The sequence below is a fragment of the Notamacropus eugenii genome, chromosome 7 (genome assembly GCF_028372415.1).
Source record: "Notamacropus eugenii isolate mMacEug1 chromosome 7, mMacEug1.pri_v2, whole genome shotgun sequence".
Classification (NCBI taxonomy): domain Eukaryota; kingdom Metazoa; phylum Chordata; class Mammalia; order Diprotodontia; family Macropodidae; genus Notamacropus; species Notamacropus eugenii.
Window position 1 is genome coordinate 55151975 of NC_092878.1, and position 122353 is coordinate 55274327.

General features: G+C 40.3%; 1 protein-coding gene, 1 long non-coding RNA gene and 2 pseudogenes across 2 annotated transcripts; 3 read left to right on the forward strand and 1 right to left on the reverse strand.

Moving 5' to 3' along the window:
• Window positions 1-27839: 27839 nt before the first annotated feature.
• Window positions 27840-94182, reverse strand: LOC140514462 (uncharacterized; annotated as a pseudogene).
• On the forward strand, window positions 62296-73726 carry LOC140514486 (uncharacterized). Its single transcript, XR_011970701.1, has 2 exons — window positions 62296-64447; window positions 65516-73726. It is a non-coding gene; the product is annotated as an uncharacterized lncRNA (long non-coding RNA).
• LOC140514464 (sentrin-specific protease 5-like) lies at window positions 89861-91529 on the forward strand (annotated as a pseudogene).
• A 68-nt stretch (window positions 94183-94250) lies between the features above and the next one.
• LOC140514478 (gamma-tubulin complex component 4-like) lies at window positions 94251-121671 on the forward strand. Its single transcript, XM_072624912.1, has 17 exons — window positions 94251-94697; window positions 100097-100226; window positions 102046-102168; window positions 102604-102657; window positions 103111-103167; window positions 105208-105287; window positions 106738-106938; window positions 107786-107952; window positions 108274-108398; window positions 109011-109061; window positions 110274-110379; window positions 110726-110833; window positions 111376-111514; window positions 112850-113027; window positions 113824-113958; window positions 115171-115287; window positions 121528-121671. The coding sequence occupies exons 1-17, from the start codon at window positions 94621-94623 to the stop codon at window positions 121669-121671; spliced, it is 1992 nt and encodes a 663-aa protein (XP_072481013.1). The 5' UTR covers window positions 94251-94620.
• The last annotated feature ends 682 nt before the right edge of the window (window positions 121672-122353 follow it).

Below are 122353 nucleotides of genomic sequence, written 5' to 3' on the forward strand. Positions count from 1 at the left end.
AGCACTTCTCACTTGCCACAGCTAGCTGGTGTTGTGAAGAGAGCACTAAGCCTAGTCAGGAAGACCTGAGCTCAAATATGACCTGAGACAGCTATTAGCTGTATGATCCTGGGTAAGTCACTTAACCCTTCTTTGAGTTGGTTTCCTCATCTGTAAAAGGAGATAATAACACCTAACTCCCAAGCTGTTGTGAGGATCAAACTAGATAATATTTGTAAAGCTCTTGGCACGATACCTGGCACATATTAGGTGATGCTATATAACTGCTCGCTATTATTATTCTCATTAATTATGTGCATATAGACTAGATCTTTTGCCTACTCCCTGAAGACTCCTCTACCAAAACTGCCCACCAGATTTTTCCAGGGTCTTGTCGTTAGTGTCTAAAATACTGATATTGCTCTGTTGAAAGGCATTGGAACCCAGAGCTACCACAAATCCAGTGCTTGAAACATGAGTAAAACATATAATCTTCCATCACCCCTAATATTTACTCTTCCCATTCTCCCACAAATCCAGGCACAGCACCCCTACCGTATTACCTCAGAGATTGCCAGGTTCCAACACCAATCACTACTGTCAAGAGAACATCTGTTAAACTCGGAGACAGGAGTGTCAATGAATGGTTGCAGACAGCTGCACTGTCTTCTTTGCACAGCTGTCTGCATTGCCCATCATTTTCAACCCTAACCACTCACCAGATAGGTGTTTGTGGGTTAATTAGTATTAAAGAGTATTTTAGCAAATATAACCATCACAGAATTAGGCTCTAAGTTCCCCCTGATACAGACTAAATTCTGGGAGGTGGGGGAAGACTTTGGAGTGACAAGACATTTTAATCAAAGCTTAATTTTTGAATAATATTCAAGTAGTTTTAAATAGAGACATTCTGCTATTTTCACCAAACCACTATGTAAAGAAAGAGATATATACATCTTATTCATATGTATAAGTTATGGACAGGTACTTTGATGTGCAACACCTCTTAAACTTCTTAAATTTAAATATGGGGTCATGAAAAAATTGACAACATTAAAAGTTTTCTGAATGCACAAAGACCAAAAATTAATTAAAAATCAGACATGAATCTGAGGTGCTTCTGTCGGTGCTTGCCTGTCTTGCATTGGGTAACTTTACCGTAGCCTCAGACCACTCAATGCCAAGGAGTACTGCCTAAATGCGAAAAGGGGTCCAGTAGAGAAAGCTTAAGAAGCCCTGTTATAGAGAACAAATATTACAATTTGCATGGATGAAGGTAATTTCCACACAGGAAATCATGAACTCATGATACATTGTTTTATATATATATGTGTGTGTGTGTGTGTGTGTGTGTGTGTGTGTGTGTGTGTGTGTGTGTGTGTGTAATGTTTCTAATACATTTTTACTAAAATGTTATGTGTTCTTTTCCTAAGTTTTTCTTCTTTATAGCTCTCAGATGTGACTAGAAGGTACAATAGCTTAAGAACCAGATTTTGGGATCAGGAAGACCTGAGTGCAAATCCTGCCTCAGTCACAGTTTACTAAACCTTAAGTCAATTGACCCTTCTTAGACTCAGTTCCCTCACATGTAAAACAGACATAATAAGACACTTTTTTGAAGTTTAAAGCATCGTATAAATATTAACTGTTATTTCCATCTTTGAGTATTTTATAGGTCCTTGTCTTGAATTTTGTTAGATTCACATTTTAACTACAGAAAGCTTTTTATTGTGTCAGTTGTGTTAAAAAACCAAAGAAAATTTTATCTACTCATGGAATCCTAAAATTTTAGGGTATCATCTAGATGTATTTTCACAAGATTTTTCAAGGAAAAGTACTGAGAAGCAGACTGGAAAGAAACACAAAGACTTTAATCCCAGATTTGCCTCAAGCATTTACTGAGTATATGCTAATAAATATGGAATTAAGGTCATGTCAACACTATTTCAACACAACCAATCAAAATCATGAAGATCTTACCAGTTACTCATAGGGGTTGTTTAAAGGCATCAGGAAGTAGACTGGAGATGGCATGTTTGGAGACTGGCTTGTGAGTGACAGAGGAAGAAACACAGATGGAGAACTAACATTGGTGTGAAGGACTTTATTGACCAAGAAAGGGGTTCATTAACCTATATGAAAAGGAAAAGATGAACTATAATATGGGTTTATATGGAATCAAAGACTGATTCTAGGAGAGTCAGTCTGTTTGCAGGAGCTTGGGGAAAGTGAACGATGAGGGAGATTCAGAGTATTTCTACCAGAAAAACAAATAAAGGGAAGAAGTTAAGAAAAGTCGATAAGACAAGTGGAAGTTGTACAGTCCTGAAGTGAGTACATGAGGAGCCTGGGTCCTCACGTAGGTGCGTATGTATGCATGTGTATATATGTATATATATATATATATATATATGCATATATATGTACACACATACTTTGGGATGTGCTGTAAATAATAATATGATAACACTATTTATAATTCTATAATATTTATTAATAGCCAACATTTACATACCATCTAGCATATACCAAACCCTTTACTATTATTATCTCATCTGATCTTCCCTAAAACCCTGGGAGGTAGGTGTTATTAGCATCCTTATTTTACAAATTGGGAAACTGAGGCAAACCGAGATGAAATAACTTACCCAGAGTCACATAGCTAATAGGTGTCTGAGGGCAAATTTGAACTCAAGTCTCCCTGACTTTAGATCTGGTACTCTATCCCCTGTTCCACTAGCTGCCCCTATGTTAGCATAGAGATCAATGATAAGAGAGTGTTAATCAGATTTATCTCAGATCTCTTATTTAAATAGACTACTTCCTGAACTTTCCTAGTCGGTTTTAGAAAGATGTTGTCCACATGGTATTGGAGGACCTTGAGCATAAGATATCTATATCTATAAGTAGCAAGTTTATGACATGTCACCAAAGGTCAACTCATCATCTCCCCTCTAAAAGTCCCCCTTTCCCTGACTTCCCCATTTCCACTGATGGCTTCCTCATCCCCCTGACTTGAAAGCTTAGAATCATCTTTGACTCTTCCTCCTCCCCTTACTCAATCAATCATTTATTAAGTGTTCATTATATGCCAAACACCGTGCTAAAAGCTGGAGCTACAGGTACAAAGAATAAAACAATCCCTTCTCACAACAGGCTTATATTTTAATGGAGGAGATAATAAGCATGCCCTAAAATATAAACATTAAGTTCAACACAAATAGATACAAATATAAATGAATACAAATATATACAAAATTGTTAAATATAAAGTCGCTTGGAAGAGAAAACACTGGTTGCGGGGAGGGGGGGCGAGTAGAGAAACGATTTATTCAGAAGATAATACCTGGTCTGTATTTTAAAGGAAGGCACTCTGTGAGATGGAGGCCAGAAGGGAGTGCATCTCAAGCATGGGAGACCACCAGAACAATGACAGCAAAGGGGAGATGAAATATCATGTGTGAAGAACAGAAAGAAGACCAGTTGGGCATGAATAAAGAGTGGAGGGAGGTGGGGAGTAATGGCCAATAAGGTTAGAAAAATAGGCTACCAAACAGCTGTCAACTCTAGGACTCACCTATGCAATTTAGATGTTTTTCTCCACTCATACAATTACCACCCCTCACCCACCTCCTTTCTTAGACTATTGTAATATATAATCTTTTAACTGGTTTCCCTGCCTCCAATCTCTCCCCTCCAACCCAGCCAAACAAAGCTGCCAAAATAATTTTCCTTATGTATAATATCTGAACATAGCACTCTCCTGCTCAAGAAATTGAAGTGGCTCCCTATTACCTGTTAATAACATTTTCTCCATCCATCAATTATTTGCTGTGAGAACTACAGCAAGAGCTAAAACCTGAGATTGAGCCTAAGAGAAATGAAAATGGAGCACTCTGAAGAAGAAAAAAGAACGGAGAGAGGGAGTAAAAATAAATTAATTTTGTTTTCAATTAAGTTTTATGAATACTTTTAAAAATATCTTATGATCATAGATTTAGAACTTGGAAGGAACTTCAGAAGCCATCTACTGCAATCCCCTCAATTTAGAGATGAGGAAAATGAAGCCCGGAGAGCCTAAAGAACTTGCCCAAGGCCACATTGTCATTTCTGTGTATGCCCCCTACACACACGCATGCACGCACATGCACACGCAAACGCACACACGCACACACACACACACACACACACACACACACTAGAATTGAACCTTCCTTTGTAATAAAAACAAGAGAAACAGTTAAGCAAAGACAACTGAGTGACCACATTTTACAATATAGACGACATTCTTCCCTTGTAGTTCCCTAGAACTATGCCTAGAACTGTCATTATCTGTTCCCTGGAATCATGATCATCCTCTCCATCCAATCCTTTTTCCAAGGGACAAATCTGTTTTGAATATTATTCTGTCAATAACAGAAAGCTGCCTGCTTTATCCAACGTGACTTTTTGGGACTCGCTATGGTTCTGGGCAGAGCTAAGGTGCGAATAAGGAGAATTCTTCTCTCCACCCTTCTTCCCATTCCAAACAGCTAGAAGGAATGTCGCTTGTAATTATGATATGGCCAAGATGGCTAAGCAGGTCAACTGCTAACATACCTGTAGGATAAAATAACAAGCTCTTCAATTTAGCATATAAGGAACTTTACAGTCTGGCTCCAACCTGCCTTTCCAATCTTATTTCATATCATTTCCCTTCATACTTAAGTTCCCTGATTTTATTCAGCTGTTTCCTACCCCATGCATTCACACTGGCCATCCCCTAGGCCTACAAAACATTCCTTCCTCTTCCTAAAGAAATGTTTCTCTTCCTTCCAAGGACCAGCTCACTTTCTGCCTTCTCCATGAAGTCTACTTTCATACCTTGAGCTGAAATGAGCCCTTTGTCTGTGCCTCTATCACACTCTACCACTCTAATGCTTATTTGTCTTCATGTTTATTATGTATATCCTTAGTAGACTATAAGATTTTTGGGAATATGGATTGTTTAGTTTATCATTGATGTATTCCCAGTGCCTAATAAAGTGCTTTCGAGCATAGAAGTTGTTTAGTATTTGAAATACATCAAAGCAAGGGCAGGATTATAAAGAAAGGACACTAATTTGGACAGTGAAAGATATATGTAAAGTCTTTGCCAAATGATTGCCATTTTAAATTTCTGTTCTTTCTATTTTATCAAGCCACCCGTAGCCTCAACTGGATAATATACCAATGTGAGAAATGAATATTCCTCTCATATTTAGTAACTATTTCATTAGATACAAGGTGTTCCTCTTTCCTACTTCCTTATCTAGAAATCAACCGATGTGGGAAGTCTCTCATAGAGATTTATCCAAGCTGAGATCTAATCAAACAGTAAAAGAAATTCTAAGTTTGGGCTAATGGGTGTATTCCTGTTTATTGTGTTGGCTCAGACAGGCCTGGGAAAAATGCTGATTCTCCCCATCATAAAGAGATGTAATATGGAAATTGATGTCTCTCTGACCACCATTTGAGTGACCTAAGTCATGTACTGCAAGATAGCCCACCTCCCATTGTGTTAACAAATCACAGCTGATTGCCATCCCTTGGAAACATCTACTTTTCAAAGGGCATATAAATTGTGACTCCACTGCTAGTAGGGGTCTTTGGTCTAAGAGAGGTGACTAAATGAACATCCTTTTATTAATAATCTACTGGCTTCATTAATAAAATGATTAAATTCAGAAACTATGTCTCAAACCTTTTTAATCATCACACTAGGATGTAAATAAAAGTTATGGTTGTTAATGGGGGCTCCAATCATTGTCACTAATTTTCTTTTTTTTTTTAAATTTTTTAATTGATGAAATAAAGCATTTCCATCACATAGTATGGTTTTTAAAAGATGATTGTACATGAAATTGCAAATCAATTATGTACAACTTGCTATTCTTTTAAAATATATAATAAAGTTATAATGTTTCTTTTTTTTCTTTCCCCCACCCTAGAGATGACTACCACTAAACACAAATATGTGTGTGTGTGTGCACATGCATAAAATAATTCTATACATACTTCTATTAATCATTTCTTTCTCTGGATGCAGATAGCATCTTCCTTCATACATCCTTTGCTGTTAATTTGGGTATTTATAATAGTCAAAATGACTTAGCCACTCAAAGTGGTTGTTAAAACACTATTGCTGTTACGGTATATGTTTTCTTGCTTTTACTTATTTGATTCTTCATTATTTCATGCAAGTCTATCCATGTATTTCTAAGATCATTGATCTCATCATTCCTTATAGCACAGTAGTATTTTATCAAAATCATATACCACAACTTGTTTGACTGTCACTATTTTTCAAAATATCTCATTGCAAGCTTTATTTCCCTACATCTGTCACAACCTGGTTTCTGCTCCTTAAAAGGAAGCTACTTGTTTGTGACCAAGATATAAGTTGGGACACAAAGCTTTGGCCATGTTATGAAATTAGGCTTCTAAAGGGGCTCTGTTAGAGGCAGCTAGGTCATGTTCTGCCAACCCTGGAATGAGGAAGACTCATCTTCATGAGTTCAAATCCAGCCTCAGATACTTACTAGCAATGTGACCCTGGGCAAGTCACTTCACCCTGTTTTCCTCAGTTTCCTCATCTGTCAAATGAGCTGGAAAAGGAAATGGCAAACCACTCTACTATCTTTCCCAAGAAAATCCCAAATGGGATCACAAAGAATCTGAAATGAATGAAAATGACTGAAAAATGAAAAGGGGCTTTATCATTGGGTAATTGAAAAATACTAGACTGAAAGAATACAAATCCTGACTCTGCTGTTTGGATAACTCTAGGACCTTGAGTAAATCATTCCTCTTAGCCTAGATGATCTCAAAGATTCCTACCAGGTCCAGCTCAAGAAATGATGATTTTAAAGTGTCATTTCAAACATTCCATTTCGCTTCTGAAGTAGCATTGTAATAAAACACTGAACTCAAAAACCTGGATTCAAAATTGCCTCAGATACTTACTAGCTACACAACCCTGAGCGAGTCATTCAAACTCCCTATGTCTCATTGGACTTGATGGTCTCTAATATCCCTTTCAGCACTGAACCTATGATCCTATGGCCCTATCAAAGAATTTCATAAGAAAATATTTCCTGCGAAATCATACAACTATATTCAAATGTTTAAGGTGGTGGTCAAATGATCATAGAAGTTTACAACTGGGAGGAAATGTAAGATCATCTGATCCAAATCCCTTATTTTAAAGAGGAGGAAACTAAAACTTAGATGGTTGAAGTGTGTTGTCCAAAAATGTACAATTGCTGGGTGACAGCATTAAAGACAGATCCCAGGTCTCCTTATTCCTATTTTATGGGTACAGTTTGTTTGTCCTTTCCTTCTACCATGAAATAATGATCTTCTGTGGAAATAGTTTTTTTGGGAACTCCTGACTATATAATTAAGTTCTTTCCATGAAATTAAACATGGACCAATATTCCTAAAGTCTAAAAGAAATTATATGTGTATGGATGCACACTTGCACTGACTGGGAAGGAGTGTGATAACCAGCTCTCAAAGAGAGGGTATCTCTTGGATGTCTTGGCCACAGACACCTTCATTAGGTGGAGGTGATGATCTCCAAAAGACACATCAAAGTTTTCTAATGTAAATATGGTAATAGGTTCAATGAGGAAGTTATAAGATACATCTAGTTCTATATTCCCTCTTTGTCTGACTTTTCGAGAAACCTCCATGTAATTGTTGAAGGGCGTTGCTTGAATTCTCTTAGCCTAATACTAAAAATAATTCCTTATATTTGTTCAACACATTAAGTTTCTGAAGGAATTTCACATACCTGAACGTTACCTTCATAAAGAAAGGTTGAGATGGCCAAGAGAAGAAGGGATAACAAGGGAATGTGTAGGGTTTGAAGCCCTAATGCCTTTTGAAAACACTTTTTGGAGAAGACAAAGTCACTCTCTAGGAACAGGAGAAGGGTACTATGACTTTTGCATGCATATATGCACATGTACACACACAAACAGACATTTGTTTAAGAATGAAAATTAGTGGATCAACTTAATCCATCATGAAGGAACACTGTGTCAAAGCAGCGTTATTTTGGTTGTTGTGGCTTCTGTGTGAGTGGTTCCCAACCACAGGAGTATCTGGTAGCCATCTGAGAGAAGTTGGATTGGTTAAGAAGATGGGACTGGTTGTGGCAAATGCAGGTAGAGCTAGTACATATTGTTCAGACCTGGAAAAAAATTTTCCAACATAATAATTTTCAAAAAGTATTTATTGGCAGAACATGGTTAGCCTACTGTTAAAAATATGCATAGAGATGCTGAACCTGAGTTTTTATCCCACCCTTTTCCTCTCTCCCACCCTTTTTGCCTGTCCTTACTTCTCATGTTACACCTCTACATTCCACCCCTACTAACTTTGCCCTGTACATCGATGTTTATATACAGACCTTCCCAAACACATATACATGTGTAAATACACACAGACACAAACATATATTTCCATCATAAACTGAAATTGATGGGACATTGTTACTGTAGTGTTTTGAGACTTTTAAGATGAGAGGTTTGTTTTCCACTGAAAATGGTGCTTTCATATGATTTTGGAAACATTATTAATGTTGATAGCACCACCATCCTTCCAGTCACCCAGAAGCATGGTCATGGCTGAGAGAAATCACCATGCCATATGCTCTGATTCCTTTCAGAGTCCATCACTATGGTAAGCTCTGGGAATTTAATATATATTTCTTCCTAATATATTTCCTTCAAAAATTATATAATTTCCATTTATGGGAAATCAGAAAGACATGATCAGATAGACAATTCTTTTATCTTTAAATTGTCAAATGTCTTTTTTTGTTTCATCCTGTCAAAATCACATATTTTGACTAGTTTTAAACTGAGCATATAGCAGACCAGCTTCTCCTTGATCTTTTCCTTTCAGATAAAATCTTGAATTGTCATTAGACTCTTTCTGCAATGTTTTTTCTCCCCAAGCACAACATGCCAGGATTTAGTTTCTCCTTTCCCTAGTCTGTATCAACATCATAAAAGATTTGAAGTTTCACCTTTCAGGTGAATCTTTTCATCTCTTTCTCTTCTTCCGAGCATCACAAAGGAGATAAAGCAATTGTCCTTGAGCTGAAAATCTGTTATTAAAAATAATGATGGAAAAAATGTAAGTTCATTTAGTGGGAAGACTTTGTACCTTTATTCCTCTCTGGGCTCTACTCCTGACTTTTTGAACTTGTTTCTGTACCCTTCCCTAGCATTCTTCTCACCCTGGAAGATTCCTTCACCGCTGTGGCCACTTTCTTTGATGGATCATTTCCTCCTGGAACCTCCATCTTCAAGATATTTCCCAAGCCAACCATATTTACTCTTTCATTCCTCAGTCAGCTCTCCGCTTTTGACTCTCCAAACTTCTTACTCTACTATGCACCACCCCCACACATTTCATGGATATCTTTCCCTTCCTATCATCTTTCAGCCTTCTTTTATGTATTATCTTTTCCCCCATTAGAATATAAGCTCCTTGAGGGCAAGAACTATCTTTCTATTTGCTTCTATGTGTATTCTCAACACTTAGCACCAAGTTTGGCAGATGATCAGCATTTAATAAATGCTTACTGGCTTGACTTTGTAAGTTGCTTTAGTTTAACTGGGGACAGTGTGCTATAGGCATCTACCTTGAATGAGGATGAAAGTAATCAGGCTTCCTAAGGGGAAAATATCAATTATACCTTAAAACTGTCACAAAATGCATCTACTTCACCCCCTACCAAAAAATACTTGCCTTATCATTCAAGTGAAAAAGATCAAACTGTAAAGGAAAGCACCAATCATATTTCAGGTCGGAGAGTAACAAATCTATGATTCTGTGCCAAGTGGAGCCCAGCACAGTAACCAATAAGGTATTAGTTTCTAACAGTGTTGTCAATTGAACATTATCTGTTTGTAAAAATAGAAAAAACTTGGCACCAGAATTTCCATACCTCCTTCCTGTTGTCTGCAATTCTCACCTTCCCACTCTCCACCTCCCTACCACCACACCATAAAAAAGTTGCAATACGGTTTGAGTTGGGAATCTTCTGGAAGCATCTTTGGTGCATATAATGCTCAAAACAATGAAAGAATAAATTGGGAGAAGATTGTGTCAGGTAATGTTTATGATTTGCAAAATGTCAGAAGCATTTCTCTAGTTTATTTGTGGCTCTCTCACAGGTCTCCAGTAAATTTAGATACATCACTCACTCAGTTCCTTGGCTATTTTATTGAGAATGACTCCCTCTGCTATGTAAAAACCTCTTCAAAGATCTGCTGAGATTATGTGATTGACTATTTGTGAAGTCATTTTAGTTTCCTGGGTGGTCTGTGTTATCTAAGTATGATTATATGGCTATTGATGTCAGAGAATCCAAACTGGTCTCATCTAAGTAAAAAACTCCCCAGTGTTATCTCAACACATTTAAAGAGGATTCTAAAATATTAATGTCCCATCGAAAAGCCAGAGACATTCTTAAAGACTTGGAAACAAAACCCAAAGTGCAAAAAGTTACTCTCCTAAACTTGAGGAAAAAGCCCAGTAATGATGGCTTGTCTTTGTATTTTCTTTTCTCTGAGCCATAACTAAATGGGGCAGCTGGGGTTTGTCTCAGGGTCCTAAAATCTAGAGCAGAAGTTCTTAACACTTTTGTGTCATGGATCCCTTTGGCAGTCTGGTGAAATCTATGGACAGAAAAAATATTTGTTGCCTACTTTTATAATTAAAGGAAACGAGAAATTTCAGTTAGAGGTTAGTGAAAAACAAAGATGTAATTTTTTTTCCCACCCAAGTTAATAAACTTCCTGAAATCCATGGACTTCATGTTCTTAACATGAATCCCCTGATCTAGGGGATTCTATCAGCACTGTCAAAGGCTGTGCTTTTTCTTCTCATTTTCCATGGCTATACACCCCAGGTGAGCTCTCTCTATCACCTGATCTGCCCACTTTGCTCAATGTGCAGAATTCCTAGTTATGGCTCTGCTCCTTCCTCAGAGGAGTGCAAAGTACTTCATAGATATCTAGTGACAAATGGTAGCATTCACCTCATTTTACAACTGGGGCAGAAATCAGTTAGGGAGATACCTATAGCTATTTAGTAAATAAATGTAGAAAGTGACTGAATGATGAGTTCCCTTGATTTGACCAAACGTTTTGTTCCCTGAGTCAAACAAATGTGCAGTGAAATCATCCCACTTGCCAAGTCAATATCTGTCTTTTTTTTTGATGCTCCTCAGTTTCTAGATTTGTTTTAGCTCCTCTGCCAGAGCTGCAAACCTTATTTATTTATTTTTTCTGTGTAAATGTTTGTGGTTTTTGCTAAATGGATCAGTTATATCAACACGTCCTACCACATTATTAGTTTTATCAAATAACAGAATGTACAGCCTGCCAGCCAGAATGTGTTTGGTGTATGTCTATCCAGTACATCTTGTAACAACCCTTTTCTAATATAGTTTAGATTTTTTCCTTGTAAGTTAACACATTTATCAGCCCATATTTCAAGGCAAATTTTCTAGTGCATAATTTCTGCAGGAGAATTTTCCCTGTTAATGGGATCCATAGACACTAAAATGCTTCATTCCCTATTTCTGTGTGCATGGAAATTGCTGACTGTTGAAAAACAAAATGTTGACTGGATGGAAGAAAGGAAGGAAAACAAGGGAGGGAGGGATGAAGAGTAGAAGGGATAGAGAAAGGAAGCGGGGTGGGGGGAGAAGGAAGGAAATAAGTTTTGTTTTTCTGGGTTTTTTATTAAGCACTTATTACGTGCCAGGCACTAGGCTAAACATTTTATAAATATTATCCCATTTGAGCCTTGTAACAACCCAAGTAGGTGCTACAATAATCTCTATTTTACAAATGAGAAAACTAGAGGCAGACAGAGGTTAAGTGATTTGCCCAGGGTCATACTTGTAATACACGTCTGAGAACAGATTTGAATTCAGGTCTTCCTGACACCAGGCCCAGTAGTGCTTCCTCCTAGTTATTGTATGCCTTGTGCCTCTACATTTATCAGCCTAGTTTTTCTCCATTAATTCCTTGTGATCCTTTTTGGTGGCCATCACTCTGTCTGGGGGCTGTGGAGTTCTCAAACATTTGGGTTTGGCTGGAAGAGCAAATCTGCTGCATCCAACACATTTTCTTTTAATTGCTAAGCCCATGTGTATTTTAGGAGGAAATTTGATCCATATGTTTCTGATTCATCTACATTGAAGTCACCAAAATGTTTTGTAAGAGAGACTGAGATGAGTCTTTTCTTTCCCTTAGAGACAGGAAGTCGAGGTTGTGAGGAGGAAGTTACCCCCAAACCCATCCTGACCTAGGGTTCATTGGTTAAAAAAAAGAAAAAGCCAAACTTTATGAGGTTTGCATGGGACTTCGCTGGTTCCAAAGCATTTTCCTAGCCCATTCCCATTATAACCCAAGTTACCAAGGTCCAAGCTATCTTTTGTGTCTATGGAGCAGCACATGAGAGCAAATCTCTTCTTTTCAGATTGAAGATTCTCTGTAGGAAATGACTTGATTTTGCCTCATGGTTTGTGTAGGGGTAGAGAAAGGTATGTATTGACCACTTTGCCATGGAACAACTCTGGTATCCTGGTATTTCCCTTATAATTGGTGACTCTCCGATGTCATTAGTCCATAGAGAATACAACACGAGAGAACGGTCTTCTAGGGATTGAGACTCTTGCCAGAGAGTGTTTTGTGGGCTTTCTTGACAAGCTTCCTCCACCCACTGTCATTTGCCAATTAGGCCTAGGATTTGAAGAAACTTTAAAGTCAACCAGTGTGTTTATCCATGTGGATCTCAAGGTCCAACAGTTTCATTAGCAGAGAAAAACAATTGGTGAGAGAGAGAATGTCTGTGAGCCTAGAGAAATAATGATGTTTGGGTGCTTTGATTTCTTCAGAGACTTCCCCACCACATTGAATCACTCCCCTTTATCTTTCCAAACCATCTCACCACCCTTCCCTTGTGACCCACCTCTGCATGCTAATGTCCTAAACTAAAAGCAAACTCATCATTCGCTGGCCAGACAAGGTTTTCCAAGATCTCTCTGCTCTAATTACTGAGCTGCTGCTGCCATAGCCTTGAAAACAGTTGAAGATGTGTAATGCTTCCTTCCCGTGTGCAAAACACATGGCTACCAGATATTCCGGTGGTCAGGAGTACAGAGTCACTCAAAAGCCACTGATATAACCATGATGATGGTGCTGCCTTATGCAGTCGTGGTCCTCGTGGTGAGAAATTGGGATGCTGCCCTAGCATGCCGATTCATCCCTTGAACAAACAGGGGGACATGTGTAGAGTTGGCTTCAGGGTGATTATCCCAAGACTCAGAATTCAGAGAATGCTCTCCTGCTAGCTATTGGGTAGTTCCCTGTGAGGGGAAAGGAATGTGGTTCTGTTAGCTTGTTCTAAAAGAGACCTGACATTTTCTGGAACATTGAACACATATGAATACACCCAAAGAGTGAGTTAACCCTGTCTAGCAAAAAGGTTTTAGTACTCAAAGCTCATAGAAATTCTGCACAGCCTATGGAATTCAGAATCAGTTTTCCTTAAACTATTTCTCTCATTTCTTTAGGCATGCAAAGGTTCTTGGAGGTTGTTTGAGTTTTCACCCCATGTGGAATCCTTTGTACAAAACTTCTGACAAGTAGCTGAATATCCAGTCTATGCTGAACACTTCTGGTGGCAGCAAACTTACTGCCTCATGTACTTTTCGTTGATTTCTATTTATCCTCTTTCTATTTATTCTGTAGATGACTACATAGGGACCTCTTGCCTCCCCTTTCCATGAGGGAGATCCATGAGGATAGGGATTGATTTACTATTTGCATTTGTATCATCACTGCTGATTTAGTACGTTATCTCTTCAAAGACTTTTCAGGAGGTTAGCATTTAAAAGAACAGAAAAAGTTCTTTTACATAAAGAACAAAATGAGTTCAATCAATTGTTAAATGATATAAGATATTGCTGCATTTTGATAGCTAAAAGGAAAAGAACTCTGGTTTAATAAAAACTGCTAAAATATATGCATGATGAAGCACAGCTTTCAAATGGGATTTGAGCATCCTGGGACATAAAATGAAAGTAGGATAAACATAAAGACGCAAAAAGCCTTTGTAAAAAGATGTATGATGATGAGTCATCCCACAATTGCCTTGTATTTATTTTTATATACTTTAATGTATACACCCCAAAAGAAAGTAACTTCCCAGAGGACATGGGCTGATTCATTGTGTTCCCCAAGCCTAGCACAGTGCCTGGCACAAAATAGTGTTTAATAAATGCTTGTTGACTGAGTATTTTTGATTTCTTGCTTATCTAGTCTGTTCCATTGATCTACTTTTCCATTTTGTTGTTCAGCCATTTCAGAGTCTTTGCAACCCTATCTGGGGTTTTCTTGGGAAAGATACTGGAGTGGTTTGTCATTTCCTTCTCCAGCTCATTTTACAGATGAGGAAACTGAGGCAAAGAGGATTAAGGGATTTGCCCAGGGTTACACAGCCAGTAAGTGTCAGGTCAGATTTGAACTCATGAAGATGAGCTTTCCTGACTCCGGTCCTAGAATTCTATCCACTGAGTCACCTAGATGCTCTCTGTACCACCTACCTGCCCCTAATAAAAAAATTACATTTTTTAACCAGCTCCAAGTGGTTTTGGTAATTATAGTTTTATACAATGGTTTGAGGTCATGAAGTGCTATTCCCCCACCTTCCCCCCCTTTATTTCCCTTTAGGTCCCAGACATTTTGTTCTTCCAAATTTTAACCTGATTTTGTCTCATTCTATAGAGTGACCCCTTGGTAATTTGATTGATATAGCATTATGTCTGTAAATTCCTGTAGATAATATCTCTTTAAATTATATTGTCATGGTCCAATTATAAGCAATACATAGCCTTTTAGTTACTTAAGATTTTATTTCTAAGAAGAGTATTTTGCAACTTATTCATATAAGTCTTGAGTGAGGTAGACTGACCACCAGATACTACATACATTTTGTAGTTATTTTGTATATGGTTTCTTTTTCTATCTTTTATCTATCATTTTTTAAATTTTTTATAGGGATGCTGATAAATTTTGTGTATCTATTTTGCATCTCATGGTTTAATTTTTAAAAAACTACTGTTTGCTGATTCTATAAAGTTTTCAAAGGAAACCTTCATGCCATCTGCAAAAATGATAATTTTGTTTCTTCTTTACCAATTATTGAGGTTTTAGTATTATTCTCTTGTGATATTTCTATTGCTGCCATTTTTAGAACTACAGCAAATAACAATGGAAAAGAGTGGCATTGAAATATTTCTTTTAAATACACAAAAGGGAACAGAGGGAGTCATAGATTAGTGCGACATCTTTGAAAATGACATGTTGAATTTATTATATACTTAAAAAGAAAAGCAAATTGTACATAAAAGAGATTTTCAGTGTTGTATACAAAACCTAGCACAGTGCCTGGCATAGAATGGGTGTATAATAAATGCTTGTTGACTGATTGTTTATGATTCTTCTGTTTTCTGTTCTAATAAGGATATAGAAATATTTATTTTATTTAGTGTTTCCTAAATAGAGAATAAAATAAAATTCAAAGGAAGGAGAAGAAATATCAAGTCTCTCCAATCCATCCCACACAAGGCTGTCTGACCATATCATGGTCAATTGGCTCTCTCTACTAGTTCCCTATCAACTTTAAGGTCAAATACAAACTCCTCTTTTTGATATTTCAAGTCTTTCATGATCCAACCTAATTTTCTTATATTATTACGTTACTTTCCTGCACATACTCTTCAGTCTAGTCCAATTGGCCTTGTTATTGTACCTATGTGATTTTAAATACTCCAACCTCATGTCTTTGAACAAACTCTCCCCATGCCTGCAAAGTCCTCTTCCTCACTTCTACCTCTTAGAATTCCTAGTTTACTTCAGCACTCAACTCAAATGTCACTTTTGTAAGGTATCATGTTGCATTTTTATTTCAATGATGTAAAATAATTTTTATTAAGCTTGCCCTTGATTTTTCAGGATTTCTATTTTTGTACTTAATTGGGGATTTTAAATTTGTTCTTTTTCTAGTTTTTCTTTTTACTGCATGTCCAATTCGCTGATCTGTTCTCTCTCTCTCTCTCTCTCTCTCTCTCTCTCTCTCTCTCTCTCTCTCTCTCTCTCTCTCTCTCTTTCTGTTTTTATTGATTTAAGCATTTAGAGATATAAATTTTCTCCTAAGTATTGCTTTAGTGGCATCTCACACATTTTGGTATGTTGACTCATTGTTGTCATTATATGTAATAAAATTATTGATTGTTTCTATGATTTGCTTTTTTGCCCACTCATTCTTTAGTTTGTTTTAGATTGCTTAGTTCCCAACTAATTTTTAATATTTGCTTCCAAGACCCTTTATTGGATGTAATTTTGATTGCATTATGGTCTGCAAATGGATGCATTTAATATTCTTTTCTGCCTTTGGTTCTGAGGTTTTTATGCCCAAATACATGGTTCATTTTTTGTGAAGATGCCATGTACAGCTGACAAAAAATATTCTCCTTTGTATTCTTATTTATTTTTCTCCAGAGGTGTATCATATCTAACTTTTCTATTCATCTTTTAACTTCTTTCTTATTTATTTTATGGTTGGATTTACCTAGTTCTGAGAGGGTACAATTGAGGTCCCCCCAATATAGTTTTGCTATCTATTTTCTCCTGTAACTCATTTAACTTTTCCTTTAAGAATTTGGATGTTCTCCCATTTGGTGCATATAAATTTAGTATTTCCATCTGTTGTCTATGGTACCTTTTAGTAAAATGTAGTTTCCCTGGTTATCTCTTTTAATTGGGTCATTTTTTAATTTTGCTTTTTCTGAGATGATAATTGCTACCTCTGCCTTTTTTTTTTTTAACTTCGGCTAAAGAATGACAAAATCTGGTCCAGCCCCTTATTTCAACCCTATGAGTGTCTTTCTGTTTCAAGTATGTAACTTGTAAACAGCATATTGTTGGATCCTGGTTTCTAATCCATTCTACTATACTCTTCTTTTTTATGGGTGAGTTTATCCTACTCACCTTCAGAATTCTGATTAATAGCTGCACATTTCCATCTGTCCTATTTTTTTCTGTTTATTCTTCTCTCTCTCTCTCTCTCTCTCTCTCTCTCTCTCTCTCTCTCTCTCATTACCTCTTTTCATCCTTTATACCCTTCTCAAAAGTAAATTTTGCTTCTGACCACTACCTCCTTTTATCTATTCTTCCTTTTATCCTCTTCCCTTTTCTCTTAGCCCCTTTCCCTCCTATTTTCCTGACAGATAGGATACATTTCTATATTCAGTTAAGAATGTTTCTATATTCTTCCCTCTTTGAACTAATTCTGAGAATAAGGTTCAAGTCTTGCCCACTCTCCTCACTTTCCCTTCCACTGTAAGAACTTTCAAGTGTGCCTCTTTTATGTGAGCTAATTTTCCCCATTCTACCTCTCCCTTTCCCCTTCTCCCAAATGCATCCCTCTTTTTCATCCCTTCATTTTTCTGAGATCATCTCAGTATAATTGACTCATGTCCATGTCATCTGTTTTTGCAGTCTCCTAATTGCCATAATAATAAAGTTCTTAGAAGTTACATGTATCATCTTCCCATACTGGAATGTAAACAGTTTAACCTTATTAAGTCTCTTTCATGTTTACTTTTTTATGCTTCCTTAAGTCTTGTGTTAGATATCAAATTTTCTGTTCAGCTTTAGTTTTTCCATTGGAAATGCTTGAAAGTCATCTATTTCATTAAATGACCATTTTCTCCCTAAATCATTATACTTAGTTTCGCTGGGAAGGGGATTCTTGGTTGCAATCCTAGATCAGGGGTAGGGAACCTGCAGCCTCAAGGCCACATGTGGCCCTCTAAGTCCTCAAATGTGGCCCTTTGACTGAATCTAAACTTCACAGAACAAGGACTCTTAATAAAAGGATTTGTTCTGTAAAACTTGGACTCAATCAAAAAAGGCCACACCCGAGGACCTAGAAGGTCACATGTGGCCTCAAGGCTACAGATTCCCCATCCCTGTTCTAGATCCTTTGACTTCCAGAATATCATATTCCAAGCTCTCCAGTTCTTTAACTTGAAAGCAGATAAATCTTGTGTGATCCTGACTGTGGCTCTTCAATGACCACTTGTAATATTGTCTCCTTGATCTGGGAGCTCTAGAATCTGTCTGCCATATTTCTGGGAATTTTCATTGTGGGATCTCTTCCAAAAGGTAATTGGTGGATCTTTTTATTTTATTTTACCCCTGATTCTAAAATATTGAGGCAGTTTTCTTTTATAATTTCTTGAAATTTGATGTCTAGCTCTTTTTTTCTAATCATGGCTTTCATGTAGTCCAATAACTCTTAAACTATCTCTCCTCACTCTATTTTCTAGGTCAGTTGATTTCCCAATGAGATAATTTCCCCCATTCTCCCTCTCCCTTCTTTCTCTCCTTTGGGTTATCATGTATCAAGAATGTGCTGGTAATAGAAATGTTATTTGTGCTTTATTTTCAAAGACCGATGAATTCATTGGGCAATGTCTTGACTAATACATGAACTGGATTTAAGTGAGGCACAGTTGCACAAAGTAATCAGGCTCATTTTTTCAGAGTCATTGAAATCACAACTACTGGTAATGGCTCTGGATGCAGTGAATGACCTTAGTTTCTTCATTGTCTGACCAACCTCTCAGCAAGTCATAGTGCCTGCTTCAACCACTTTCATAGCCATTGGAATGAATTGTTCTCATCTACCCGTTCCACTAGGGAAATCCTTCACATGCTTGGGGCGGACACTTCCCTAACTCAACGATGGATTTGAGGTCCATGGGTTACCCTCAACCTGGTTTAACCCATCTGCAGAGGCATTATCCTGGGGTGTAGCCACTGCACGTTGTATAGCTTCTTGCAGTCACAGATAAGAGTTAAGTACCAGGTAGACACCAAAGATGGATGAACAGCCCTGAAAAGTGCTTGGCAAGCCCTCACACCACAGTGCTAGTCCTCCTTGAATATCTCATATGCTCCAGGAGAGCATAATTCCAATAAGAGAAGATAAACATAAAAGGAAGCTGAAGGGAAGATTGGAAGAGATAAAGATATCAAATATCTGGAGATCAGATCTGGAATTCATTCTGGAGATTAATGAACTATTGCTGGACCTTTTTAAAGGCCTTTTAAAGTGGAACTTTTGGGAGAAGCAATCTGAACAGAGGGAGAGATCACAGGGACAGAGAGGCTCTTTGTGTTAATTTCAGATTGAGTCTCCAAGATGAAAATCTAGAGTATGGGAGAGGAGGTTTAGAATGTAACTTTTCCTCTTATCTTCTGTTGCTCCCTATTTACTGGCTTGTTCTCTGACACTTTCAAATATTTATATATCTCTTCTGTCCCCAAAAACTCCTTGGGTTATGATTCTATATTTTTCTTGATTTTCACAGCCAGACTCTAAGGAAAAAGCCATCTATACTTAATGCCTCCATTGACTTTTAAAGCCTTTACAATATGGCATCCAACCCCACCATACTATTGAAATACCACCAAATCCAACAAGCCCTTTTCACTCCTCCTTAATTTCTCTTTATCTTTTGACCCTGTCCATGACTACCTCCTTGTGAGTACTCTCTTCTCCCTTCGTTTCCATGATACTTTTCCTGGTTTTTCTCCTCTTCTTTTCACTTCTGCTCTTGGTCTTTTTTTGCTGTATTGTTAAACAACTCTTGCCCTTATCTGTGAATGTTGCCCAAAAATACATCCCTGGTCCTCCTCTACCTCAATAATCCCATCAGCTTCCTTGAGTTTAATTATCATGTCTATATGACTCCTCAATGTTTTTATTCAACTTTAATCTCCCTCCTATAGTCCAGTTCCACATTTACCAACTGCCTATTAGGCATTTCCATTAGACTATCACATTGGAATCTCAACCTTAACATATCCAAAACAAAATTCATTCTCCTTCCTCCTAAACCCACCCTGCTTCCAAACTTCTTGATTTTTGTTGAGAGAATCACTATTGTCCGGTAAATCCAAATTTGTAACCTCCCAGCCAACATTAATTTTTCCCATTCCTTCCTCCCAAATAACCAATCCATTGTGAAATCTTGTTCATTTCACATGATATAGTATCTCGATTTCATTCCCTCTTTTTTATTCGTATGACTACTGCCTTATTTCAGGCCCACATCAACTCTCATAGTGCTTAAAACACAATACAAATTTAAAAAATGTTTGCTTACTTGATCCACTCCCACCTGAGCTATTGTAATAGTGTGCCTTTTCAGTTTGTCCCCACGTAAACCATTTTTCTCCCAGCTGATAAAATAATCTTGCTAGAGTATAGATCAGACTATGTTTCTTGAACTGAAATTAATTGAAATGTGGACCCATTGGTGACATTAAGATAGTCATGAGAAGAGACCAGTAGTGATGGTTGGCAACACTGCTAAGCAGTTCCAAGGCATTTATTTATCAACCTGACATTAACAATGGGGAGGTCTGCTGACTTCCCGGAGAATGTATCTCAACTATGACAGAGAGCCTCCCAAGATTTGTTAAATCTGACATTTCCAAACACTTCTGGTAATTCATGTGTGGGATCGAACTGTGTTGCTGGAATAAACGTAGACGGCATTGCTGGGGATTACAAAGTCCAGGAGAGGTCTCTGGGAGGGGGGGAATGTTTGCATCACTACTGCCATTTGGAGGCGAGGCTAATATGAAAAAGGCCAGTTTGGAAAATGATTAATAAGATGACACCTGTGAACAGAATTTAGATTTCTGGACCACAAATTAAAACATGAATGACGGACATATGGCCAGGGATGAAGTGCAGATGTTGATGACTGACAAAATTATATTTTCCTAGAGTCTTACAAGTCTGATAAAAATGATTTAAATTTCAAAAGAGAATAAAAGGAAGAAAAATGTCTAAGTCTATCAAGTTAGAGACTATGCAAAGTAATAATTACAACACAGGAAAAAATAATCATTAATTTAAGGAGTCAAATTTTTTAAAAAGAGTCAACAGTATAATCCCTACTTTCAGCTTTCTGTGTGCTGATATACAGAGTATTAGTACTAAATAAAATCAAGTAGAAATTTAAATTTGCAAGGAAGTAAATTTAATCTTATATGTCTCTGTAGTTTGGTGAGATACAACTGATGACTAGATTATGACTCTGGAAAAGTGTTTTTTTTCCAAGAAGAATAAGGAAATATAACTTATAGTAGCTTTGTATATTAAGACATACTCATGATGTAGGTATAAAGATTGATAATATAAACAAATTAGGGGAGCAAGAAATAGTGTATTTCTCAGATTTGTGGAGAATGGAGAAATTTTTGATCAAACAAGAGATAAAGAACATTATGAAGTGCAAAATGCATAATTTTGATTACATTAAATCGAAAAATTTTTGCACAAACAGACCCATTGCAACCAAGATTAGGAGGGAAGCAGAAAACTGGGAAAGAATTTTTGCAACGATGGCTGTTAGCAGTGTTGCGGCTCAGCTCTTGTGCAGTGGCTGTGGCAGTGACAGCTTCGGAGCTCGATACAGTATTACAAGGCATGACTTGTTGAGTCATCAACGGAGAGAGTGATTTACATTTGGAGATGAAGTCTCATACCATTTTGTTGGTACAACCTACCAAGAGGCCAAAAGGCCAAACTTATACTGATTATGAATCAGTGAATGAATGCATGGAAGGAGTTTGTAAGATGTATGAAGAATATCTAAAGAGAATGAATCCCAACAGTCCCTCTGTCGCATATGACATAAGTCAGTTGTTTGATTTCATTGATGATCTGGCAGATCTTAGTTGCCTTGTGTACTGAGCAGATGCTCAGATGTACCAGCCCTACAACAAAGATTGGATCAAAGAGAAGATCTATGTGCTTCTCCATCAGCAGACCCAACAAGCTGGCAAGCCTTGGGGGGATGTGGGGAGGGCTTGGAAAACAGGTGTGTACAGAATGCTGTAGTGGGAGAGTTGTTATTATAGAAGTCTTGTTTCCATTTTGTTACGATCTAGCCAAGGTCAAACGCATTAGGAGTATTAGAAGATTTTTGTCTTGTTCAATCTGAAGCCCCTGTCCCTCACCATTTTCTTTTTCTTTTTTAAGAAGTAGCTGAAAATTACTCTTTGGTCAGTTGGCACTTAATTACAGTTCTTCCAGCTGTTATATCTGCTTATAACGTTCACTGTACTTATCCTTCTGTGTAAGGGTTTTCCAGAATTTAGTTATGTCCTCAAAACTCTAAGGCTTAGTAGAGAATACAATAAATGCTCTTTAGTTAATAAAAATAAGAATTTTTGCACCTAGTGTCTGTGATAAAGGCCACATTTCTAAAATATATAGAGAATTAAGTCAAATGTACAAGAATACAAGTCATTCCCCAATTGACAAGTGGTCAAAGGATATGAACAGGCAGTTTTCAAGGAAGAAATTAAAGCTATCTATAGCCCCATGAAAAAATGCTCTAAATCACTATTGATTAGAGAAACGCAAATCAAAACAACTCTGAAGTACCACATCATACCTATCAGATTGGCTAACATGACAAAACGGGAAGATGACAAATGTTGGAGAAGATGTGGGAGAGTTGGAACACGAATTCATTGCTGGTGGAGCTGTGAGCTGATCCAAAAATTCTGGAGAGCAATTTGGAACTATGCCCAAAGGGATACAAAAATGTGCATACCCTTTGACTCAGCAATAATGCTTCTAGGACTATATCCCCAAGAGACCATAAAAATAGGAAAGGGTCCCACATCTACAAAAATATTTATAGCAGCACTCTTTGTGGTGGCCAAAAACTGGAAATCAAGGGGGTGCCCATCAATTAGGGAATGGCTGAACAAGTTGTGGTATATGAATGTAATGGAATACTATTGTGCTATAAGAAATGACGAACAGGAAGACTTCAGAGAGGCCTGGAAGGACTTCTATGAACTGATGCTGAGTGAAAGGAGCAGAACCAGGAGAACTTTGTACATAGCAGCAACCACAGTATGCGAGGAATTTTTCTGGCAGACTTAGTCCTTCACAGCAATGAAAGGACCTAAAAAATTCCCAATGGACTCTTGAGACAAAACGCCTTCAACATCTAGAGAAAGAAGTATGGAACTGGATCACAGAATGAAGCAAACCATTTTCCTTGTATTATGTTATGTTTTGTTTTGGTTTGGTTTGTTTTGGTTTTTCTTGTGATTTCTCCCATTCATTTTAATTCTTCTATGCAACATAACTAAGGTGAAAATGCGTTGAATAAGAATGTATGTCTAGAATCTATATCAGATTGCACACTTTCTCAGAGAGAAAGAGGGAGGAAAGGAGAGGGGAAGGAGGGGTAAGGAGGGAAAAAAATCTATGATATGTAGAAGTGATTGTAGAACCCTGAAAAGAAATAAACTAATTTTTTTTAAAAAAAAAGACGTACATGAGGAAATTCAGGAAAAGAAAGGAAAAGCAGAGTGGAGAACTTTTTGAGTAAAGATAAATGGAGACAAAAGTAAAAATTATATTGTCATGTTAGTAGAACTTACCTGGACAGAGAAGGAAATTAATTAGAAATTTGGGGAAATGATCTGCAGCCAGGCATGAAGACATGTTTTAGTACTAATAAAAAATTTTGGTCAAAATCAAATGAGATAAGATGTGTAAAACATTTTGTAAACCTTAAAGCACTTTATAAATGGTAACCATTATGCTTATTATATCTGGTCATCTGCTGGAATTCTGCCAAAATAGAGTAGGAATAATTTGTATGATAACAATTATATTACAGAGAAAAAAAAACACTTTAAAATACTTTAGAATCTGATCATTGCAATGTTATGAGAGGATCAAAGATAAAACATGCCACCCACATCCTACCAGCAAGATGATGGGCAGGCATAAAATGTAGAATGAGACATACATATTTGATTAATGAAAAGTATTAAAAAAAGGTTGTTGGAGCTTTTCTTAAAGTTATTGAAGGAAAAGCGGAGGATCAGTAGCAAACACAAGTAGGACAGCTTTGAAAATAATGTGTTGAGTTTTTTGCATAATTGGAGAGAGAAACAAGCTATTTCATGGTGCATATTCATGGTTCCATGGGTAAACATCATTTTCTGTTCCACTTTATATATGGAAATGCCCATTTTATTTATTGTTTGCTAAGTTCAAAAGAAGAAAATAAATTCATGTACAAGAAGCAAAAAAGGGAACTGTATCCCAGACTTGATTCTGAACAGGGAGAAACTGGTTTTTGACTATAAAAATGATGATAATCTTGAGTAAGACTTTTGTCTTTTGTTTAATATACCCTGACTAGTATGTAGCAGGAGTTTAATAAATGCTCATTGACTGCCCTTATGGAATGCTTTGCATTTTTCCTATCCTTGATTCTCCTCTCTGTACCCATTCTAGTTTTCCAGGGGCTTTTCTGAAATGGAATGAAAGAAGTCACAACTGAAGTCAGCACCACATATATTGTCTGATCAGGGCTGAGTCGAGCAAAGTTGTTTCCTTGATCATTTGAAGGTGAGACGAGGTGCCATAGATATTAACATTTTCTCAATAATGTCAATATAATTTATCTTGTCATTAAAACTTCATTGAAGCACTAATGAAGTCTTAGTGCACTCTAAACCCTTTATGTTGACTCTAGTTCTTCAAAATCATAAACTAAAATGAAAATATAATAAAGGAAAGGGTAACTTGGTGGCTAAAATGCTCAACTAATGTAGAAAAGACCTGCCATTATGTAGAAAAGTTACATACAGCATAATTTTAATATTATAAAATCTCATTGGCAGTAATGTCAGAGGTTACCTGCTTCAGTTCTGAACTAGAATTACACACACACACACACACACACACACACACACACACACACACACACACACACACACACACACCATTCTCACAAAGTGGTTATCCAGACTCTGTTTAAATGTACAGTGATAAACTCATGATGAAGCATGCTATCCACTTCAGAGAAAGAACTCAGACTGTCTGACAACAGACTGAAGCATGCTATTTTTCACTTTCTTTCATTCTTTTTAAAAATTTTAATCTGCTTATACAAAATGACTAATATGGAAATGTTTTACTTGATTGCACATGTATAAAGCATATGGCATTGCTCCCTGTCTCATGGAGGGGGAAGGCAAGGGAGGAAGAGAAGGACAGAATTTGGAACTCAAAACTTTAAAAAATGTTAAAAACTTTTAACATGTAATTATGGGAAATAAAAAAGATGGCATTGGACATGGAAAGAACCACAAAAACAAACAAACAAACATAGCGATAGAGAACCCAGTACCTTTGGAGGCAACTGGGCCACTTTTGGATAATTTTCACTCTTAAGGAGTTCTTTCTTATGTTAAGAAGATGTGTCTTATGTCAAAAGTTTCAAGAGAGGATAGTCAACGATGTTGAATGTTGCATGGAGGTCAATGAGAATGAAGTCTAAGAAAAAGCTGTTGGCTTTAGTTATTAGGTCACTGGTGACCTTTTCAGAAGATGTGGGATAGAGAGCAGTGTACTATTATCTAGATGTATTCAGTTGACTTCGTAATGAAATGGATTCAGAATTGAGAATCTCAGAATCTGAGAAATTAATGGATCAATGTCAACTGGAAGGGAAGAATCTAATGCAAGTCCCCAGGGATCTGTCCTTGGTCCTGAGTTGTTCAACTGTTTCTTCAGTGACTTGTATGAAGACAGAGTTGGAATGTTTATGAAATTTTCAGGTGATATGAATCTGGAAAGGATAAGTAATATGTTGGAGGACAATAAAAATTTAAAATTATCTCAATGGTTTAGAATAGTGGGCTAAATCCAGTTAAATTAAAAATTGTGAGGTCTTCATTTAGGTTTTTAAAAAATCAACTGTATATATACAGAATGAGGAAATGTAGCTGCACAACAGTACAGATTTTTTTTAAAAAAAGGATCTGGAAGGCTGGTCTGGGCTCTGTGGGCTGCGCTTTGCTCAGTGCCCGGTGTGATAGCCCTTTCCTGTCAGCCTTCTAGGCTGCTTTGAACTGGAAAACTCTTTCATTTTGTAGTTTTGTGGCTTCCGCTGCTCTAGAATTTGTTTAGAGTCATTTTTACAGATATTTTATGAACTTTGAGGGGAGAGTTTTTACAGGTCCATCCCTCTATTCCACCATCTTGGTTCCGCCCCTCAACAAGTATTTGTTAAGCACTTATAAATGCCATTCCTACCTCATGGCACCGGAAACTGAACAAAATACTCAAGAGACAATTTGATGGGGTCTTTGCAGAGAAGGCCTACTGCCTCCTTCATTTTCATAATGTTTCTATCAATATATCCTAGGAGTATATTAGCCTTTGGGGCTGCTTTTTCAGCCTGTTAACTCACACTAAACTCCTAGTGCACTTAAAAACAAATTACTAGATCTATTTTACATGAATTATCCAACCATGGCTTTCCTGTCCTCTACCAGTGAAGAGTGTAGTATCATATGATCATAGAATTTAATGCTGAAGGGAACCTTAAAAGTAATTGTCTAATCCCTCATTTGATGAAACAGATGCAGACAGTTTATTTGCCCCAGTTTATAAAAATATTAGTTGACAAAAATGGAATTGGAACTCAGGTGTTCTCACACCAATATTTTTAGTCCAAGTATAGGATTTTTTATTGATCCCTCTTCGACTTAAATATTAATACTTGTACTTTTCATTGAGACCTTTTGGGACTCTATTTGGATCCAATTGATACTTTTGTATTCCATCATCCCAGATATTAGCTGAATCCAATAAGTATGCCGCATTTGCCTTCATCCAAGTCTCATAAAAATGGTGACCTGCACAGGATCAAGTGTAGGTCACTAGACCTACAGCATTCTACTAGAAACTTCCCTCCAAGTTAACATTGACCCATTAATTCCCATTTTTTCCAGTCTTATCATTTACCCACTTTCAAATCTACCTGAGTATAAAGCCCATATCACTATCTATTCCCCCCAAAAAATCATGATAAATTACATCAAAAGCCTTAATTCCAAATATTTTTTGCCTCTGACATTGGTTTACTAGCATATTAATCACGTTAAAAAATGGAATATGGTGAATCTGACATCACTTGCTCTTGATAAACCAACATTGGTTCTTGGTGATCACTTCTCTTTCTTTTCTATGTTCTCATAAATATTCCTTTACTAGTGTGTGCAATAATTTTCCTGGAAATCAAACCCAAGAATTTCATTATTGAAAAAATTATCTCTCTCTTGCATATACTTCCACTGGAGAATTTTAAATCATTTAAATCATTCACTCTGTGTATCCTTTTTTCTGAACTCTTTGTATTCAGCTCTCATAAAATAGAGTATAACTCATACTGCATTGCATTTTCTCTTATCTTTTCTACCATGAACTTTTAAGCTGAAGGATTTTACTTTATCATCAGCCTTCCTATTTGGTCAAAACTGATGAGAAGGCCAACTCCCATTTTATAGATGATGAATCAGGGAACAGGTCTACCTTGAATGAAATACATACAGAAGTGTTGCCATAAGCTCACCAAGTTACTTTCATCTCTAATGTGTTTGTGCAAATCAGTTTGTAAACTTCTGATGTTTAAACTGAAGGCAAGTTGCACATCTCTTCAGCCATCTGGGCAAGGGGAAACCTTTGCAGCTTGGTATATGAAGTCAATGAACAGCCAAGATACAGATCAAGTGAGTCTACTTACCAAGTGTATTTTTAAAGATCCTTATAAACATGGTCATCTCTAGACCTACTTATAAAGACAGAGCCAAGTGGAAAGCATCAGCTACTCATCATGAGTAAAATAATATTTATTGGGGTATAACAATGCCCAAGGGCTTGGTGAACTAAGCAATCAAAATCACAGTAATAGGTATCAAACTAGAGCCCCAAATACCATTTAAACTACAACGAAAGAGTAAATTTTATGGTCTTGCTTTTTATGACTGAAGACGTATACACTAGCTATCAAAATCACTTTAATTTTCAAGCTCACTCCAGGCCTGAAACAAAATAACCCAAAAGCTCCTATTACCGTAATTTAACAGAAAGCAGAGCCATCTTTTCTTTATCTATGACAACACGATGTCATAAATACAGCTGCTTTTCATCCATAATTACATAAACAATAAACATGCTGCCATTCACTAGGGTTTTAATAGTCAATACACGTAAGCAATATTGTGATCTAATGGGCTGCATCTGTTTTCTTTAACCTTCTTCATTTTACTCATCATCCTTGTCCTCGTCAGAAAAATGAGGCACAGACTTCTTTGCCACCACGTTGTCCAGTCCCTGCCTTGCAGATAGGGGTTCACATTCTGAAAAATACATAGTTTAGTGATGTAAAAAAGGATCAGTTATGCATAACACAGGAAAACACATGGAAGCAATGTATTATGATATGCCCTATAAACTGGACCACTTTGTGATGGGCATTACTGAAGGATTCTATTGAGTGAAATATTATTTCAGGGTGCTAACTAGAATCTATGCTTCTAACTTAAACCTGTAGGATAGCTAACAACCAACCTCCCTCCCTCCCTCACCATAATCTGGCATGCTTTATCTGTGCAAATATGAGTGCTTGAGTGAATAAGCCTTCCAATAACCTAGCTATTGATCCTTATATACAGGAAAATTCTCATGCTATGTTCCTGTGGGTGGTTTTAATTTTTTTTGGTTTATCAAATACTTTACTAGAAAAAAAATAGCTCTGTGGGACTATTAAATGAATGTTCTTCTGAGTCTAACTCCAGGTATGGATAGCAAGAAAAGTGGTCTGAGCCTCCAATCCATGATGCCAGTGAGCCTGTGAGATGCTGGTATGAACTGAAAAAGGTGATCTCATGGGAATGGTGGGAGAGCGGCTGTTCAGCCTGGGCTGAGGTAGAATTCTCCTGACTCAATTTCCCCACTGACACCTGGCCGACTTTAAGCCTGACTGAATGCAAGTTGGCAATCCACTCCTACCTGGAACTGACATGAAGTTGGGGAGATATTGGTTCCCTGAAATGTTCCTACTCTTAGTGGCAATTTCCTAGAGTCAAAAGGTTTGTGAGTTTAATACCAGATCTATTCAATTATAGATTGTTGGTAGGAAAACATCCGAGGTTAAGTCTAAAATTAAGCTATTAGGCTTAGGACTTTAGACCAACAACAATAAGTTAGGGTCCTTTCATTCTTAGTAATACTGTGGAGACAATTAGGTCAAGAGCTTGTGAAGTTAGCAACTTAAATATTATTTGTGTCTCAGTTGGTTAATGTTTTAAAAAAATTCTTTTGTGATCTATATTGTAAATGCTTTAAAAAGAAGCATCACCTCACCAAAAGTTGGAATTGTTTTATGTGATATGAACTGTTAAAAATGAAAAATAAAATAAAATTTAAAAAATAGCTCTGAAGATTTATAAGCACACCAGAAGTGAAACTGAAATTCAAAAGCTATTGAAAAGACTTTTTTCATTGCATAAGTGATTTTTTTTCTATTCAAGTACTAAACAGTAGTGAAGTAGAGAGGCATTGTGGGAGTCTCTAGTACTCACACATATCCAGCTGGTCAAATTAAAAAGCTATACACTTTGGGAAAAGCCTGTATATCCAGTGCTGGCCTCTACAGTGTGTAACACTCTTCCCTCTGGTGGCATGTGGAATGAGTCAAAAGTTTGTCCATTGCTGCTCCAACTCACATCTATTTTGTAGCATTTGGAGTTGGAGCAAGCAATTGGAGCCTTGCAGGATAGTCTTTAGCAGGAAGTAAAATTGTTGCAAAAGCTTTTGAAGATATTTGTTTATTGAAGAGTCTTTCCAATGACCCAACAAAAATAAGAAAGGGACTTTGGGATTTTATGATTCCAGAATGATTAGTAATTCAGTTACATGTGAAACAGACTCACTGAGGCAACATTTTGCAGGGGCTTTGTGTCCAGATGGGGCTCCTTGTGGGTCAAAAAACCACATTTCCATTCTCAAAGCTTCATCTGGAGGTGCTATGCTCCCTTAGAGCACTTAACTAAGCATGCTCCCCTGAATACTAGATTGGGGGATCAGTTTTTGCATCTGACAGCTAAATGACTCAATCGTGGGAAGGTTTTCAAGCTCTCCTGCTAACACTGTATCCTTTCTTATTGGGGCTCTACTTCAAAGCAAGTTAAGAAACAGGCTCAGAAGTGAAACCATCCAACCTGGTTGAAATTTGTGGAAATTCCTGTGTGAAGGGTGATATGGGTTTTTTTTTTTAAGTCATTTTCTGGGAAATCTTCTTGCTAGGTGAATTTAAATACTTTTTAGACTAAATAAAGGGGAGTTCTCCAATATTAATTGAATATGTGTAAAGACTGAACAGTGAGTAAGACATTTAAGGGTTGACTGAAAAGTGTTTTACAAGTGAAAATCTGAATGTTTGGTTGGCTTTGGATGATCACATAAAGTCTCATCTAAACCATATGCAGCACTTTGGACTAAGATGGAAGTTTAGGGAGATTACCACTGGCAATGGGTTTTTATGTGACATTTGAATGTTTCACCATCTACCCAGACCCAGGAAGTGCCATATTGAGGGGCAAGGGAGGGAAAGGTGGTGAAGGCTGGAAACAGGAAAAATAACAGGAAGGGAAAGAAAAAGAAAAGAGAATTTATTTGAATGTTTTTTAAACCACCCAAATAGTTCCACTGCAATTCAGTACCTCCATTTGTGAGAATTTTTCAGTTCCCTATTAAAACTAGCTTTTATGACCCAGCAAATAGACTAGCAGACATAGGCTGGGAAAGCAGTATCACACTGTAAGAGACAGCATACCACAACGGGTAGTAGCACACAGAGGATTCGAAATGGGGAAGAGCAGGATTCACCAGCTATGTGACCACAAGCAAGTGACTTAATCTCTCACTTTCCTCATCTATATAATGGGGATAATAATAACATCTCCTTCACAGGTCTGCTATGAGGCTCACGTAAGATAATGTAGGGAAAGCACTTGGTAAAACCTAGGAGTGCTCTATAAATGTCAACTTTTTTATTATTTTTATGATGTGTGAGCACTGCCACTCTCTCAGATATGCCTCTGTAATAGCTGCTCAGTCTCCCTGGGATTCAACTTTTTTACCTGTAAAATGAGAATAATAGCTTGTTTCCCTCCAAGACTCACAGGGTTAGCATGAAAGAAGAGATGTGAAAAAAAAAATACTAAAAGTAACTAGCATTTATGTAGCACTTTGAGGTTGCAAAGTGCTGTATATCTTATCTCATTTCAATCTCACAAGAACCCTGTGAGGTAGGAACTATTTGCTATCCCTATTTTACAAGCAAGGAAACTGAGGTGAGGCAACATGCATTTATCAAGCACCTATTATGTGCCGAGAACTTTGGCTGACACTGATTAAGTGACTTTCCCAGGGTCCCATAGCTACTAAGTACCTGAGGCAGGGTTTAAATTTGCCTCACTCTTACTCTCTGGAAACCATAATTGGTCACTATAATTCTTTGAAAACACAAAAGCACTGAAATTCAAAAATATAAATTTTAAATTTGGGGATAGACAGGCAATTGATGGATAATCCTTAATAGTCTGTTCTAACTTAGAAGAACAATCAGTCCATAATTCTGTTTATTATCTAGCACCTTTCTTCTAAAGAAATAAAGGCACTTTCATATCATATTGTCACTGAGCCAAGAAGTAAGGTGGGACAAGAATTTAACCCAATTCACAATTAAAAGGATTGAGACACAGGGAAGTTTGATTCAGCCTAGATCATGCGGTTTATATAGTTAATGGAGCCAGATCTAGCACTCAGGTCTTCATTTTCTTTTCTTTGTCTTTCTTTTGTCTGGAACAAAAATAAGAATTGGATCTCTGCTCTTGATTTTTTTTTTGTCTGGAAAGCTACAACCTATGCTAAGCTTCTTTGGGAGAAGTGTTGCTTTTAAACTAGTCCAGAATTTCTTCTTTCTGAATCATGAACTTAATGAGATGGTTAAGGTCTCTCAATCAAACTGTGAAGTCCATCTGAATACTGATTATAGGGAAGGCAACTTCTGTTACTCAAGAGGATTGAGACCCAATACTTCTGGCTTGAGGACATGATCTTTGTATGCTCCAGGAGAACAGACAGTACTTGATACCACTGGGTCACATTGACATTCCTGGACATAAATTCTAGGCCTTTTCCATGTGAAGGAAGTTGAGGCTAAAATATAAAGCCTGGCCAAAGTTCCAAAATTTTGGTATCTAGGTTCCCTAAGGATAAGACCTAAGTAGTTACCCACTGACATTCCCTAAGAAAGGACAGAGGGATGGTGGAATAGGGAGTGGACAAAAACTAAGGCTCTTTGCTGAATTTACTGCAGATGTTATTTATGCACCTTGAAGAATAGAGGAAATGGAAATCATGGGCTACTTCTTGGTCAATCTCCATATAATGGCCATTTATTAGCATACTTATAAGGATGTAGGGACCTGGAACTCTGCATGTTCCTCCACGGTCACTACTCCCTCAGGCCCTTTTCCTCCTCCAACTATAAGATTGCAAATGGCAATTCTCAAGTGGCAAAGACTCCTAAACCGGGTAATTTAACTCTGCCAAATAAGGTATTTTTCTATCCTTTCGATACCTTATGAGTCTCTCTTATAAATCCTGCTTTGGGTATATCTGTTCTTTCTCAGACTGGGGCAGAAGCTTGGAGCTTTGTGACATGGAGCTATAGGGATAAATGATGTTTCTGGACAGCCTATATAACTCTAAGGCCAGAAAAAGGAAAACTCATCAGCAGTAAGGAAATAGATTGGAGAATATTATTCAGAACAATTTGCAACTATTATCGTCTAATTCCCTAATCTCTGATAGGGCCAAACTATTTGTTTTTGTTTTTTCTGTGTTAACAGTCTTCATGTGAAAAGCTTGTGCTGTTGTCCTTGGTTTGTTTTTTTTTAAAATTCAACACAAAATAGGTGTTGACTTGGTAACAGCCATATTTTCATCAGATTGGAAGGAGTAAGAGATAAAACTGTAAACTCTAAGGGTGGAGTGTTGGTGGGATAGCAAGGCTTCATATGTTCAACTTGTGAGCGTCAGTGCTTAAAAACAATTCATTAAAAGCTCAAGTCCATTCAGTTCCCTTCAAGAAAATGTCGTAATAGTCAAAGAACACCATAAACAGTTGAGTCCGTGTTGGATGACTAGGGTGAGGAAATAGTGTTGAAATCTCCAAACAGATACATGTGACATGTGGCAAACGAACATAGCTAAGTTAGAAAATTTGGCATAATCTGGCCAGGAAAAGGACAAGAATATGTCTAGGCAAACTGTATGAGGAAATGGCTGAATTTAGCTTCTCTAACAAAATGCTTCTATAAATTATTGTTTGAACCATGGAATTTAGCCCTTGACTTTATTGTATCACTTAGTAAGTGTTTCATATATGTAAGCTGTCTCCTCAACCAGGCTGCATGCAAGCTTAGTACATGGAGACATACAGAAAAACAAATAGTTGGGCCCTATCAAAGGTTTGTGGGCAGAGCTCATTTTAGTGGCTTCTCTGGGATCTCCCACAGTACCTAGCACAAAATTAGGAACAGAGTAAGCACTTAATGAGTTTTCAAAGAATTGAAACTATAGTAGCTATGAGTTTTTAATACTGTAGTCCAAAGTCTCAGCAGCCTATCAGAGAGCTGGGGATGTAGTTTCAAAGCAAGGTCCCTCTTTATGCTGGACCACTCTCCTAATTTTTCATAAATGCTTATGATGAGACTCTAAAGTTGCTTCAGAACAACCTGAGGTCTCAGCATTTGTCAACAACCCTCTTCAGATAACATAACATAGAAAAATAGTCAAGACTGTAAGTTACCCTCCTTCTCTGTCTCTGTCCACCTTTCATCTTTTCGAAAAGAAGCTTCTTGTTCTAGAGAGGGGGAAGGGAGGAGAGAAGAAACAAATGTAGCAGTATGGATCAAATTTGGTGAATGTCTATTTTAAAAGCAATACTCTGTGTTTCCTGTGGACATTTGCATACACATATTTTGGAAACAGAACTAGATGAAAAGAATGTCGTGTCAGAAAGATAAACCACAAGAGAAAAGTTAGTGGTTTTTCAGCTTTTAATAAAGTCCTTTGGAGTGCCCAGGGGCCCACTAGTGTCATCAACAATCACATAAAGAGGAAAATACATTTTAAAATACAAGCACTAGAAACCAACCTAGCACAGATCTAGTACCGCCCCATGAAATGGCTATGGTAGAAACCAGCCATCGAGGGGGCAAGGAGGGGGAGAGGAGGAGAATGGTATCTCACTCCCTTTTAACAAACTGCATAAACTAAATGCTCCAGGGGTGTAGTGTTTGATTATTTGTAACAATTCTCCAAGTAAATAAATTCAACATCATGGCTTCTGCAACCAATCCATCTGTAGTTTTAAGTTAGTGCCCCCAGTAAAGATGCTAAGAAAACCATTTGGTCCATAACATTTTTAATAGAGTGAACCTTTTAAAAACTGCCAAAAAAAAACTTCTTGGCAGAAAGGAAAGCTATGTTGAGAGGAAAAAAGCTCTGTTACCACAGTTTGTATAAGTGTTTCCACATACTGCTATATTTCAAACACACAGTGGAGTCAACTAAGCTCAAGAATATAGGACACATGCTCAACAGATTTTTCTCTCGATTATGATTATAGAAGACAGAAAACTTAACCTGTGAGTGGGACGGGAGAAGGAGAATGGGGGTGTTTGTGCTGGTTGTTGTTTGGGTTAGTTTGGTTTTTTAATGAAGGGAAAATCAAGTATAAATGAGGTGATTGATCTTACTCTAAATAAGCTTCCTTAACTGTGATAAAGGAAGAGCAGCATAAAGTTTTGATGAAGTACCAACTTATTCCTTTTGAGTTGTTTGAGTACAACAATTTTTTTTTAGAAAATCATAGATGTGGAGACAAAAATGACAAGTGCCAAGAATGAGCTTTGTATTTTTCATGTTCATTAAAATCTCCCTGATTCACAATCCATATCTCTTGCCCAACCTCAACTATGCATGAAGGCTGTGCCAGGGAAGGAAAGTCAAAGAGCCCCTCCATCTGCCAAAGAGGGACGTTTCTGGCTGCAATCACACTTGTCGGCTTTCTTGGGGAACAGCTCAATTTAATACTTGAAGAGAGAAAAGGCAGACATGTAGGTTGTTCCATCTAGGAAAAAGTCTATCACACTCTGGGTCTTTACTTTTGCTGCCTGAAGGTTATCTTTTCCATGGATGTATGTTATTCCCAATTCCCAGAGTGGCACTAGTGTTAACACCACCAGGCAGAATGCCACCTCAACATGAGCATTTTTATTCCTCACTACTCAAAGCAGAGTGGGACTTGTTTGGTCTGTGGCACAATATTAAATTCATTGATCATGAGTGGGTGTGGAACCAACTTGATAGCTGACACAGCAAGATGGGGTACCAATCAAATTTGCTGAATAAATGGAATGGGATGGAAGGAATGGAATGAAATGAAATGGAGCAGGAAAAGATTTATTAGAACAGAAAGGGATTGGATGGAGTGGAATAGGGCTTAACTAAACTCTAATATCATAGAATATGATAAAGTAAAACATATTTTGGTTTTTCTCTTCAGCAGCATTTCCTGAAACTACCTTGTTCCATGAAATTTTTATTACCAAAAACGACAGTCCCTGCTTTGACACTTGTGACCTTGGGCAAGTCATTTAACCTTGGTTTTCTTATCTGTAAGGTAAGGGGGTAGGATCAGATAACCTCTGATGTCCCTCCAAACTCAACAGCTATGGTCCTACCATTCTGATCTTCTATAATTCACTTTGCCTGTTAGTTCTTTCCCAAATATCACTCTCTCATTCATCCCAGGTCATCAGGATATGTTCAGGCTCTGCTTCCATTCTAAGCTTCAAGAGAAACTAAGGTGGACCTAGGCAACCCTTACTTTGACTGTTTTGTAGGCAATGGAACGGTCAGAGATAGATTGAACAGACAGACAAGAGAAAATGAAAGCTAATAAACAATCCACCTCTCCAGGAGCCAAAGTCCCTCAGGTTAAGCCAGGCTGCTTTCAATGGAGGTGGCAGGTTCCAGACTCTAACAGAGGCTTCCTATCCATCACTGAAGAGCTTAGACATCTAGTGTGCTTCAGCAGAGGTGAATGTGCACAGATGACAAAGAACCCACTTTAGGGGATACTTAACTAGAGCAGGGGTTCTAAACCAAGTTCTTAATTTGTTTATGTCATGGATTCCTTTGTCATTCTGGTGAAACTTTCTCAGAAGAATGTCTTAAATGCAAGAGACACATAGGGTTAAAAAAGGAAAGTGATTATACTGAAACACAGTTATCCAAACTATTTTTAAAATTCAGGGATTCTCAGATTTCAAACCCCTCTACAAGAGGGAATCTCCATCAGCCATGTAATTATGGGATGCTGGAACAGGCAAAAGGCAGTAAGTTTATTTCCACTGAGAGCAAATACCACAGGACATCATGGTGTCTTGCAGTCACTCTCTTAGCTGCCTTATAATGTATTTTTCAGTAAGTGAGCCTTCTAGTTCTGGAAGATTTTCCTTAGGAACACCTTCCTCTAACAGTTCAGAGCACTGCTGTCAAAAGGCATTTAGTTAAATTCTAAACTGAAATGTTAAACCTTCAACATCATCACAAATGATCATTCGGTCTTGACTTGATCAAACATGATCAACTGAGGGATGAGTGATTCAATCTCAAGCTTGGTACCACCTTGCAAAGAGCTACTTTCCCAGGATTAATGATCTGCTAGATTTATCAAATGGAATTGTACACAGTGTGGAGAAACCAAGTGCAGACAGGGTCATGGCAAGGGTATGTCCATTACCAAGAGTTAGGTACAATGGCACGAAAGTCTTAGGTTGGGAGCAACTAAATCCTGGTAGTTTTAAATACTGACTGTATAAATTGAGAGACTAGGGGTTGAGAGACTAGGTTTGGGGGGAAGTCACCCAGCCATTCCATGAACTCAGAAATAACTAAACATAGCTGTAGGTAAGGGAGTAATGGCCATTTGGAGAAGTTAAACCAAAGACAGTGCAGTGACTTTATTGGTAACTTATGTTTGCAGCACCACACAAAGGAGACTGTCCCTATCCAACTCATCTATTGTGTTCACCCAGTTGAGTTTGCTTTGTTTACTGAAAATGTTCTAGAGTCATCCAAGGTGCTGATCAAGAATACTGATGCATGCTTAGAAAGGGGAAACACTTGTCTTCCTAGGTCAGAAACTGTTTTCCTGAGAGAGTAACATTGAAGTTCAAGGATACAGAGGGGAAGAAGAGTGAAATTTGCAGGGACCAGTCATTGAGTTCAGGTGTAAGTTACTTAGCATCAGAGTGTATTGGGTGTTCATTTCTTGCAAAACAACTCTTCCCTCTTGTAGGCATGACCACCTCCCAGGAGATATTAGTGAAGCACAAGTAATGAAAAGACATAGGAATGCATTCAGGTTTTAAAGTTCTTTGGTCAATATTTATTGGATGCCTACTATATATTGAACACTGTGGAAAACTACAAAGGAGAATGAATAGTCTGTGCCTTTAATCTAATGGAAGGGACAAGACAGACATTCATGTTTAACTTAGAGATTCAGTGGAGAGTAGTGGACTTAAAAGCAAGCAAGGACCTAAGTTCCAGTCCTGATTTTACACTTACTGATTGGGCATTGACTATTGGCAAAGCACTTAATTTCTCTGAAATTTGGTCTCCTAATCTGTTTTAATGCCTGCCATACTTTCAGAGGGTTGTCATGTGACTCAAATGACATAATATATGCAGTGTTTTGCACATTCTAAACAACTATATAAATAATAATCTTTAATAAAGAACTAAAAATAGTAAGTTATTATAGAAATAATCACAATGTACATATTGGACTTATGATTTCAATTGGTATGAAGAAGTATCAGTGTGGAAACTCCTTCCACTGATTTAACTCATCTCTAACACAGCTGTCTGAGAGAGTTGCCGAGGTCACTGATTGATTGATATGTTAATGGTGTGTGTGTGTGTGTGTGTGTGTGTGTGTGTGTGTGTGTGTGTGTGTGTGGAAAGAGAGAGAGAGAAAGAGACAGAGAGAGAGAGATAATGAGAATATGTAGATATGTAGGTTTCAATCATACCTCTGAGACATAAGCAAGTCAATTAATGTATGTGTAGTGTGTGTTGTGTATATATACGCGTGTGTGTGTGTGTGTATGTGTGTATGTATATGTAATATACATTTATATCATTGTCCTTAGTAGGACTGCACAAGAAACAAGAAATTATGCTTTCTTGAGAACTCTAAATCTGTGAAAACACTGACTGGAGATGGTGGGACCCTACTAAAAAAAACATCACACATACTTGTGAATTTCAAGCAAATTAACTCTTAGTACCTACCAGTTACTAATAAGGCAATAAACTAAGGAAAGCTAAGTTTAAACAAATGATCACAGTTGATAAGAAACTTCTAAACATGACCTAAAGTAGTGGATTTACTAATAGTTCTTCCCTCTTATAGGGAATCCAAGTTCTAGTCTTTGGCTCTGATACATACATAGAAAACAAGTGACAGAAACAGATATACTACACATATGTGCTAATTATTCAAGGATGTGAACTACAGGCTGGGTGGTTATTAGAATGACTGAAGATAATCTAGAAAGGCTTTCTGAAAAAGATGAGCCAAATCTAGAAAGAAGGAAAGATGATGTCTTCCATCTCTCCTACTTCCCTACACCCACTAAACTTATTCTCTGCCTTGACTTAGTACTTCCTGCTCCCACCCAGATCATTGGTTCCCTTCTAACTGTTCTAGATTCGCTCTCAACTTCCCAAGGTCAACTACTTCAGTATTGCCCTCTAAAGCACTTGGACTCCTTCCTCCAAACTCAATGGGCCATTGCCTAATCTTTTCCATCCCCAGCCTCTGTTCTTTTCTACTCCTATTCCTGGACCACACAGAAAATGTAAAACTAAGTGAAACCAAACCTTTAAAGAGTAAAGAAACGACTTCCACTTTGATCCAGCCCTTGGTTCTGCTAAGTAATCTTTTTTTATCCCTCTCATATCTCCCTTATATACTCCCCAGTGCCAAGTGAAGACCTATTTTTTTCTTAAGCTACCAATTCTTCTTCCCCACCCTCCATCTCCTTTATTCAATTTTCTTTTCCATTTTCTGTCTTGTTAATTCCTTTGTCAATGTCTTTCCTTTCCTCCCCTTATTTCTATTTCCATTGCCATCACCTTAGACCCTGCTCATTGTATACCTATGATGGCATAGGGCTTTTCTGAAGCTATCCTGGAAGAAAGGGAAGGATTAAAGATGGCGTAGGACCACCACTACCATAGCAGATTGGGGAGATGATCATTTAACCTTTGAGCTTCAATATTCAGATGTGTAAAACAGGTTCTGCCTCACACTGACGGTGGAGCTTCCCATTAGATTGTGAGTTCTTTGAGCATATGCGCAGATAGGAGAAATTATAGTAAAATATCGCAAAAAAATTTTTTAATTACAAAAAAAATTCTTGTATCAATTGACATACCAAGAAAGACATAATCACTGTCTTCAAGAACTTGGACTATCATAAAAAAAGGAAATAAACTTTTTCTGCTTGAACTTAGGTAGCAACGTTTAGAATTATCGAGACAGATTTTGACTGCATATAAAAGAGCTGTCCACAAATAGAATAAATGTCCTTGGAAGATTGTATGTTCTTGGTCAAGAGACATCTTCAAGTGAAGCTTTGAAATTCGCATATTGGGAGTGCTATAGAGTAGGTTCTTGGACACAAGACTAAATGTGTCATAGTCAATGATTTATGAGGTCTCTTCCAACTGAGATTCTGTGGTTTGTCTATGATTTTAAAATTGCCTCCTAGCTGACATTAGCTGCCAGACTGATCTTAATAAAGAGCACTTGTATTATATCAGTCTCTTCTTCAAGAGCCTACAATGTTTCTTTGTTTTTCTTTCACATCAAGTCTAAATTCCTAGAATACTGGATTTGGAGTCAGAACCCCTGGTTTCAAATTCCACCTCTGTCATTTGTTAAGTGGGTAACCTTAGGCAAGTCACTTCACATCTCTGGGCTGCAGTTTCCTCATCTGAAAAATTAGGGGATCCAGACTAGATGACTTTAAGATGTATTACAGTTCCAAATAGATATTTCTATGATGCTTTTTAAAGATCTTCCATAATTTAATCCCGACCTACCAATCCAAATTTATTTCCCACCTCTCCCAAATATAAATGCTCCATTTTAATTAAGCTAATTACCCTGATTATACTCTTTCCTTTCTGAATTCTCTCCTACCACTTTTTTCCAAATCCTACCTATACTCAAGACACAGCTCACATCCAAGCTAAAGAAGCATTGTAGTATAGTAGAAAGAGCTCTGGACTTGGGAATCACAAGGCATTGGACCATAAAATCCATGGATTTAGAGCTAGAAGAGAATTTAAGAGGCCATTTAGTCCAACTCCCTCCTTTTACAGATGAGGAAATTGAAGTTCAAAGTTAAATGACTCACCCAAAGTCACACAGGTAGTAAGTAGCAGAGTTCAGTTTTGAACACAAGTCCTCATGGAATGCTGACTGAGGGGAACAGTAGGACAATTAAGGAAGGAGAGAATGAAAAATGCATTTATTAAACATCTAATATGTGCCAGGCACTGTGCTAGGTACTTTATAAACAGCTCATTTGAGCTTACAAGAATCCTGGGAGGTAGGTGCTATTGTTAAATCCATTTTACAGCTGAGGAAACTGAGGCTGGCAGAAGTTAAGTGGCTTGTTCAGAGTCACATAGCTAATAAATGTGCAAGATCACATTTGAATTCAGGTCTTCCATACTCCAGCTCTAGCACTTTATCCACTGCACCATCTAGCTGCCTAAGTTGTAACAAAAGTAGGTGATATGAAATAATTCAGGAAAGGTAGGTTGACTCAAGATTTTAAAGGGCTTTAAATGCTAGGATGAGGAGTTTATAATTCATCTTATAGTCAATGCAGTGTCACCAAGGATTTTGGAGCAGAATTGGCGTTGAGGGAAAGGTGTACCTGTGTCTGCAGAAAATTGTTTTTCCCGCTGTGTGAAGAATGAATTGAAGAGAGGTGAGGATGAAATCAATGTTAGGACCAGTTAGGATGCTAATATAATAGTCCAGCTAAGAGATGCTAAGGGTCTGAACTAAGGTAGTGGCTATTTGAGTAAAGAGAAGGAGAAGGATATGAGAGATGATGTAGAGGGAATATTGACAAGTTTGGTGACTGATAAGATTGGTGAAAGACAAGAATAAGTCTAAGATGACACCTGGGTGACTTGGGGAATGACAATGTCCTCAACAGAAACAGAGAAGTTTGGAAACAGGTCAAGAACAAGGATCAAAATGATCAATTCTGTTTTGGAAATCCCGAGTTTGAGATGCCATTAGGAAAGCTAGGTGACATCAAGCAGGCAGCTATCAGGGTCAGAGTGGAATTTAGGCATTAGGGTTAGATACATAAATTTCATTAAGAAACCATCAGCATAAGGCTGATAATTGAAGCAACCAAGAGGAGTAGATGCAATCACTCTCCAGAGTCCTACAATGATGGCAGATAGGGTCCACCTAGTCTCTAATAGAGAGAATGGCAAATGTAATAACATTAAATATAATATAGGTAAATATAAAGCCTTGCAATTGGGTTCATAAAATCAACTTCTAAAATGTAAGATAGAGGAGAGTGTCATCTGCAAATGATCTAGGGTAGTTTAATGGACCAAAAGTTCAATGAGTCAAAAATGAGATATAGCAGGCAAGAAAGCTAAGGCAATCCTAGCCTGCATTAAGAGAAGAATAATGACAAGGATGAGGGAAGTAATATTACTATATTCCACTCTGTCTGGCCACATCTGGAGTATTGTGTTCCCTTCTGGGAGTCATATTTTAGGAAGCACTTTGATATGTGGGAAAATATCCACAGGAAGATAACCAGGATGGTGAAGAGTCTTGAGCTCATGTCACATGAAGATTGGTTGGAAGAACTAGGGATGTTTAACCTGGGGAAGAGAAAATGGAAGATAAATATGATCATTGACTTCAAGTATCCAAAGAGTTGTCATGTGGAAGAAGGATTAGACCACACTGGACTTGGAATTGGGAAGGATGAATTCCAATCCTTCATTCCTCAGATGTTCATTACCCTTAACGTGCTATAGAAGTGTTAGCTATTTATTATAATTGCTTGTTTTGCTAAACCTCTCCCCGCCCTGAAGGGGGATAGAACTATAAGCAATGAGTACAAATTGCAAGGAGACAAATTTGGCCTTCATGTATCGGGGGAAGAAGCTTGTTAGTTAGCACCATCAAAAAGTGGAATGGACTGCCTAAGGAAGTAATGAGTTTTCCATTATTAGTGGTTTTCAGGCAAAAGCTGTGAGACCACTTCTTGGGTATGTTGTACCAGGAATTTACCTTCAGCTGTGGCTTGTACTAGATGATTTCCGAGATCCCTTCCAACTCTGAGATTCTATGATAATACCATGGAGGAGGAGGTAAAGGTAGAAGGGAGATAGATAGATAGATAGATAGATAGATAGATAGATAGATAGATAGATAGATAGATAGATAGATTTATATATCTCGCATAATGCCTGTTGATCCTCCTGAGTACTGAGATAGGGAGGAGCAGATGCTGAACCAACAATTCTGGTATCAGGAGCAGTCTTCCCACCTCCTAGTAATGGAGGGCTAAGACACTGTCAGTTTTTTTCCCAATGGTTCAAGTGTCATAGGGCAGAGTAAGCTGTGTCTCCACACATGACAACAAGCTTCTGGATGGGAATACATCCAGACTAGAGTCTGAGAGCTGGATCCCTGCCCTCCAGACCCAGTGATGTGGGAACAAACTCCAGGAAAAAATCCTCTAACACCTGCAGTGACAAGAAACTCACTCCCTCAAAAGGAAGCCATCCATATTAGATGAAAGTTATATAACAAAATGTCTGTTTCAAAAACACATTATGCCCACATGTACAAAAATATTTATAGCAGCTCTTTTTGTGGTGGCCAAGAACTGGAAATCGAGGGAATGCCCATCAATTGGGGAATGGCTGAACAAATTGTGGTATATGAATGCAATGGAATACTACTGTGCTATAAGAAATGATGAACAGGGGGACCTCAGAAAAACTTGGAAAGATTTACATGAACTGATGCTGAGTGAAGTGAGCAGAACCAGGAGAACATTATACACAGTAACAGCCACAGTGTGCAAGGACTGTTTCTGATAGACTTAGCCCTTCTCAGCAACACAACGACCTAAAACGTCTCCAAAGGACTCTTGATGGAAAATTCCATCCACATCCAGAGAAGGAACGATGGAGCTGGACTTCAGGGTGAAGCAAACCCTTTTCTCTTTTGCTTTGTTTTTTTCTCATAGTTTCTTCTATTAACTATAATTCTTCTGTGCGAAGAAAAAAGTTTAAAAAAACACAGTATGGACTTAATACTTATTGAATTAACTTAATTTTAAGAATATATCCATACTTAAAAAACCTTATTTCCTATTTTCTATGTATTACACCATGGTAAATGACACAAATAACCCAGAACCAGATTCCAGAGAGTAACATGTTTATCCATGCTTAGTCAACAAAATATTCATCTACATTACTTTAAACCCTTACCTACTAATTCTATACAATTGTCAAGAAGCTGCCAGGAAGGATGACATCATCGAGGAATTGTTCAAGGCCCTTCCCTGTCCTAGGCTTTTAATAAATCTGTTCCTAAACAGTCTTCCCCTCCCAAATTTCCTCTCTAATTTAGCTCTACTTTAGCACCTTCAATAAATGAGTCTGGAAAATATAGACACAGGATAGGACAGTAAAGAGAGTGCTGGACTTGGAGTCCGGAAGACCTGCTTTCAAATCTTACCTCTGATATCTACTAGCAGTACAACCGTAGGCAATCATTTCACCTCTCTGAACCTTAGTTTCCTCAACTGTCAAATGGGAATAATATTAACTGTAGTACCTACTCCACAGGTTTGCTCTGAGGCTCAGCTGAGATGATGTACAGAAAGTACTCTGCAAATTTTAAAACATTATATAAGTAGTAACTATGATTGGTAGTAATTAAAGTTGAACTCACCCATTTGCCCAAGCCAGGATAGTCGTGTTCAGGATCAAAAAGGTGTTGATGCAGCTGGAACTCTCGGATGAACTCTGCAGTGTCAGGGGAATTTTCCAGACATCCATCATCTACTGCAAACAGCCAGAAGTCTTTGAGAAAAGCCAAGCAACTTATGCATGCCCCCATGGGTAAAGGTAAATAGGAACAAGGCAGGCCACTGAAGGTCAGAATCACATTCCCATCTGCATCCCATGTATCTATTCCTGCTTCCTTTTGACTCACTTTGTGACCTCAGGCAAATCACTTTCCCTCTCTGGGCCTCTTCTCCATCTGGAAACTGAAAATGATGGTGGCTACTTCCCTCTAGTTACTTCAGAGGGATACGGTGAAGTTTGTGCCTAGATTTTTGGAAATACCTTGTGCTCCTTAGAGAAAGGTTCAATATTATCATATTATTTTTTATGTAACATAAAATAGAATAATTGTATTTTAAACACAATGTTAATTTGTTTAATAATGTATATATTTATAATATAATATTCTATATAGTATTTTAAAATAAATGCAGTTTTGCTCCTTAGAGAAAAGTGCGACATCAATTTATTTTACATATAAAATATATTTTATGTAAATACACTAAATTATTTGATAAATAATGTTATATAATAAATATCTTACAGTAAGTACTTAATAAACCTTAGTTAATTCCTATATATTGGGCACAATTGTATTCAGCATGAGGCCAAATGAGACTCTGTCCCAGGGCACTGATAGGAGATAAAGTGTGATTCCTCCCTCCCCTGCTGATGACCCTCAGTAGCTTGATTTACCTCCTAGATCTCTGGAGGCCCAGGACATAACCACATCCACAATCCTCTCCTGACCTCACTTCACTCACCCACCCACAAACTAAATTTGTCTCAGGCGAAGTTTGGGCTAATTATAGTTCTAATATGAGATACGCATTCCTTCGGAGGAGGGGGAGGAGGAAATGCTGTGTATTTTGTATAATCAGTACAGTTCGCATATTTTTAATGTGCTCCTGCATTAATAAACAACATGGACACACACATACACACACACACACCATAGTCACTGAACAGAGGGGTGTGTGTATGTGTGAGTGTGAGTGTGTGTGTGTGTGTGTGTGTGTGTGTGTGTGTGAGTGTGTTGGGCTAATGGCTGTTCCAGCATGACTGGTGCTATAGGCTCTGATTTTCTTGTTTGAATTTTCGGTTCAGATCTGTGGTTTCATCTTGGTAGGGCAGTGCCTAACCTGGACATTCCTTCCAAGGATGTAGAATGACATCCTCTGTGGGAGCTGCCTGAGGCACTCAGTGGTTAAGCAACAGGCTTGGGCAGACATTAGTCTAACACACACCCATTCTATATTCAGTGGGTATGGTATATCTGTTTACTAATCTGGGGTCTAAGGCAAGACTTGAACTCAGGTCTTACTAAATCAAAGGTCAACTCTCTAACTAGACCACACTATCATTCAGAAACAGTGTCTTCAAAATCGTTTTTCCTTTTTGTAAATGTTTTATTGATGCCTTTTTAAAACATCACTATCACCCCTCAAGGACTTCCCTCCATGGAACTCTCCCTTGTAACAAATACGTCCAGTCAAATAAATTAACATATTTTCCATGTTATATATTCCTCATTTCACATCTATACTCCATCCCCTCCTTGCTAAGAGGAGGACAAAGTTTCCTTAGCCTCAGCACTCTCCAAAGCCCCTCTGGATCTTACGATTCTCTGGAGATGATTCATTCTGCCTATCTTTTATGTGCCTTAGACAACCAGAAAAGAACATAAGGAGTCTGGGTTGCATGGGAAGCTGAGGGGAGGAGTGAAGACCAGTTTTCAAAAGACTGATGAGACATTAAATAAGTGCTGAAAATGCGCGCCTATTTACAATCAGCCAGGTATGTCCTGTGTCTCGTTTCTTGGAGTATTTCCAAGTCTTTCCAGAAGGCAGTCTGAAACGCACACAAGGTCTCTCCACAGTATGAACCTAATGTGGAAGTCATTAGCATACCAAAAGATCTCTAATGCAGCTCTACTGCGTCTGCTCAGTGTTCAGATCTCCTGACTGGGAACGTTATCTAACCCCTACATCTGCAACCATCAGTATGTCACGCTGGTAGGAATGGAGAAGAATATAGTAAAAATAGGTGCTCAGACACATTTTTTGGATGATAACTTTGTGGAGTGGATTCTAATTCTTTACTGGAAGTGATTTCCTGGGTGATGCTGAAGGGTGGGAGCCCACTGGGGTCATGAGAACGTAGGAGTAGGAGTCAGATAATTGAGATACCAACCACAGAATTTAATATATTATCTCTGTGGCCAGGAAACAACATAGATGAGGATTTCCCTACATTTCCACAATGACGCAGAAAGCAAATTGAGAGAATTAAAGGATAAATTTTCCTTAAATTAAAGACTAAATTTCCAGAATAGTATATTGGATGCATGGAGGTCTAAAAGCTGAGACTTGGGGCTTATACCATAGCCCATACTGACCTCTTCCTTCTCGGACATCCATATTTATGGTCTATACCATACAGTCTAGCACCGAATGATATCAAACAATGAATAAACGTTTATTATGTACCAACTTTAGACCAGGCAATGTGCTACATATGCAAAGATTAACAGGGAACATAAAGCTTACATTCTGTTGATAACACTTTGTATTGTTTTCCTAATTTTTTTTGAGAATGTCCATCAGAACTGTTTCTTGAGAACCGGAGTTGTGTCTTAGTCATTTTTTTTTCCACATGACCGGAACATAAATACTTGCTGACTTGACTTATTTGAATTACTATGACTTCAGTACTTGTGTTCCCCTCTTCCGTTCACAGATCAAAAGTGAATGTGTCACATAACCCTCTTCTAGCAAGGCCTTACACATAGTAACCTTTCAATGATACATGTAGAATTCAACTCATTTATCACGAAAAAATAACATAAAGAAGTATATGATTAAGTCCGAAATGAGAATACAAGGAATAAGAAACTGAGAAATTCAGAAAAAGAGATCTATGTACTATAAATTTAGTTCAAGAAACATTTGTTAAATGCCTTCTATGTGCAGACCACTCTACTAGGTATTAGGGATGCCAAGAAAAAAACTAAACATTTCCTTTATTCAAGGAACTTATATTCCATTGGGGGAAGGACAGAAGGAGGACAAGGAAAAGGAAAGGAAATACAAAGCAATTTCAAGATGCAGAGAGTTCTAACAACTGCAGTGACGGTCAAGAAAGTCCTCACGTAAAAAGTGGCCCTTAAGTTGTGCTTTGTAGCAAGCTAGGGATCCTACAAAGCAGAGGAAGGGAGGGAGAACATTCCAGACATGGCAGACCACCAGAGCAGAGGTACAGAGGTGAAAGCCAGAATGTCATACACCAGGCCAATTTGCCCAGAAAGGAGAGTATTTGAGGGGGAATATTATGAAATAAGCCTAGAAAGGTAGTTGAGAGCCAGACTAAAGTGAGTCTAAATGCCAGACTGAGGATTTGATACTTTGTGAAGCATGTAAAACTTGAGCCGAGCCTTGAAAGATGGGTAGAATTTGGAGACATGGAAGGGATGGGGAGGATTCAAACCCAAAATGTTTCACTCTGAACTCACTCCTTCTAAATACCTGAATAAGGCCCTCTGCTGTGTCTAATCAATCCAGCCAGCTGCCCCTGGGGAATGTTGTTCCTTAAACTTGGTACAGGTCTTTCCTCTCCCTGAATCTAAAATTATACAAGCAAATAATATGTGGCTGAAATGATCTGAGCCATGCAGTGATTCAGGTCTTCCTGCAATCCTATTTTCAAATCTAATTTTTCACTGCGCCGGCAGACCCACATTGCTTTGCCACACGCAATCACTTAGATTCTCGTTAGTTACAGTGACCATGTTTTTTAACAACAACAACAACAAAAACCCAAGACACATGGTCTGATAGAAGATATTCCTTTTGTAAAGTCTTGTTAAAAGTACACTTTCTTTCCTTCCTAGATTTTCCAGGACATATGATTGCTGCACCATCTCAGTACCTTCTCTAGTAGCTCTAGCCCAGAAGGGATTTTCATGAGGCAGCAAAGTCCAAAGTCTACTCCTCAACATCCCCTATGGAATCCCTGAGACTTTTTCCTGATCTCTCTGTCATGCTTGAAATAACACCAAACATCAGTGAAATCAATTATTTCAATAATGAGGAATTTGCACCACCAAGAAACAAGGTTAGCTGTATTCAGGCATGTTGATACCCTATTAGAACCTAACGCTCAGCCTCCCTGCCCAACTCTGGATTCCTTTTCACACAATCCATGAGTTATTGAAAGTACAGATTTGTCCCTGAAAGTGATGAACCCTAGCAGGTAACCAGATTAAACTGGGTTCCAACTCGGTCCATATGTAGACAAAACATTTTATCCTAAATTGAGTTAGAAATAGCAGGTGGTAGCTCTTTGCATGTTACGTTAAAAAGCAGAGAAAAGGAAATGGGGAATTCTATCCTTAGTCACTGAGTGATAGCTTAAAAACAAAGGTCTCCCTTTAAACAGAGCCTGAAAGTAGGGGCAGAGGGGTCCTCAGGCCAGGGCTACCAATCCTATCATTGGTCTATCAGGATGCAAGCCTATTCTGGTAATTAAGAAATTACCATGTCTTAAGAAGAATGACAGTTATGAGGAACATGGTCCAGGACAACTTTAATAGGAAATACTAGTATGCTAGGCCTCTCACTATTATCCATAGAAACAGTGTATGAAGACCTGAGGGGAGAAAGCAGAGAGGGAAAGGAAGGAGTTAAACTGAAATATTTCAAAATATTTTAGCAGGCTTCCATTTCTGATTTTTTTATCAGAACTGTTAAAATGTATTCGAACTGACAGTTGGATTTTTTGCTTAATCTATATTGGGCAAATAAAATCACAGATCTATAAACTGGAGGGGCATCAGAAGCCATCTCATCCAACCCCCTCATTTTATAGAGGAGAAAACCACAGTCCACAGAATTGAAGTGGCTTTACCCAAGGATGTATAAGGCTGAATTTGAACCTAGGTCCTCTGACTCCAAAGCTATGTCTCTTTCCACTCTACCACACTAAATTCAGAGAAGTGCTGTGGTGTGACAGAAAAAATCTTGTTTGTCCTTTGTTCTCAAAGAGGACCAGTAGGAAGAATACCAGAGTCTACAGTCCTACTCTTCTATTTACTATATGATCTTAGATGAGCCTCGTCTCCTATCTATTACATTAGGATAGCAATAATAATAAATATTCAGTGAGATGATGGAATTGAAACCATTTTGTATCTCTGTGGTGCCACATGTACGAATTTGAGCAAGTCACTTTCACTGTTTCAATGTCCTCATCTAGAAAATGAAGTCAATTACATGGGCCCTGAGGTCCCTTCCAGCTCTACATAGATCAATCAATCAATAAACATGTATTAAGCACTTACCATGTGTCAGGCATTGTGCCAAGGGCTGGGGTACAAAAAGAGGCAAAAGACAATTCCTGTCCCCAAAAATTTACAGTCTAATAGATCTTAAATTGTTGGCATTTTGCTCCTCCCACCGCCCCCACCTCCTGCAAAGGGAGGGGCTAACTGGATGCTAAGGCTGGTAGTTGCGGGGGGAAAGTAGGAGAAATGAATGGGTGTGGATAATCCTGAGAGTAGATAATCTTGAGTTGTCTGTGTCTTATGTGGGAAAAGGGAAAGATATTTTGGAAGAATTTGGAGGGAGGGGGTGATGAAGATTTCTTTTTAAGTTAAGGAGAATGGGGAGATAATTGAGGGCAGCTAAAAGAGGGACGGCTAGATAGCTCAGTGGACAGAGCACTGGTCCTGGAGTCAGGAAGACCACTTCAAATCTAACTTTAGATACTTCTTAACTGTGTGACCCTGGGCAAGTCACTTAACCTCTGCTTTAATCCATTGGAGAACAAAATGGTAAATCACGTAAGTATGTTTGCCAAGAAAACCTCATGAACAGTCAAGAAGAGTCTGACATGACTGAACAATGGAAGAGGGAGAGTGAGAGAAAATATTGGCAAAATAATTTTATATATCTGGGCCTCATGACTGATATACGTATGCCAAATTAAATTCACTTGGCCTCTTCACTTTCTAACACAGGGCTACCCAGTAGAATTGAACTGTTAGTAATTCTCAATGCTTCCCATTAGCACTTTTAAGTTTCAATTGCTTACAATCTCAAATCTATTTCTCCCTGGGAACACATCAGTATGCTTGCCCATTACCTGTTTTTCCAATGGGGCAGGGATTTGGAGGATCTGGATAGCCCTGGTCCTCACTGAAGTCCTTGGGGATGTTGTCACCAGTCAGTTCAGCCACAATGTTAGGGATGTTACCATAAGGACCCAAATGCTGCAGACCTTCATGGGCACCACCTGTAAGGAATACAAAACATCCTCAGATGGATGTAGATAAGGAGCCCAGAAAAATAGACACTTACTTCTCAACCAGACTGTGTTCCCTCTTCAAGGATGTGCTGGAGCCAGTTTAAATAGGCTTTTGAGAGATGAATGTTAAATTATCAGTGTGAATATGTATACTTTGCAAATTGGCAAATATTATTCACAGCTTGATTTATTGTTCTGTAGATAATTTAGACGAAAGTGTTAGAAAATGCTAATAATGTAGATTAAATTGACAAAGATGACAAAAATGACAATAATCAATGCTGGAGAGGCTGTGTAATGACAGGTATACTAACACATTGTTGGTGGAGCTGTGAAATAATACAACCATTTTGGAAAGCAATTTGGAATAATGCAAGTAAAGTGACTACAGTGTCCATGCTCTTTGAACCAAAGACTCCATTATTGGATTTATATGCTAAGGAAGCCATTAATAAGAAGAAAACTCCCCCAAAACACCAAAATATTTACAGCAGCACTTTTTGTGATAGCAAAGAATTGGAAACAAAGTAGATGACCATTCATTGGAGAATTGTAGTAACGAACTATTATTATGCTGTAAGAAATGATAAGTGTGATAAATACATTGAAGCCTGGGAAGATCAACAGGAACTGATACAGAATCAAGAAAACAACATACACAGTAACCACAACAACGTAAATGGAAAAATTGAGTGAATGTAACAAAATTACAAAGATCAAAGAGGACTTGAATAAAAGAGAAGGATACCTGAGATAACTAGGATGATGTACAAAACAGAAGACATCAGTAAAAACTTCTTTTTTAAAAAATACAGATTAAATTTAGTGTATTGTTTGTATGGTTTTTTTTCTGGAGAGCCAATTATTAATTAAACTTTTAGCAGCACACTCCTCTCCTGATGCCTTTTGAAAGCCAAAACAAGTCCTATTCTCTCAGAAAACTTTTTCTGGACCAGCCCCAACTGATTCTATACCACATCTTCCACAAACTTAGAGATTTTGTGTTGTATTAATAAAATCATTGATTGAGAGGCAAAGGGATCTTTTCTCTGCCTTCTTAAGCAAGAGAAGACAATACAATTTAATCTTGGTCTTGATGACTCAGGTTCATCCTTACAAACCTTACATTGTAAATAGAAAAGGCCTCTAAGAAGCCATACCACCTCTTCCCTTGCTTCCCAATGAGCACACACTTAAAATACCAAAGGCAAATGAAAGTTGATCTAACCTGAAACACATCAAGAGAAAAAGATCCCAAGAGCCTCCTTCACCCACCTTTTGGATCATTGTTCTCTAGGTAGATAAAATCCTTGGTGCTCCAACTAAATCCCATTTCTCTTTGGCCTACCTTCATAAAAACCATAAATCATCGTTTGTTATTTTCTTCCTCAGGATAAACAATATTATTTAATTTAGTCTTTCCTCATGGGTCTTCGTTTCCACAGTCGATTAGTTTAATAGAAAGAGCGCTAGTTTTTTTGTCAAAGACATGAATTCAAAATCTAGCTGGGCTACTCATTACCTGTGTGACCACAGGGAAATCACTTCATTTACCTCAGTTTTCTCTTCTGTAAAATAGGATTGGAATTGTTATTAAGCCCCTTTCAGATGTAATAATCAGGCCGCTAGGTAGATGGAGCATTGGGTCTGGAGTCAGGAAGACCTGAGTTCAAATTTGGCCTCAGATATTAATTGTGTATCCCTAGACAAGTCATTTGACCTCTATCTTCCTCCATTTTCTGAGTTTTAAAATGGGAATAATAATAGCACCTACTTCGCACTGTTGTTGTGAGGATCAAATGAGATAACATTTGTAAAGCCCTTATAATTTCTGAAACATAGTAGGCACCTAAGAAATGCTCCCTCCCCCCTCCCCCCTTTGATCCAAATTAGTGTTGGGATTCATTCCTAGGAGAGATCCAGACAGAGATTCAAGAAGGGAAAAATCACTTGAGACTTCATGGAAAGGATAATGTCAGAACTGGATTTGAAGGAAGTAAAAGCAGGCAGAATGATGTAGTGAAAAGAGTAGGGCATTTGGAATCAGAAGACCTGAGTTTAAATGTCTCTTAAGCTACCTAGTACTTTTGTTTCTTTGGGCAAGTTACTTACTATCTGTAGGGGCAGGTAGGTGATGCAGTGGATAGAGCACCAGTGCAGGAGTCAGGAGGATCTGAGTTCAAATCTCACCTCAGACACTTGACACTCACTAGCTGTGTGACCTTGGGCAAGTCACTTAACCCCAACTGCCTCATTCTGGGTCATCTCCAGTCATCCTGATGAATATCTAGTTACTGGATTCAGATGGCTCTGGAGGAGAAGTGAGGCTGGTGACCTGCACAGCCCTCCCTCACTCAAAACAAAGTCAAGTGCAAGTCATGTCATTATTTCTCTGATGGCATGGTCTTCTTCGGGAACGAAGGGCAAACCCATTGTATAGCAATAAATATTTTTTCATTGTTTTCTTCACATCCTTAAAATAACTCTATGAGGTAAGCAGAATAGTATCAATCATTATCCTATATCAATATTTTAAGGAATCAAGATTTTATTTAGTGTAAATACACCCCCCACTGATAATGATCATCTCTCCAACCGTTGGCAAACAGTTTCATAAATTGCTATGGCTAAAAAAAAAAAAAAGTCATTAGTTGGTGGTCAAATTTTTGTACAACTTTCAATACAATAAGAGATTGGGTCATGAGTATTAACCACCTGGATCATTGAGAGGGCTAAGCCATTTGCCTCTATACTACATGGACCCATCCTGTGATGCTCAGTGGATAAAATGCTGGACCTGGAGTCAGGAAGATCTGAGTTCAAATCCAGCCTTAGATAGACATTTACTAGATATATGACCCTGGGCAAGTCACAGTTTCTCATCTGTATAATGGTAGCAATAACAGTAATAACACCAGCCTCTCAGAGTTGCTGTAAGGAAACGTAAGATAATATTTGCAAAATGCTAGGAAATTTTAAGATGCTTGATAAATACTAACTATTTTTGTTACTGGATCTCTGTTAGGTGGGAAGTTACAACTTCTGTTAATGTGACCACCTTCCCCTTTCTAATTTAGAGCTTCTAACAGGAACATACAGTATAGAAAGGACACTATTCACAAGTCCATTCATTTCTAGGGATATGTGAAGCCCTGAGGACTGTGTTTTATGAAAGCCCAAGTAATCTCTATAAGGACACTATAGCCCCCTACCAGCCTATAAAGGAGGAAGTGAAAAAAGGTAGTAATGCTGAGCTCTACTCTCTCTTTATTTTGCAATTCTTCTAGTTATACAGTGTTTTCAGTTTTTGCAAAATGTTTCCACATTTTTGATTTTGACTTACTTCATTGAAAAACAACACATACATTATCAATTTCTTAATCTGTCCAAGGTAGTTTGTCATTGCTGTTCATTCAGTCCTGTCAAGCTCTTCATGTGAACCATACTGTCCATGGGGTTTTCTTGGCAAAAATACTGGAGCGGTTTGCCATTTTTTTCGCCAGTGGATTATGACAAACAGAGATTAAGTGACTTGCCCAGGATCAAACAGCTAGAAAGTGTCTGAGGCCAGATTTGAATTCAGATCTTCTGATTCCAGACCCAATGCTCTATTATCCACTGAGTCATCTAGTTTCCTCCCAAAGTAGTGCAAAAGAAAAATGTCCTGCCTTCATGAAGCTTTCTCACTAGTAAAGATAAGGAAATACACAAGTAACCATAGCACAGGATATCTAGAGAATCACGATGGAGGACAATGCCTTCAACTTGGTATTAAGAGCAACTTGGGTTTGAGTCTTATCTTGTATGACCCCAGGTGAGTCAAAACATCTCTGACCCTCCTCTTCCTCATCTGTAAAATGGGGATATTACTAGAACCTTCCTCATAGGGCTGTTGTAAAGATCAAATGAAATCATGAGATGATCCCATTAGACAATGAGCTCCTACAGGGTTTGTTTTTGTTCAGTCCTATCCAACTCTTCATGACCCCATGTGGGGTTTTGTTGGCAAAGATACTGGAGTGGTTTGCCTTTCCCTTTACCAGCTCATTTTACAGATGAAGAAACTGAAGCAAACAGAGGTTAAGTGATTTGCCCAGGGCCACACAGCTTGTAAATATCTGAGTTCAGATTTGAACTCAAGAAGATGAGTCTTCCTGACTCCAGTGCTCTATCAGATTATGACAACTAGCTGCCAATCCATGAGGGAGGCACTATCTTTTGCCTCTTTTTATACTCCCAGTGCTTAGCACAGTGCCTGGCAGATAGAAGGTGCTTAAGAAATGTGACTGACTTACTAACTAATGTTCATAGTGTACTTTGTAAAACCATGCTAGTCATTTTATTCATTCAACAAGCACTTATTAAAAGTCTGTGTGGTATCAGTTATGGACATTATTTGTCTATATAACTCAGTGCCTAACACAGCCCTGTGCACATAGTAGGTGCTTAGCAAGTTATTGTTTAATAAATATCATTATTAGAATACAAGAGTGCAACTAAAGATAGAGTACTTTGGGAGTTCAGAAGTGAGAGTGATGACTTCTGACTGGACATCAGGGAAGGCTTCATGGAGTAGATGACATCTGAACTGCGGTTTGAAGTATGGATAGAAATGGATCAAGAGAGTTTGGGGCAGAAGGAGTGGGGTTGGTAGAGAGTCAAGGCAAAAGGAACAACATGAGCACACTAGCAAGAAAACCTGCACCATTCCAAAGAAGTATGTAGGGCTAGTATCCCCGATTTACAGATGAGAAAACTAAGGCCCACAGAGGTTAGATAATTTGCCTGTGATCAGGTAGTGATGCCCAGCACAAGCATAATAGGGCCCTACAAGCATCTTCTTACTTTGTTTTCCACTTCCAAAGAATGGTTAGAGCCCCAGAGTGTCCATTGGTAAAATGAGATCTCCCAAAATGAGAGTGGGCTCAAGAGATCCAGGGGGCTTAGTCTCCTAAAACAATTCTCCTTACAACAACTCACCATGAAGATTCAGAGCGACTGAAGCCAAGTCCTCATTCTCGGGAGGCATTGGCAGAATCCTTCTAGGATGGGACCCTGGCCATTATTCTTGCTACTGTCGTTCATTAATGTCTGAATGCCAGCTCCATGCCAGCAGGTTTGCAGCATCCAGACCCAGCCCCTAGCCTGCAGACTTTCACTCACAATGTGGTAACGCCCTGACAAGCTCACAGCCAGCCCGCCAGTCAAGTCTCATCAATAAACCCTCTCTGCTATAACCCAATGACACCAAGGCTGCCAGTTGGGCTGGATGACTGGACATCAGTGCTGGACAATAATGAAGAATTGTAGTGGGACAGGCAGGTGCCAAGTAACCAGTCACCCACATCATAAAAAGGGAGTTCCATGAGGGCAGCCTGGCAGAGAGTGGGTGCAAGCTCCTGAATACCAGCCATTCAGCTAAAGGGGAAAAGATCCAACAGTTTTCAGTTATGTTACCCACAAACAGCAGGCACTAAAAATACAGCCCCTTCCTTCATTCTTCCAACCATCCTGGGTATACCATTTCTATTATGGTCTAAAAAGCTCAAGAAATCATATGGGTTATTAAAGCCAGCTCCTTGAGCCCGCACCCACCCATGGCACTTCCCAAATATCCTTGCTAGTGGGCAGAGGGTGCCAGCCTGAGATACCCAAGGGACAGAAAAAAAGGATCTGAATTAAGAGAAAGGAGAAGTCTTATGCTCAAGGAATCCGAGGCAACTTTCATCTTTCAAAAACCCAAAAAGCAATAAATAATCAAAGGAGATATGAGATGGGTGACAGCAATTCCATTCAATTCAATAAACATTTATTAAGGATGTAGCAACACTGTATCTTTACAAAGCCCTCTCATGCTTGCCTTCTTTGCTCTCTTAACAGGGCTCCTTTCCCTAGGATTTGGATTCTGCCTCCTCATGAAAATCCTTATCTTCTTTCCATCAGCTGATCAACAAGCATATATTGAATGCAAAGCACTGTGCCTAAAATGTAAATTCAAAGACATTATATTTTAATTATATTTAATTATATTTTACTTGTGTGTATGTGTGTATGTGAAGGGGCAGAGTATCACAAGCACAGAGATAAGTCAATACAAACTATAGAGAAGGTCATCTCAAGAGGGAGAGAACATAGACACCTGGGATGATTTTCCAAGGGCCAAGTATAGGAGGTGACACCTGAATTGTGCTGAACATGACCCATTGCTATATATTACTCCCTCTCTACATACTTTGCATTCTATCAGTCTGGCTGTCTCTTGTTGCTCCTTACTTTCAATATCCTTTCTTGTCTGTATCCATGCCTAAGCGCTGGCTGGGATACATTCCCTCCTCATTGTTGTTGTGTTTGTCCTTTTTTGAAGGAGACCATGACATCAGGGATTGATGACATGACTTGCAGTTGACCTGGATTTGAGTGAGGGAGAAATGTGCAAGGTCACCAACCTCACTTTCTTCTCCTGAGCCATCTGGGTCCAGTGACCAGATATTCATCAAGATGACTGGAGATGGCCCAGAATGCAATGGGAGACCCTGGGGACCCTGGCCCTTTTAGGCTGAGGCCTTTTCAGGTTCACACTTTGAGTGAGGTTATAAGAGCCCTCTTTAAGAAGTGAATCAATGGATGACATCCGTCCTCATAACCCCTGCTTCAAATCCCTGGTTGCTTTTAAGACTCAGTTCAGGCACCACCTTCTGCAAGAGGACTTTCCTAGTGCCCAACTCCATCCCCTTCCACCCCACCTGCTCATGCCTTCCTTTCCTTGTATGTGTTTTCTATGGGTTTTGCAGATGCCTGTCTATATACATGCAGTATCCTCTATTAGAATGTAAACTCCTTAAATGTAGGGACTGTTTTACTGTCTTTACACCCATGGCATGAGTCACAATGCCTGGCACAGAGGAGTCATCAATCAGTTATTTTGCATTTATTAAGCTCCTATTATATTCTAGGCAATATGCTAAGCACTAGGGATTGGTGTGTGTGTTTGTCCTTCATTGCCGAAGAAGACCATGCCATCACAGAAATGATGATATGACTTGCACTTGACTTTGTTTTGAGTGAGGGAGGGCTGTGCAGGTCTCACTTCTCCTCCAGAGCCATATGGATCCAATGACCAGATATTCATAAGGATGACTGGAGATGACCCAAGATGAGGTAATTGGGGTTAAGTGACTTGCCCAAGGTCACACAGCTAGTGAGTGTCAAGTGCCTGAGGTGAGATTTGAACTCAGGCCCTCCTGACTCCTGCACCACCTCTAGACACTGCACCACCTAGCTGCCCCAAGCACTAGGGATACAAAGAAAGGCAAAAGACAGTCCCTGTTCTCAAGAGCTTACAATCCAATGGACCACAACATGGAAACAAACACTCAAAACTAAGATAGATATAGGAGAAACTGCAGGCTGAAAATTTCATAAATAATTATTGATCTTGACCCCCCCCCCCCCAAGAAAAGACATCTCTTCCCATTCTTTTGTGCTGGGGAGGATAGAATGTCAAAATGTCAAATTGAAATAGAAGTAGAACTAAACTGTATGTCAGGATCTCTGCAGGCTGAATATTCACTTAGAAAACCATACAGTAACATTATCTATGTTTCACTCTATTTTTATTTGTTTTGTTAAACATTTCTGAATTACATTTTAATCTGGTTCAGGCTGCACTCCAGCTGCATGAGGCCCACAGGTTCATGTTTGACACCTCTGGCATGGAACATGCTTATAATGTCAGATTTTTCTAAATGCAAAATTAGTTTTGCTGAACTTTTTTCCTCTTCCTCCTCTTTTTCTTTTTAAAAAATTTCTTTGTTAGAAGAGATGACTCTGGGTAGGAGAGGGAGAAGAAGCCTAGGCAAGGTAAAATAAAAAAATATCAATAACCATCTATTTCAAAAAAATAAATGGTGTTGAATGGTCAATTGAAGGAAGATAAAGATTGTAGGAGGTAGTAGTAAGGAAACAGAACCTACGATCCAGGGAAGAGCCAAAGGGGAAAAAAAGTAAGCATGAGAGGGCCTCCTTAGGACATAATATTCTAAGAAACTTCAAACTTGACCTTGAAGTTTATATGGCAGTATCTGATTTGAATACATCCACCCACTCTTTCAAAAAGTACAACCACTTCCCAAAGATTCAAATGCTGATAAGACACTTTTCGGATTTTCTGGTCCCTTATGTCTCTTCATTCCTTCTTTAGGATTCTCATTACACATTAGAACCCCAACTGAAGAGAGTGGGGGAAGGAAGAAGGAAAAAGGAAAGAGGGACAGAGAGAGAAGGGGAGGGAGGGAAAGAGAAAGAGGAGAGAGAGAGGGGAGGGAAAGAGAGAGAGAGGAGAGGGAAAGAGAAAGGAAGAAGGGGAAGGAAAGAAGGGAGAGGAAAGAGAGAGAGAAAAGGGAAGGAAGGAAGGAAAGGGGAGAGGAGAAAGAGAGAGGGGGAAGGATGGAGAGGAGGGAGAGAGAAGGAGGAGAAGGAAGAGGAGAAAAAACATAAATTAGTCCTCCTTTATTATGTAGCTTTTCTTAAAAGGTTGAAAAGACTGGTTAGCATGAAGTTTATGATTGTCTATGGAGTTCAAATATGTGCAAATGCTTTCCAAAATTAGCACAAATACCTTATATATCTGTGTAGAAACTAAGCTAATGGGAAGAAAAAATTAGGAAACTCATTTATTGTGTTTTTCTCTATACCCTTATCCTTTTATTATTTTGTTAGTTCGATTTAAAGCTTTCTGACTTGATCTCCAGTAAACACATATTCATATGTCAAAGAAATAATTTTCATTTTTAAGGACTATATTCAATCTGTAAAATCAGAGTGTTGGATTAGGGAATCTCTAAGGGCCTTTATAACTCCAAATCTATGATGCTATGATCCTAAGACATATCCTTTTACAAATAATTACCATATCCCTCCTCATAAGCAGAGCCCTGGTATTGGGTGTTTCCAAGAATTCCTGCATTGTGGCAGCCAAGAGGGGCCTAATATTGTAATGGCACCGAGGTCATCATTTCCATTTCAATTAAAGTTCTCATCTATGATTAGTCCAATTGACTTTGGGGGTCTGATCTAATTTCTTTCTAATTTTAACTGGTTAGGTAAGTGCTGGATAAGTGGTACAGACATTAAGTGCTATTGGGGAAAATAACAAAAGAATTATCTTCAGCATGGAAACCTAACTATATAACTCAGTAGCTAAGTCATAGAGAGCAACCCGAGGTACAAAGATGGATAAGTGATTTGCCCAGAGTCAGTATGAGTGTCAGAATTTGAACGTAGGTCTTCCAGACTCTACACCCAGTTTTCTGTCCATTATGCCATCATACTTCTATAGAATAAGAAACACAAGTGATAATCACAAGAGACAATGAGAATGTAACCCTTCACCTTTAAAGAAACTATCATTGCCCATGCTACACTGGTGGCCAAACAGTGCCTGAATTGTTTAGTGATGATGGCTGGCATCGGATCATCCACATTCTCTTACCCATGACACCATGGCACAAATCAAGTTGATTAGGAGAAAACAGACTACAGATCTACTCTGGGTAGTCTGTATATTCACCATCCCTTAAGGCCAGGAAGCCGAACAAGAGGGCAAATTGCAACATAGCTCTATCAATGACTGACCATTCACAAGGATGCCACCACATATTTTCAACTTTGGTATATATCACTGATCTACTGAGATTCACTGGGGCCATATGGCACTTTAAAGGAGAAATATGAATTGAGGTAAAATGATGGGAAATTGAAAAGGAGAATTTGCTTCTCAGCTGTGGCTTATTAACAAGTATTGCTCTTCATTTCATTCTCTTTTTTTCTGCAATGTTGCCTAAGAAGCCCCAGAAGGAAGAGAGTTCATTCTTATTGGGGGGTCACTGAAGACTTCAGTGAACTCAACTTAATATAAGCATTCTCTGTGGCATGCAAACAATGCAGGCAGTGAGAAAAGAGCATAAATGGATTGTTCTTGCAGCTTTCACATCTCCATATGGTCCCAATTTATGATCATAAGCAGAATTGTTTATTTTTTTAAAAGCTTTTTAGTTCACTTTTAAGGTATTTTGCTGAGGCACAGCCTGCTCTTAAAAGAGAGAAAATGTGTGTTTTTTCCGAAGTGCTGTTTATTTTGGCTGTTTACTCATTTGCAAAAGTTCAAATGTTATTCTGTGGATTTTACTAATTTTCCTGCAGCAGCCACAAGACCAAGAGGGGGAAAATTTTTTTGCAGGGAGATACTTTCAGGGCTGCCATGAATTTGGTAAGCTTTGCAAAAGCAATTTTGAATAGGTAATTTGTTAAAGTCCCCTCAGTCACTTAATTTAACTTTATTTGCCGTCTGCAATGAGGTGTCAATTTGGCAGTTTGTATGGTGCCCAAAGATGTTTGTACACGGCGGCCAAGGTCTCTCTTTTCGGTGCTTGAACTTTCACAATTCACCTCATTTGATATTTGCTGAAAGACAGATTATCAGGAGGTTAGAGAAGACCTCAGATTCAGTAAGAGTCAACAGTTGCTCAAAAATATTGGGATCTATCAAATTATGACTTGCCCTAAACTGAACAATGTATTTTTCACTCCTCAGCCCCATGTCCTCCCTGAGAATAAATGCTCTTGCATGGCTATTCTGGGATTCCATGGTCAAATGCTCCTTGTAAGTTATTCCTCATGTCTCAGTACTGCAACAACAATAAAATTACCTACCTACTGACTATAGGAAGCAATCCATGTTGATTAACTAGAGAAAAGCAAGCCAAGTGGCAATATTCATTTCACTGACTCCCAGGCAGATTGTTCTCTTTCTGCACTGGGAAACAGGGATCAGAAACTTAGATTAGGGAACTAGGCAACCTGGGTAACATGGGTCAGAGATGTGGATGAGCACATAGAAGGCAGGTCAGACTTGACCCAAGGTCAAGTCACCCAGAAGAACACAAGTCAGAGGATAAACAAATAAATGAGAATCAGGTGGACTTTTTTTCGGGATCTGTTGAGTGAATATTCAGGAGACCAAGTAAATGGTTAAGATCCAAAAGAACCACATAAGTTGAAAGGGAAGACAATAGTAGACTGGGTCAGATGCTTGGCAAGAGACTGATAACTCAGTCAGCTCTGGACCTCCAGCTCTAATAATATAGCTGGTTTGGAGAAACTTCTCCTCTTTACCCATCTCTCCTACCATATGTAGCAATAGCCCTAAGGCTAGTAACAATTTCAGATGATTTGAATGATGCTGTCCAACTGACTGAAGAGAAACTCGGGGTGGGGCGGGGGGGACAGAATCAAAGAATGAGGGATTTAAAAGAAGATTTTAAAAATCAGACCTATTATTTCATTGGTAGAGTGAATTTCCAATAAGGAAAAATGTCCCTGCCACTTATGCTGTGTCTTTGAGAGGTGTATGGGGCACTGAAAAGTTAAGTGTTTCACACAAGGTTCCACAGTCAGGAGATGTCAGAGGCAGCATGGGAACCCAGGTCTTCCTGATTCTGGGTCCAGTTTACTTCCAATATGTCCTACTGCCTCTTTTAAAAGAGAGCATTCAGGAGAAATTTAAGTTGCTTTGCCAACTCCTGGACCAAATAAGGAATGTTCCACTGGATGGGAAACTTCCCTTCAGGTATCTAAAGGAGAAAATACATAGAAATCTGTAGTCATCATACCTGAACCTCTTCTTAGATGACATGACTTCTCTCTTGGAGACAAGAGAGTGGCATGGTCCTGCTCTCTGGGAAACTTTTGTGAGAACAGGGTGAGTAGCCACAAGGAAGGGAAGTCCATAATTTGGTCCTGTTACCATTCAGCAGGGATGCAAAGAAAAGCTGCACTTCCTACCAGGCAGGGAGACCCTACAGGCATTCCCCTTTGCAGACATCTGAGGATAGAAAAAAAAATTTGCTCTAGGAAAAATCTTGGCATTGCCATTGAGTGCTGCCTGATACCACTTGCTGGGAGTTGCCTACATCTGACTACAAGAAAAGCTATTTTAGAGATCAATGTCTAAAATTTTACAATGCCCTTGGGAATGACTGGAGGTTCTTGTTGGGAGCCGATGGCCTAAGAGTCACACACCAGAGGTGTTTCGGACAGCTGGTTTGTTCATTCGAGGGGGGCTTCATATTCCAAGAACTCTACTGGGAATTCTACTTTTTTTTTCTTCCACCTTTCAATAAAACTTTCCTTTTTTAACTTTGTGAACTATATGCTTGTCAAGGGAGTTGGTGTTAGCACACTGGGCAGCATCAGTAATTTTCCAGATTGGTGTGTGTGTGTGTGTGTGTGTGTGTGTGTGTGTGTGTGTGTGTGTGTGTGTGTGTGTGTGTGTGTGTGTGTGTGTGTGTGTGTGTGTATGTGTGCGTGTGTGAGACAGAGAGAAAGAGAGAGAGAGAGAGAGAGAGAGAGAGAGAGAGAGAGAGAGAGAGAGAGAGAGAGAGAGAGAGAGAGAGATTACCCAAAGTGACCCTGAGTTCTTTTTTGCTGTGAGAGCCCTCTGATACAAGAGTTACAATGTGATTCCTATCTATCCAGGAATGAGTCCCAATGTAGCTCTGCTGAACCTGATGTGGGGGAGTACTTAATTGGCAGTACCTAACTAAAGTAAAGTGTTGTGTGCATTCATCTTTCATTGTTGAAGAGGACCACGCCATCAGAGAAACGATGACATGACTTGCACTTGACTTTGTTTTGAGTGAGGGAGGGCTGTGCAGGTCACCAGCCTCACTTCTCCAAAGCCATCTGGATCCAGTGACCAGATATTCATCAGGATGACTGGAGATGACCCAGAACGAGGCAGTTGGGGTTAAGTGACTTGCCCAAGGTCACACAGCTAAGTGAGTGTCAAGTGTCTGAGGTAAGATTTGAACTCAGGTCCTCCTGACTCCTGCACTGGTGCTCTAGACACTGCACCATCTAGTTCCCTCAAAGTAAAGTATTATGATCTGCAAGAATGAGTAAGGTCTGATAAGCAGATCATAACTACTGTGGGGCATTAGAAGAACAAAGATACCAGGAATGGTAACTCAGATTAGAAGAACTATGGAGAGACTTGTCCATTCTGTTTGATGGTTGAGGACCCTGATCCTACCTCCTGAGGCTTTAGAGTCAGAAGACTTGGATTCAAATCCTACTCCTGATATTTGCTACCTGTATGACTTAGGGCAAGTCACAACCTCCCTTGGCCTTAGGTTCCTTGAGTATAAGGAGGGAACTGGTCTAGAATGCCTCTGATGATCTCTCCTAGATCTATGACCTTGGGATTCCTGTGGATGCCCTGGGATGGGGAACATTCTCTCCAAAGGAAAAAAAAAGAGGCACAAAGTTGGCACTTTTCTCATTTAACAAGAGAATATGTCAGGAAGTAACAGAAAGGTAAATGAACCCAGGTAATCAACAAATTGAGAATCACATGTGGTCCAAACTACACATAAACAAAGAATCTCCTCTCTAACATTCCCACAACTAATCACCCAAAGTCTGCTTTTAAAATCTCTAGAAAAGAAGAACCCATTTTTTTATCCACTTCTGAATAACCCTGATTGTATAAGAAAGTTATTCCTTATGTTGAGCCAAAATTTGCCTCTCTTACACTGGTTAATTATTGCTACCAGTTCTGCCTATGAAAGCCAAAGGGAACATTCTAATCCCCTTTCCATTTGATTTCCCTTCAAATACTTCAAGACTGACTGCTCTCCTCCAGGCTAAACATGCTAAATTCCTTCCACTAATGCTTGCTCGGCATCATCTCTATACTATAGAGCTGCAATGACCCTCCATCATACCATCTGCTCCCCTGGATCTACTGAATGATAAATGAGAGCTGGCAATGCTTCAGGTAACTGTTTAGATAGACTGCCTGAGACTAATCACAACTCAGAATGGCTAAATAAACTTATTGAGTTTTCTATGCAACATTCACTTTGGGCAGGCTAACAGGTAGTACAGCTTTTTAAGACTGGTAAGTGTTTCACATTTTGTAACTTTTTTTTACAGGATCCTACATGATCCAATCATTATATATTGTTAAGTACAGAAGAAAGTGATATTTTAAAGCTTCAGATAAATAGATATCTATATGTAGATGTATATCTAGATGTACATATATTTTGGGTGTATGTGTTGGGAGGGAAGGGAAGGAGGAAGGGATTAAGAGGGGAGAGGAAAAGGAGGAGAAGGAGAGAGGGAGAGAGACAGACAAGGATGACAGGATTTTTTAAAAAGGGGATTAGTGTTAGCACAGCAAAAAAAAATAGTGCAACTGAGCTAGAGGGGAGAAAAGTCAGCAACTGCAATTCAATATCCTTGAAGGATACACTAAGCCCTTATCAAAACTAGAGTTTCTTGAAACCAGTACACAGGAGCAAGAAGCAGCAAAATTTGCATTGTTGGTGTTTGAAAGATGACTATCACCGTACAGTATATCCCATGCCAAACACTGCAGTGCTTTTAGGAAGAAGAAAGGAGTAGGTGGGGGCATTAGGAGGAGTATGGGATTGGATATCCCTGAGTGTTTTGTCTTTTGTGTCTTTGGGAATATTTCTTCCGTATGTTCCCCTGGAGGGGTCTTCTTATGTGCTGAACTATGAAGACAAGCTATCTCAGGGTTTGTGCACAGGGAACACCAAAAGGGCTTGCTACAATGGATCTGTGTCACAAAATCAGGAAAGACTGTCTCAGTGCCTTCTGAACTCCCTCCTCTTTAGGGAGTTTTGAGATCCTCACAATAAGGACAATGAGGAAACAATGATGATTAGCATGCAATTATTACTTACTTTTATGGAGAATTTAAACAATATATTTAATGGGTCATACAAGACATCAAGAGGGAAACATGAAAATTTTAATTAAAACCATGCTCTAAATATCCTGTTGCTCTTCTACATATTTGTTTATTTCTCCCTAGGATTGATTTGTTAAGAGCTTTGGAATTACCAGGGGGAAAGCTTTTGGGGATGTTTGAAACCCATGATTCAAAACAGGGAGAGACACTTGGGTGATGGAACTGGCTATGACATCAGAGGTAACTCAGTCACTCTTCATGCCATTTGCTTAAAGTCATTGGCTCTGCCCTTTATGGAGATGCTGAGAAACTTTCCGAGGTTTTTAATTCCCCCTTATCCTTTAAGCTTTTTACAAGACTCGTTCTGAGTGAGGGTAAAACTGATACTAAAAATAAATTTATTTTCTCATGGTAGTAAGGATCCCCAACCTCTTTCCTGCCAAATGGAAGGGAGATTTTGATGACAGACAAGCCAAAATGGTTCTACTAAGAGACTGACAAGTTCATAGTTCTCAGGTTATTTCTCTTCCACAAGAGTTCAATAAAATTAAATATACCTATAAAGACAAAAGGAAAAAAAGGAATGAATCTAATTCTTTAACACAAAATGTTCAGTCTAGCATTTTAGAGGCTTCCAGAGACTCCCAACTACCTTTCTAGTTTTATTTTATATTGCTTTCTTTCATGAATTCTCCATTACAGTCAAACTGGCCTTCTACCTGGTCCTGGTATATAACATTCCATCTCCTGCCTCCTTCTCTTTGCACAGATGGCCCCTGTTAAGGGGTCTCTGAACTTGTCTTTTTGAGTTGCCATATTTTCCAGAAATACTGAACCCAGAACATGCAGGAGGCTCTGAATGTGTCAAGCCTGAAGCTTCCCCTGAGCTTACGTAATTTGTTGTTGCACCCCAAACTGGACTCCTTGTGTCCTTGAGAGTCAAGACAGGCGCCAGCCAGTCTGTGCCAGGCTGGGATAATGCTTGTGCAGCTGGGGTCCTTTACAGATAAACAGATCCTCCTATCTTCAAAGTCTAGCAGTTCCCAAGGGAAAAGACTGAGGTTTTTTGCCCACCTTGCTCCTCCTCATGGGGAGTGGTTTTGTCTTTTTCCACCTTTGCTGTTCTCCCTTTCATGTCATTCTCTTTCCTGGTGTCCCCTCCTCCCTTTGTCCTGTTTTTGTAAAAATGTAAACTTCTGTAAAGACTGGGAACCCTATGGGTTACACATGCATGTTCATTTTCTTTTCACGTTGTCTTGTGACAGGGATTGCCTGTTGACACCTTCCATGTTTGGAATGTACTCTCTCCTCGCCTGTGCCTCTTGGAATTCCTAACTTCCTTCAAAATATCACAGAAATAATATCTCCCATTTAAGGCCTTTCCTCAACCATCCAGTTGTTAACTAGATGTGATGGCACAATGTACAAAATGCTGAACTGAACTTTGAAACAGGAAGACCTGAGTTCCAATCCTGCCCTAGATACTCGATACCTATGTAGCTCTGATTCAGCTTTCCCCTCTCTTCCACTTCCTCAGTTTTCTCATTTGTAAAATTGCACCTAGTGATTGCACCCACCACACAAAGCTGTTATAAAGATCAAATGAGGAAATACATATTTAAAGAGCTATGCAAACCTGAAAGTAAAAAAAAAAACAAACCAACCCCAAGCTCTGTTAGAGCTCCTTCCTTCCCGAAATTAGTTTGCACAAGCTTTTAAATACTTAGCATCTGTGTGTGTATGTCATATTCTTCCAAAAAAAAATGAATTTTTTTTAATTAAATTATTTTGTTACATTTTAAAGTTCAGGACAGTCTCCTGCCCTCCCTCCCTACCACACACTAAAGAAAGTCACCCTTTTATCTATCTATCTATCTACATATATGCAGGACTACATTTGTATCCTCAGTACCTATTAGGCACTTAATAGACATCTGCTGAATTGAACTGGAGTGGCATTGAATAAGGTCACATTTATAAATACTGCTACATAAGAAAGCTGATAATGATCCACCAAAATAAAAATTACTGTATACAGATTTGTTGTTGTTGTAGATAGCTAGATATAATAAATAAAATACATAAGCATACACACACACGTGTGTGTGTGATATATCTATCCAAAACATTTCAGTAGAACTAGGGCATGTATTTGGAGAGAAAGTGATTGTTTGAATTGAAGGCAAGTAATTCATTGGTGGCCCAATATACCAGTACTTTCTTTCAATTCAGGGGTTTGAGATTGAGAGACCATTCATACAATAACTTTCTTTATATTTGCAGTTTTCAGATGGTTTGACATACACTGTCTCAATGAATCATCATGATAACCCCGGGAGGTAAGCAAGGTAGGTATCGTAATCCCTATTTTACAGCTAAGGGTACTGAGGCTCAGGGAAGTTAAATAACTTGCCAAAGGGTTAAGCAGACAGTAAATGGCAGATCCAGACTAGAAGGTAGGGCAGTTGCCTCTGAATCCAGTGCTCTTATCATTACACTAGGATGCTGCATGACAATATTCAATCTGAGGTCCTTCCCAGCTCTAGTTCTAGGGTCCTATGACCTGGACCTTTCAATTGGGACACTTTTAATTATCATCTCATTTATTCCCACTGTAACCTAGTAGATAATGGAAACATTCACCTCCCACTGAGGACCCATAATAGGAAAAGACCAATCTAAAGTATAAGCAGAGGCCCTAAGCAGAGGCCAAGCTGTCTTTCACAGGGCTGGCTAGCTGGGAAAAACTCTAAAACCAGCTATTCCTCCCTTGAGTACCATTGTAAGAACCCTGCTCCCTCTGGCATCAGATCTTCAAGGATGCTGTATCAATCCCACTGAGTCACATCATCAGCCAGAGGGTATCCTATGTTTTCAGTGTCTTTCTTTCCATCCAAACTTAGCAACAACATAACTCTCAGAAACCTGCTCTCTGTTGTGACATTATGCAGTAGCATATTTTTAACTAAAAAGGCACATTTCTTCTGATGTGTTGACTAATAGATGTGATAGCTCCTCCTACTTAACTCAAAGCTTTAACCAGGCTAAAATTCACTTCTTTAAAAAGCCTACAAGGAATAATAAAAATTTCCGACACAGAATAAGGGAGAAGCTTTCAGTGAGATGAGTGGTTCAACATCCCTCAATGGCACCATGTAGACAGCAGCCTAGGGTGCCTATACCTGAAGCCAATCTGGCCTTTTGCATGCTTAGACCCTACCATAGAGCTGCTTTAGCAAAGCCCAACTTGGGAGGCAGGAGGGAAAACCAAACCATTTCCTGACTTCTGTTAAACATTTCATCCTTGTCACTACCATCACACCAAGAATACTAATAAAGCAGTGGCCTAGGCATAGGGTAATGCCAGGTATTTTAGGAAGCTAGTTAAAAGGACACAACTTTGTCCTTTTAAAGGACAAAAAGGACATAATGTCATCACAAGGAAATGCCCTGATGAGTCATTAAGAGACAAATGTTTCAGAGGCAAGAAACCAGCAGGGAAAACTCTGCTCTCCCAGGGCTTTGCTCTCTTTTCTCCATATTTTAATTTGATATAAAAGAAAAATTTCTGACATTCAGAACCATCCAAAAGTAGTCCTGCTTCAAAATGCAGGAGAATTTTTTTTAATTAAATTATTTTGTTACATTTTAAAGTTCAGGACTGTCTCCTGCCCTCCCTCCCTACCACACACTAAAGAAAGTCACCCTTTTATCTATCTACCTATCTACATATATGCATATGTATGTATGTACATATACACGTACAAATAAATTCATATATATGTACACACACACGCATATATAGATATATAGATATGTAAAATCTAACTATGCAGAATCATTTATGAGTTCTTTCTCTGGAGGTGGTTAGTATCTTTCTTCATAGAGGTCTTTTGTAGTTGATTTGAGTATCTGTAATACTCAGAATAACTTTCGTCATTCACAGTTATTCTTCGAACAACTATTGCTGTTTCTGTGTACAACATTCTCTTGCTTCTGTTCACTGAAATCTTTCTATGTTTTTCTAAAAATCAACCTCTCATCATTTCTTACAGTACAGTAGTATTCCGTCACAATCATAAACCACAACTTGTTTAGCCATTCCCCAACTGCTGGGCATCCCCTCAATTTCCAGTTCTTTGCCACTACAAAGAGAGCTGCTATAAATATTTGGAAACATAGGTTCTTTTCCTTTTTCCCTGATCACCTTGGGAAACAAAGTAAATAATGGTATTGCTGAGACAAAAGGTATACACAGTTCCATATCTCTTTTGGCATAAAGGAAATTCCTTTTCATAGAGGTCTTCAAATTGAGGCTATATTACTACCTGTCAGAGAAATTGTGGACAGAATTGAGATGGCCTGTATGTCCCTTTCAATTCTGGGATTCAACATATGAATTAGCTATGGGAATGAGAAAGCCAATTGTTATGTAACTCTCAGTTTCCTTATATATAAAATAAGGATAGATTTAAACTACATACCTCAAGGTAATGAGATCCCTTTGTATGCCTTAAGCACCATACAAATATAAGTTGCTAATTTTCCTGTCAACTAGCCTAACTGGGCTAGATGAACTTCTAACATTCTTTCGAGCTTTTAGAATTAAAAAAAAACAAAACAAAACACAATGGCATGATGGAAAAAGAATCTGGATGGAAATTAGGAGATCTAATGATAATGACAACACTTTTTCATAGAATCAGTCAACCAGAGCTAGGTGTGAATAAGGACTGGACACCTCCTTAAATCAAAGACATTTCAACTAGATGCTACGAGAAGATGGTTCTATTTGAATGAGGGACTTGGCAACACCTTGTGGGACCTACATACTACCAGAGAGTTACTTTAGAACCTGAATACTTGAATATATGACAAGGAAGAAGAGGAAGAGATAAAAAGGAATCACTTGGACTTGGAGGGAGAAGAACATTTCATCTGTGGCCTAGGTCTCCTCCCACCCCAGCTGAAGGAGGACCCCCCTTCAAGCTGCAAAAGGCCCAAAGATTTTAGATTTTCCACCTTACCACTTACCATCAACATCCTAGAAGTGCCCCAGGATTGGCTGGTGACAACGTCTGTGTTGAAAGTCAAGGGCAAGACTGAACATGATGAGGAAATAGATTCAAAGGTCTACAAAGATTCCAGCAGAAAAACTATACTTCACCTAAAGGAATCACCTTCAGAATTACAGAATTTTCAGGAACTATGAGTTACTCCTTTGCCATGTGTTCTAGAGTCTGAATCTGCTTTGTATCCTGGACTCTGTATGTAGTGATGGAAAAGTGTATCGCAGACTTTGGGGGAAGGCTGTTTTCTACCAACTGTTCTTACTATCTACTACCTTTGTAAAAGAAAACCCTTTTTCTAAAAGGGTTAATTAATAACAACTGATCATCATGGTAAGAAACATAACAGTAGTGCTCATAAGCCATAGCATTAGAAAACAGCCCCAACACCTTAGGGCTACCCCTAGACTCTGAAAAGCAACCTACAGGCACCTTCTGGACCTTTAAGTCAGGGTTGAGAGGGAGCCCCAAGTTTATATGTGCTATGTTATTAAGTCATTTTTCAGTCTTTTTTCAGTCTGACTCTCTGTGACTCCGTTTGAGATTTTCTTGGCAAAGATACTGGAGTGATTTGCCATTTCCTTCTCCAGCTCATTTTATAGATGAGGAAACTAAGGCAAACAGGGTGGTGACTTGCTCAGGGTCACACAGCAAAAAGGTTTCTAAGAACGGATTTGAACTCACAAAGATACCTTCCTGGTTCAGAACCCAGTGCTCTTTCCAGTATTCCATTTAGCTGCCTTATGTGCTTCATGGTGCAAAAGAACAGAAAATATATTGGATGTGGAGTAAGACAAGCTGCTACTAAATAACTATTACCTTGGGTAAGTGCTGAGCCTCAGTTTCCCAATTGTTGAAACCAGGTGGGGTTGGTCCCATCAGCTCTCACATTCTGCATTCTAGTCCTCAACCTGCCACCAACTATTCATGTGACATTAGTCAAATCACTTAACTTTCCTAAGCCTCAATTTGTCCATCAGTAAAATAAGGTAGATGGAGTACTCTAGGATAATTTTTATCCCTAACATTCACTTATCATTTTATTCTAATTCATTGGCTTTTGTATAGTAATGTGTACTTTTTAGAGCAGGGTGGCACAGTAGGTAAGAGTGTTGGTCTGGAGTCAGGAACATTGTTCTTCCTAAGATCAAATCTGACCTAAGACACTTTTCTAGCTGTGTGACTCTGGGCAAGTCACTTAACTCTGTTTGCCTCAGTTTCTTTATTGGTCAAATGTGTTGGAGAAGGAAATGGCAAACCACTCCAGTATGTTTGCAAGAAAACCCTAAATGACGTCATGAAGAATTGGACAACAGCTGAAAAACGAATGGATAGTAGCATGCTTTTCAGAGCACTGTCATATACATTCTCGTTGCATCTTCACTACAATTCAATAGGAGTTGGTAGGACTGTATTATTTCCATCTTACCGATGAGAAAACAGATGCAGAGAAAGCTAAACCACTTGCCTAAGGCCCACCTCCAGCCCATGGCAAAACCAGGATTATAATTCCAATTCTTTGACTTTGGTTCCAATGCTGTTTCTCCTACACACATACAGATATGGCACCTATGTGATAAACACTTGCCACCTATACATTAAAGAAGACCAAGTCATTGATTTTGCTACCCACTGATATATGTTGCTGTCCTTCTGATTCAAAGGTGACACACTGCCAATGAGCGGAGCCCAAGTATGCAAACGTGATAGAAACAACCAAAACATAATCCTTCCTTCTCACACAAGAGCTTTCATATGGTTCAAAGCTAAAAAAAGTTTTGTATAGAACATGTCAGCAACCGTGGTTCCTTAGGCAAGAGTTCTTCTCCAAACCCATATTCAGAGAAAGCATTCCTCTTTCCATCACTCTTTAACTATACCTTAGGCCAATCACTTTTCATTTATTTTCCAGCCACTCCTGGCAGTGCTGGACCCTTGAAGATCATCTATTTGACTTATCTTCCTGAGAGGAGCAGTATTTCCCAGTAATATAACTCTAATCAGTAAGTAACACTAAGTAACGACCCACAATTAGCAAAAGTCTATACTACCCAAAGGCAGCTGGGTGGTACAGTAGATAAAGTGCCAGGCCTGGAGTCAGGAAGACTCATCTTCCTGAGTTCAAATCTGGCATCAGGCACTTACTAGTTGTGTGATCCTGGGCAAGTCACTTAACCCTGTTTGCCTCAGTTTCCTCATCTTCAAAATGAACTGGAGAAGGAAATGGTAAACCACTCCAATATCTTTGGCAAGGGAACCCCAAATGAAGCTATGAAAATTGGACACAACTAAAATGCTGCACAATAATAACATGCTAGCCACTGGGAATGGCTGGCATTTACAGTCTGAGCCCCTGCCCAAGTTGAGAAGACATACATCTGCCTTAGGAATATCATGGGCATATACAAATGCTATATGTCTTCTCATCATCCATGATAAGCTTTATTCTACCCTTTCTCCTCCAGTAGACTCCCATACTCCCTACATCCATACAACCTATCAAGTTGTCAGGGGCCAACAGTGCCATTTCATGACCCAATCAAAGTAGTCTCTTCCACATTACTGCCTTTTTTACCCCTGACAAGTGGTCATCTGGCTCTTACCGTTTTATGGTGTAATATATTAAGCACTTATTGTATGCTAGCAATTGAAAGAGATACAAAGTTTAGAAAATCCTTCCTGGAAGCATGTTGACACAACCATCATGCCAGAAAGATGGCAGGATGACTCCTGGGGCTTAGCAGGTACTAAAAACTGACTGTGGATGATGCCAAGGGAAATTTCAGCTTGGAATGAGAGGGAATCTTCTAAAGAACTGTAGAGGATTAAACACAAAGATGATTATGATACAGAAATATTACTTGAAAATGGCATTAGAGAATGGAAGAACAAAGCACTGTGTGAAGCCTCAGAGGAAAAGCTATGCAAATATTACTAATAATAACAGCAAGTATTTGTATGACATTTTCCTGTTTTCCTTTGTGTTTGCCAGTCATTTTTACTGGCAACTTCTCAAGGAGATCAGGTTGCATGGCACTATTCCCATTCACCAAATAGGGTCACTGAGTCCCAGAGAGTCTGCCTGGCTTGTCCCAGGCTACAGGCCAGGTTTGAGGGAAGTCAGGAGGACTGGTCTAGATAAGCTGCATTTGGGACATTGCCATAGATCCTATTGTAATCATGGACCTTGAGATGGATAACTTGACCACTCTCTTAAATGCAGGGAGTCTCTGCTTGTCCCTAGACCAGACCCCTCGGCACCAAAGCTTGTCCCATAAAAAAAACGAAGGCACTTAAAAGACTCCTGTGTGCTATATATAAATCTAGTTAAATGGAAGCTAACTGCCAAACATTCTGCTGAACGCATACACACAGAAATCCTTCTAATATGATTATAAAGTATCATTTACCGTCAGGACAACTGCTTGGCCTTATTCTTCCCTTATTTTAAGACAATAGCACCTTTAGCACTGCCACATTTTTGCACACTTCAGTGACCAGCTACTATTCAGAGTTTGAATGGCCCTCAGCAAACGGTCCTTCTCATGATTCACTGTGGATTGAAATTAAAAAGAGGCAGGGGAGAAGATAGAGAAACTCCACAGTTAGGTTCCAGGGGCAGATATCTTATGCTCATTTTCAGCAAAAGATTTGCCCCAATTCTCCTGTCTATTGCTGATATTTGGGAAGTTAATGTTGGTTGCTCGCCTTAAGAGACAATATGACTTGTTGATAAACAATCAAAAATCTTCAAAAATCACCAGAAAACTGGTAGATTGCCTTTCACAGGCTTCAACAGGTCTAGCATCTGGTAGCTATATCAGTCACAATCTCTGTGAAAAGGCCCAGGAGAAGGATGATGTTAACAGAGTACCAAAGGAGAACCACTACTGGAATGATAAAACTTAATTATGATTAGAACCAGAAAGTCCTAATACTCTAAGGTCATTTTAACCTTACAGTAAGCATCATTCCTTTACCTAGGCTGAGCCAAATCTGTTCATATGATTGGCTTTGTTCTTTTTCAGGTTCATCTAGCAAATAACTTCCCTACTTACCTGACCTCCCCAACTGCTAATGTCTCCCCCCTCAATGATTAATTCCATATGTTCTGTATCCTGTAGGTACCCATTTGTGTACATGTTTATCTCCCCCATAAAAATGTGAACTTTTTTATGTTAGGGACTGCTTTTTAATTTTTTCTTTGTATTCCTCAGAACAGTAGTATGTACTTAGTAAATGCCTGCTGGCTGACTGATGGAATGACATTCTCAATTTCCTTGAGCACCTGCCACTCAGTAAGGCACCCTATCAAGCAACAAGATCAGAAGACAAAAATTAGGAACTCAGGGATTCAGAAGAGCCTCCCTCTGGCTTCTGGCTCTCAGACCAGTGTGGTCAACACAGAGTCATGGAAGCTGCACGTGAGAGTTGGGTAAGAGGTGGATACCAGAGGTGGATAAGCAGCCCTGAAAAGGGTTTGACAATCCCTCACCTCAGAGGTGTCTGTCCTCCCTGAACATCCTGTACACCCTGTGACAAGAGTATGATGTAGGTACATAAGAACTGTTGCTACTTTATACAGGAGCAAAAAGATACAGAGATATTAAATAATTGGACTAGTATGACCCACCTAGTTAATGGCTAAATGAGCACTTGAACTGAGGTCTCTTGACTTGCAGGCTCTCTACACTACTATACAATTAATTTTAGTGCCTTGGTTAATACACTGGCATCTCCCCTGTGCACTCCCTCCTTCTCACACTAGAGTCCCAAGGAACACTACAACTTAGGGGCAAGGATTAATTTTATAACGCTGGGGCCAAGCTTGTGATCTTTCAAATCTCTTCAGCCTACTCCAATAACTTTCTTCCTGAGCTATGGAACTCAAGGCATTTGTACCAATTTGATCTAAGAAGTAAGTTTGTCTGTGCATTTCCTAATGAACAAATCTCCCCCTAAAAGATCATGTAAACAAACCTGCATGTGGTTTTCCACCAATCCTAGGGTTACTACTGTTACCTCCCAAACAGAGAAGGATTATACCAACCCAAGTAGATGGAAGGGAGCTGGGGTTATCTTGCACACAAATGCAGACAGTTTTGGCATACGCTGCCTTCTCATTTCCACCTATTTAAATTCTTTCCTCCTCCTTTCTCTTATAGAATCAGTACAGGTATCAACTTTCTTGATCCTCCCAGTTGAAAGTGATCTTGTCAAAATACTTCAAATAGTTACCTCCTTTGCACGTTTACTCTGCATTGTATTTATTCACCTCCAGGTTATCCCCTCCCGCTTAGGCTATAAATTCATTGAGCAAAGAGAGTATGTCATTTTTTAAATGAATACTCAACACCTAGCAGATAGTTTTACATGTAATATGAGCTTGATCGATGCCTGTCAAAATAATGAACACTGAATGAATATGCACTAAGTGAGGGATTTATGCAGATATGAAATAGTGTTCATTCCAAGCTGACTTGCTCTAACTAATAATAATAGCAGCTAACATTTATATAGCATTTTAAGGTCTGCCATGCACTTTATATATGCTATGTCATGGGATCCTCATTTCAAGCCAATGTAATAGAAACCATTATTATCCTCATTTAACAAGTCAGAAAACTGAGGCTGAGAGTAGTTTAGTGAGTTGCCCAGGGTCACATAGCTAGTAAGTATCTGAGGTAGGATTTGAATTCAGGTCTTCCTTACTCTAGTCCAGAGTATCACCCAGTATATCGAACAGCTACCTATCACAATTCTAACTAGCTCCCTCTCAATGTCAAATTGAATAGGTTCGGGGATACAAACTACACTATTACCCTTCTTTAATATTTCAAGATTTGTGACTTGCACAGGTGTTAATTCTAAGCAGGATCATTTCACAAAACAGTGAAGAACAATGAATAGGAATATGTAGAAAGTTTGAAACTGGAAGAAGAAAAAGAAACAGACAAAAAAATGGAACAGATCTGTCAACATTTCTATGGCCAATCATTTTCATCATTGCTGATCATGAAAACACAGAATTCAGCCCTTGCCATGCTCTATAAGAAAATAAAATTGACACTACAGAGATGAAAACAATACAAGTTTCACCAAAACAAAGTATGCACAAAAGAGGCTTATGTTGTTGGTAACACAATTTTGCAAGAACCTAGGGATCATTTTTGAAAATATCAGAAAGCACTGAAAATACCAAATGACCTAGGGAAGAGAGGAGGTATCACAAATGGTATTATTTTTATAGAGCAATTAAGACATCAGTAACTACTGACCCAAATGCTTGTTTTCTCATCTTTATAAAATCTTTGTGAGAATGATCTACATACTATGAAAAGTACGCTTGATGAAAATACGAGATGGGAACGGGCGCATTTTTTCGAAACACTCAATCTAGACTGACTATAGGAAACATAAGGAACCAAAATTTGTCTAAGGAACATAAGATCTCATTGATTGCCATTTGTTGATTATGAAAAAAACATGTGAAACTCTAGATCAAAATGCAACATCAAAGGCACTCTTCTAATAAGGTCCCATGAATTAAGATCGTAAAAGAGTCCTTGGTAGATGCAAAGAGATAAATTTGTCCAGGGATCCTTTGAATTGCAACACCTATCAGAGGATGAAACAAGGATTTGTATGACCACCATAGGTATCTACCATGGTCATCTTCATTGTTTTAAATGAAGATACTTCTGTTTTAGTGAAGACAGAGGTCTTCCTACTGCTGATGCTGATTTTTGCTGATATTTAGGAAAAAAAAACATTTATCTTTGTACTTTCTCAACTCTATCCCCCCTTCCTCTCCCACATCCCAACCCTCCCCCCCTCCCCCCCCACACACATTATATACTGATTTTATGGAAAAATCCATTCTGAGTTCCAAACCACTTAGAAATGGATTTTGGGAACACAACCCATTGGTAAGCTGGAGTCCTCCTATATCCGTCTGCATTCATTGTTGGAGATTATCTGGGAAAACATGGGCTTCCTGCCTCAGCCCTATTGCCCAACTAGCCCTGAGCTGGGAGTGAAATCAGACTTGGGCACAGAGGATTTGAGCCTGAGTGAATTTGTGTCTGCATTCCAAAATGAACTAGGGAGTATCTATTGTTTTATATTATTCACATTAAACTTTCTCCTTGATTTGGATAATTGGGGTATATCCCCTTAGAAAGGAGTTCGTTGGCAACCAAGCAACTAAAATCATTTTTACTACTCTATTAGAATATTATGAATAATAATTTATTTATACAAAATGTTCCCATTTTGCCAGTTGTTTCTGCAGGACAGGAGTTTCCACACTTAATTATATCACAGATTTTCAGCTTGAAATATATGGAGAGAACCAAGAAATGCTGGACAAGGGTCATGGTAAATGTATACAATACAAAACTCCAAAGATAAAGTGTTGGAAATTTTAAAGCACAAAAAAGAAAGAAAGAAAGAAAAAACTTAAACCCTTTTCACATTTTAAAAATGGCACACGTAAAAGTTTTAAGTACATGCAACACTTTATAGCAAATTTTTTGGGGGGAGGGGGGGCTGGAAATATTGCTGACATTGGAAATTTTCTCCCTGAACTCCTTTCTGAATCATTTGGAATACCAGGATTCTGGGAAATATGGTCTGGGAAACAATGTTCCAATACAAAAAGTTGTACATGATTATTCCAGTTTCCCCAAGGGATCACTGAGACCCAGAAAGATTGCCTCACTTAGCACAAGCCAAGGAGTAGTTAGGTTATAGGGCCTTCTATATCTACTTTCCCTAAATTATTCAAATCAAAACCCTTTTCCCAGAAGTATTTCTCATATATGCTAATGCTACTACAGAGGAATAAACATAATCCACTGATTTATTTGGGAATTACTGTTACTTGCCAATGAATTACTCCAAAAGGCAGAGCCAAGTAAGTGTCTTCAAGAGTCTAGATGTGAGAGAATTACCAAAGTAGACCAGCTCTGCTCACTTCACAATTTTGCCAGGATCAATCTTGTTCACATTGGTGTGTAACCAATAAGTATGGGCACTTAGTGATATGGCAAAAAGTGAAGGTTATCACTTCCATGTTAAAATCAATCATTCTTCTTAAAACACACAGGTCCCTGACTTTCTCATTCAAACAGTCATTTTATCTGGAAATTCAGAAGTACAATGGTGGTTAGACTTCAAGTATAAAATGAGCAACTCACATGAGCCTTTCCATGGTCTGACCAGAATCATGAGACTTTAGATGTCATCTTATCCAGTTTATCCAAAATTTTAATAATAACGCAAACAGAAAAAAAGGACATTTTCTAGGCTTTAGAAGCAGGATTTCATTATCTTATACAGTATAAAGCTGAAAAGTTACACAGACGAAAAATGTAAAAGTCACCACTGTTACGTACTTAAAATAATGCTAGGGAAACAGCTCCAGCTCATACATGCAAGCTGATACGCAACATAGAGGAAGAAAGGATGAAGGCATTTCGTTCTTGTATTCCTAGTGTAGCTCTAATGAAGCAGTTTGCTTCGGTCCAGAGTGGCCCTGGCACATCCTCTGAGCTCAGTGGCAGAGGAAAGGATGGAGAGCTAACTGGAGGGGCACATAGAGAATGGTGGGTCCAGGATGACCTAAAGGACCAAACAAATATCAGTTTCCATTTCAACTGTAAAACCTGTGATCCAGTCCTATTAGATCTTAGGGTTCACCACACCACAGATGACCTGGAAATAGGGTGATTTTTCTGGTCCTCTGAAAACAAAAATCAGCTGAGGCTTCCCAGGGACCCACAGGGCCTCCAAATGTACAGTGCCTGACCGGTTCACTTTGTGTGGCTTTCCTCTTACCTACAAATAAGATGCAGCTGCTGTCCTCTTGTGGTGAAATCGAGAATTGCAGCTCCCTCTTTGTGAGCTCCAAATGACTGTGTCATTTTCTCAATGATTTCTCATAATGCAAGGGAAACCAACTGGATTCACTATAAATTTGTGTTATCTAGCTTCAGCTGGACCCTCACTGGCAGCTAGTGGTACAGAGAATAGGGAGTTAAACATGGAATTCGGAAGACCTGAGTTCAAATCTTGTCTCAGACACTTACCTGTATGATCCTGGGCAAGTCACTTAACCTGTGTCTCAGTTTCCTCACCTTTAAAATTGGGATCATAATAGCACCTACCTACTGGTGTGTATTTGAATATGTATGTGTGCATACACATATATACACACCTACATACACATATATGCACACATATGTGTGTATATATATGGTATATATAATTGTGGCATAGTTATTATCATTATTAGGAGGTAACTAGACAGAAGAGTGTTGCTGTGTTGTTGTTAAGTCATTTTTCAGTCAGATCTGACTCTGCGTGATCCCCATTTGGGGTTTTGTTGGCAAAGATAATAGAGTGGTTTGCCATTTCCTTCTCCAGATCACTTATAGATGAGGAAACCAAGGCAAACAGGATCAAATGACTTACCCAGGGTCACACAGCCATATTTGAACTCAGGAAAATGAGTCTTCCTGATTAGCTCAGAGACTTTGGGTAAGTCACTTAATTTGTCTGCCTCTGCTTTGTCTTTAGTAAAATGCAAACAATTGCCTCCCAGGGTTTTTGTGAGGATAAAATGAATGAAATATTTACCATTCTTTGTACATCTTAAAGTGTTATATAAATGCTGACTACTGTTATGATTTAATTCCTTCCTAACTGAATTCCCAACTCACAATTCCAGAGAAGCTATTCCAAACCTTTTCTTCTCTCAAGCCTCCCATACTTTGCCTGGAAAATTGAGGCCACTTTATTCCTCACAATGATCTCCTTCTCCTTCATGGTTATCCTTCATGCCTGGAATATAATACCTACTTATCTCTACATTACAAAATTCCTCTCTTCCTTCAAGACATCGCTGAAGACCTTTCACATGGTCTTTCCACATTCTAGCACCACCACCCCTCCCTCTCTACTTTATATTAAACTACTTTGTTTTCATTCTCTTTATTATTTTCAGTATGTATGTATATATGTGTCTATATGTGTGTGTGTATTTGTTGTCTCTCTCATTAGAGCATAAACTTTTTGAGAAGAGGGATTATTTCATTCATCGTGTTTGTATTGCCAGAGCTTAACGTAGTAGGTTGATTGTCTTTCATTCTTAAAGACAACCATGACATCATGACTTGCAAGTGAATTGTTAACTGGGGCAGGGCTGTACAAAATAACCAGCCTCTCTCTCCCCTCCAGAGACATCTGGGTGCAAGTGGCAAGATATAGATCAGGAAGACTAGGGATGGCCCCAATGCAATAGGAGACCTTGGCCTTTTTTAAGCTAAGGTCTTTCCCAGGTCTCTGACTCAAGCAACATCCATTCAGTGATTAAAGCTAGGTGAGAAATGAGGCAAAGAAAGGCCACTTTTACCTACCCAAAGCAAAAAAAATCAATTTGGGAGGGGAAGACTGTCAGGGTTTCTGGCCAAAACAGAGACCATTGCAATTTATACTCACTCAGAGCCATCAGAGCCCAAAGACCAAATGAGACTTGAGCTGGAACCTATGGTGGGACAGTTAATGAGAGCCAGAGTGATTTGGGTTTAAGGTATGGTCCTTAAAAAAGAAATCTAGCAGATATGACTACACATCTGTCATTTGAAGGCCAGGACCAAGTCTGGAGAGGTTCATAGGCTCAGAGAGCCCAGAAGTCATCTAATCCAAATCCTTAGTGTAACAGAAATGTTTTTTGATCTTGGCCATAGAGGTACATAAGAACTGTATGTTGCACATTTTCAGACTTTTTCAAGGTATTGATCTGTTACGTTGATTTTTTTTTTGGTTATTTTCTTTATTATATTCAAAAACCCCAGCATATTTCCTTCCTTTGTTCCTCTGGAAGGGAGAGGGGAAAGGATACTAGGGGAAACCATGGTGATGTGGTAGAAAAAGACCTCAATAAAAACTTTTTTTTAAGAAATAGCAAATTTAATGGACCATAAAGAAAGCATTTTTCATAACCTGGCCCTTTCCTGTCTTTCTAGTCTCCTTCTCTCCATCTGTCCTACAGTTCAAGGACAATGCCCATCTTGCTGAGGTTTTTTGGGTTTTTTTTAACAAAACACTCCACCTCCCAGCTCCATGCACCTTCCCTGGCTGTCCCCCATGACTCCTTCCCTTTCTCTGCCTCCCAGCATCCCCCACTTCCTTCAAGTCTCAACTTTCTGCAAGAAGCCTTTGCCCGGCTCCCTTGTTACCAGCGCCTTCCTTCTGAGATTACCTACAATTTATCATATTTATTTACTTGTAGACAGTTGTTTGTATATTGTTTCCTCCACTAGGTTATGTACTACTCAATAGCAGAGACTACTTTTTGCCTTTCTTTGTATCCCCAGCAGATAATAAGCACTTAATAAATCCTTATTGATTTTTTTTGTTTGACTTAATTTACCTCCCTTTGGTATATATGCCCTACAGTGAAACTAGGTGATGCAGTGGGTAGTGTTGGTCCTGGAGTCACGAAGACTCATCTCCCTGAGTTCAAATCTGGCCTCAGACACTAGCAGTGTGGTCCTGGGCAAGTTACTTAATCCTGTTTCCTCATCTGTAAAATGAGCTGGAGAAGAAAATGGCAAACTCCTCCAATATCTTTCTCACAAAAATCCCAAATGGAGTCCCGAACAGTCAAACACAACTGAACATCAACAAGAAATGAGGAATATGAAGAATTCGGGGGGGGGGGGGAAACAATCCCATCCAACTGAATAACAACAATATACTTTTAAATGCATTAACTTGGGAAATAATATGGCGTGACATTGACCTCCCACCTGCTTGACATGGACATTGTGAGAATCAATGAATTAATAGCTACAAATGCCTTTGGATTTCATGGGAGAAAACCTCTAAAGAAACATAAGGTATAGTATAGAAGGAAAGAGGGTTGGCCTGAAAAAAAGAAAATGGTGGTGGGTATTGAGGGAAAACCATTTGGAGATCAAAAACTGTCTGGAAGTGATTGACAAGGTATTAGAACATATGACTGAATGTTTCCTTTTACTCATTACTCCATGTGTCTTATGTTAAAGCAGTGCTTAGTGCCTGGCACACGGTAGGTACTTAATAAATGTTAGCTGACTGTGGCTGTACCAACAAAATGTAATTTTGAAGGTTGGCTTACAGCCAACTTTGACAGAGGTTCCTTACAAGACATTCAAGGAACAGAAATTCCTTAGTCTTTGACTGATGTGGAAATAGAGCTCTCCAGAGCTTGTGAATTGTGTGAGACAATTCACAAGGAAAAGGACCAATATGGTTTCTTCCAGACACCTGTACCCTGGAGGACTCCTTGCTGAGTGAATGGGAAAGCCGCCATATCTTCTCGTAGCTCCACTAGGTAAAGGCAACTAGCATACCTTGTTACTATGGTGATGACAGTCATAAAATGGCCAAGATCAAAGGGCATTTCTATGACACTAAGCTCATAATAAGACATTTTCTAAACTCTCTGTGAAATAGACTGACAGTTTTGTTTTTTAAACTGAGCAGAAAAATGACTTCTTCCTATCTTGAACTGCATGATTTTCTTTTTTGAGAGTAGTAGATTAAAATATTTTTTTGGTCCAGAACATTGCTTTCATGAATAGAGGAAGTTCCTAGTAAGGAAACTCCTTCTACCGGTACACACTGGCATATGTTCTCCAATTTGTAGTCTTATATACTGAGAGGAGACTGAGAGGTTGTTATTTACACAGTCACAGACCAGGGTATGTGTGACAAAATCAGGATTTAAACCTAGAACTTCCTGACTCTAAGACTAGCTTCTCACGATGCCATGGTTTGCCTCTCACCAAACACTGCTCAGAAGACCATAGAATTTGGGCTGGAAGGCACCAGAGGAGCCATGCAGTCCACTCCCTTCATTCCACTTTTCCTACCCCCAGTCATCTGTGAAAAATAGAATGAACTCAACTGTAACAATGTCGAATTAAATCAATTGTGTTTTTTGAGGAAGATGGGAGCAATGGAAGGAACCTTGGTATAGAGGAGTCAGAAAGAACTGGGTTTGTATGCTGCCTTTGACATGACCACACACAAGTCATTTAAGGATATGTAACTCTCTAAGCTTCCCTAACAGGACCATGGAAGGAACCTTGGGCATTCTCTCCCAATCCCCTCATTTTACATTTGAAGAAATGGAGGTACAGAAGTTTAAATAATTTGTCAAAGGTTACACAAGACATTCTGCAAAAGCTTTCAAGCTCAGGTTCTATAACTTTCCATTGCCACATGTTGCTTCTCCCAGATTTCTTCCTGTTGATGAGAACTGTTGAGTTTCCACAAAATCACATAACTTTGATAAAGTGACCTAATAATGAAGGTGACTTTACTCTTCCTTTCAGAGTGGAAAGAAAAATGTTGTCAGAAGAAAGAAAATTAAGTGGGGAAGAGAATTTTGAAGAATAAGTAACAAAAATGACAACATTCCAGCTGGGCATATTAACTGACCCTGGCATATGGCACAGCACTGAAGCTATGTGTTTCAGGGATATTTTTAGATGAGTTTTGTAGGGACGCCAGGGTCAGTTCATTTGGATACTGTTATCCAAATGGTTCCAATTTCACTTTCCCCTGTAATTTGCATATTCTCATCTGACAATGCCATGATGAACATCATTAAACGTTTATCATAAAGCAATTACATATTATTTAAACTCTAAGCATAAGCGTATGAAAAATGGATTGACTGTGATGTGACAAGATCGCGTTGTGTAGTATAAGAAGTAGGGAAAGGCTGGATGCTCGAAGAGCTTAGAAAACTCGGCAGAGGAATTCAGCTTTGACATGGTACACTGTAGGTTGTTGATAATCTTGACATTATAATAATCCCACACATTTATGTAGGTCTTGGTGGTTACAAATGCTTTGAGTATCACTTCATTTGATCCTGTCACCAATTCTGTGAGGAGTAATTTGCTTCAAAGTGTTTTAGAGGATTCATCTGGCAACGGTACGTAAAATGGATTGGGGGCAGGGAGGAAGGAAGAAGCCAGGGGAAAAGACTAGAGGCAGGAAAGCCAATTAGGAGGCCATTACAGTAATAGGAATCGAAATAATGAGGCAGCCAGGTGATAGAGGATAGAGTCAGGAAGACCTGAATTCAAATGTGACCTCAGACATTTACCAGCTGCGTAACCCTGGCCAAATCACTTAACCTCTGTCTGCCTCAGTTTCCTCAACTGTGAAATGGGAATAATAATAGACCTATTTCTCCAGGATTGTTAGTAGGATCAAATGAAATAATATTTGCAAAGCACACAGTGCCTGGCACACAGTAAGGGCTTAATAAAAAAGTTGTTTTCTTCCTTCCTTCCTTCCTTCCTTCCTTGGACATGGGTGTTGGTATTGGGAATGAAGAGGAAGGGACAAATCTATTCTCAAAGGAAAAAATGGACAAAACATAGTGAATGATTGGATGTGAGAAATGAAAGAGAAAAAGCTCCCAAAATTACTCAAAAGTTTCAAGCTTCAAAGACTGCAAGAACAGTGATGCTTTGGATAAGGAGAAAAGGGAACCGATTTAATGCAGTGAAGGAAGATGATGAATTTAGGTTTAGACAAGTTGAGCAGACAATGACAGGCAACAGAAAGAACTCTAGAATCAACCACAGAAGAGGTAGGTTCTAGTCCCGACTCAGTTATTTATTAGGTGTGTAACCTTAGACAAGTCTCTGCGTCTCAATTTCCTCAACTGTACAATATGGGCATGAGATCACTGGCCTCAAACTTCAATTACATGTTTAGGTTTAAAACGCTCATCTTTTTACTTTAGTACTATTTAAATGCTTATTTCTTTTCCCCCAAATTTAAAAGAGTAGAATACTTTTTATGCATAGGACTACCTAAATATTATTTATATAAATATAAATATATAATATTTATCAGATCTGTGCAATCTGAACTGTGACTTGTTTCCGAGACTATAGGATTCTGAAGGTCTCCCCCCAACTCTGACATTCACCTGGAAGAGTTGCACGATTCTCATTCATGGGGGTACCCTCTCCAATGGTACAGATTACAATGAATACACACCTCGTCATGCTGTGATTACTGCCCATGTCCTCCCAGCACATCTCCTCCACAGGGGTCTGCCCAACATCATCGGAGACCTTCCCTTGCCAGGACAATGAGGTAATAAGGTAGTATATAATAAATTCATAATGATGAAGGTTCAGACAAAAGTAGAATCAATACTTAATGGAACCAGGGCTGAGAAAAAGAGATGCACGAATTTGTGTCATTGACATAATAGGAAACCAAGCTCTATAACTTGTTGTTCTATAGGACTGTATAGGCATACAGCAGGTCAGCTTAGTACAAGGCCAGCCAACCTGTCCTGAGGTAGACCTGATGGTGAAGGTCTTAATGGATGGCCACCACAAAATGGGTGTTTTCAGCCACAGGAGTTCATGACAAGTGTCTATTAGGACATGGAGAAGTTGCAATTTACATTAGTGGAGTGAAGAAATCGTGAGCCTTTTGAAATAAGTAGTATCCCTCAGCAAAGGTGGGTCAATCAATCAACTAGCATTTATCAAGTGCTTCCCAGGATATTAAAGCTGATAATGCAAAGGACAAAAGAGTCATTGCCCTCAAAGAACTTAGATTTTAATGAAGAGAACAGAGTTCTGAGTTCTGTGTATGTGAAATACAGGCTGTATAACTACATTAGTTGGGAAGCTAATTGGCACAGTGAACAGAGGACTCATCTTCTGAGTTCAAATCCAGCCTCAGACATTTACTACCAGTGTGACCCTGGATAAGTCACTTAACTCTGTTTGCCTCGGTTTCCTCTTCTTTAAAATGAGCTGGAGAAGGAAAATGGCAAACCACACTCCAGCATCTGTGCCAAGAAAACCCCAGATGGTTTCATGGACACCACCTTTACCGAACTACAAGTTTTTACTCAATTCAGAATGGAATATTTTTCCATGGGAACATTTTTTGCATTTGATAGCACTAGACAGTGGTATGATGAAGTGAACTGAGAGTTGCATTTGGAGTCAGGAAGTAAACAAGCAGTTATTAAGTTCCTGACCTATGCCAGGTACTGTGTTAACAGTGAATGATACAAAGGAAAGTGAAAACAAAACAAAAAGACAATCTAGGTGTAAGTCTTGCCTCTGAAACCTAAGAGTTGCGTGACTCTGGGTAAAGTCACAAACTCTTCAGACAACTCTCTGAGACTATAAGTTGTGACAAACAGATGCCAATCTGCATTGGTAGCCCCCAACACCACTGAAATTACAAGTCAGCCCCCAAAAAATGGTAGTTCATGAAAAAGGAAGATTAACATCTAAAGAAATTCCCTTTACAGCTTTGTGTTGGGAACATAATCATGAGATTCTTGGTTCTTTAATCAATTACAATTAAAATAGGTTCACATTTTTATAGTGCTGTATCATTGACAAAGGGCTTTACCAAGCAACAGAAGCTTGGCCTGGCAACTAATATTGGCCACACTGTAAGCCCCATGAAAGCAGAGACTACAGTATTTCCAGTCATCTTGACTTTTATTTTGCCTCTGGACTGGAGGAGAGAGTGAAGCTGATGACTTTGCCAAGCTCTGCCTCACTTCAATCCAATTTACATGCAAGTCAAGACACCACACTTGTCATGTCATTCATTGGTCCTTTTCGAGAAAGAAGGATGAACGATACCTTTACAAAAACTAACTCATGGGATTTTAACAGTAATCTTTTCAAGTAACTTGTACAAATATGACCAATCTCATTTTACAGATCAAGAAACTGAGACTCAGAGAATTTATGTAACATTGTTGGCAACTGGAAGAGTCAAGATTCAAACCCAGAATTTCTGACACTGAAGTGAGTACAATATTGATTGACAGAATAAGGACAGAGTTAGGAAACAGCATGCTCTTTACTACGTCCAAAAGTCAAGATATCACTCTGTCTTGGTCAAACAACAACAATTATTACAAGACATAAAACTGGAGAAAGGGTAGGAGAAGAGTAAACTGGTAAAAAATGTCAGATTGTTAGTTTATTTTCCTGTTTAGAAAAGCTGGTTAAAAAGAAAATTGAATAAACTCTCATTTTTAATTTCCAGGTGAGCTACTAACTCTCCATCAGTACACATATAATTAGGATCCAAGATATTAATGGAAACTCTGAAAGTCACATGAACCTTTTCTCCATGACAACGGCGGGGGTGACTAACCAGGCATTTCCTGCTTTTACAAAGATACAGATATTTACTGAAGTATAATGCAGTCAAAGGAGCCTAATGGAAATGGGTAAGTATACCTAAATCAACACCAGTACCAAGTTACTGATATAAGTGCATGCATTTAGTCAATCCCAAACATAGCCTTCTGGATTACTGGGTGAGAAGAACTGAAAGGAAACATTTATTAAGCATTTCCTTTGTTCCAGCAACTGTGCTAAGCACTTTACAAATATTCTCTCTTTTAATCTACACAACAAGCCAGTGCAGCAAGTGCCGTTATTATCCCCATTTTACAGTTAAGACATTATGATAGGGAGCAAATCCCTCCTTTATATGTGGGTATACAAAGCCTAGAAAAGGGAAATAGTGGGAAAGGACCAAAGAGGATGTAATAGGGTTTTTTTTAAGTCAATTAATAAAAGACAAAGCAAAACCAAGAAGGGATAAAACATAGTACCTTCAATGCTCTGTGGACCCACAAGATTCATAGCCTGATGAGCCGCATATTCTACATGGGGCCTAGCAATGCCCAGCTGTTCCATCACTCCATGGAGCAACCTCTAAATATCTGCTTCTGAAACTCGGTCTGGAGTCCGAGGACTATGAGCAGATGATAGAGTCCATAAAACACCATGTTGTACAAGACAGCGCTCAGCATCATGGAGTCTATTGTCCCCTGCAAAAAAAGGAGGAACCAACTATCAATCGGTCACAAGGAGAAAGGGGGCTGTGTGGTTTTCAAAAAAAGGGAATGGTAGGCAATTGAAACTTTAGGTTACTAAGCTTGACAGCAAATTCTGGTAAAATTCAAGGTTTGTGAGTGTTTAGAAAGGGAAGAGGTGATCACTGTGATCCTGCATGGGTGTAATAAGAACAAGGGAAGTCAAATGAACCTTATTTCTTTTTGTTGTCAAGGATTTGAACATAGTATATCTTGATTAACAAAGCCTTTTATAATACTCTTTTGGGCAAGATGGCAAAATGTGGACTGGCTAACGGCATAGTTAGGTGAATTCAGAACTGGCTGACTAACCAGACCCAAAGTGTGGTGATGAATGGATTGATTGATGTCAGACTGAAGGGAAAAGGGCTATGATGGAATGAAGCTAGATCCTAATCTAGCTCTAATCTATTCAAAATTTTCCCAGTGATTTAGTGGAATAAAGATATAGGTGGCATGCATTTAAATTTTCAGATGATACATAGCTAGGAGCAGCAGCTAATACACTAAATAACAGACCAGTGATCCAAATGAGTATGGATCAACTGAAGCTAACAAGGTGAAAATATAATCATGAGAGGGATATGGTACAGGTCTGTGCTTTCATTGGGATAGGGAGCTCCTAGATAAGGAAGTCCCTCTAACGATGCAAGTCAATACTCTCCAATATATAGTTTCAGAGTTGCCCAGAACATTGATTTAAATGACTTTCCAGGGGTCACTCAGCCAATATGGGCCAGAGGCTGGACTTGAGCTCAGGTTCTTCCAGTGTTAAAGTCAGATTTTCATTGTAGTGCCTCTCTATAATATAATCATAGATTAATTAAAAAAAAAAACCTTTGTATATGTGGAAAAATATATTAAAGATAAAAGTCCTCTATTTGGGCTTAAAAACACAGCTATCAAGTATAGGGCAGGAGACATGTGGATATATAGCAATTAAAGTGAAAAAAATCTGGAGGATCTGATGGATCAAAAACTCCATACAAGTCAATAAGTATGATGTGGCAATGCAACAGCAAAATCAAATGCAATTTTGGTCTTTATTAATATTCAAAGGCAAGGCGGTGGTAGGTGGCCCTGCCCTTCTCTGGCTGATTCAGACAACATATGGAGCATTGCATCCAGTTCTAAGCACTGAGCCCCTAAGAAGGGGTTGATCAAGGAAGTGAGGAGACTTGAAACCATGCCTTCTAAAGATTAAAGGAACTGGAATGTAAAGCCTAGAGAAGATTGAGGAGACAAAGGAATGGTTGCCTTAAACTTCTGAAAGTTTCCAAAGGGCCACAATTTGGAGCCTTCATTTTACAGATGAGGAAACTGAGGCCCAGAGAAGCAAAATTACTTGCCCCAAGAGATGCATAGCATAGGTGGGAATTTGAACTCAGGTCCTCTGACTCTCCATCCAGGACTCTTTCTACTGCACCACACTGAGTTGGTCCTGGACAACAGAACATGGAACCACGAACAAAAATTACAAGGAAGCAGATTTCACTTTAATAGAAAGAAGAACTTCCTAACAATTGACTTGTTTTGCCAGCGGGGCCCTGGGGCGGGGGCTGGGTGACGCAGCAGGGCCCTGGGCAGAGCATCAGGCGTCCAGGTCCCACAATGCCACAGAGCAATGAAAGGCCAGCAAAGATCTCTGCTCAGCAAAAGCAGCCACTTGCCAGCCTTCTCAGAGAAGTGGAGGGCCGGGTTTGAGGGCCTTAAAAAGTTCTGCCTTTTACGCGCCAGGCAGGAGACCCGGAGGACCTGGCACAGGCTGTACCAATCCCTCCAGCGTGGGAGGAAGGTTCTTCGGCTCCAGAGGAAGTGGGGCCAGAAAACGGGCCTGGCTGCTCCCCATAGCTACCCAATCCCTGGCACTGTAAGCCCCCACATCCGGGGGCACCTCGTTGAAAGCCTGGCAGCATCCGTTGAGAATGCTGCCCAGGAATGCCAGTCAGAGGAAGAGCCCCGCACGGCAGCAGCTGGCTTGCCAGTGGGCAGTGTGTTAGGTCAGGCCAATGGCTGCAGGCAGAGGACTGACCACCAGGATCCTGGCAGGCTCAGGACAGCCAGCAGGGAGGGCCAGGTGGAGAGCAGCCCCACCTTAGTCACCTTGAGGAACCATAAGGGAAATGGTTGTTACTGCAGCTGCTACCAAGGGCTGGGCCCAAACATAATGGAGCCGGAGCAGCCGTCCCTAACTCCGGGAAGGCCCCAGCTTAGCCAGCATAGTGGGGAAAAGGATATCACTGCTTCGGGTGTATAAGGAACTGTCCATGATTCCGTTTGGGTACCGGATCCTGAGGTCCCCCCAGTTTAAATCGAGGAGAACGTGTAAGCTTCGGACAGGCCAGCAGCGGAGCTGGGTGCAGAAGTTCGCCAGGGGCCATAGGGAGAAGCGCCAGGAAGGCTGCCAGAGGGTACTTGTAGCTCATTCCCTCACTCAGGTCCCAATAGCCCCGCTCCCCTCCCTCAGGTTCCTTTCCCAGATATGGACTGCAGCGCCTTAGGGCCCACAGCAAAGGGAAAGAACTCAAGAACACCCAGTAGCCCGGGGCCCAGAGCCATGTGTCGGAGAGGCCCTCCCTAGTCAGCAGAATGGCAATGTCACCCATGGTTGGGATCCATCCCACTTCACCAGACTGAGCAGTGAGATAGTCTCACCCGAACACACCAATCCAACCTATTTTTCTACTACTCCAATATTCCTTCTCCAGTTAAAGCAATTTAATCTCCTTCCTGTTCCAAGAACACAGCATGATCTTCCCTGCCTCAGTTTCTTCTCTCTTATTGTTCCTCTCACTTGAAATGTCTTCATTTCTCCTTTCTGCCTAGTATTAACTCTCCTTAAAGCCCCACCTATTCCAAGAAAGCTTTTCCTATCTTTTCTAGCCTCTTCCTTCTCTTAACCATACAGTAGCAAACAACCAGATTGTTTGCTACTGTTTCATATAACCTTTGATTTTCAACTGGAACACAAGCTCCTTGAGAGCAAAATACTGTGAACATACACTTTGTGTTTCACGGTGCCTCACCCAATACAAAAACCCACAGTAGATGGTCAAATTATTCATTTTTCAACTGTGTAGTGCAACAAATAAACCAAAATGCTACTTCATATTTTCATACGTGCCTTAAATGTCTAAGGAACGCCAATTTTAAGCCTACAAGTGACACCAAGTTGGTTGTGGCTAGCAAACATCTGCTAGCAACCTGTGGGAAAGAATGAGATGCTGAAATAGCCTTAAGCTGGAGAGGTGATTAAAAAGAAACAGGATATAGTTCAATAGAGTACAAGGAAGAAAAACAAGCTATATAATTCAAAGGTAAAGAATGACCAACTGGCACAAGGGCAACAACAAAAAAAATTGAGGCAGCATGAAAATTTACCAGGTGATATAAATTATTACCTAAGCACAACAATGGGAGTTATATAAGGGAATGAATACAACATATAAGAACTTTAGGATGTTCTGCCAAACCTGTACTTATCAGACTCTCAAAAAAATATGGTCCATTTTGGGCTTCACAAACTAGATGTGGAACACTGGAACTGGTGGTTCCAGAGAAAAGTAGCAAAAATAAAGATTCAGGGAAATGGAAACCTTGAGGAAAAATTCAACTTGGAGGGGAAAACCCTAAAAACCCTAAAAAATCCTAAAAAACAGAAAAGGATTATATATTGATAAAGGTGAATTAATACTATTTTTACATAGATGAAACAAAAGAAAATAAGTTGCTAAATTCTGCAAAAAATGCCTTTGAAAACATTTAGGGTAATTTATAAAAAAAAAAAAAAAAAAGATCACTGAGGTGAGTAGGTTAAGTGTGGTACTTCAAGGAGGTAGAGGGTGAACTTCTGGCGATCCCTAATGGCTACTTCATTCTAAAACATCCCAAAGTCTCCTGAGAGTGCCTCACTCATTCATTGTCAGCTCTCTAACCTAAAGTGTCTCCCTCTTTTCCCTAAATGAACCTGTATTCTTACCAGTCCTTTGATGAGGTCTGAGCTTCTCTTTTAGGTTAAGTTGTTTCTGGGGCCTTAGTTCTGGGCAACTTGCCCATTCTTTCTTGGCCACAGCCTTGGGCTGGGACTCCCCTGCTTCCTGCTGAACACTTGGTAACTGCAGAGGTGATCTTAGAGGTGTCACCTTCTCTGCTCGAACTTCCTGCCCTTTCACAGGGACAGCGACCTAGACAGAATACCCGTTAGTTCTCAATGAAAAGCTAGATTAGGGTGGGTTTCCAAGGATAAATACTTGAAATCAAAGGAGATCATCCCACAGGGGCAGAACCACACATCCCACTCCCCAGGCAGCAAAGAGCTTGAGAAAGGGGAGATCAAGATGCTAAATTTGGTAAAGAAGTTCAAAACAATGCCCTCCTTTTATTCCCGGTACAAGAAACTGCTGAGACATTTTGGCATAGTAGATGGAGGATCAGCCAAACGGTCACCTGTCACTGGTTTCCGTGGCAGAAATAATACCCATCGTACAGAGAGCCAAAGGGCCCTGTTGTACCCCCACTTCTCCTGTCGTGTGGTCCCTCACCCTGCTTTCGGAATCCCCCGCTCCTCACCGGGCACTCCGGCCTCTTGGGTTCTCTCTCCAAATCTTCTACCAGGGTCACGGCTTCCTCTCCGCTCTCTGGACGATGCTCCTGTACCCAGGGCTGACTCTCCCCAGGCAGGACGGCCAGGAATTGCTCCAGCACCAGGGTCTCCAGGATTTGCTCCTTGGTCCGAACCTCTGGCCGTAACCACCTACAGCACAGCTCCCAGAGCTGGCTGAAAGCTTCCCGGGGCCCAGCCACCTCCTGGTAGTGGAATCTCCTGAACCGCTGTCGGAAGGTCTCCGAGTTCCCCACATCGCCTCTCAGAGCGGACTTGGCCATCGTTCACAGAGGAGGCAGTCTGACATCAGACGGAGGTGTGGCAGCCGGGGCTTCCCCCGGCCTCCTCTCTGTCTTTGGGGACCTGCGGGAGGAGCTTCTCCCTGGGCACAGAGGAATGGGAGGGTCCCAGGGGGCGCCCATTCATCCAAGGCCGTCCCAGGGCCAGCCTGAAGGAACCAGCTGGACTGGGAGCAGAAGCCAGGGTTAGGGACGGGAGCGGGGCTGCCCCGAAGCTGCCTCTGCGGCCTGAAGCAGCGAACCGCGTGTACTGACCGCACCTCCACAGCACCGGGGGGTCTGGATCCTAACGGCTGCCAGGCGGCGGGAGGGGCCAGCGGCCCAGCACCCAGCACCCAGCAGGGGGCCCTCACGGCCCGCCCCCCGCCCGATCCGAGCCCTTCCCAGAGCCCTCCGCGCCTGCCCCGCCCTCTCCGCTCCACTTTCACCACCTCCCCAGGCAACAATGGATGCAGGAACGTGTGGTCTTTGTTTTCCTCTAGTTTGGGGAACCTCGGGGTCCCGGCCCGTAACGGGCACGACAGGGGAGGGCCGGGTGGGCCCTGGGGGTCACCGTGAGCTGGGGGTGACAGCCGACGGGGGAGCGCTTCTACACGGGGGACAAGACCCTGCGGAGAGGACCTGGGGTGTCCCGGAGCCTGGCGGAGGGAGGGAGATCGGGGTTCGGGAAAGGACAGGGCGCCCGGGCTTCGGTCTCTTTGTCTCGGCTCCCTCCGGCCGGGTCACTCTTGGCGTCGTCCCGTCCTTTCCAGACGGTCACTGATTGGGCTGAGGGGAGCCCCAGGCACCCCTGTCCCGGCCTGCCTCCTCCATCTGTCCGCTCCTCTCCACCCCCGCCCCCTCCCACCGCTCCCCGCGAACCGAGTCCGGTCCCCGCCTCCCGGAGGGCCTCACCCGCTCCCGCTCCGGCCCCGGCCCGGCTCTGCAGCCTCCCAGACCGGCTCCCAAACCGGAAGTCCGCGCGGGAGACACCGAGGACCTTAGGGCGCGTGCGCCAAGGCCGCTGCCTGGACTACGTCTCCCAGAGAGCTCGGTGGACTAGAAGCGAACGTGGTCGCTCCGACCAAGCTACGTGAACGCTTCCGGGATTCCATTGGCAGGGAAAAGGAAGCCCTCGCGCTGGCCGGTGCCTTTTTCTCTTCCTCGAAGGAACTGTCTTTCCCGGCTAGTTGATTCGGCCGGAACTACACTTCCCAGCGGGCCTTGCGCACAGCGGCTGGAGCAGCGCTCCTCCCCCGACGGCCGGGGGAGCTCGCGCCGGCGGACGCTGCCTCAGCGGTCCGCTGCCAGCCGTGGGGATGATCCACGAGCTGCTCTTGGCTTTGAGCGGGTACCCGGGTGCCATCTTCACCTGGAACAAGCGGAGCGGCCTCCAGGTACGGCCCACCCTGAAGGGAGCGCTAATTGGAACTCCACCTGACGGGGAAAGCAAGGGGCGGAGTTAAGAGTGCCAGTGTTTAGGGCCGGGGCGGGACCTGGGGGGGGCGGGGTAAGGCGGTCAGAGGGGCGGGACCCTGGGAGTAGGGAGCGTGGACGGACTGCGGGGCCTGCGGTGGAGGAGCGGGGGGCGGGGCTTGGCCTGGGAGCCGCTAATGAGGGGGCGGAGCCTGGAAAAGGGCGGGAGGGGGTCGGCTCCCGGGGCTCTGGCGCGGGCTGGGGTAGAGGGGCGGGGCCACGACCGGGGTCTGCGCGAGAGGGCTGAAGAGAATGAATGGCCGAGGGAGAATTGTGTCACTTCACCCTGCCTGCCTCAGTTTCCTCATCTGTAAAATAAGCTAGAGAAGGAAACGGCAAGCAGCTGCAGCGTCTGCCTAGGAACCCCAAGACGGTCCAAGGTGATTGCGGACCCTGCGCTGTGTTTTACGGTAACCAGCCCGGTCTGTAAGAATTAAGAAATGAAGCAGGCGGGTCAGACTTCTCCGAGGTCCGAGGTCCGCCCCCGCCTTGGCCGCCTCACAGCAGGGGTCCCCTGCCAGGCTCAGGCTGCCCTTTGACCCGAGCCCCCCTCCAGAGGCTCTGACCGTGCAGCCCCTCCTACGAGCCTCTTCTCCCTTGGACCCCCTGCTGGGAGAAGCTGCCCGCGCTGCGCCCTCTTCGTTCCTGACCCTCTGCAGTCTGTCTCTTGACCCCATCATTCAACGAAACTAGACTCTTCAGGTTACTAATGGTCTCTTTATTGGCAAGTCCTCGCTTCAGTATTTGACGTTTTACGCCCCCCCCCAGCCCCCAGCTCCCGGACACTCCTCTCTCAGTTTGTAATACTTAATTTCCCCCCACCCGACTTTTGCCTACGTATGTGACCACTCCTCAGCTCCCCGGATGCAGGTGTGCCTGTGCCCTCTCCTTTCTCAGGGACCTCGTTATCTTCCCCACGCGGATGGCATCCTGCCTGGATATGCAGCCTTAGTCTCTTTCCCTGCATAGACACCTCACACCCTGCCCGTTAGGTATTTTAAACCAGGTGTTTTATAAGAAATTCAAACTCCACGTGTCCAAAAAGCCCTCCTCTCCATCCCTGAATCTCCTTTTCCTCCTGCTGACTTCCCGGTTCCTGTCCAAAGCTCCGTCTCCCCAGGCTCCCAGCCCAGATCCAGCCTTCCCTGTCCTTCTCCCTTAGCCTCCGTGTCTATCAGCGAGTCCTGCCTCTGCCTCTCACACCCAAGCCGCCTCCTGAATGCATCCTCCCCGGGGTTCCCTTCTAAAACATGGACCTGACCATTTCCCTCCCCTGCCCAAGGAGCATTCCTAGCTCTGGCTGGGCTCTAGGCTCAGACTTCTCCACCGGGCATGGAGTATACCCTCACAGTCTAACTCCAGAGTGATCGATTAGACATGAGTACCCTTGACGCACTCCCTTGCAGCCAAACTGAGCCCATGCAATTCCCTTTCCCCTCCTTGTGCCTGTCACAGGCTGTGCCCTCTTCCTGGAGGCCCTTAGGTGCCTTCTCCTCCATGAGGCGCCGGCCCGCAGCTGCTAGTTCTCCCCTTGAAAAATTGTATTGTGTACGTTCTGTATTGACTTGCTTGCAAATATGTCGTATCTCCGCAGTGGAGTACTTAGATCCTTGAGGAAAAGGACGATTTTTCTTTGCCTAGCACAATGCCAAGCCTATAATGAGAACTTAATAAATACTTGCTGATTGATTATCTGCTCCTACTTGCATGCTAATGAATGCTGCTAGAGGAAGTCCCAGCACTGCTAATTAGGTCTTCCACAAATGGATATTACTTAATCTTGACTTGGCCTTCACTTCTGCTTGCCAGTTCTCTTCCCTGATTGACCTTCTGTTGTACTTGTCTCCCACCCCTTCCCTGCTCTCTCTAGACAGCAGGTCTCAACTCACACTTCACTCACAGTTCAGGACTGTTCATCATGAGCTTCCTCTTCTCCTCTGTGGAATGTTAAGGGAATTTGAAGATCTTCTTTGACCATTAATAGACACATAGAGCCCTGGCTACAGGGAGTTTCTAATTAAGTGCTGGGGCACCTTCAAGCTCCTGAGCACTCAGCCAATCAGATGCCAAGTCTTTGTTATATATTCTGGGAGTAGGCATTTGCTTTGGGGGTCCACTCATAAGAAGGATCTTTGGATTTCTTTGATTTCCTGGTGGAGATTCTGAGTAGCCATATGTTCGGAGCCCACACATCTCCGCCCCACACCCTGACTGCTCTGATGGCTGTGCTCCCTCAATCCAGTGATGTACATAAAGTGTACAGCAATATTGCTTTACCCAGACTGTTGGAGTTCTGTATGTCTTTGTGCTAATTTCTCTGCTTGCATTTTCTCCAAGTTCAGGGTGCTGACTTTTCCCCTGAACTAGTGAATGTAATTAAAGTAGGATTGTTAACCCCTTTTTGAGCAGTCTTTCCTTTAAAAGCAGATCAAAGAACCTGTGCTAGCAGGCCATCCTGGGTGTGCTAGGGTGCTTGCTAATATACTCTGTTATGTACTTCAAATCATCTCGGTGTTATCCTCTCCTTTGCATTAGTCAAGGAAGAAGACATGGCCCTTCTCTTCACTAATGCCAAATCCTCTACGTCAGAGATTCCTTGAACTTGGTTTTTTTTTTTTTAACAGTTTGATAACATTTTCAATATAATTAGTTCTTTTGGCAATCTCATGCTTTTTATTTTTGCATATTTACAAACTTTTCTGAAAAAGGGGTCTTTGGCCTTCACCAGACATGATCTGCCAAAGGAGTCCATGACACAGTAAAAATGAAGAAGCACTATTCTACTAAAACCTTTGATCACCTCCTCTCCTATCTCCTCTGGGAACTTGCTCTTTCAGATATCTCTTTACTCTCCCAAATTTCTAATCTCTCCCTGTCCACCGGCTCTTTCCATGATGCCCCATAAACATGCCAGCTGTTTTCTGTTAAACTTCTAGAAAAAGCTGTCTGCACTCATTGCTTCTACTTTCTCATTTCCCACATGTTTTTCAACCTCCTGCATCCTTGCTTCTGTCCTCACCACTTGGCTAAAGTTACTGTGTATAAGGTTACCAGTGATCTCTGTATTATTAATTCCAGTGGTCTTTTCTCAGTCCTCATCATTCTTGACTTCTCTGCCTCCTCTTTCTGACTTTCCCATCTCTGGATTTGTATGACATTGTTCTTTCATACTTCTCTTCCTCTCTGCTCTACCCATCCTTCTCAGTCTCTTTGCAGGATCTTCATCCATATCCTCCCGTAAGCACTGTCCCTGGGTGGGAGCACCACAGTGCTGGGTCCTGGACCCTCTTCTCCTTTACCTCTACTCTTTTACGGTGTTCACCTCTTGTTCCCGTGGGACCAACTATTATCTCTTGGCAGATAGCCCTCATCTCAGTCCTGAGCTCTGGTGCCACGTCTCCAACTATCCGTTAAACAACTGAAACTCTGAGTCATCCTTCATTCTTCCTTTAGCCTTTTCGTCCCCCAGGGATCAATCTGTTGGTAAGTCATACCTCTTCTGCCTCCATGACATTCTCACCTACGTTCTTTTCTCTCCTCTCATGGGAGCCTTCCTACTTGTGGTCCTCATCACCTTTCACCTGGACTATTGTAGTAACCTCTGATTTGCACTCCCTCCCTTTTTTCAGTCTGTTCTTTTTATGCCAAAGTCATATCCTTAAAGAATAGGTTTAACCATGCTACTCTTCTGCTCATGAAGCTTTAATGGCTCCCTGTTGCCTCTAAAATCAAATGCAAATTCACCAGTGTATGCCTTGAAATTGGAATAACTTTCTAATTGTTCTCCTTGCATCTGGTCTCCTCTTCTTCAGTCCACCCTCCACAGAGCTACCAAAGTAATGTTCTTAAAGCATATGTATGATCTTGTCATTCCTCTGCTCAAGGAGTTTCAATGGTGATTTTTTGGCACTGGAAAAAAATTCAGACTTTTTTTGGGGAGGAGGGGAAGGGATCAGAGACACTTAAAGCCCTTCCCAGTTTGGCTCCAGCTTTTTTTTACACTAGGGTTACATATTACTTTCCTTTATATACTAAATGTTCCATCTGTACTGGGTTCTATTTATTCTTAGTAGAGAGCACCCCATCTCCTCTCTCCATGCCTTTACCCATGCTGTGCCCCATGCCTAAAAGGCTTTCCTTTTTCATTTTGCCTCTTGGGACCCCGCTCTCTTCAAGCTTCAGCTCAGAAGATAAGATGCCTCTTCCCATTTCCCATTTGTTGATACCCTTCCCCCATGACTTTTTATACATTTTGTATTTACTTATCTGTATTGCTCAGTATGATGTAAACTCCTTAAGAGCAGATGCAGCTGCATTTTTCCTCTGTTGCTCACCGTGCCTGTCCCAGAGGTGCTCAGAAAGTGGTCGTGAAATTGAAGAGCTCAGCCAAGGAGAAGGAGTCGGCGCTGTTCTTCCTCTTCTTTTTGAATTTTTTTGTATTTAACCTGTGGTTTGGGTGGATTTTTTCCCTAAACTTTCCAATTTTAGCAACTTAGAAAGTTGTCTTATTTATAGACTTTCTCATCTTTGGTATTTAGTGAAGTGATAGGGTTTGAGAAGAGGAGAATTCTCTTACTTTTTTGTTTAATTTCTTCATACAATTGCCTTGCATTGTCTCGAGTAGTTTTTTTTTTTTTAAGTTTTCATATGCATATGTTGGTGTGCCTCTTCATATCCCCTACAACTAGCACAGTCCTGGGCACACAGAAGGTGCTTGGTAAGTGTTTATTCATTGGTGGAATGTTAGAGATGGCAAGGCTGAAGGGATTAGGAAGGAAAAGGTAATTGCTTATTACATAGCTTCCTTGACCTCCTTCCAGATTATGAAAGTCCATTCAGGTGATGGATTCAAAATGTAGAATGAGACATTTTTTAGACCTAGACAGTACAAGAATTTGTTTGGCCCAACTATACACATTTATTACAGGGGTTTTGTTTTTCTTTTTTTCTTTTTAATGAGAGAGAAGGAGAGAAAGAAAATAAATGCTTGTTAATTGAAATTTTACATTTAAAAAATAAACACCATTTTCTTTTTAAGTGATATTTACATGAACAAAAAAAACTCAGTTTTTTATAGTCTATGATGAATTTGTTATAATCACTTTAAAAAGATGCCAGTAATGTGCAAATAGTTATATTTTACAGAACTCTTCTGATAAATACACCTCACAAAAGGCAGAATGAGGAGAAAAAAATGTCATCATAAAACATTTGGAGAAAAACATCCTGTCATTATTGTAAAGCATTTGGAGTATCCTTAGGGTGGGAGTCAAATGAATCAGAGGCATCTGTGTCCTTAATGTTGTTACCACTTTTGTTGGTGTCACAGGACTTTCCGTTTCTCCATCCGAGTGAAACCAGCGTCCTGAATCGACTCTGCCGCCTTGGCACGGACTATATTCGCTTTACAGAGTTCATTGAACGATATACAGGCCATGTGCAGCAGCAGGTGGGTGGTCGGCCCTTGAGGACAGTGGTGATGTTTTTTATACGTCTTGCATTTGGGCTCAGAAGAGCGCCAAGTATCGGTAGTATTAATAGTAACATTAATAACAGTGTTACGAATAATATTAATGACAGGAACATTTATAGAGTCACTGAATTTGAGAATTAAATAGCCCAAACTCTTACTACAAGCAGTCCTTGAAGACTTCTAATGGGAGAGAATTCATTACTTCCTGAGGTAACCCATTCCCTGCTTGGATAGGTCTAAGTCAGGGGCGGGGAACCTGCAGCCTCATGGCCACATGTGGCCTTCTAGGTCCTCAGGTACAGTCTGTTGATTGAGTCCAAGTTTTACAGAACAAAGGAGATATGTTCTGTGAAGTTTAGGTTCAGTCAAAGGGCCACTTTTGAGGACCTAGAGGACCACATGTGGCCTTGAGGACACGGGTTCCCCACCCCTGGTAGATGTTAGGAAGTTTTTTCCTGACATTGAGTATAAATTTGCCTCTCTGTGATTTCAACTCCTAGCTTCCTAGAAGCATAACAGATCCATGTGATGAATGAAAGAGAGAGTCCTGTGGAAGATGGAATTCCCCTAAGGTTATTTACAAATGTGTCGTTATTTGAATTGTTTTTCTGTAAATTCTGGGAGTTTTTGTTCTACAGCATAAGAGTCAGCAGCGTACGATGTGAAGAGTGCTGGGTGGGGATCTGGTTCTGTCACATACTTCCTATGTGACCTTTGAGGAAGTAACAGAACCTCTCTGGTCTCAGAAGAACATCTGTCTATGAGTGGCATTATACACATTAGAAAGAGAGAGAAGGGAGTTGGAGGCTGGTTTTAAATTTAGACTTCTGGCTGGGCTTTTGCTCAAGTTGGAGTTAAAAATATGGGTTCCGCAGATCCAATAGTTCTCAAGGAAGATGGATTTTTTTCAACAGAGGAGGAATTCTGTCCTTTTTCTTTTTTCATCACAAAGTTTTTATTCTTCCTTAAGGCAAAGGGTTAAGAAGGTTCTGGCTTAAAATAAACATGACATCAGTTTTGGAAGGTGGGAATAGGAATTATGACTCACACTGATATAAATATTTACAAAATGCTTTCCTCGCAACATCCTTTTAGGTAGGGAGTATAAATATATTTTTCCCATTTTACAGAGAAGTAAACCCAGGCTCAGAGAAGTGAGGTGACTTTGCTTCAGGCTGTCCACCTAATCGGTCTTGGAACCAGCACTAGAGTTCAGTTTTCCTTTGTCTTAGGACCAGTGCTCCACACTGCACCAAATCTGGACTCAGTCCCCAGTTCTACCTCTTGTGACCTTGGACAGATCACTTAACCTCTCTGAACCTCTTCCTCATCTCTGAAGTGAGAAAGTTGGACTGGATGAACTCCAAGGACCTTTGGTGTTGTCAATCTGTGGTCCAACAATGTTAATGGGCAAACTATTTCCCTCACTCCGTTGTATGTTTCTTCTTACGGAGGTTAATTTGACACAGCTATTCAAACATCAGCAGTACAACTAATAATGACGTAATAACAACAAAAAGGATAGTATTTAAATAATACTTAAAGGATTTTGTAAAGCACTTGACAGATGTACCATTTGGTCCTCACAGCAGCTCTGGGAGGTAGGTGCTGTTAGTATCCTCATTTTACAAAGGAAACTGAGGCAGACAGAGGAAGTTTTACATGTCTAGGGTTCCACAGCTAGGAGGTGTTTTGAAGCCATATTTGAACTCAGGTCTTTGTGACTCCAGGTTCAGCACTTGATCTGCAAGTCCCAATCCTGGAGCTAATTTAATTAGCCTTTGTTTAATCGCAGGATCACCATCTGTCCCAGCAAGGCCAGGGTGGATTACATGGAATTTATTTGCGGGCCTTCTGCACAGGTCTGGACTCCATCCTGCAGCCATATCGTCAAGCACTGCTTGACTTGGAGCAAGAGGTGAGGTAGAGAAGAGGAGAAAGAGGCAGGCAGTAATGCCCTTGAGTCCCCCAGTTTCCTCACTAGACCACATCCTTGGAAAGAAAATGCGGTCCTCCCTCCCCACCATAGCTTGTCTTCCTTTAATTAGGGTTTCAGAATTGGGAAAATGCCTTTAATGAGCATATACCACTATAAGCTCTCCGTATTGTTCATTTAATGATCAAAGTAACTTCTTGCCTCTGTAAGAGGTTCCAGGGTATTCTGTGAACATTTTGCTTTCAGTTTTTAGTGACCTGTATCACTTTAGTGACCCTGTATCACTATCTTCTGTGGGAACCTAAAAGCACTCATTACCACAAGGTCTGTTCTCTCCCTCTCCCCAGCCAGTGTTCTTAGGTCATAGGTTAGAAACTTTTTGAGATGGTGTTTTTCTAATTATGTTTTTTATTGCAGTTCCTTGCTGACCCTCACCTTTCCATATCACATGTCAATTACTCCTTGGACCAGGTATCTTTGTAGATAATGGAATATCTTGGGTTCTTTTTGTCTGTTCTCTCAGTCTTTTAGGTATATTTGACTAATCTAGTATTTTGAAGAGCTCTCCTACTTCCAGATTCGGAATTTGAATCTAAAATTTTACATTTTGTACATTTAATCTGCTTTATTATATGAGCATTATTTCATGAATTCTGAAGATAAATCGTCTCTTAACATTTGGTACTAAAGTTGTCCATGTTGATGTTATACTGACTATCCTGCCAGCCTCCAAAATAGGTGTTTCTAGCTAAAGATAGGCTGAGAGGAGTAGGCCCTTTTTTTGCCTCTTCTGGCTGGAGTTGATCTCTCTATCTTCATTCAGAAACGCCATCATTTCCAGAGCTTATGTTTATACTCCCTCTCTTACATTTGGAACACGTAAGAGATTACATTAGATTAATTAACTTTTGCTTTGCTTTGTAGTTCCAACTTCTTTTTCCCTCAGTGATGGTTGTTGTTGAACAGATTAAGAGTCAGAAGGTAAGCACTTCTTTTATTCTGGTTAATGATGTACGTAATTCAGTGTGCTTAGTGATTTGCACCACATAGATTTCTTCAAACTGTTGTGTTTGGGGGAACCATGAAATTAGACCTGAGAAGGAAAGGCATCATACATGTTGATCATTGATGGGAGCACGGAGCTTTTTCCTCAAGGTCATGCTTCAGTATTAAGAGGTCACCATGCCTAAGTCATTCACCTAACTTTGTTAAATGTACTTTTTACTTAGGTTGTTGCTATTATTACTGTCATGGAAAAATTGATTCCAAGTATTCTGGGAGAGTGTTGGCTTTTGGGATCTGAGCTAGTAACTCTGAGATCAGCAAGTGCTGAGTAGATTACCTAGTCAAGTTGGGTTGTGAAAAGTACCCTCTGGCTCCCTGAGTCCTTTTCTCTTGAGTTGTTATAAGAACAATCACAGGAAGCAGCCTTGAAAGTAGTATAATTTTTACAAATTCATCCACAGCATTTTAAAAAAATCTGCAGTGAGACAATTGGGTTGCATGTGACACACTCCTGTCCTCTTTCCCTCCTTCTACACACTCCCAACCCCAGAGATATTTAATGAGACCTTTGTAAATGTCACACAGATGCAGAATACATATCAATACTAATGTATATGGGCTCCCTCCCTCTTGCCCCCTTCTCTTTCTCTCCCCCCCCAACTCTGATCTGTCTGTCTGCCTCTCTTACACATACACACTTGTACTTATGCATACACACACACACACACACACACACACACACACACACACACACACACAGTAAATAAGTGCCACTTCTTCAGCTAAAAAGCCCAACCAGATAATTTAGGCCAAAGAATTGAATGAAGGGTAGGACTCAGTCCCACATAGAGGTAACCATAGCACAGAGGCAAAAGTATCTAATTTGGCTTCTTTCTTTGATGAATTGGACCAAACAGTTGCCAGCCCTCTACTTCATTTTGTGTTGTGTAGACACATACCCAGCTGTATGCACAGTGAGTTGTTTAAGTGCATCCCCTCCATTCCTGGAAGCCTTGTGTGGGCTTCTTCATGGACCTCTCTACCCCTGCAGCTTCTTTACACTCCCCTGTCCCCCCAAAATGAGAAGAAAAGTACCACCATGAATGGAGTTACGAGCCAGATGAAAATTTTCTCTCCTTTCCCATGTTAGCCTTCTCTGTCTCATTTCACCTGGGAAAGGAGAGTGAAAAATCCAAGAAGAGCTGGTGGTTCACTCACCTTCTTTTCCATGATGGGCCTAGGGATGCTGTGGGCTGAAGTTCAGCAGAAATAGAAAAGATTTGCACATTTTACTAGACTTCACTCTGCACAATTGGAAATGTGCTACATCCATGTTATCCTTTCTGACTACAGAAGCAAAGATAAAAACTCTCTCCTTAAAGAAGCTGATGGGGGGGCCGGTAGTTTTTACTTCTGAATTAACATATTCATTCTTGGCTGATGAATCTAGAACCTGTAATCTAAACATTTAAACATTCTTATGCAGTATCTTTGTGGAGAAGTTCTACTTTCTTCTTCCAGAACAAGCTAATAGGCATATCCCCAAGTAGATCTGGCTCAGGAGGAGATTGACTGACCCATTCAGTCACTTTTAGGAAACCCAATGGAATATGTAGCTAGTAGCACCTGCAAATATGGGGATCCAGGAAGGCTTCTTGCAGAAGGGGGGACTGTAGCTGAGACTTGAAGGATCCAGGAAAACTAGGAGGCAGAGGTGAGGAGGAAAGATTTCCAGGCATGAGTGATAGCTGGGGAAAATGCCTGAAGTCCAGTGACAGAATGTCAGCAATGAGGCCACTGTCACTGGATCAGTGTGTGCGTGTGTGTTTGTGTGTGTATTGGGGGAGTGAGATGAGGGAGTCACTGTTGATGTGTAAGAGGTAGGAAAGGACAAAGTTATGGAAGTGCCACTGGAATTGATTCAGTAGGTCCCTCCTGGACCAATCACAACTGAATGTACAATTTAAACTGTGCAGCAGGCACTGTATAATTTTTAGAAGTTTATCTTTTCCACAGATTCATGGGTGTCAGATCTTGGAAACAGTATACAAATACAGCTGTGGGGGACTGCCTCCTGTACGCAGTGCCCTAGAAAAGTAAGTCACAAAAACTTAAATAAGATTGACACAGTTCATCAAGACCATTTTATTTGCATATGATCTAAAACTTCTCCAAAATAGTTAGTAATAGATGGGACTGAAAAGCTAACACTGAGCAGATAGGTCTATATGATCAAAGTAGGAGAGGCCAGGATGCCAGCCAATAAAGAATCCAGGATGGTACTACATAAAAGAGAATGAATTAGTGTGGATGACTTTAAGGTCCCTCTGATTGTCAGATCCCATCATCCTTAGGGTGTTACCATTATATATGCTGGGTTTTGCTTGGCTATATTTGAGTATATCTTTTAAAGTAATTGCTATTTTCAGTCAGTAAGTCAACAGGCATTTTATTAAATGTTTACTATTTGCCAGGCTCTTTGCTAAGCCTGAAAATACAAAGAAAGGTAAAAATACTGTCCCTCCTCTCAAGTATCTTATTTTCCTAATGGGAGAAACAACTTTTAAACTATGTACATATAAGATATTGTTTATATGGAGTAGTTGAAAAGTAATTTCAGATCAGCCACTGGTATTGGGGAGGGACCAGGAAAGGCCTCCAGTAGATGGTGGGATTTGAGCTGAGTCCTGAAGTAAGCCAAGGGAGCCAACGTGTGGAGAGTAGAAGGAAAAACCTCCCAGGCAGTGGGACAGCCTGTAACAAAGCATGGAGTTAGGAGAAGGCAGGAGCTGCTGGATTGTAAAGTATATGGAGAGAAGTAGAGGATAAGAAGACCGGAAAGGTAAGAAGGGGGCTAAGCAGAGAATTTTCTGTTTGATGCTGGCGGTGGTAGGGAACCAGCTCATATTGCCCATTTTATCTTACCTTCTTTAAAACTTGAAGTTAAGCTTCTGTCCTGGGTGGAAAGACTGGACTCTGATCTCCAAGTTTCCTTCTAATTCTAATATTTGGTTACTGCACAAGAACATCTTGGAAATACTTGAGCTAGTTCTGGAGAGGGTGCTTGATCTTCTCTTTTCATGTATTTTTGTAATGCTCCATTTCTAATTGAGTCATCCTCCCTTACCACATCCATTCCCTTCCTTTTTGGTGAAACAAGAGAAAAGGAGCAAACTGCTTTTGCTGGCAGAGAAACAGACTTCTCTGAGCTCATCTCATTGTGTTTTAGCAGGAATTTTCAGCTCTGAAACTCTTACGCAGGGTGAGAATAAACAATATGGAAAAGAAACTGTCAAAATAGCTGAAGGACATTTTAAACTTAATATGGGAACTTTAATTATAAGAAATTTAATGACTAATTCCAAAAAGATAGGAATAAAAATGGAATGATTATTTTTAGTGTAATGGACAGTTTCCCTTCTGACTCACCAAATTCTTACTCAGATCTTGGCCAGTACCCTCTAGTGACGTCCCAGAATGGCCTGGGTGTTTGTGCCCAGCAAGGGCTTTTATGGCATTGGTTTTTCTCTCCCTTTCTCCACTCAGGATCTTGGCAGTGTGCCATGGGGTCATGTACAAGCAGCTTTCTGCCTGGATGCTACATGGCCTCCTCTTGGACCAACACGAAGAGTTCTTTATTAAACAGGGCCCATCTTCTGGCCTTGTCTCTACTCAACTGGAGGAGGAGGAGGAAGACCTGGGCATTGGAGGCCTGACAGGGAAGCAGTTACGAGAACTTCAGGACCTGGGGAGGATTTGAAGGGAAAGGCAGTACATTCCACCAGATAGTGACCCCTTCGCCCTCTCACATGAGCTTGCACTGAGCCTGCCACCTCGGTGCCATCTGCGCCACTTCCTTCAGCCTGTCCCTCCTGATATTTGCCTTTGTCTGAATGAGGTTTGCAGGATGCATGGGAAAGAGCGCTGAAGAGTACAACCCCCACCTCCTTTGCTTGTTTGTCTAGGTCCAGACTTAACCTCCCTGGGGCCTATTTTCCTCGTCTCTAAAATGAGATTGGACTTGATCCAGTTCCAGACCCGTGAGTCTATGATAATCCATTAGGCTGGGCAGTTGTGAGGCCTTCTTCATACCATACTAATACCATACTTAGGAAGTGGACAGCTCCTTAAGTTGTGTCTCTCTGGCAGCTTTTTGATGCAGCTCAAGGTCTTAATTAGGATTCACAAAAACCTATATAGATGCCAGTGTATTACATAAGAATCATAAATTCTTGGAACTGAGCATAATAGGATTTTTTTTTTTAGGACTTCACAGGTCTAGTCCAACCTACTCATTTTACAGAGGAAGGAACTAAGGCTCAGAGCAGTTGAATGATTTAGCTAGAGTCCTGTAACTAGTTAATGGCAATGCTAGAACTAGAACGTTCATGTGTTGTGCCTCTCCTGCCTGCTAGCCACCAGGCTAGACTACCTCCTTGCAAGCACAGTACATGCCTGGCAGGTGGGAGTTGTACATCCCTGGGTTTAAAGTCCCTATTGCCCAATATATTAACTATGGAATATAAAGGATGGAGATAGATAGAGTTACTGCATACTTTCTTGTTTCCTTTGTCACTCTGTATCTCCTCACCCAGCGCCTGATTGAGGAAGAGAACATGCTGGCCCCATCCCTGAAGCAGTTTTCCCTTCGGGTGGAAATACTTCCTTCCTATATTCCAGTGAGAGTCGCTGAAAAAATCCTGTTTGTAGGAGAGTCTGTACAGATGTTTGAGAATCAGAATGTGAATCTGACCAGAAAAGGTAGGAAGTCCTGTCCTAACATCTCATCCCCAAGAGCTGGTCAAGAGCAGCTTTTATTGCCCATTGCCTCATGAGCCAAGGCAGTGGTCAGTGTAGTACATCATATTTTGAAATAAATCTTGTAAGAGGGCACCATGATGCTTCTTGTCAGAAATCTTCAAAGCAAGGGAAGTGGCACCCAGTGGTTAAGAGCAAAAATTATTGCCCTGTATTTACTAGACCCTGGTTAGTTAGATTGTCTATAGTAACAAATGAAAGAATCAGAGCGTTGTTGATAGCATAGCTCCGAGGGTCTCTCCTCCTACTGTCCATGATACACAGGATCTATTTTAAAGAATCAAGAAGACACCTTTGCTGCTGAACTGCATCGCCTCAAGCAGCAGCCTCTTTTCAGCCTTGTGGATTTTGAGCTGGTGGTGGACCGGATACGCAGCACTGTTGCTGAGGTTTGCCTTTTAAGTGTCTGATCCAGCATATGTTTTCTGAGGGGGTGGATTGACCTGGAAAGATAGAGAGTGGAGCACAGCAGCTGCTTCTTCTAGCTGGCACTAGAGACCAGGGTGAAGAAATGATTCCTCAGGCCAGACGCTTTCTCCGTCTTTGGGTTTTAGGAATGCTGCCATAGTAAGTGTCCTTCCCTCTTACTGAGCTCAGTCTCTTATGGGACATGGAATGCCTTGCTAGCTGCCTGACGGTGACAGAGACACAATCCACTCAGCATCTCGCGTCACAACGTTTTCTTTAGTTGAAGGAATAGATGAGATCTTTGTTTCACTTTGTGTGTGTATTTCTGCTCCACGGGAGCTTGGGACCAGATTGGGTTTTCCACTAAAGAACAAAAGGACGAAGGGCTAAGCTCTCTTGCTGCTGCCGTCTGTACAGGGTCTAGTAGCAGGTTTTCAGAAGGGTTTTTTGTAGACAGTTTATTGTCATGATCATATGAGTAGTATTCTTTCCTGAGTCATTCAGTGGAATATAGAGCAGCTTTTTAAATAAAGAATCCTCCTTTGTAATGGTGTTCTCAAAATGGGATTTCACTGATGTTCTTGTTTCCTCAGCATCTATGGAAACTTATGGTGGAGGAGTCAGATTTATTAGGCCAACTAAAGGTAATAGTTTCATTTATTTTTCTTTATTGTTAAAATGTAACTAACAGGAAATGACCTTTGCCTTCCCTAACTCTATTGATTTGGGGAAAAAAACCTATCCCTGGATTCTTAGGATGACCTTGTATACTCTTCCCCAAAATGAGCAGCCCATTGCTGGGTGTCATCTGAAGGAATAATTCCTTCCAGGATTTGCTTCTGTAAATACAAACATGATTGTAGAGATATACCATACTGTAGGACAAAGAGATAGACATAAGTTTTCTTGTAATTTTATCATTTGTGTTGCCACCAAGTAAAGATATCAAATATACTGTAATCTTCCTGGCTTAACAGCACCACTAAAATTTCTCTTCTTGATATGCCTGTTTAGAGGGGCAGAATCTCACATCCATCTGTTGGGGACAGGAAGGAAATGACACTGTGTTCATTGGTATGGGGAATTCCCAAGGAAAAACATTCTATCAGTGTATATCAGTACCTTCTCTGCAACTCCTTGTTTTAGAGAATTTATGTGGAGGTTGAGTGATTTGCCCAGGGTCATACAACCAAGATCTATCCCAAAAGGGACTTGGACCCAGGTCTTCTTGACTCTGAGGTTGGCTCTTTATCCACTGTACCACGCTGCCTCCAAATCCATGTGTTAGTTGGGTCCTAATTAAGGAGACAGCTCTGCACTGTTTCTAGTTTAAAAGCCTTTCTACAGTCTGGGAACCTACTTTGCCAGTGTTACTTCATACTATTCCCTTTCATGAGCTCTGTGTTCTGACCATTATGATAACTAACTGTTCCCAAATGCTTCGTCTCCAGCCTCTTTCTTCTCACATGAGCCATCCCCCCCCATGTCTGGAATGCATTCCTTTGTCATCTCTGCTTTGCAAAAGTCCTCTTCTTCTTCCTTCAAGGCTTAACTTGGGTTCCACTTCCTCAGGGAAGCCTTCGCTTATCTCCCCAGTTTTTAGTGCTTTCTGCTCTAATTTATCTTTAGTTTTACTTATTTAGGTAAATATTCCATCTCCCAAGTAGACTATAAGCCACTCAACAGTAGGGGTAATTTAATTTTCTTCTGTGTGTTCCTCTCTCCTTGGACAGTGCCTTATACATAATAGGAGCTTTGTGAATGCTTTAATTGGATTGAATTCAATTCCTTGGATAGCGAAGAATTCCTAAGACTTGTGTGATTGTTGACTTGTATACTGACATTCTTTTTCAAAGATCATTAAAGACTTTTACCTGCTGGGACGAGGAGAACTGTTCCAGGCCTTCATTGACACAGCCCAGCATATGTTAAAGACACCGCCCACTGCAGTAACTGAGCATGGTAAGTACTCAACAGAAGAGTGAATGACTAAGTTACTTTCCTTGAGAGAAGAGCCCAACTCTCAGCTTCTTCATTGAGGGCTTGAGGGGCAGCCTCCTTACCTTCTGTTGCTGCCTAGGGAAGCCATTTCAGTGGGCCTGGATAGCTTCCATCACACTGCAGTCATCTCCTGGGACAAGCAGCCACATAACCAATGATATCTGTATGAAATGGTGTGGTCTGGACCCCAAAGTCAAATAGTGTTTGTTCCTGACGGTCAGGCAGGGTTGGATGGGAGAACATTTCTTCCAGGCTTCATCATATAGCCAGGTGCTATTATTTGCTCCTTGTTCTTTCTCTCTGCCAGATGTTAATGTGGCCTTCCAGCAGTCTGCCCACAAGGTGCTGTTAGATGATGACAACCTCCTCCCTCTGCTTCACCTGACAATTGAGTACCATGGAAAGGAACATAAGGGTATTAATTCCCTTTCTCTCTCCTTCGCATATCATTGTTCCTCCCTTTTTTCCTGATGCTGCTTCCTTCTCTGAAGACGCTTATATGGTTTTCATCTTAGAGTTATCTACCTTTAGCACTCAGGGGGGTCCTAAGAAATCTTCTAGTTCAGCCTCTTCATTTTAAAGATTAAGAAACAGGGATACAGGGTGGTTACGCGACTTACCGAGACTCATGAGTGGCACAGCCAGGATTGGAATCCAGACCACTTCATTAGCAGCCAAGGGTTTTTTCATTATGCCATGCGTCAGTTCTTGTCTTATTCCAGCTGCCTCTGTCTCTAAAGACAACAAAATAATCTCTAAGATCTACCAAAAAACCTGCCTACACATTGTTTCCTTGCCCTCTGCCCACTATGTTTTCCTCCTTGTGTCTTAGACATCCCCCTGGTTTTTTCTCTCATGTTATTCATGTGCATTCTTCTTTCAACAAAACAAGTTGTCTGTCTTAATTAGACTGAAGTTTCTTCATTTTCTTTTTCTTTTTTTTTTTTTTTGCCTTAGATGTTACTCAAGCACGAGAAGCACCTTCTCGGGACACCTCTCCCCGAGAAGCCCCTGCGTCAGGCTGGGCAGCCCTAGGTCTTTCCTACAAAGTGCAGTGGCCTCTGCACATTCTCTTCACTCCTGCTGTCCTGGAGAAGTAGGTTTACAAGACCTCTGTGAGCTTTTTGCTAGCAAACACTAACTATGGCAGGGAAGATAGAGGCCCTCTGACCAGTTGTTAGTAATCTGCAGGCCCAGGAGATACAACTTCAAGAATCCATCCATCTCCACCCCAGTCTATTTAACCTGCAGATGCTGACCTAAAACTGTTTAGAGAACTTCTGGTAAAAGAGCCCTTGGGGAAGTAGTATGGTTTAGTAGAAATAGCATTCACCTTGGAATCACTAAACCTGAGTGTGAATCCTGGCTGTGCCATTGGCTACCTCTGTGTTGATGGGCAAGTCATGTAAAGCCCCCAGGCCTTAGTGTCCTCATCTGTTGAATGAGGGGGTTGGATTCAATGACCTCCAAACTCCTAGGTCTTCCTCATATGCCATGTTGCTTCTGTTTTTGAAATTAATTTGAGGTGGCAGTGATCGGCATAATAAGCTTGATGCTGGATGTGTCCTTGAGCCCTTTGAAGAAGGCAGGTTTCAACAGGGATTATTTTAGAATTGAAGGAAATTAGGTTTCTTATTTTTCTGTGTAAACTCATGCCAAGATGAGAGGTCACATAGTTCCAGTTCCCCTAGGAATCAACTCTTCTTCCAAGTGCTTGTCTTCAGTATGTGTCCTCTGACATTTCTCCCATGTCAGCAGCTGTCACGACCTAGGGAGGAATAAAAAGTTTAGAATCACAGACTCTAGAATTGGAAGGGACCATACAAGTTATGTAGTACAGCCTCACTCCCAGGGCAGTTCTTTCTTTCTCTGAAAGAGTAATTCAACCACCATTTGGATATTTGTGGAGATAGGAAACTCATTCCTTTTCAAAGAACGTTGTATCACTCTCAGACAGCTAACCATTACATAACATTAAGAGTTCATCATGCACATGGCACAATCCTGAGCCCTAAGAGATTGTGGAAAAAACATGCCTGCCTTTGAGGGGTTTACATTCCCCAAAGGCTGGTCACCTGTTGTTTCTCATGACCTCTGTATAGTTCAGTGAACTTTGTAAGGCAGGTGTTGTTTGGCATGACTTGCAAAGTAAAGGTAGAAGGAGCAGAGGCTGTTTGGAATGCTGGGCCTCCCATGAGTGAAATGGAAAGTCCTGGGACAGAAACATGCATTGGGCTGAGCCTCAGGAGAAAGGAACAAGGACTTTGCCTCCAGTAGAGAGGGCCCTTCTCTGGCTAGCTTCAAATCCTTTCTTTTTGAAAATGGGAAAGAAAAAGGGAGGAAGAGGAGGAATCTGGGACTTGACTGAGGGGAAAGGGGAGGTAGCTGGGAATGGAAGAGTCTAGCTTCACGGTGGTTGTTTTGGACCCAGGTACAATGTTGTCTTCAAGTACTTGCTCAGCGTACGACGAGTGCAGGCAGAACTGCAGCACTGCTGGGCTCTCCAAATGCAGCGCAAGCATCTCAAGTCTAACCAGAGCGATGCCATTAAATGGCGCCTACGGAACCACATGGCCTTCTTGGTGGATAATCTTCAGTATTATCTCCAGGTCTGTGCTGAAAGTTGAATGGTACATGGGAGATGAAGAAAGGGCAGGAGAAAGGTCTTGCAGGGATGTTTTATTCTTGCCCTGGGGGAACGCTCATGAGAGAAAAAAATTGGCCGTGGTTTTTAGGATTGCTATGTGGAATGGTATTGATGAGGCATAAGAAGCCCCAGAAGCACTAACAATCTCATATGAGCAGCACCACTAAGGCACTTATTAAGTTCTTGTGGATAGGATGACATTGGCATCACCCTAAAATCCTGCTCTGTTTTGTTGTGACAGGAAGCTGACCCTGAGATTTTTTGCAAGTTGTCAGTAAAGTGCAAGTCCTGACCATATGACCAGCCTCACTAAGTTAGGAAAGGCTTCACATTAGATGGTTGATTGTCAGCTGATGAATTGGTTTGGTCACAGCAATTCACAAAGACTGTCTGCTAAAGTATAGAGTGGTGGCAATATAATTCACTGAAGGAAGCATCCTCGGGATGAAATCTCAGGTCTTTGGCATCACTGAAGTTTTGGCTTTCTGAAGTGTTCCATAAGTCTTTAAATTTTAATAAAATGTAACTGAGTCAGTCAGTATGAACATAAAACATCTGCTTTAATGACAGGAGGCTGGGTTGAACCAGGTTTTCAGCTTTCCCTGCCAATGTCATGCCACATAACAAGGGCTTTCTTGGTCAATTCAAGAGCACAGGGGAGTTTTCTGTGTTTTATTTTTCAGATGCCTCACTATCCTTTCTATCCTAGAGTGATTGTGTCCCATAAAATACTTTAATTACTTCTAATTCTCCTTCAGGTAGATGTGCTGGAGTCTCAATTCTCCCAGCTCCTCCATCAGATTAACTCCACAAGGGATTTTGAGAGCATCCAGTTGGCTCATGACCACTTCCTGAGCAACTTGCTGGCTCAGTCATTCATCTTGCTGAAACCTGTAAGTGGGGCTCGTTTGGCTTTCTGAAGTTTTTATAGCACTAAATCTTCCCCTTCTTCAGATGCTGATTGAGTTGACAAGACAACAGGCTTCCATTAATCAGATCTTTATTCCCCATTTTTGTTGGTATTTCGCAATATTTATAAATAGGAGACAGCACAGATGATATGTATTCAGGTTTCTGAGATAGATAAGGAACAGAAGAATAGTCTAAGGCAAAGGAAACAGAAACTGCTTTACATTAGCGTGTATGTGTGGTAATGATGAAAAGTAAGGGTGAGTGAAATGCTTGTTCTGCTAAAGATGTCTGTGAACTATTAGGATGGGGGTGGGGAACCTCTGGCCTCCAGGCCACATGTGACCCTCTAGGTCCTCAAGTGTGGCCCTGACTGAGTCCAAGTTTTACAGAGCAAACCCTTTTATTAAGGGGATTTGTTCTGTGTGGTTTGGATTCACTCAAGGACCTAGAGGGCCATATGTGGTCTGGAGGCTGCAGGTTCCCCACCCCTGCATTAGGATCAGCTGCCTGCCTTGGATGGTTTGAGTTCAGTTCTACTTTGGAGAGGGGATGATGGAACTAGAACTTCATCAACAAGTAGTCCTTTAGCACCTGCTCCATTAAGGCTGTATATCAGACAGTCAGGATCCAAACCTCTCAAGGAGATTACAGTGTAATTGGGAAGACAGATTATGCATACAATTGTATTGTTACTATAGCACCAAATAAATGGCACAGCCAGTAAATGCTAGAGTGCTTGGTAAAAATTAGGGCAGTCAGGGTTTCATGGAAGAAGTGGGCCTTAAGTTAGGCCTTGAAGAAAGACTTAGAGAAATGGAAAAATAAAAAGAGGAAAAAAGAAGTGTATTTTGTACATGCCATACAGGGGATATATAGAATGAATAAAGACATTCATGGATTTTCTGTGGCATGTTCAGGAGATAATGACTAGAAATTGGGAATCCCAAAGGGTAAAGTAGTTTTGAGTAACTAAAGATAATGAGTTGTTCAAACATACTGAATTTGAGGTACCATAGGACATTCCAATTGAAATGAATATATCCAGCAATCAGAGACATAAGCCTGGAGCCCAAGAAGAAAGGTTAGAATTGTAGGCGTGTTCTTGGGAATAGAAGACCCTGAATCCTCTAAGCTGTCATTCCCCATAACATGCCCATTTTCCTTCTTTTACTATTTTTTTTTTTTTAATATAGGTGTTCCACTGCCTGAATGAAATCCTAGATCTCTGTCACAGTTTCTGCTCACTGGTCAGCCAGAATCTGGGCCCTCTAGATGAGCGTGGGGCTGCCCAGCTGAGTATTCTAGTGAAGGTAAGTCTGCCAGAATGGAGCTGGACAGGGACAGTCCTGACAGCTAGAGAGTAAGCTGCCATCCTCTTCTGTGGAATTTATTTAAATGAAATTTTGCTTTTTTTCAATTAACCTAAATCTACTTTCTCTCCGTCCCACCTTCACTCATCAATGAAAAAGAAAGTAAAACAAAACTCTTGTAATAAATATGTATAGTCAAACAAAACAAATTTCCTCATTGGATAAGTTTAAAAAAACATTAAAACAAAGAAAAGGAAACTATAAACTGATATGTCTAATGAAAACAATACAAAATGTTTCAATGAAATATTTACAGGTAGACTTCAGCAACATAGCACAGACATGTCAGTATGACCACGTTGGATTTATAGCAAGAAGGCATTGTTTGTTAGATATTAGTAAAACTATAAACCTAACTGACCATGTTAATCATAATGGCAAAAATCATGATTTTATGAGATGTAGAAAAGCGTTTGACAAGATACAACACCCATTCCTGTTTGAAAAAGACTAGGAACTAGCACAGGAATAAACGTATTTTCCTTAATTTGAAAAGTAGTATTTATCTATAACCAAAGCCAGCATTATATGTAATGATAAACTTATAAGTCTTTGAATCAGATTAAGGGTAAAGTAAGGATGTCCATTATCACGACCACAATTTGATAGAATGTTGGAAATGCTAGCTAGAGCAGTAAGACATGAAAGAGAAACTGAGGCAATAAGCATGGACAGAAGAAACACAGTTACACTTTTTGCATATGATGTAATGGTTTACATAGAAAGCTCGAGAGAGTTAACTGAAGAATTAATTCAAACAACTTCAGCAAATTTACAAGATATAAAATAAACCCACAGAAATCATTAGCATTTCTGCATATTACCAACATAACTCAGGAGGAAGAGGTAAAAAGAGAAATTCTTTTTAAATAACTACAGAATGTGTAAAATACTTGAGAATCTACCTGCTAAGGTCATCACAAGAACTGTATGAATACAACTACAGAACACTCGTAACATTAAGACAAATCTGAATAATTGGAGAATATTCATTGCTCATGAGTAGGCTGAGCCAACATAATAAAAATGACTGCTGCCTAAATTAATTTACTTCTTTGGTGCCATTCAAATCAAACTATCCAAGGATTACTTTATAGAGCTAAGAAAAATAATAAAATTTATCTGAAAGAATAAAAGACTAAAAACCTCAAGGGAAATAGTGATAAAAAGAGGGAAGGAAGCCGGCCTGCAGTACCAGATGTTAAACTATACTACAAAACAGTCATCAAAATTATTTGGTACTTGTTATGAAATAGGCTGATCAGGAAAACATATTAGGTATATAATATATAGAAGCAAATGAGCCCAGTAGCTTAGTATTTGATAAACCCAAAGATCCCAGGTGTTAGGGTAAGAACTTGCTATTTGACAAAAACTTGGGAAAACTGGAAAGCAGTCTAGCAGAAACTAGTAAATAGTTTAAACATCTCATACCGTATACCAAGGTACTAGCCAAATGGGTATGTGTCTTAGACATAAGGGGTAACATCATAAATAGATTTTAAAAGCAAGGAAGAAATGACCTGTAAGATATTTGGAGAGGGGAAGAATTCATGCCCAAACAAAGAACAGAGAGGATCATAGGACAGTTTTGATTGTGCACAAAACCAGTGCAGCTAAAGTTGAAAGAGAAGCAAAAATGGAAAAATATTTACAGCAATTTTCTCTGATAATGGACATAGTTCTAAAAATTAAAGGGAAATATTTCAGATTCACAAGAATAAGTCTCCCAGTTGTCAAGTGGTCAAAGGCTATAAACAGGCAGTTTTCAGAGGAAGAAATCCAAGCTCTCAGAAGTCAAATGAAAAAAATGCCTATATCACTAATAATTAGAGAAATACAGATTAAAACAGCTCTGAGGTTCCACTTCATGTTCCTCAGTTTGGCAAAAGTGACAAAAAAGGAATATGGCAAATGCTGGAAAATATATAGGAAAATAGGCACATTAATGCATCATGTCAGTAGAGCTGTACTTGGTCTAGCCATTCTGGAAAGCAATTGGGAGCTGTGCCCCAAAAGTTAGTAGTTTTCCCTAACCTTTCCCTTCCCTCCCTCCTGAATATATCATACTTCCCCCCTCTTTCCATTCTTTTAAGATCACCAAGACATCAGCAAAACCACTCCCAGGCTTTGCCTAATTAGATTTCATATGACTCCTGGTGATGATAGGATTCAGGTGACATATCATCTCCCCATGTTTGCATGTAAGCAATTACACTTGTCTAGGCCTTTTTCATTGTTCATTTTTGTTTACCTTTTTATTTTTCTCTTAACTCCTGTGTTTGAACTTCAGAGTTTCTACCAAGCATTCATTAGGAATGCTTGAAAGTCCTCTGTTTCATTAAAAGTCAATTTTTAGTCCTGAGTATGATACTCAGTTTTACTGATGTTATTTTTGGCTCTAACCTTAAGTCTTTGGCTTTCTGAAATACTGTATTCCAAGTTCTCCATTCCTTATACTGATGGCTGCTAAATCACGTATGCTTCCAACTGTGGCTCTTTGATATTTAGATTCTTTCTTTTTGGCAACTTGGAGCATTTTTTCTTTGACCCAGAAGCTCTGGATTTTGGCTATGATGTTCCTGGGAATTTTAGTTTGGGAGTTTCTTTCTGGACGTGATTGGTCGATTCTTTCCGTTTCTGCTTTGCTCTCTAAGTTCCAAGAGATATAAGCAGTTTTCTTTTACGAGTTCTTGAAGTAAGATGTCTAGGCTCTTATTTTTGTCCATGGGCTTCAGATAGTTCAATGATTCTTAAATTTTTTTTCTCCTGATGAGGTTCCCAGTTCAGTTGTTTCTGCTGTGAGATTCCTTGCATTTTCTTCTATTTTTTCCAGCCTTTTTGACTTTTAATATTTTTTGATGCCTCATAGAATCATTGGCTTCTTTTTGGTCCATTCTAATTTCAGGAAGTTTGTTGCTTGAGCAAGGATCTGCACCTTTTGTGCCAAGCTGTTCATTCCTTTTTCAGTTTGTTCATCCATAGTTCTTGTTTCCTTTCCATTTTTTTCCTCACATGCTCTCACTTAATTTACAAAAATGCTTTTCATCTCTTTTTTTAAAAACTCTTGCTTTGTCTCTTCCAACAATTACAAGAGAGTTTGTGCCCAAGGTGTATTTTTCTTCTAGGCTTTGCTTTTAGATATTTTGGAGTAACCTTTTCATGGAGGCTTGTCTGGAGCTTCCCTGCCACCATAATAGTTACTTCCTAACTTCAAACTTGATGTTAGGCATGGGCCCTCCACACTTCTGGAGGGAAGGTCTAGGCAGATCCTGTGGCTGCTTTCTTGGAGTATTGAACGTTGTAATTTGGGGTGTCCCCAAAGTGGTCTGATCCTGAGCAAAGTCTGATCACTGCCTCTTGATCTGAGCTCTACAAGATCCTGCCCTGGGTTTGGATCTGAGCAGCAGTAGGCTGGACTTTACCCTACCAGCTACCTGGAAAGCTGCCAGTTCAGAGTGATGGAGTTGTCAGCTCCCCTTTGGTCTAGAATTCCCATGAGGGTTATTCTTCTACAGGTGATCACACTGGGCTAGAAGCTGGCACCCCATTCTGGGACCCACATCATTACTACTTCTGTACTCTCTGGTTTAGGATTACCACCCCCTGGGACAGGTTTCCTTCTCAGTCTGCCAAGAATCTGTGACCCAGCATTGGGTAGTGGCTACCAAAAGTGCCAGTTAACACCTGTTCCTGCTTTCTGTATGCAGTGCCCTAATATGGGTCTGGGGTTTCCTCTTGCCTTAGTACACAGTGTCTCCCTAAGAGCTGCAGTATTTCATGCCTGGGGTGCTCTGTACCAGACTTCATCCCCAGTATTCGCAGACCTCTCCATCTTTCTCCCTAGAATGACTTGGAGTGGACAAATGACTCAGTGTTACTTTTCCTAGATTTACCCATCAAGATTCAGTCTGGTGAGTTTTCTAAATTTGTTTGGAGTAATTTGGTTTTTTAGGGGATGGAGCTTGTTATACTGCTTCATGCTACTCTGCCCTCTTGGCTTCCTCCCAGAAACAGCTTAAAATTCTACATGTCTAAAACTGAATTCATTAACTTTCCCCAAAAAAGCTATCCTCTTCTGAACTTTCCTGTTACTGCTGAGGATAACACCAGACCTAGATCTCATCCTCAAGTCCTCACTCTCTTTTACTCCCCATATCCAATCTGTTCCTATGTCCTGTTGATTTTACATCAAAACATGTCCTATATCCCTCTCTTCTGACACTGCACCTAATGCTCTAGTACCTGCCCTTATTACCTCATTCCTTTTCTATTGAAATAGCCTACTGGTTGATCTCCCTGCCTCTAGGCTCTCCCCACTCCAGTCCACCTTCCTTCCATTCGTCTCCCAAATTAATCTTCTTAAAAGTGCAGATTTCTCCATGTCAACTTCCTACTCAGTAAATGTCAATGGCTCCCTATAACCCCCGGGATCCAGTATAAAACCCTGTTTGGCATTCAAAGCCCTCCATACCCAGCCCTCTGCTGCCTTTCTACCACGTACTCTGTGATCCAGTGTCACTGGCCTCCTTACTCCTCCTCCCACATGATTTTCTGTCTCCAAACTGCAGGCCTTGTCATTGCCCCCTATGCTTGGAATTCTCTTTCTGGTCATTTCCATTTCCTGGCTTCAAGATCCAGCTGAAACATTGCCTTCTCCAGGAAGTCTTTCTTGATCCCCTTCACTGGGAGGCCTTCCTTCTCTGGAGAATTTCAGATCTACCACGTGTCCAGCTCGTTTGTACAGAGTTGTTTCCTCCTTGAGAACAGAAACTACCTTGTGCCTCTATCCGTATCTGAAGTGCTCAGCACACTCCAGGCACAATAGACGGTTAACAAATCCCTACCGGATAACTGACACTGCCTTCTGGTTCCCAGAGATGGAGGCAGTTTCCTTGACATTGTTTTAATATTTCTTGTCTCATGAAATCGTTCTCTTTTCTTTAGCCCATTCTGATTTTCATGGAGTCTTTTGCATGGGTACGGTTGTTCTTCTTGTTCAAACTATTCGTTCTCTAATTCTGTGTTCCATCCAGTTCTTTTCCTCTACTGCTTTTATGTATAAAGAAAATTGTTTAAGCTTTCAACTTGGCTAACGTGCAACTTTGTTTTGCATTACTAGACATACTTGTAATAGGTTTTGGAGTTTTTTGCTTTCTTACTGGGTTTCGTAAGGAGTGAAGGGAATGTGTGAATTTGGAACCCCCGCAAAAAACAAGAAAAAGTCTTTGTGCATTGAAAAAGTAAGCTCTTGCATCTTCCTTTCTAGGAACTTGTACTCAAGCTGTATTTTTCTTCAAGACTTTGCTTATAGATGTTTTGGAGTCATTTTTTTCTTCTGCGTCTGCTTGACTCACCAATAATTTGTTATGGTGGGATTCTTCTTTCTGTTTGCTCATTTTTCCAGCTTACTTCTCGATTTCAGTCTTTATGTGAAGTCCAGACTGGGCTATATTTGTGTCCTCTTGGGTCTTGATGCTGCGTTTTGGGGGGTATTATTGTTATTCCAAGGTCTCAGGGGAAGTTCAGGCTGGACCTGCAAGCTTCCAGTGCTCCCAGAGAGGTTTGATCCAAGGTGAAATGAGTGCCTTCCTCACGATCACAGCTCTGCAGGTTCCTGGCCTGGTTTGGGGTCTGAGCAACACAATTGGAGGCTTGCTGCTTACTGGAGTTCCAGTGGACTGCTGCTGGAATCAGCCACTATCACAGGAAAGCTCTGCAATTTAGGATGACAGAACAAAGGGTGCCCTTTGGTCTAGAATTCTTGCCTTGGTTATTATCCTACCAGCTTCAGACTAGGCTTGATGCTGAAACTGAGACCCCTTCCCACCCTCAGCTGCCAGCCCCACTCCCCAGATCAGGGCCACATAGCTTGTTTCTCAAGTTGTTGCTTGCTCAGTGCATAGCCTGGAGCCTGTGACTGCTCCTTGGCCTGTAACACCATCCCTACTAGGTACAAGACCCTTCCTCGCCCACCCTGTATCTGTGACCCAGCACTGGGTAGAGCAGTCAGTTGGCATTCGTTACTGTTCCCTGCACTTGCCCTGGTGTACAGCCACAATCAGTCCCCTGGACTTCAAGGCACTTCCTATGAAACTCTTCATCTTCTCCAGCTATAGGTAAAAGAAGAATGAGGTTTTGGGGTGAATTCGCTTGAATCCCTGTTATTCCTTCCTGCAGGGTTTTAGCCGTCAGTCTTCACTCCTCTTTAAGATCCTTTCCAGCGTCCGGAATCATCAAATAAACTCAGATTTGGCTCAACTACTGCTACGACTGGATTACAACAAGTATTACACCCAGGCTGGTGGGACTCTGGGCAGGTAGGCACAGGTTAGGTATTCAGCTGACTAGGTTCCTGGAATCATACACTGCACCGGAGGGATCTTCTACTCCAACCCCCTTATTTTACAACGAGGAAATTGACACCTAATGTCTCAGACTGCCCAAAGTCACATAAATAGCAGTACCAGGTACTGAATTCAGCTTCTCTGACTTTATATCCAGTGGGCTGCCCTCTGCCTGTGTCATGCTGCCTCATGTAAAAAGATCAAGCTTTTTTATACTGAACAGTCTCTGCAGTACGATTTTTTCTCCCTTCTTATAGTGTGGGTTTGTGAGCAAGAGGGCATAGTAGGAATCATTTGCTCAGTTTTACCATTTATCTTTCTTCAAACTTTTTCCTAAAGAGAAAAAAAAAGACTTCTTTGGTCTTAGTAATTTTTTCTAAGCCTCCTCCCAGCTGATCTTTTGATGGTAACAGAAGACAGGCTAGGAGCTATCTACGATTCCTTGATTTTGAATGTGAAACTGTCTCACATCTATAGTTTCTTTGCAGGAAAAGTATGTGATGGTGTCTTTTTCTTTTGCAGTTTTGGGGTATGAACCCTGTGGTTGAGATTCAGGAGCTAAGTTGGCAAGATTGCAGTTTCCATCCGTCCAGAGGTGATTCCGTCTGTTGCTGAAGGTTCATGGAAACAGTCTCTTCTACTTTTATAACTGAGAAATG

Excerpts from the sequence above, each read along its gene's own strand:
- LOC140514478 (XM_072624912.1), top strand. The coding sequence starts at position 94,621 with ATGATCCACGAGCTGCTCTTGGCTTTGAGCGGGTACCCGGGTGCCATC. Across the intron at positions 110,834-111,375 it reads CCATGGAAAGGAACATAAGG|ATGTTACTCAAGCACGAGAA; the intron begins GTATTAATTCCC and ends TTTTTGCCTTAG. Across the intron at positions 115,288-121,527 it reads AGCTGAGTATTCTAGTGAAG|GGTTTTAGCCGTCAGTCTTC; the intron begins GTAAGTCTGCCA and ends TCCTTCCTGCAG.